A 144179-nucleotide genomic window follows, 5' to 3' on the forward strand; every position below is an offset into this window, starting at 1 on the left:
ATGGGGGTGTATTAGTGCCCAAGACATGGGTAACTTACATCCGTGAAGGCACCATTAATGCTGAAAGGTACATACAGGTTTTGGAGCAACATATGTTGCCATCCAAGCAACGTCTTTTTCATGGATGCCCCTGCTTATTTCAGCAAGACAATGCCAAACCACATGTTACAACAGCGTGGCTTCTTAGTAAAAGAGTGCGGGTACTAGACTGGCCTGCCTGTAGTCCAGACCTGTCTCCCATTGAAAATGTGTGGCGCATTATGAAGCCTAAAATACCACAACGGAGACCCCGGACTGTTGAACAACTTAAGCTGTACATCAAGCAAGAATGGGAAAGAATTCCACCTGAAAAGCTTCAAAAATTGGTCTCCTCAGTTCCCAAACGTTTACTGAGTGTTGTTAAAAGGAAAGGCCATGTAACACAGTGGTAAAAATGCCCCTGTGCCAACTTTTTTGCATTGTGTTGCTGCCATTCAATTCTAAGTTAAAGGCCTACTGAAATGAGATTTTCAGTAGGACTTTAATGGCTTTAACGGGGATAGCAGATCCATTCTATGTGTCATACTTGATCATTTCGCGATATTGCCATATTTTTGCTGAAAGGATTTAGTAGAGAACATCGACGATAAAGTTTGCAACTTTTGGTCGCTGATAAGAAAAGCCTTGCCTGTACCGGAAGTAGCGTGACGTCACCGGTTGAAGAGCTCCTCACATCTGCACATTGTTTACACCAGCAGAGAGAGCGATTCGGACCGAAAAAGCGACGATTACCCCATTAATTTGAGCGAGGATGAAAGATTTGTGGATGAGGAAAGTGAGAGTGAAGGATTAGAGTGCAGTGCAGGACGCCAGGGTGTATCTTTTTTCGCTCTGACCGTAATTTAGGTACAAGGACTCATTGGATTCCACACTTTCTCCTTTTTCTATTGTGGATCACGGATTTGTATTTTAAACCACCTCGGATACTATATCCTCTTGAAAATGAGAGTTGAGAACGTGAAATGGACATTCACAGTGACTTTTATCTCCATGACAATACTTTGGTGAAGCACTTTAGCTTCGGAGCTAACGTGATAGCATCGTGCTTAACTGCGGATAGAAACAGAAGAAATAAGCCCCTGACTGGAAGGATAGACAGAAGATCAACAATACTACTATTACTTCTACTATCAGGAGACACCGAACCAAACCCTGGACCTGTAACCACACGGTTAATGCTGTCCAGCCTGGCGAAGCCTAGCAATGCTGTTGCTAACAACGCCATTGAAGCTAACTTAGCTACGAGACCTCGACAGAGCTATGCTAAAAACATTAGCTATCCACCTACGCCAGCCCTCATCCGCTCATCACCACCCGTGCTCACCTGCGTTCCAGCGATCGACGGCGCGACGAAGGACTTCACCCGATCATCGGTGCGGTCGGCGGCTAGCGTCGGATAGTGCGTCTGCTATCCAACTCAAAGTCCTCTTGGTTGTGTTGCTGTAGCCAGCCGCTAATACACCGATCCCACCTACAGCTTTCTTCTTTGCTGTCTTCATTGTCCATTAAACAAATTGCAAAAGATTCACCAACACAGATGTCCAGAATATTGTGGAATTATGCGATGAAAACAGACGACTTAAGCTGGCCACCGTGCTGTTCCAAAATGTCTGCTTCAACCCGTGACGTCACGCGCAAACGTCATCATACCGAGAAGTTTTCAGCCGGATATTTCCCGGGAAACTTGAAATTGCACTTTATAAGTTAACCCGGCCGTATTGGCATGTGTTGCAATGTTAAGATTTCATCATTGATATATAAACTATCAGCCTGCGTGGTCGGTAGTAGTGGGTTTCAGTAGGCCTTTAATGATTATTTGCCAAAAAAAATTAGTTTCTCAGTTCAAACATTAAATATCTTGTCTTTGCAGTCTATTCAATTGAATATAAGTTGAAAAGGATTTGCAAATCATTGTATTCTGTTTTTATTTACGATTTACACAACGTGCCAACTTCACTGGTTTTGGGTTTTGTACAATAAGAATGAGAATACTACTACTAATAAACATGCTGTGCAATTAGATTGTTTATCATGTATTCATTGATTTGTGGCAGCCCACCACATACACATTTAGATCGCCACAAATAGATGCACACTGGATGGGATTGTCCACTTGTGGTCACAAGTACAGTAAATGTTTTTTTGTAACAGAGTTTGTACACACCTGCTGGTCCGCCAGAGAATAAGAAGACCTAGGAGGGATCAGTGTTGATGACCCATGATCTTTTTCAAAAAAACAACTGTTGACAAATATCGCTACTTTGGCTGGTCTTATTGTGCACTTTTGGAGACGTTAACGCAATCAAAAAGCACTTACAGGCAGCTCGGTCTTGCTTAAATCGTACAAAAAAACATTAAGAGGCAACAGTAATTTTTTAATAATTTTCTTAACATATCTGTTTTGCTTTTCCATGGCTTTTACAGCCTCCATAAAAATTACACGCACATGCGTCACGGCCAATTATGGAAATTACACGGTGACATAATCTAGCATGTTTCCCCCGCCACTAATGATTGCAAAATTGAGCGTTACTCTTAATAGTATTGATTATTGATCTTGTTACAGTAAGTATTCCTAGGATTTCCACATAGCTCGACCCAAAATAGTGCAAAATATTTTGCTAATATTAAATAAAAACGTGTAGCAGCACATTTTTTTTGTCAGAATGTTTTCATTTTGGGCGACAAAAGTGGTTCTCAAACTTTTCGCCACCTCAAAAAGATTTAACTTTGGCAAATTCATTAATTGGCTTGTAACGTATCAGGGAAGCTGAATATAAAATTTGAATTTAATTAATTAATTTGTGCATAATTGATTCATCTGGAGAAGTTTAAAATAAACCTATCTTTTTTTGAACAACGTTGGTGTTCCAAGTAGCAGGAGACAGGGCCCACATACCACCAGTGGTACTCCTAATTTCCTTCAGTGGAATTTTGTACGCAGCACCCGCATATGGAATAATGTAAGTATGCGGCAGCCATTGTGAGATACATATTGTTAAAACCAATACATTTTATAGATTGAAAAAATAATAATAATAATATTAAAAGCCTCCAGTTCAGCTTTGTGTTATTAGCGTCACCATTTTCAACTTGTTTTCCCTTTTATTCCGCTTTTTATGTTGAATAAAAAATGAGTATTAGTATTTTTGGAATGGGCCTGGGGGCACTTAAACGCTTAGCTCACCCCTGCTTTTATTAGTAGAAAAGTACCCTAATTGACGACGATTTAACATTTGGTGCATTTAAGATATTTAATTAAGATCATGAATTTCCTCAATCACTGCGCCTGTGCTGTAATCGCCTTCCTAAATATACAATGCAATACAATGGAGGTATCACTAGTACTAGTACACATACTTTTATCAACATTACCGGTATTTGTTGGAAAAGGAAACACTATTAAATTATTTTTTTTTACAAAACAAAAGCTCCCCCTTATTAAGATGCCTGGTCCCTTCTGCAGTTGAGTAAAAAACACACATATATGTATGAGGATGTGTTGAGTGTGTTTAATTACTAGTTGAAGGAAACAAATACAATAAACAAGTGTTTCAGTCTGATCAAATAGCTCTTTAAGGCTTTACAGAGTTAGCTTAGAAGACAAAAGAATAAATGCACCGATTTCGTGTTACAAAAGTATTATTGTTGATCTTGGTTTTCAGGAAACACTGATACGCTTTCTTCTTTTTGGCATGTGAGGTTATTTTAAGTTGTACACTCCAATACTAAATGGAACAGATGCAACACATTATAAAAAATAATATAATTTTTACAATGGCAGCTTTGAGCTTTACTAACTTGAGTACATAAATACAAATTAGCACCCAATAGGAAGTGCAAAATGTATCAAAAGTGAAAAATACGTTATCAATATCATCATAGGTGTTGTGTAAAAGCTTAAAAAACATAAGACCATTGATATACAGTATTAATAGATTTTGTCCTATCTTTTCTACTTTGTGTGTATATATATATATATATATATATATATATATATATATATATATATATATATATATATATATATATATATATATATGTATATATATATATATATATATATATATATATATATATATATATATATATATATATATATATATATATATATATATATATATATATATATATATATATATATATATATATATATATATATATATATATATATATATATATATATATATATATGTATTTATTTATTTATGGCTGCTTTTGTGCCAACAGTATTGTGCAAGTATTCACATAATCGTGTGCCATCATCCACAACTTTTAGTTAACACATCTCAGTGTTTTTTTTTTTTAATTTGAGTAATTTTTTCACCAAGACTCCACTGCACTGTGCAGTTTTAGTACTTCCCAGCAGTGGGCGACATTTCTCCCCTAAACCAGCTCTCCTGTCCTCACAAGGGATGAAAACATCCTGGAGACCCAACCAGGAGGTGGACAAGCCCCCCCCCTGTCCTCCCCGTTAAGAAATAGAGATCACTTCATGATACACCAGGGGGATTATGGGATGTCGTCTTCTTCAGGCTCCGGCTGTGTTTGGGGGTGTGGCGTGTTGCGAGCGTGCAGCATACGCCTCCAGCGGGCTTTGTTGGTGTGCAGGTGACGCATCATGGTGCTGCTGAGCGTGCTGCGCTCGGTGAAGCGGTGCCATTCGTCGAAGAGCGGCTCCACAATGTAAGAAATGAAACCTACGATAACACAGAGCCCGTCAGCACACACACTCCCCTCGTGCTGAGCCAGCCCCTGACATAAACACATTGAGCGCTGGTTTCGGGCCACAACCACTACAGGGGGCCACATAATTAAGGCAAGCCGTTACTTCAGTAGCTGATGAGCAACATGGTCATCGTGCTCTGCAGGTGTTTGCTTGTTCTACTTTGATGGACTGAATTGCCTCCTGGATACAAATATACTTTGTTTTGCTAAACTTTGAATCTGCAATGTGTCAACATGTCCTTTGTAATAGTTTTAGTTTGGTTTAGCAGCATTGCGGCCGGGACCATTAAAAAGCCCATAGAGATAATTGCTAATTTAGCATCTCTTCAAACGCCGTCATCGTGACAGATTTACCGCCGCATTTCTAAAATGACAATACTATTCAAGTTTATATTGTAGCTAAATCTTTGCCGTAAAGATTTGGTGTCTAAAAAAACAGTTTTTTCATAGTTTTTGCACATTTATTGTGTTTTGTTTACTTTTTGAATTAATACCGAAGCGGTATAGTACCCTATTTTCCGGACCATAAGGCGCACCCAAATACAGATCAGCAGGTACCAGAAGGTAACAAAAGTTGCTTTTGCATAATATTGCGAAACAAAATGCCAGATAATATGTCTTACCTTATACACACGCCATAATAATACTTGTATGTTTAATGCGCCGACAATCCATCAAGCGGTGCGGCTTCATAGCTTACCAAAGTCCTACTAAAACATGTTGATAGAATTTTAAGCGCCGTGTGTAGTGTTCTATATTTTCAATGGAACATATAAAATGTTGGTGTTGTTTACTTGAGTCATATTGCCATTAGGGCTGGGATATATCGAATATACTCGATATATCGCGGGTTTGTCTCTGTGTGATGTAGAAAATGACTAAATCGTAATATCAGAGTATACGTTCTCACGCAGTTGCTTTTAGCTGCGGGCATTACACTACATGCGTTTCTCACTCTTTCTTGTCTCTCCTTCTCACAGAGACGTAAAACAAGCGCACCTTGTTACATACGTCACATAGTGTCGCGCGTGCAACGTCATACGCCCTCGCCGAGCAGAGAGGTAGCGGCATGGCTAACGTTAGCTGTGATGCAAGCGGAGCGGTGCTAGTGGTAATACAAGAGAGAGAAGGTGCGAATCTGATAACAAATGAAGGAAGAATTAATTCCCAAGAAAAACAACATGGGGTCCATCGTCTGGCGGTGGTTTGGCCTCAAGCGGAAAGATGTTGAACAGACAACCGTAAATTGTCAAGTATGCGGCAAAAGCGTTGGTACAAAAAGAAGCAGCACTACTAATTTTTAGCATCATTTGAAAAGTCACCCGCTAGAGAATGAAGAGTGCTTGAAACTCCGAATGTCAACAACTTAAATGCCGAAGCAACCAGCACTGACCCAATTGAGCCTGGCGTCTTCCTTTTCCAGATCAACACTGTATGAAAAAAAATAGTCAACAACGGAAGGAGATAACGTCTGCAGGAACCTACCACACAGCGAAGGACATACACTATTTGATTTCCTATTATGCAGCTCATTTTTATTTGACAGTTAATGAAATATATTGTGTGACATCATGCACAAAAGTGCACTTTATTTGTTTTAAACTATTGTAGTGGCGTTCTGTACAAAAAGTGCACTTTAATTTAGTGTTGTTTTGATATGTCATCTTAGTGACATTATGCACAAAAGTGCACTCACAGCTGGTTTTAAAATGTCTCTTGCACTTTCTGTTTTGGAAATGACAGGAATGTTTGTGCCACTGCTTAATAACCACAGTTCTGGTAAATTGACTTAGTTGTGATTTCCCTCCCTGCATTAAAGTTTAAAATGAGCATATATTAATGCAGTATGAACAACAATGTTTTAATGTAGACACATAATCATCATACTGGTGTGATTATATGCATCAATTGTTATTTCAAGGTCAAGGCAAAATATTGAGATATATATCGTATATCGTGACATGGCCTAAAAATATTGAGATATTAATAAAAGGCCAGATCGCCCAGCCCTAGTTGCCATCATAGTGCAGCCTACACTTATCTCTTATGTTTGACAGCCATCAACTGGTCAAACTTATAATTACACCATGTACCAAATAAAATAGTTTCGACGTCGGTAAGCTCAACAAAACTTATTCCTTACATTAGGCGCACCGGGTTATAAGGCGCACTGTCGAGTTTTGAGGGAAAAAAAGGATTTTAAGTGCGCCTTATAGTCCGTAAAATACCGTAGTTTTGAATTGGCTTCAGTGCAGTAGGACATATAGAACACTTTTCTTTCCCTTTTGGACCAATCAACCTATTTGTATTACCTTTTCATAAAAACTTTGGACGTTATCTGAAATATAAACCCATGATGGTTATGGTTTGAGTTTATTTTGAACAAGTATACAGATACAGTATGATACATCATATAATCCATATTCTCATTTGTCTTTACAATATGTTTACAAAGGAGTAGGAAGAAGCAAATCTTGTTTAATCCTACCCCTTTTCAAATTAATAGCAATTACAAACACATATGTTCACTTCCTGTTCTCATTTTGTAACACAATTTACATCAATCCAGGATTAATAAACATTTTGGATTAAACTGAATTGTAGTTGTCAATGTAGTCCTTATCTATTGTTAATACATGACTATTCATAGTAAATACAAATCTTTACAAACCTCGTAAAATATTACTTAAACATTATTTCTTCATATCTAATTATAAACGTATATGAACTGCATTTTTGTTGATTTTGGCTTTTATGCACACACTCAGGCTCCCATTGCCAAATCTATTTGTGGTCGCCAAGAGTTTTACAGTAAACCCATGTTTACCGCTGTTAATTTGCCCTGGTAAAGTAAATCCTGCAAAGCAGGAATTGTGAATTATAAATGTAATATTCTCATAACTCGAGCATAAAAAAACTGTTTACGACTTTCTATATTTATCCTTTATATACGGTTTTAAACATTAAGAAAGCCCTATAGAAACGAAATAACACCCTCTTAGTCACCATTATATGCCGCTAAATTTGAAGCGGGATATGGCGAGGGACGATTATTATAATACACACTAGGCTAACCCTCACCCCTAGCACAGGGGTGTCAAACTCATTTTAGACCAGAGGACACAAGGAGGAAAATCTATTCACAATTGGGGCGGACTGGTAAAATCATGGCACGATAACTTAAAAATAAAGATAACTTCAGATTGTTTTCTTTGTTCAAAAATAGACCAAGTACATTCAGATTTTTTTTTACTTTTTTTTTTTTAATTACCTCTTGGAGTTAATAGTATTCTATCTACCAAATTTTTAGCAAATTTTTATACTTCGCAAACTCATCTCGCTGGCCGGATGAAACCTGTTCGCCGGCCAAGTTGTACGTTTGACACCCCTGCCCTAGCGTGTTCCACGAGTATCATTAAAGACCCAAATGGGGCCACAAACAAAAACCCTGCCTTCGTGCATGTGTGCGTATAGAGGTGTTGCAGGCCATAAGACTCACCATTCTGGATGGCTGGGACCGAGTCCACTCGTTGGTCGCACAGAGGACTGATCTCCAAGTCAAATTTCCTCTCCAGGTCACCTATACAAGACAATAAACCAAATAATTGAATACAGAATTTGACAACATTTTTTTGTAAAATAAAGGCCTTTTAACATAAAAAATGTTGAATTTGGACACAAGAAAAAAAAGACATGACAAGAGAAGTCGACTGTACGCAGGAAGTGAGTGGACTCACGTTCAAAGCAGCAAGACTCTGGCGTGTCCCAATACTTTTGTCAGTTGTTAGCAAAGGAATTGTTTTAAAGTGGTTTCCTTCTTTATAAATTTGTATGAGCCATAATATTACTTTAAAGGGGGCCTAAGGTGATTTTCATCTTTTCTGACTTACAAATGTTACAATGTTGATACTTGTAACATTTGGCACTCAAGGCCAAAGTGTCAAATCATAAGGTGCATGCATTTTGGCGTGAGCTTTCATGCAGTTTTGGATGCCTCTGTTGGCTGGCTTTGCAGTCTGACGACGTTGTGATGTCACCGCAAGGTGGAGGCACTTATTTGGAAATTAAGTATAGCTCTCAGCCAGAGGGGGAATATATCCTCCTCCTCTGCTTCAGGCTATGAGGAAACACAAAAAAAGGGAGGATAAAGCACCATATTATTTTATTTTAATCCTATAATAACACCAACGTGCGCCAGGCAGTCACATAAATGCGGCAAAAAGCAGATTTTTCTATCCAGAGTCTGAAACAATCTGACAAGTGTACAGTACCTAATGTTGTGAGTAGGGATGTCATGGTATGAACATTTGTTATCACAGTTAGTGTGACCAAAAAAAACTAAGGTGATCAAAATTTTCTAAAAGTACTTACCGTATTTTCCGGACTATAAGGCGCTATTAAAATCCTTTTTTTCCTCAAAACTCGACAGTGCACCTTATGTAAGGAATAAGTTTGGTTGAGCTCACCCACCTCGAAGCTATTTTATTTGGTACATGGTGTGATATGTGTGACCAGTAGATGGCAGTCAAACATAAGAGATAAGTGTAGCCTGCACTATGATGGGTCTCAAGTAAACAACACCAACATTTTAAATGTTGCATTGAAAATATAGAACATTACACACGGCACTCAAAAATCTATCAAAATGTTTTAGTACGACTTTGGTAAGCTATGAAGCCGCACCGCTTGAAGGATTGTCGGCGCAATAAACATACGAGTATTATTATGGTGTGTGTATAAGGTAAGACATTATCTGACGTTTTGTTTCGCAATATTATGCAAAACCAACCTTCCTTACCTTCTGGTACCTGCTGATCTGTATTTTGGATCTGCGTAAATCCTACAAAATTGTGCGCGTCCACGCCGACGCCGTAGTTGATAAGCTTCTTCGTCCTGAGCTGTTGCCATTTCTAATATAAAGTATTGTAAAGTTCTTACTTATATCTGTCATTAATTCGCCCTAAAAGCGCTAAAACATACCGGTATAGTGAGTTTACATTATTCACCTAAGGAACTTTAGTTATTAGAGAGTTCCGGTCGGACGTTTTTTCACGGGACACATTTCCGGTGTGGTTGTTTCCGTATGAGGAGATGCTGCTCCGTTATTGATTTAAGTAAAGTCTGAATGTCATTAAAACAGTTAGCTCCATCTTTTGACACTTCTTCCACTCCCGTCCTTGCACGCTACACCGCTACAACAAAGATGACGGGGAGAAGACGCTGCCAAAATGAGCCACGTAAATAAGACCGCCCACAAAACGGCGCATCCTGAAGCGACTGTCAGAAAGCGGCTTGAAGATAGATAGATAGTACTTTATTGATTCCTTCAGGAGAGTTCCCTGATCTGTAAAACATCATCTATGGACACAAGAGATATACAATAACAGCAAATGTAAACATTTTGCAAGATGGCTCCTGATGGCCATAAAACGTAACTGCACTTTTTGTCCATATAGATAAAAATAGAGTTCATATATGAGCTCTAGTCTTGCACATAGGGCAGCACGATAATGGCCAAAATAATAATCACAATTATTTTCATCAATATTTAAATCACGATTATGCATTATGTTACATAAAACATTGTTGGAGTGGGGTTTGAATGCGACGCCATCATGTATTTTGTAATGTCTAATAAAAAGGCTATAAAAAAAAACGTTATCCATATATTTAAAGACGAACATTTGTCTTTTTGTTCATTTACAGTATCAATGTATCAGCTTTTTTCTCTTTACATGATGTCTTTATCTCTATTTTTACATTTTGATAGAGAGGTATTTTTATTAAGTTATGTATATTTACGTGTACTAAATGTTATCCATTAAAGTTTTAGCAGAAAAATGTCATGTAGGAATTAAGTATATACTGTAAACCTTTAACAAAAACGAAAAAAAACAACAACAAAAAACGAGTAATGTAATAAACATGATGTTTACTTTTTGATTTTAATTTAAAACACAAAGCAGTTTGGTTAATGAAGATAAAGTCTAATAAAAAAGCTTTGTTCTCCAACAACAACACCATGTGGTTCACTGCAACAGTTTGGCCACAAAAAAACCCCAACAGGAGTGATACCTCACTTCTCTAATACAAAATCTTTGTGCTTCACTGACAACTCAGCGTGTTGACAGCCTGCATTCTTTCGAAGAGACGACGATACGTTTGACCTAGTATTGATGTTGTTGGAACACTGACAAAGTTAGCTGTTAAATAACAGACAAGTGACCATTCCAGTAAACAAACTAAAGACTTCATAAACAAGTTGTGACAACGTTCTCAACACATCGCCTGTGTCCTCACATCATTAACTCTCAGTCACAGCAGCTGAGAGGAAGACACTGTGTTGAGAAAATGAGAGCAACATCACATCTTTTTCTCCTCTGCTGTATACTTTTAGCGTGGGACAAATGCATCTGTCTCCGAAATTGTCCACACCTGTCGCAATCTAATAACAGCAGTGCGCTCCTACACACACGCCAAGACAAATAAAGTGAAACGAAGCGGTCAGCTTCATTTATTCGGAGGGAAAATCTCCGAAACAAGGTCTGTGTAGTTGCTTTTTGCCATGTTTTCTCAAGTCAAATGGCGCTAGTGTGCATGCGCTCGCGCTGCTGCAACTCTGTTTCCAAGAAATGAGCAGAGTTGCCTAAAATGCATTAATAAATGGTGTTTTTTGGAAATTTTTATATTTTAACGGTAATACTAACAATCTTGAATTTTACCCCAAGTTTATTATAATACCATTTACCTTTACATCCCTAGTTGTGACAGGGTGAATCTTTATAATGTTTATGAAGTCTGTTTTCAACCCTGTCTGAAAAAAATAGGGGTGACAAATTCAAGATGTATATTTAAATATTGTGCCTTAAAAAGATAAATGATGATACTTTGGAAGAGGGTGGGGCGTGGTTTCAGTTGCAATCAGGAAACGCCTCTAGAAACGAACATCTTGCAGACAGATTCAAAATTAATGCAAAATTTATACCAAAGCATATCCACAACATTTTATTTAGACCAAATCCTCAAATTGTGGTACGCAGGCTCCACCTAGTGGTACGCCAAAGAATCCCTTGCTTAAAGTACAGTGTTTTATTTTCCTATATTTAAACACAGTGTTATTGTTCAAACTGTGTGTAATGTTGCAGTGGCCAATGCTTAGTGGTTTAATGAACGCTGAGGCCTACAATGCTACTGTATTTTAATGTTGGACATTATGGTGGTACTTGAAGTGCCAAGTTTTTTCTGAAGTGGTACTTGGTGAAAAAAGTTTGAGAACCACTGATCAAGACCACAAAGAAGTGTTTTCAATATAGCTTAAAATCATCATAGGGGCCCTTTAAAAGTTAGCACGTTTTATGATGGTGACACTTTGACCATGGAACTGATTATTTCTATTTCCATTATTTGTTCTGGGAAAATGTGTTTTTAAGTACAAGCGAATCAAAAAAGGTCATTTCAGTTACTAAGATGTTACACTTATGCAGATCCCAAATACAGATCAGCAGGTACCAGAGGGTAACAAAAGCTGGTTTTACATTATATTGCGAAACTAAACGCCAGATAACAGGTGCCATTTTGCTGTCTTTATACACACACCATAATAATACTCGTATGTTGAAGCACTGCACGTCTGACTACGGTAGCCGTAATGCTCCGACCATACCTCAAGCGATGCGGCTTTGTAGCTTACCAAAGTCGTATTAAAACATTTTGACAGATTTTTGAGCACCGTGTGTAATGTTCTATATATTCAGTGCAACATTTCAAGTTTTGGTGTTCTTTACTGGCGTCATCTTGCAGTCTACACGTATCTCTTATGTGTGACTGCCATCTACTGGTCACACTTATCATTACACCATGTACCAAATAAATTAGCCGCGAGGTCGGTAAGCACAACCAAAAATATTCCGTACATTAGGCACACCGTTATAAGGCGCACTGTCGATTTTTGAGAGAATGAAATGATTTTAAGTACGCCTTATAGTTCAGATAATATGGTAAACACTGCATCTTTTCAAGATCGGCATTGCAACTGGATTCTGTTCTTAATTGCCCTACCTATAAATAAATGTTAACTAAATATATGTAAACCAGGAAGTGAGGACGGCGTTGTGTTGTTAAATATTTATATATTACACTGCCTAAAAGCCTTAGCACTTTAGAAAGGAAGAGTAAGTAAGTTTGAGCTAGGCGAGAGGATGACAATTTTGCCGTTTCAGTAATAAAGAGTTGACATTTTGTTACACGTTGCTGTTCCTGCTTTGTTTACATGAGAAACAAAAATACATTTGGATACAACAGTTGACGTGCGTTTGAGCACTGCTCAGCGCCATTTTTGTTTGGCCAAAATGTTCGGGGAAGTTGCTGGCATTGGGCAAAATTGCAAGGCCGTGCTTAATTCACAGGAAGTTGTTAAATTTGCTTTAATTGGCGCGGTTCACGACATGGCAAATTCCCGGAGGGACCGATAAATCCAATGAATTGGCAAAAGTAACGGAATGAGAAAGACAAGTGCAAACACTCACCCTGCCTGTAGAACTCCTCACACACCCTCTCACTCCACTGCTTACTGAGCTCCCAAACGCGACACGGGTTGCACACATCTGCACACTTGAGGCCAATCTGGGGACGAGGAGAACGCTTTGTAATCCAAGGCTCCAAGAACTAGTCATGAGAACTTTTGTAACTGATCTACTGTGTGGAACAATTTCCCTCGTGGATCATTAAAGTTTGTCTAAGTGTAACTCAGCAAGCGCACGTCACCTGCAGGATAAAGTGCTTGTGAGAAGCCAGCTGAAGATCAAGGTCTTGATTGTCTAGATGTTCCCTGAAGGTGAGCAGGAACTCGTTTTGTCGGCTGATGTCTGTGGCCAAGATGAGAGAACCCAGCTGCCGTTCGATTCCCTGCCTGCATAGAGAGTTAATAAGTCAACACTGAAAAAGACGGTATTCCAGTTACAAAGTGTGTTTTCTTACGACACATCAGCAGGCAGGTGTGACAACAGTCGTGACTCTCGCAGCATGCCCACTGTGGACCTCCAGTGGTGACTCTCCAGCACTGATGTGTTCTGCGCAGAAGAAGCAAAGATGAACATCCTCCTCCTCATTCTTCTTCCTCCATTTAAATGATCTCTAATGCAACACCTGATAGAGAGACGCCAGGTGGTGTCGCGTCTTGATAAGGAAAGGCTGGTTGACGCCAGGGTGGTCCACGTCATGGGCGGCGGCCGCCATCAAACCCAGGAACACATCCAGTGGGCTCAGCTGCTCTGCTAGCTACAACGTAAAATTATTACCGCAATCATAAGCCTTTTAGATATATACTTGGGTGAGGTAGTTCAAGTCATTTAAGACCCTTTTTTTTTTTGAGTTGTGACATGTGAAATGTCTATGGCAGGGGTCCCCAAACTGCGGCCCGAATATGTCCAGTTTAGCCGCTCAGGCAAATCATATTGCTGACGTAGATGTCCTTATCTGCTGTACAAATTTACTTTACAAAAGAGAAGTGTGGGATATTTCTCTTGTTGCCTTATTTGTCTTTGTCTTTATTAAATGTTTAGATATACTTAGTGTTTGGCACAGTCGGACCAGAGCAGGATGGGATAAGACTACAAAAATATATATATATATATCTATATATATATATACATATATACATACATACACACATTTAAATGTATACACATTTATGTATATGTGTACATATTTATATATATACACACACACACATATAAACTTACATATATATATATATATATATATATATATATATATATATATATATATATATATATATATATATATATATATATATATATATATATATATATATATATATACCGTAATTTCCGGACTATAAGCCGCACCTGACTATAAGCCGCACCAGCTAAATTTAGAGGAAAATACAGATTGCTCCATATATAAGCCGCACCCGACTATAAGCCGCAGGGTTTTGATGTGTAATTACCGTAGTATATAGGGGTTCCTGCTACCACGGAGGGGATTGTCGGGACAGAGATGACTGTTTGGGAACGCAAAGCGTCCCATTTATTAACAATAAATCTTTCAATCATTCAATCAAACTTTCACATCTTTGACATGGCGAACAGCATTCGTGCAGAGTACAAATAATACAACGGTGCAAAGTAATACAAAGTGCTCGCCTGTACGTTATCAAAATAACCAGCCTACCGGTATATGAAAAGTCAGTCTTTAATCATTGTGTCATCGTCTTCCTCCTGCGTACTAAAACCACCGAAATCCTCTTCGTCGGTGTCGGAGAAGAACAGGCCGTAAATAAGCTGCACCCTTGTATAAGCCGCAGGGACCAGAACGAGGGGAAAAAGTAGCGGCTTATAGTCCGGAAATTACGGTATATATATACACAAACCCCGTTTCCATATGAGTTGGGAAATTGTGTTAGATGTAAATATAAACGGAATACAATGATTTGCAAATCCTTTTCAACCCATATTCAATTGAATGCACTACAAAGACAAGATATTTGATGTTCAAACTCATAAACTTTATTTTATTTTTGCAAATAATAATTAACTTAGAATTTCATGGCTGCAACACGTGCCAAAGTAGTTGGGAAAGGGCATGTTCACCACTGTGTTACATGGCCTTTCCTTTTAACAACACTCAGTAAACGTTTGGGAACTGAGGAGACACATTTTTAAGCTTCTCAGGTGGAATTCTTTCCCATTCTTGCTTGATGTACAGCTTAAGTTGTTCAACAGTCCGGGGGTCTCCGTTTTGGTATTTTAAGCTTCATAATGCGCCACACATTTTCAATGGGAGACAGGTCTGGACTACAGGCAGGCCAGTCTAGTACCCGCACTCTTTTACTATGAAGCCACGTTGATGTAACACGTGGCTTGGCATTGTCTTGCTGAAATAAGCAGGGGCGTCCATGGTAAAGTTGCTTGGATGGCAACATATGTTGCTCCAAAACCTGTATGTACCTTTTAGCATTAATGGCGCCTTCACAGATGTGTAAGTTACCCATGTCTTGGGCACTAATACACCCCCATACCATCACAGATGCTGGCTTTTACACTTTGCGCCTATAACAATCCGGATGGTTCTTTTCCTCTTTGGTCCGGAGGACACGACGTCCACAGTTTCCAAAAACAATTTGAAATGTGGACTCGTCAGACCACAGAACACTTTTCCACTTTGTATCAGTCCATCTTAGATGAGCTCAGGCCCAGCGAAGCCGACGGCATTTCTGGGTGTTGTTGATAAACGGTTTTCGCCTTGCACAGGACAGTTTTAACTTGCACTTACAGATGTAACAACCAACTGTAGTTACTGACAGTGGGTTTCTGAAGTGTTCCTGAGCCCATGTGGTGATATCCTTTACACACTGATGTCGCTTGTTGATGCAGCACAGCCTGAGGGATCGAAGGTCACTGGCTTAGCTGCTAACGTGCAGTGATTTCTCCAGATTCTCTGAACCCTTTGATGATATTACGGACCATAGATGGTGAAATCCCTAAATTCCTTGCAATAGCTGGTTGAGAAAGGTTTTTCTTAAACTGTTCAACAATTTGCTCACGCATTTGTTGACAAAGTGGTGACCCTCGCCCCATCCTTGTTTGTGAATGACTGAGCATTTCATGGAATATACTTTTATACCCAATCATGGCACCCACCTGTTCCCAATTTGCCTGTTCACCTGTGGGATGTTCCAAATAAGTGTTTGATGAGCATTCCTCAACTTTATCAGTATTTATTGCCACCTTTCCCAACTTCTTTGTCAAATGTTGCTGGCATCAAATTTTAAAGTTAATGATTATTTGCAAAAAAAGAAATGTTTATCAGTTTGAACATCAAATATGTTGTCTTTGTAGCATATTCAACTGAATATGGGTTGAAAATGATTAGCAAATCATTGTATTCCGTTTATATTTACATCTAACACAATTTCCCAACTCATATGGAAACGGGGTTTGTATATATTTAGACATATATATATATATATATATATATATATATATATATATATATATATATATATATATATATATATATATATATATATAATGTGTGTGTGTGTGTGTGTTTGTGTATATATATATTAGGGTTGTCAAACGATTAAAATATTTAATCGTGATTAATCACATTTTGTTCATCGTTAATTCAAAATGATTGGCAATTAATCACAGATAGGTATAATTTTTAATAATTAATAAGTGTACCCTAGACAGATAATTTTCAGGGGGGTGGGTTATCCCAGCTGTAATCTGTGATATTTTTACCTGAATAAATGCTTCTGAGATTCTGTACATTACATGTTGTAAAAATGAATGGCCTTCATATTGCTGCATGAAAATGTTTCAACCTTCTCTATTAATTGATGAAATGTAATAGTAAGCCTGCTAATCATTCTGTAATTGAAGACTGGACCAAAATATGTCATAAAAGAATTTACACAATATTTCAGACAGCCAGAAAAATCCTCCCCCTAACCGGACCCACCGTCATATTCCTCACCTGATGTACTAGCATTTTTTTAGGTTCAAATATCACATAATAACATTACAAAACATCTCTGAGAAAGCATGATCATAATGTAAGACATTCTTATTTTGTTAATGTTAGGGTTTCCCCTAAATTGCCAAAATAACTGTGGTGGTGGGGGCGTAGTTAGGGGCGGGGTCAATATGACAATCACTTTTTCTTTTCTTTTTTTTAGAGATTTCTCCAATCCTTTTAGTCACTTTATGTTTAATAAAAAGGACTGGAAACAAATCTAGCATTTATTTCTGGTGTTATTGGCCACTGTACTTGCACCATACTGCCGCGCCATGTCCGTGACGAAAAGTGAGCCTGACGTCACACTTTCTTCGGGTTGCTGGGAGCCTGTCTGTCATTAAAAGCCGCAAGTGTCATCTTAAACTGTGAAGATCGCTGTCCGCGGGTATACTGTATCTGGAATATATCAAAGTACGTCCACAGCGTGTACACGCTGCCTCTGCTCCAGACAACCCCGTGCGTATAGTTTACGTCATCACAACATCAGTTTTGGGAGCACTGTTCCAGTGATTAAAGTACGTCTTTTTCCATCCAAATTTTCAGTGCATCAATAGTCGATAGTGCGCAAATAAACTATATATAACCGATCATACTGTAACTACTTGCTGGTGTTAATGTGTATGATAGTGTGTTATGGTAGTAATTTTTCCCATGGTCTGTGAACACACTGTGTCGGCGGAGAATGAACAAGTTTTGTGTGTCTAGAAGTGAATGCACGTGTGTGCATGTTAGAATAATTATGTGTAAGTTATCACACAACTCTTATGCTTAAAGGCCGTTGCTATAGTTATTATCAATTGTACTGAAGTTGTACTTTTCTATCTGTGCAAAGGGACAACTTGCAATCTTGAATTGCGAGTCGTCTCGTTTTAGTGTTTGTGTCCAGAACATTGAGTATCGTGACGCAGAAAGCAGAGACAGGGCGATATCACGAGTGTTAGCAAATTTGCATATCTGAATAATCATATATTGTGTCTAACTGGGGCTGCTGAAATGACCCCCCTTCCTTCAGAAGCAGCCTCAGTGATGTAACCAGGGACCTCCCAAATAAATAGAGGAGCACGTGGGACTGGACCTTAGAGCGTAGGTTGGAACTGTAATTAAGTGTACAGCCCAATACGTCTCTCGTTGAGCTAAATTCAACTCTGTCTCTGCATGATTCCTTGCTTCTTGTCTGTTTAATAGATGTCATCGGTGTTTGAACCTGACAGTGCACAAAGGAAATACTTGTTAGAATTGGGCCCGTTATCAAAAATTGGCAATAAAAGCTAAAAAAAAAAAATGTCAGACTCTGTTTTCTTCTGGACGCCACAATACATTCTATTACTTAATTTTGTTAGGTGTGGCGGCTAATGAAGTCATACATTAAGGAGAAACCCTAAATGTAGTTAGACCAGATGTATAGCGTAGCGCTTTTATTTTTAGGCCGGAAAAGTTGTGATTGTTTTGACAAAGTTTCTTGACATGTTTTAATGTTGGATTGACTGCTTGCAATTGAAAAAAGTCTCCTCTGACATCCTGCCGACCGTCTTTCATTTCTGTTGAGCTTTTATGTCATTTTACTTACTAAATCAGTCACAGTAACAACCTAAATGTTTATCACTGCAATTTAATCGTAATCTCAACACGGAAGTGAAGCACCACCCACCTCTGAACGGCACGTGCAGCACGCGTTTGCTGCAGGGATGTCGCCTCTTCTCAAGGCGAAAAAAAGTCCTTTCTTGTCCAAAGAACAACTTGCCATGGCTTTAAACCTGATATTTCCATTAGGTAGACTTTCTTTTGTCCATTTCTGCTTGCTTGTGGCTCATCAGTAGCAAGTGAACTACAGGCAAGTTCACCCCGCTACGGCACGGTCCAAGTGTCAAAAAGGAAGTGTTCGCATTAATCACCCGTGAAAAAAAATGAGTGCCGTTATTGAATTGTATAGTTAACGCTCACTTTTACTTGCATGGGGCATAGGCATTTTTGCAAATATTCGAGGCTGAACAACAGCGCTATCATCTGGTAAATCTCTATGATTTTAAGGATTTTGGTATAGCCCATTACACGTGTGTGATAAATTTCAAGTCAATCTGACTTATTAGGTGACTGAAGTGACCTGTGAAACTTCTATGGTCTATCAAGCTTTTTGCGCAAAGTTTTTAGCCTAACTGCATTTTAAAATTTTGGTGCTGAAAACCAGTGAATATATCTGGTCAATTTTTATATGATCCAAATGACTTTATGTCAGGTTTTAAACTGGATTTGTGGGGAAAATTTAAAGTCACGCAAACCTGGTGGATGAGGGCCTCAGCATTTACATTTTTCCCAATTTTGGGGGCTGACAAACAGCTCAACCATCTGTTAAATCTCTACAATCTAAAATATTTTTGTACAGCAAATTAAGCTAAATTTCTGTGAGAAATATCAAGTCAATTCGACTGTAGTGACCTTTGACACATCTATGTTCCATCAAGCTTTTTGTACATATCAAGTAGGCTTGTGTGAGAAATGTCAAGTCCTTTAAGTCTTATTGGGTGACTGGTGTGACCCACTATTGGACATAAACCGGGGACGGCGTGGCGAAGTTGGGAGAGTGCCCGTCCAGCAATCTGAGGGTTACTGGTTCAATCCCCACCTTCTACCATCCTAGTCACGTCCGTTGTGTCCTTGAGCAAGACACTTCACCCTTGCTCCTGATGGGTCTGGTTAGCGCCGTGCATGGCAGCTCCCGCCATCAGTGTGTGAATGTGTGCGTGTGTGAATGGGTGAATGTGGAAATAGTGTCAAAGCGCTTTCAGTTCCTTAAAAAAGGTAGAAAAGCGCTATACAAGTACAACCCATTTACCATTTATCATAAATCAACAGGAAGTAACTTTGTGTCTTACCCTGGGATCCTGCAGGTAGCAGAACATGGCCTGGGTGACGTCGGCCGCGTGCACAGCATTGTGATAAGGATTCTGGGAGTGGTAGTCGCTCTGCACTGTGCCTGCAAACAACACCATGATGTAATTAGTCATCCCAAACCACACCATTGTGATAATAAGATTAGGGGTGATGTCTCGTTTCCATGACAACACACACACGCTATAAAAGTTATATGTCATTACGGGATTAATATTCAATTGCAGTAACGCCTCCGCAGTATCTGTTTGTATTGTTGGGTTGTCCCTAAAGCGCTCACTCAAGTTGCAACTTTCTGCAGCGCCAAAAGGCCCGCCTAAGGAACGTATTTGCATCGCGGGGCACATACTCAGGAACCTGTGCAGTTTGACCATGTCCAGCTGGAAGTGGTGAACGAGGCCGTAGACGTTGAAGATGTGGCACATCAGCGTCACAAGACTGTTACCTAACGCACACACACATTGTATTCTATCATTTACATGTTGAAGGTACATGGAAATTAATAACATGGAGGATTCTAGAAGGTGCCTTACCGTTTGTAAGACGATCAAAAAAGAAAACGTCAAAGTTCCAAGAGCCTACTTTTGACAGCATGTGCTGGAACAAAAAGAGGATTGTTAGATATGTACTGTACATACAATATGTGTGTTTGTGTATGTGTGTGTCTTCTTACTTCAGCCTGGCCCAGGTAGTCGTCGTCCAGCAGATGCAAAGACTCGGGCGTCCGGGGCACCAACCCCCTAAGCAGCCGGGAAGCGTGGCAGTACCTCTGAAATCTCAGCAGACTCTTCACCTTCCTCCTCCTGTCAGCCTCTACCTCCCTCTGTTGGTCACAGGCTGCAAGTACAGAGAGAGGATGGCAGTAATAGAGAAAAGGGTTAAGGACTGCTACAAAGGCTTGTTTGCCTATAGTTTGACGTTTAAACCCATCAAACTCATTCAATCAAAACTTATAAAAAAGTATTTATTCAGGACAACTTTATTGATGATTTATATAATTTGTTTACAAATTTGTTACAAACTGAGCACAGGAAATGAACAGACAACTGTGTTGGAAATTGCTATGAACTTGCTTCTTCCTACTTCTTTTCAAACATGTCATTTGTTGAAATGAGAAACTGGAAAAATGTGATGTACCATATTGTAACTGTATGCATGTTCAAAATACATTTAAAACACCGCATTTACAGTTTATCAGTTTATGGGGAATTAGGGCTAAATGACAGGAAAAATTTGATAATTTTACGAGAAAAAGCTGCAATTTCTCCAGACTAATGTAAAATGTATAATATTACAAAAATTATAATATACTTTTTCCCCCCACAAATTACTATTATAAAATATTCCTTTCTTTCTGATAACATTGTTACCTAAAAATTCTGTTCTTGTGAAAAAAAATACAAAAAATTGACATATAACCTTTAAAATGACCATTTTATTGATGACATTACGACTTTTCTTGCCACATTACAATATTCCCTCAGTAAAGTTACGACTTTATACCTGGAACATTTATAATGTCCGTTTTTATGACACAAACACGTTCCGCATTTACATTATCACTTTTAAAATTACAAATTTACTCTCTTAAAGGCGTCTTTTATAGTTCACACACGACATAACTTTGTGATTTTCATCTTATGCTCTCAGCTGATCTTTTTTTACAACATGGAACCATTACAATTACGACTTTATCTTAATAGGATTAAAACCTTGTTTTGTCTTTTCACAACATTCAGAGCTGGTAATTACAATTTTCTTCAGCTGATAATTTTTTTCTTGACATATTTTATATTCACAATTTCAAACTATGACTCCTTTCATTACATGAAAACTTTTATTGTGACTTCAACTTGCTAAAATTACGACTGTGCTTTCATAACATTACCATTTTATTCCTAGCCATATTACGACACTGACTTACCCACAATTTACAACTATGTTCGTCTTGGAACATAACGATTTTTAAGTGGTAATTTTACTCTATATTTCCTTTTCAGTATACATGGGTACCTCATTTTTTTGTTAGTAATCTGTTCCAAAAGATAAAAACAAATTGTGCAAAAACCGAATACATTTTTTACATAAGAAATAATCAAAAATCAAAGTAATATGTATCAGACACCCAAAAATAACAACACAAAACAGCTTTAATTACAAATGATTATAGTTTCAAATGCAGAATTAACTATGTGAAATACATATCAATAATGAATTAAATGTGTAAAGGAGTATGTGAAGTGAATTACATTTATATAGCGCTTTTTTCTCAAGTGACTCAAAGCGCTTTACATAGTGAAACCCAATATCTAAGTTACATTTAAAGCAGTGTGGGTGGCACTGGGAGCAGGTGGGTAAAGTGTCTTGCCCAAGGACACAACGGCAGTGACTAGGATGGCGGAAGCGGGGATCGAACCTGCAACCCTCAAGTTGCTGGCACAGCCGCTCTACCAACCGAGCCATACCGTCCCAAGAATATCACTTTTACCTTTAATGAAGATGCCTTTTGGCGAAAACTGCGATGAGCGTAGATGAAAGAAGTTAGAGCAAAGTCACGCGCATGCCATTTTTGTTCTTTGCTATGAGTTCTTTACTGAATTTAATAGTATTTCTCACCTTATTTATCAAAGTGCTGACACGCACTACTTTTTCTGGCCTCAAACTGTGTTATTTTAGGGTGATACTAAAAAAAAGAAAAAAGAACAGAGATTCCAGCCCCACTGCCACTCCGAGAGGGACAAGAAATGGATGGGTACGCAGGCAAACAGACTAGATTGTTGCGTGAAATGTTTGTCTGTACGAACATGCGGCCCGCGGAAAGGGTTTCAAGATAAGTTTGCTAAGGGTAAAAATTAGCTGCATTTTTAAATGAAATAAACTGCTGTCCACTGGATGTCGCAATAGCAATTCTGTTAGGGCAAGCAAATGGTTTATACAGGGGCCAAGCAATTATGCCAAGTAGGAGGTACACACTAAAGCGGGGCTGAGGCTCCTTCCCCTCCAACCAACATAAAACCTGTCGATTTAAGTCTTCTGCTTCAAAGACGTTGTGCCTTGGCATCATTTCCACAAAATGTCTATGTCAAAAAAGACAAAAGTGGTTGCAGAGTACAGAATGTTCCAAGAAAAATTATCATCCTCCTATTTATTCACGGAAGTGAATGGGAAACCACATATCTTTGTGAGCAAGTGTTCTCTGTAACGAGCATCAATTTAAGAAAAAAAGCTACGCTCAATGGACTTGAATAACATCCTGAAATTGTCTGCCACTCAAGATGTGACACCTGATATTGATGCACTTGTGAAAGATAAAAGATGCCAGGTTTCCGGAGTAAAACAAATCCGTAAAGCCACTTAAAATACTGCACCTTCTGTGAAAATGATTGTCTTCTGTGGAAATGTAAAGAAAGTAAACTGTGTATGATTTACTGCAATACCGTCAGTCTCTTAAGTTGATTTGTTTAAATTGTTCATGCAACGCACAGATTTAATTTTTTATTTAATACACAGCGATGCCTACCAGGGACAACATTTGGATGAAATCTTTAATCAAAACAGAATCCCATGAAAATTGGAGGTACCGCCTTTTTAACAAATATTTACAGTCTCGAAATGTGTTTATTTCACATTTTAAAAAAAGACACTTAAGCAATATACGAGGCGTACCACTAAATTATATTGAACGACCAACGGAGAAGAAAATAAATCAGTGTTAAAGTGCAGATTTTATTATTACCTCCAACTATTCAGTTGGATGAATGTTTTACTAAGAATTAATCGGTGTTATATTTGAATTATTCTGCTTTCGTATAACTTCATAATGACTCTTTGTTTCACATTTATGGTGTTCTCAAGACAAGCGAAAGAAGTCTCGACTTACTTTTAACGACATGCAGGTCAATTAAGGGATAGGAGCCTCTTCTCTCAGCCAGCAACACGCCGCCATGACACGCAGTCCCTCTGCTATCTGCCAGCAGAAACAAGAAAGAAAATGAAGTCATTTGCGGACATTAGTTTTTTTTACTTGCAGTTTCAAAAGAGTCACACTTTCCAGGGGAACAACTATAATGAGTCAATAACACAGTGTTCTCAAGATGTTCATGATAAGCCTCGTTAACGTTCCCAATCTGTCACAGAAAAACAAAAGGCGTGTTGACGTCGGATGAATCCCTAGGACTTCACGCCTCTGACAAGAGTTTGGCCGGCAGAAGAGCGCCTTTCATGGCGGAAAAAAGCCCCAGTTATGATCCATGCGCGGACACAACACAATGGACGCTTTATTAGGTACACAATCCAATACGAGAAAAGTTGCAAGTTGTTGCCAAGATCGAACTTTGGTTTCTAATAGAGCACAAAACAAGATGAGGAGCGTTCAAAGGTCAGTGCTTGTTTGCACCGCTCCCTTCAGTCTACTATTAATGAAGCACAATTTGATGAAAGATCCTGACTCTCATCATCATAGGACCACCCTTTCTCCTAACACAGTGGTCCTAATATTGATCCCTGAGGATCTTTTTGTGTGTGCAGTTATTGGTTCTGATTGATGATTGATGTTAACTCCCCTAAGATATTGTGAATCATTTTATTGTCAGAAAATATCCCGAAATAAAATAATAATCTTAAAAGCTGCAAAAAAATACAATTAATAAAGAAGATTGCTATCCCTGTTTATTTAACATGCACACTGCATACAACACACAAGCAAACACAAAACACTACACACTTGAATACATTACAAACTGCAAAAATAGTGAATTATTTACACACAACGAGAGGAACTGGAGCGTAATATGTCCCTGAGGTTTTGAAAAATCCAGACTGTAAAAGCTCAGTCTGGTTGCCTGCGGGTCTGGTAAAGGGGAGTAGTCGCTTGTCATTGCAGGACAAAACAAAAACGTATGTATCTATTGTGGCTTTTGGTAGGCGTGTAAATGGATTAAAGTGGATACAGCAGGGGAGTCCAAACTTTTTGACTTGGGGGCCACATTGGGCTAAAAATATTTGGCCAGGGGCCGAAAACCGACTGCATGGAAAGTAACAATATACAGTATATAGCCTATATGTCTACATATTATATTAATATAATTAGGAATGAGTATAATTGGTATTAAGAGTATGTGAAAGTTTGGCTCCTAACTTGTTTACTTCCGTGACAACCTCCTTAAAGTTTCGATAAGACCAATTTGATGTTTTTATTGACCTCTTGCAAAACTGCTAATCAAAGATTCGCTATATGACAAAAGCAATCTGAAGTTTTTAAAGACCGATTGCAAAACTGCTGGTCAAAGATCCTTTAAACCTACTGAAAAGCACAAGTCAAATATCCTGTATATGACAGAAGCGACCCAATGTCTTTAATGACCTATTGTAAAATTGTTGGTCAATAATCCTCTATATGACAGAAACGACCAGATGTCTTTCACGACCTATTGTAAAACTGTTGGTCATAGATCCTCTATATGACAGAAGCAATCCAATTCAACAACCCATTGCAAAAACTGCTGGTCAAATATCCTCTATATGACAGGAGCGCTCTGCTGTAGTTGAGAACTTAGTGCAAAAAACACTAGTCAAAGATCCTCTATACCACAGAAGCTCTCCTATGTTATTAGGGACATATTGCAAAACTGCTGGTCAAAGATCCTGTCACTGAGAAAAGCGATCCAATGTTTTAAACAACCTTTTGCACAACTGCTGGTCAAAGATCCTCTATATGACAGAAAACCTACAAGAAACCACAAAATGGATGGATGGATGATAGGAGCATTCCACTGTTTTTAAGTACTTCCTGCAGAAACGCCAATCAAAGATCCTCTATATGACAGAAGCAATCCAATTCAACTACCTATTGCAAAAACTGTTGGTCAAATAGTCTCTCCTTGAGAAAAGTGATCCAATGTTTTAAACAACCTTTTGCACAACTGCTGGTCAAAGATCCTCTATATAACAGAAAACCTACTAAGAAACCACAATCAATTGTCCTCTGTATGATAGGAGCATTCCGCTGTTTTTAAGTACTTCCTGCAGAAACGCCAATCAAAGATCCTCTATTTGACAGAAACCATCCAATACTGCAAAAACTGTTGGTCAAATAGTCTATATGACAGGAGGGCTCTGCTGTAGTTGAGGACTTACTGCAAAAATCACAAGCCAAAGATCCTCTATACCACAGAAGCTATGCAATGTTATTAAGGACATATTGCAAAACAGCTGGTCAAATATCCTGTATATAACAAAAGCAATCCGATGTTTTTAAAGACTTGTTGCAAAACTGCTGGTCAAAGATCCTCTCCTTGAGAAAAGCGAGCCAATGTTTTAAACAACCTTTTGCACAACTGCTGGTCAAAGATCCTCTCTATTTAACAGAAAACCTACTAAGAAACCACAATCAAATATCCTCTGTATGATAGGAGCATGCCACAGTTTTTAAGTACTTTCTGCAGAAACGCCAATCAAAGATCCTCTATATGACAGAAGCAATCCAATTCAACAACCTATTGCATAAAACTGCTGGTCAAATATCCTAGTCTATTCGACAGGAGCGCTCTGCTGTAGTTGAGGACTTACTGCAAAAAACACTGGTCAAAGATCCTCTATACCACAGCAGCTATGCAATGTTATTAAGGACATATTGCAAAACAGCTGGTCAAATATCCTGTATATAACAAAAACAATCCGATGTTTTTAAAGACTTGTTGCAAAACTGCTGGTCAAAGATCCTCTCCTTGAGAAAAGCGAGCCAATGTTTTAAACAACCTTTTGCACAACTGCTGGTCAAAGATCCTCTCTATATGACAGAAAACCTGCTAAGAAACCACAATCAAATATCCTCTGTATGATAGGAGCATGCCACAGTTTTTAAGTACTTTGTGCAGAAACGCCTATCAAAGATCCTCTATATGACAGAAGCAATCCAATTCAACAACCTATTGTATAAAACTGCTGTTCAAATATCCTAGTCTATTCGACAGGAGCGCTCTGCTGTAGTTGAGGACTTACTGCAAAAAACACAAGCCAAAGATCCTCTATACCACAGAAGCTATGCAATGTTATTAAGGACATATTGCAAAACAGCTGGTCAAATATCCTCTATATAACGAAAGCAATCCGATGTTTTTAAAGACTTGTTGCAAAACTGCTGGTCAAAGATCCTCTTCTTGAGAAAAGCGATCCAATGTTTTAAACAACCTTTTGCACAACTGCTGGTCAAAGATCCTCTATATGACAGAAAACCTACTAAGAAACCACAATCAAATATCCTCTGTATGATAGGAGCATGCCACAGTTTTTAAGTACTTTCTGCAGAAACGCCAATCAAAGATCCTCTATATGACAGAAGCAATCCAATTCAACAACCTATTGCATAAAACTGCTGGTCAAATATCCTAGTCTATTTGACAGGAGCGCTCTGCTGTAGTTGAGGACTTACTGCAAAAAACACTGGTCAAAGATCCTCTACACCACAGAAGCTATGCAATGTTATTAAGGACATATTGCAAAACAGCTGGTCAAATATCCTCTATATAACGAAAGCAATCCGATGTTTTTAAAGACTTGTTGCAAAACTGCTGGTCAAAGATCCTCTCCTTGAGAAAAGCGAGCCAATGTTTTAAACAACCTTTTGCACAACTGCTGGTCAAAGATCCTCTCTATATGACAGAAAACCTGCTAAGAAACCACAATCAAATATCCTCTGTATGATAGGAGCATTCCACAGTTTTTAAGTACTTTGTGCAGAAACGCCTATCAAAGATCCTCTATATGACAGAAGCAATCCAATTCAACAACCTATTGCATAAAACTGCTGGTCAAATATCCTAGTCTATTTGACAGGAGCGCTCTGCTGCAGTTGAGGACTTACTGCAAAAAACACTGGCCAAAGATCCTCTACACCACAGAAGCTATGCAATGTTATTAAGGACATATTGCAAAACAGCTGGTCAAATATCCTCTATATAACAAAAGCAATCCGATGTTTTTAAAGACTTGTTGCAAAACTGCTGGTCAAAGATCAACTCCTTGAGAAAAGCATTCCAATGTTTTAAACAACCTTTTGAACAACTGCTGGTCAAAGAGCCTCTATATGACAGAAAACCTACTAAGAAACCACAATCAAATATCCTCTGTATGATAGGAGCATTCCGCTGTTTTTAAGTACTTTCTGCAGAAACGCCAATCAAAGATCCTCTATATGACAGAAGCGAACCAATGTTTTTAATGACCTACTGCAAAAACAATAGTCAAAGATCCTCTAAATGACAGAAGCTCTCCAATGTTATTAAGGAGATATCGCAAAACTGTTGATCAAAGATCCTCTACATGAGTAATGAGACTTTATCTTCTGTTTATAGTAATTCATTGAAGTAAACTCGCTGGCCGTTCTGACTTCATGCAGGGGTTAAATATGCTGTTGTTCAAACCCTGATTGATGAATTGATTCGTAGCCAGGCAATGTATAAACATCCTGCCGGGTTTACATGGTGGTAAGATGGCGACAAGGACCATGTTTGCACAATAAGTCCAGTCAACAAACACAAACAGCTTGAAGGGAAAGTCAGTCAGCCTGTAAAAGGGAAGCAGAAGAAGGAGCCTGCTGGCCTACTTAATAATGGAGAAAAAGCAGAAGCAGGAACGTAGGAATGACTTTCTTTCTTTCTTTTTTTACACTGTATGCTGAAGGAAACGTCTCCAACTTGTCGCTACATCCTTTATTTCCTCCCTGCTTATGTTCTGCATCCTGCTCTCTTCCTTTAACCGTTGGCGTGATAAATAGGTTGTTGTCTCCTCACAGGCATCAAAGTGGGTCATTTAGGACAGGGAATTGAAAGGCGTGTTTATAAGACAACTGTGTATACACGCACCGCCTCTGCATCCAACGACTAAACACTCACATTGCACATTCAGCATACATCCAACCCCCATATCCAACACACACACACATGCAAATTAGGTTAAATCCATGACGGTGACAGCAAGAGCGCACGTTTGGCGTTCATCTCCTACGCCTACTCGCTTGCACACAAACCGATGTTCACCTTGTTCACTTGACTGGCTTGGCATGAGTGTGTGTGTACGATGTGTGTGTGTGTGTGTGTGTGGATGTAGCACACATGTAACTGCAAGGCTATTTAGCTCCTCAACAACTGACACACACACAAACACGCGCGCACACACACACACACGGCTGACAAGGACAGCGTGGAAACTTTAACGCAAGAGTGATTTACAAACACACACAAGCAGATGATGTTTCCTGATGCCTGCAGCTGTTGCTTTAACTGGATCCATAATACAAACATGCACACAGCTGCTACTCCTCTTTCGCTTTCCTACACACAAAAAAAGACATTTTGGAATGTTAATATTGGACAGCAATGGACAAACACAAACACACACACAATTCACATGTTATTCAATTAACTCCAGAGCATCCTAAGGCTCTTGACTTAGCACTGGGTCAAAAACATTGGTATTAACAGCTGTGGCTGTAGGCAACTTCCTGGTGTCGTTTTTTTTTAATAACGCCATGAGATTCCTGCATTTGAAGTATTGTGAGTGGTCAACATTCAGCAGCTTTAGCTGCTTCATTATCCAGCATGTTACACACTACGCCATACAGTTTACCATAGAAGTGATCAAGGGTATTAATGATGACTGAGCTGTTTGCTCGTTCTCGCGATTACAACATTGGTTCTGTTGCTGCTGTGTTGTGCAATATTGTATGCTTGGTAATAGGTGGCAATGTAGTCATAGAGAGCACATAGATAGATAGTACTTTATTGATTCCTTCAGGAGAGTTCCCTCAGGAAAATTTAAATTCCAGCAGCATTGTACAAAATTGTAAAAAGTAAATAATGGGGGTATAAATGGAGACACAATAGAAAAATATTACAATAGAATAAAAATAAAGAGCAACGATGAGAATAAAAATTTAACAGTAAAATAAGAATATAACAAGAGAAACTAGGCAGTAGTGACCATGTTATGAAAAAGTATTTCACTGTTATTGTTTTGCATCCCCTGTCATCTTAGTACCCCCCTCCCCCCCAGAGAGGAGTTGTACAGTCTAATGGCGTGTGGGACAAAGGAGTTTTTGAGTCTATTAGTCCTGCACTTGGGATGAAGCAGTCTAGCACTGAACAGGCTCCTCTGGCTACTGACAACGGTATGCAGAGGGTGACTGGCATCATCCAGGATGCTCACTAGTTTTTCCACAGTACTCTTCTCTGCCACCGTCACCAGTGAGTCCAGTCTTATTCCGATCGTAGAACCGGCCCGCCTGATCAGTTTCTCCAGTCTGGAGCTGTCCTTCTTAGATATGCTGCCCCCCCCCCCCAGCACACTACGATGTAGTACAGAACACTGGCAACCACAGACTGGTAGTACATCCACAAGAGTTTTTTACAGATGTTGAAGGAGTGCAGCCTCCTCAGGAAGTACAGCCTGCTCTGTCCTTTCCTGTACAAGTGGTCTGTGTTAACAGTCCAGTCCAGCTTATTGTCCACCCACACCCCGAGGTACTTGAATGAGTCCACGGTCTGTACCTCGACTCCCTCGATCACAATAGGTTGTGACCTTGGACTCGACCTCCCAAAGTCAATGACCAGCTCCTTGGTCTTTGTCGGATTGAGCTGCAAGAGGTTCCTGTGGCACCAGACAACAAAGTCCCTCACCAGACTCCGAAACTCCTCCTCTCTGCTGTCCCTGATGCACCCGACGATGGCTGTGTCATCCGCGTACTTCTGGATGTGACACAGCTCTGAGTTGTAGCAGAAGTCAGCGGTGTACAGGGTGAACAGAAGAGGGGCCAGCACCGTTCCCTGCGGTGCTCCGGTGCTGCTGATCACAGTGTCAGATGTGATGTCCTTCAGTCTGACGTACTGTGGCCTATCGGTGAGGTAGTCTGAAATCCAGGCAACCAGGCAGAGGTCCACTCGCATTCTGTCCAGCTTGTCCTGGAGAAGGCGGGGCTGGATAGTATTAAAGGCACTCGAGAAGTCCAGGAACAGGATCCTCACAGCGCCATTTCCCTTATCCAGGTGTGAGTGGGCTCGGTGCAGCAGGTAAACATGTTCTCATGCATTACCATTAGGGCTGGGCGATATGGACGAAAAAGCACCAGTCAAACTTCCGGTTCCGGTTCACCGTGCGTGACTGCTCGCCGTCTGTTCGCTGTTGCGAAAAAAGCTAAGTAGCGCTCTATCTGTGTGCTTTTAATTGTTCTACAGCTTTCTTTATCACTTCTCAAACATTTTTAGTGGTACTATTTAACTTGCAAATCACCCGATCTCTGTCCCACCACCCTTTCCTCAGCTAGCTAGCTGCTAAGCTAGCGCGGAGAAAGGCAGCGCCGGTCAGTAAGAAGCTACTCCTACAGACCGCGACCACTTCCCTGAGGACAGCAGGAACTTCACTCGGTGACAGAAAACACTGTGAGTAATGGCTTCCTGCGCGTCTTGCACCATACTCACGGAGAGGTTGGCTCTGCTAGAGGGCCGTGTCCGCCAGTTAGAGCAGAGTAATGTCGTAACTTTAGATGTTGCGGACACATCTGCTAGCGTTAGCTGTAGCGAGCTAACTAGCCCAGCTTGTAGCAGTCCTAAGCGGCCTACAAGCTACGGTGTACCGGTTGAGACGCATAATAGATTTAGCTCTTTAGCTAGTCCTACACCCCAGTCTACCGGGCACCACACCTTAGTTATAGGGGACTCCATCACCCGAAACATAAAGCTTAGCAAACCAGCCACAATAAAGTGTATCCCCGGGGCCAGAGCACCTGACATTGAAGCTAATCTTAGGGAGCTAACTCGCAACAGGCCTAGTAAACACGTACGACAGGCTAATCGCACCACTAATTATGCGAATATAGTTGTACACGTTGGCTCCAATGACACTAGAATGAGACAGTCAGAGATTACAAAGAGAAACATAGCCAGGACTTGTGATCTCGCCAGAAAGATGTCCAGGCATCGAGTAATTGTCTCTGGCCCCCTGCCTGCGAGAGGCAATGATGAGAGATATAGCAGATTAGTCTCGCTTAACAAGTGGTTGGCTAGCTACTGTAGGCAGAAGGGACTAACGTTTATTGATAACTGGCCCTCTTTCTGGGGCAAACCAGGCTTGCTGATGAGAGACGGCCTTCACCCTAACCAGGAAGGCGCCATCATCCTGTCTAGAAACATAGACTACTATTTAAGTCTCACTTGACTGACTACACTAGAGCAAGCCCGGTCACAGGCAACTACAATGTCTGTTAGTCCGGGTGAGGAGTCAGTTAAGCTAGAACTAGCCAGCGCCAGGCTGGATAATCCATGTACGCATAGCAATTCTCTTAGAATAATACACAATTCACATAATGTTTTTTCTGTTGTGTCTGTGTCAGGGGTGGACATGCATTCTACTGAGGTGGCAAATTATGATATGTCCAGTCTATTGCAGCACCAAACAAACAATCGGAAAATTCCCGTCATATCAATTCCTAGATATGGTCGAAACTATTTAAAGTGCACTACGCATAATAAACGCAACATTGTTAATATTGCCACTACGGATAATCTTAACAAAAACTCGTCAAAACAGCCCAATACCTATAATATGGGATTTTTAAACATAAGATCATTGTCTCCCAAGGCGTTATTGGTTAATGAGGTCATTAGAGACAACAATCTTAACGTCATTGGTCTTAGCGAAACCTGGCTCAAACCGGACGAATTTTTTGCGCTCAATGAGGCATCTCCTCCTAACTATACGAATGCGCATGTTGCCCGCCCTCTTAAAAGGGGAGGGGGTGTCGCACTAATATACAATGAAAATTTCAACCTTACCCCTAACCTAAATAATAAATATAAATCGTTTGAGGTGCTTACTATGAGGTCTGTCACACCGCTACCTCTCGACCTTGCTGTTATCTACCGCCCCCCTGGGCCCTATTCGGACTTTATCAGTGAATTCTCAGAGTTCGTTGCTGATCTAGTGACGCACGCCGACAATATAATCATAATGGGGGACTTTAATATCCATATGAATACCCCATCGGACCCTCAGTGCGTGGCGCTCCAAACCATAATTGATAGCTGTGGTCTTACACAAATAATACATGAACCCACGCATCGCAACGGTAATACAATAGATCTAGTGCTTGTCAGGGGTGTCACCACCTCCAAAGTTATGATACTTCCATATACTAAAGTAATGTCCGATCATTACCTTATAAAATTTGAAGTTTTGACTCTTTGTCAACAAGCTAATAATAATAATAACTGCTATAGCGGCCGCAACATTAATGCTGCCACAACGATGACTCTTGCTGACCTACTGCCTTCGGTAATAGCACCATTCCCAAATTATGTCGGCTCTATTGATAAACTCACTAACAACTTTGACGATGCCTTGCGCGAAATTATTGATAGTATAGCACCGCTAAAGCAAAAAAGGGCCCCTAAAAGGCGCACCCCATGGTTTACAGAAGAAATTAGAGCTCAGAAATTATCATGTAGAAAACTGGAACGCAAATGGCGCGCGACTAAACTTGAGGTTTTCCATCAAGCATGGAGTGATAGTTTAATAACTTATAAACGCATGCTTACCTTAGCTAAAACTAAATACTACTCAAATCTCATCCGCCTCAACAAAAACGATCCTAAATTTCTGTTTAGTACAGTAGCATCGCTAACCCAACAAGGGACTCCTCCCAGTAGCTCCACCCACTCGGCAGATGATTTTATGAATTTCTTTAATAAGAAAATTGAACTCATTAGAAAGGAGATTAAAGACAACGCATCCCAGCTACAACTGGGCTCTATTAACACAAATACGACTGTATATACGACGGACACTGCCCTCCAAAATAGTCTCTCTATTTTTGATGAAATAACATTAGAGGAATTATTACAGCGTGTAAGTGGGATAAAACAAACAACATGTTTACTTGACCCACTTCCTGGGAAACTTATCAAGGAACTGTTTGTATTATTAGGTCCATCAGTGTTAAATATTATAAACTTATCACTTTCCTCCGGCACTGTTCCCCTAGCATTCAAAAAAGCGGTTATCCATCCTCTGCTCAAAAGACCTAACCTCGATCCTGACCTCATGGTAAACTACCGACCGGTCTCCCACCTTCCGTTTATTTCCAAAATTCTCGAAAAAACTGTTGCACAGCAGCTAAATGAACACTTAGTGACTAACAATCTCTGTGAACCTTTTCAATCCGGTTTCAGGGCAAATCACTCTACGGAGACAGCCCTCGCAAAAATGACTAATGATCTATTGCTAACGATGGATTCTGATGCGTCATCTATGTTGCTGCTTCTTGATCTTAGCGCCGCTTTCGATACCGTCGATCATAATATTTTATTAGAGCGTATCAAAACACGTATTGGTATGTCAGACTTAGCCTTGTCTTGGTTTAACTCTTATCTTACTGACAGGATGCAGTGCGTCTCCCATAACAATGTGACCTCGGACTATGTCAAGGTAACGTGCGGAGTTCCCCAGGGTTCGGTTCTTGGCCCTGCACTCTTTAGTATTTACATGCTGCCGCTGGGTGACATCATACGCAAGTACGGTGTTAGCTTTCACTGTTATGCTGATGACACCCAACTCTACATGCCCCTAAAGCTGACCAACACGCCGGACTGTAGTCAGCTGGAGGCGTGTCTTAATGAAATTAAACAATGGATGTCCGCTAACTTTTTGCAACTCAACGCTAAGAAAACGGAAATGCTGATTATCGGTCCTGCTAGACACCAACATCTATTTAATAATACCACCTTAACATTTGACAACCAAACAATTAAACAAGGAGACTCGGTAAAAAATCTGGGTATTATCTTCGACCCAACTCTCTCGTTTGAGTCACACATTAAGAGTGTTACTAAAACGGCCTTCTTTCATCTCCGTAATATCGCTAAAATTCGTTCCATCTTGTCCACTAGCGACGCTGAGATCATTATTCATGCGTTCGTTACGTCTCGTCTCGATTACTGTAACGTATTATTTTCGGGCCTCCCTATGTCTAGCATTAAAAGATTACAGTTGGTACAAAATGCGGCTGCAAGGCTTTTGACAAAAACAAGAAAGTTTGATCATATTACGCCTATACTGGCTCACTTGCACTGGCTTCCTGTGCACTTAAGATGCGACTTTAAGGTTTTACTACTTACGTATAAAATATTACACGGTTTAGCTCCAGCCTATCTCGCCGATTGTATTGTACCATATGTCCCGACAAGAAATCTGCGTTCAAAGAACTCCGGCTTATTAGTGATTCCCAGAGCCAAAAAAAAGTCTGCGGGCTATAGAGCGTTTTCTATTCGGGCTCCAGTACTCTGGAATGCCCTCCCGGTAACAGTTAGAGATGCTACCTCAGTAGAAGCATTTAAGTCCCATCTTAAAACTCATTTGTATAATCTAGCCTTTAAATAGACCCCCCCTTTTTTAGACCAGTTGATCTGCCGTTTCTTTTCTTCTCTCCTCTTCTCCCCTGTCCCTTGCGAGGGGGAGTTGCATAGGTCCGGTGGCCATGGATGAAGTGCTGGCTGTCCAGAGCCGGGACCCCGGGTGGACCACTAGCCTGTGCATCGGTTGGGGACATCTCTGCGCTGCTGACCCGTCTCCGCTCGGGATGGTTTCCTGTTGGCCCCGCTGTGGACTGGACTCCCGCTGATGTGTTGGATCCACTGTGGACTGGACTTTTACAATGTTATGTCAGACCCACTCGACATCCGTTGCTTTCGGTCTCCCCTAGAGGGGGGGGGTTACCCACATATGCGGTCCTCTCCAAGGTTTCTCATAGTCATTCACCGACGTCCCACTGGGGTGAGTTTTTCCTTGCCCGTATGTGGGCTCTGTACCGAGGATGTCGTTGTGGCTTGTACAGCCCTTTGAGACACTTGTGATTTAGGGCTATATAAATAAACATTGATTGATTGATTGATTGAACAGAAGAGGGGCCAGCACCGTTCCCTGCGGTGCTCCGGTGCTGCTGATCACAGTGTCAGATGTGATGTCCTTCAGTCTGACGTACTGTGGCCTATCGGTGAGGTAGTCTGAAATCCAGGCAACCAGGCAGAGGTCCACTCGCATTCTGTCCAGCTTGTCCTGGAGAAGGCGGGGCTGGATAGTATTAAAGGCACTCGAGAAGTCCAGGAACAGGATCCTCACAGCGCCATTTCCCTTATCCAGGTGTGAGTGGGCTCGGTGCAGCAGGTAAACATGTTCTCATGCATTACCAGTAGGGCTGGGCGATATGGACGAAAAAGTATATCTCGATATATTTTTACTTAAACTCGATATTCGATATATATCTCGATATTTTTCGGTGAAAGTATACATATAAAGATATTCATTTTTGAGCAATATTCAGTGAAATTGAAGTGAATGACAACTGTACTGTAAACAGTCAGTGGCACTTTTATTAAACCAGTTAGTCAAGATGGGTATTAACAGCACATAAAATAAACTGTTTAAGTAGTACAGAATTCCTTAACATAAAAAAAATAGAAAAATATTATTTCTATGTAAAATAAATAACATAGCTGTGCAAATAATGCAAAATGTATCAAACTCAGATAAAAAAAATAAATTTGCAGGCAGGCACTTTGTGAGTTCCCTTCCTGGTTCGATGACCCGCCCTATCTTGCCTCTGATTGGCCTGTCCCTAACCAATCGTGACTCATCGTAGTAAACAACCAACCAATCATGGATGTTCTCATATGTGCAAGCACGTCTTGGAAGGAGGGAGGGGAGGGGTTTAGTAGACCATGGAGGGGGAGAACAAGGAACACAACAAATAAGCGCCGTTCGGTAATTCTAACGTGAAATAAATTATATCGATATCACGATATTTTCTACACTCATATCTTGTTTAAAAACATATCGATATATATCTTACAAACTCGATTTATCGCCCAGCCCTAATTACAAATCAATATGCATTTTCTCTTTTTAAAAAGGTCCTTACATACCGTACATGAGTTTTCACATTTAGGTAATAACAGCCGGTTCTGAACTCCCGTTTCCATACCAGTGTGCCATACTGAAATAAAAGCAGGACATTATAGAATACGGCACACCTCTTCATAGCTGAAGGCATGTTCTCCTTCTTGAGACAGCAAAGTAGTTGCGATTAAATCAACAGCACCTCTGCTGGTTGCAACTAAGTAGTGCACTCCATCATTAACAGAAAAAAAAATCTGCCTAAAATGTGTACCCATCCATCCTTCCATTAATTTTCTACCACTTGTTCCGTTTTGAGAGCCTATCCCAGCTGCACTCGGGCGAAAGGCGGGGTACACCCTGGCCAAGTCGCCACCTCATCCCAGAGCCAATACAAATAGACAGACAACATTCACACTCACATTCACACACTAGGGCCAATTTAGTGTTGCCAATCAACCTATGCATGTCTTTGGAGGTGGGAGGAAGCCGGAGTAACCGGAGGGAACCCACGCAGTCACGGGGAGAACATGCTAACTCCACACAGAAAGACCACGAGCCCGGGGACCGAACCCAGGACCTTCTTTTTGTGAGGCACACGCTCTAACCCACAGGTGTCAAACTTTTAGATTTGGCCCACATCATTTAAAGCGTCCCGCGAAAGCCCTGAAATAATATGAGTCAATAAAGCATTTTATCATTTACTAAATGTAATCTTGTCATTGTGACAGACAGAAATACATGTATTGCATGCTATTGATTATATTTTAAACTGTATTATCTAATAATGCAACAAATATAATACTCTCATTAATTTCAAACTTTTTAAAATTAAAACAAAATAAATATCTGCTTGAGTTGTATCAAATAAAGTTATTCATCAAATTGTACACTGTAGAAATGACAATAGATTTTACAATAAAAATAACACTATAGTACCGTTTTTCCATTTGCAGTAATATGCTGTAAAAACCATAACATTTACGGTGAAGTTGTGGTGACTCAGCTGCAAGTTGTTTGTTTACTGAAAAATATATATTTTTTTTAACAGTGTAAATAATAATCAAATGCACAACCATTAATTTTATAATATCATGAGGTGAATTATTATACATTTATATTTATAAATTATATACGGTTACAAGCGGCCCTCTTAGGGCAGCCATAACTGCAAGTATGGCCCTCAGTGTAGTCGTGTTTAACACCCCTGCACTAACCCCTGTTCCACCAAGCAGCCCAAAAAATTTACCCACAAAATGCAATTAAGTAGTCATATTTGTGATCAACAAAGTTAGTCATTTCGAGCCCTTGATAACCTTTCCAATGCATCTATCAATAGCAGCACTATTTGTTCAGCGGGGTCGTGTTGCACAACCAGTCCATCACTTGAACTTGGGTCGGCTTGGGGGTCAATGCGGTTGCGACGCTAACAGGAAACTCGGCCCACCGTGTGCAGCTTTTCCACCTGGGTGTCCTTATAACTAAGGTTAGAAATGAGTCAGTGCAGGTAATTCCCCTGGAGAGTGAGTCACTATTTCGTCAGCGAGTTCAAGACCACTATATGGTATTGTTGTTAGTTAACTTACTGGAATCTGCAAAAAAAGATATTGCCCATTTCTACGAAACAATAAATCAGCCATTAATATGTGCTGAAGAGCTGAATAGAAAGCAGAATTAGTTACACTTTTACCACCTTTAGTCACAACCACTGTTCCCTCTAGTTGTTCATGTGTGTGAGCAAACGCAAAAACTCTCTGAGCATTCAGTGGAGCACATGTGAGCAACATCAGACGTGCACACTATGACCACACCAACAGCCATCCTGTCCCAAAGCTGACTTAATAACAAGTTAAATGTTTTATTTTAATAATCAAATGAAGGCAGTCATTTTTATAAACATTTTTCTTCCAATATGAGGGATTTGGCCCACTTAAATGACTATAAAAAAAACAATCTTGTTTTTCATGAGCTGTGTGCTATAGTGTTTTATGTCTAAGTGGGGGTCCAGCTTTGGAAACAATTTGTAGTCCTTTCAGAGATCACATTTAGTTCCGTTTAAAGGCCTACTGAAATGAATTTTTTTTATTTAAACGGGGATAGCAGATCTATTCTATGTGTCATACTTGATCATTTCGCGATATTGCCATATTTTTGCTGAAAGGATTTAGTATAGAACAACGACGATAAAGATTGCAACTTTTGGTATCTGATAAAAAAAAGGCTTGCACCTACCGGAAGTAGCGTGACGTAGTCAGTTGAACATATACGCAAAGTTCCCTATTGTTTACAATGATGGCCGCATGAAGTGAGAGAGATTCGGACCGAGAAAGCGACAATTTCCCCATTAATTTGAGCGAGGATGAAAGATTTGTGGATGAGTAAAGTGCAAGTGAAGGACTAGTGGGGAGTTGAAGCTATTCAGATAGGGAAGATGCTGTGAGAGCCGGGGGTGACCTGATATTCAGCTGGGAATGACTACAACAGTAAATAAACACAAGACGTATATATACTCTATTAGCCACAACACAACCAGGCTTATATTTAATATGCCACAAATTAATACTGCATAAAAACACCTGCGTGTTTGTTATGCTAGCTCCTAGCTCCTCTGCTAGCTCCTAGCTCCATAGAACACGCCAATACAATTCAAACACCTGATCAACACACACAATCACTCAGCCCAAAAGACCGTTTACCTAACCCAAGGTTCATAAAGCTTATATATTTTTAAAAAGTTACGTACGTGACGCGCACATACGGTCAAGTTATCGAATGTTTAGCAGCCAAGGCTGCATACTCACGGTACCTGATATTCAGCTGGGAATGACTACAACAGTAAATAAACACAAGACATATATATACTCTATTAGCCACAACACAACCAGGCTTATATTTAATATGCCACAAATTAATCCTGCATAATAACACCTGCGTGTTTGTTATGCTAGCTCCTAGCTCCTCTGCTAGCTCCTAGCTCCATAGAACACGCCAATACAATTCAAACACCCGATCAACACACACAATCACTCAGCCCAAAAGACCGTTCACCTAACCCAAGGTTCATAAAGCTTATATATTTTTAAAAAGTTACGTACGTGACGCGCACGTACGGTACGGTACGTGTTATGCTAGCTCCTAGCTCCTCTGCTAGCTCCTAGCTCCATAGAACACGCCAATACAATTCAAACACATGATCAACACACACAATCACTCAGCCCAAAAGACCGTTCACCTAACCCAAGGTTCATAAAGCTTATATATTTTTAAAAAAGTTACGTACATACGCAAAAAAAAGCCAAAGCTGCATACTCACAGTAGCACGTCTGCGTCTTTGTCATCCAAATCAAAGTAATCCTGGTAAGAGTCTGTGTTGTCCCAGTTCTCTACAGGCGTCTGTGTATCCAAATCAAAAGTCCTCCTGGTTAGAGTCTCTGTTATCCGAGTTCTTCCATCTTGACTGCATCTTTCGGGAATGTAAACAAAGAAGCGCCGGCTGTGTACTGTTGTGGCTGACTACGTTCGAAAAATACGTCCATTTCGCACCGACAACTTTCTTCTTTGCTTGCTCGGCTTCCTTCTCCATAATGCAATGAACATGATTGAAACAGATTCACGAACACAGATGTCCAGAATACTGTGGAATTATGAAATGAAAACAGAGCTTTTTCGTATCGGCTTCAATGTGGAAGGCATACCCGTGTTCGCCGGGCTACGTCACACGCATACGTCACACGCAGAGGCGTTTCGAACCGGAAGTTTAGCGGCAAATTTAAAATGTCACTTTATAAGTTAACCCGGCCGTATTGGCATGTGTTATAATGTTAAGATTTCATCATTGATATATAAACTATCAGACTGCGTGGTCGGTAGTAGTGGGTTTCAGTAGGCCTTTAATATACAGTCATGGTCAAAAGTTTACATACACTTGTAAAGAACATAATGTCATGGCTGTCTTGAGTTTCCAATCATTTCTACAACTCTTAATTTTTTGTGATGATTGGAGCTCATACTTGTTGGTCACAAAAAACATTCATGAAGTTTGGTTCTTTTATGAATTTATTATGGGTCTACTGAAAATGTGACCAAATGTGCTGGGTCAAAAGTATACATACAGCAATGTTAATATTTGGTTACATGTCCCATGGCAAGTTCCACTGCAATAAGGCGCTTTTGGTAGCCATCCACAAGCTTCTGGTTGAATTTTTGACTTCTCCTCTTGACAAAATTGGTGCAGTTCAGCTAAATTTGTTGGTTTTCTGACATGGACTTGTTTCTTCAGCATTGTCCACACATTTAAGTCAGGACTTTGGGAAGGCTATTCTAAAACCTTAATTCTCGCCTGATTTAGCCATTCCTTTACCACTTTTGACATGTGTTTGGGGTCATTGTCCTGTTGGAACACTCAACTGCGCCCAAGACCCAACCTCCGGGCTGATGATTTTAGGTTTTCCTGAAGAATTTGGAGGTAATCCTTCTTTTTCATTGTCCCATTTACTCTCTGCAAAGCACCATTTCCATTGGCAGCAAGAGCCCAGAGCATAATACTACCACCACCATGCTTGACAGTGGGAATGGTGTTCCTAGGATTAAAGGCCTCACCTTTTCTCCTCCAAACATATTGCTGGGTATTGTGGCCAAACAGCTAAATTTTTGTTTCATCTGACCATAGAACTTTCCTCCAAAAGGTCTTATCTTTGTCCATGTGATGTCATTTACTAAATGTAATCTAGTAACAGCGTTGCATGATTAATATTCATTCGACAAATTAAAATTCTTAATAAATGACACTAGAATAAGCACATGTGTTTGGGGAGTCATAGTGTAACGATCTGGAATTGAAACTTTGTGTGGTGTTAGAGTTATCAGACTTTTTGTGTGGCCATAAATGCATCACTGGCGAAGTTCGGTGAGTGTGTGCGTTGTTGCAAGTGAGAGAGAGAGAGAGAGAGAGAGAGAGAGAGAGAGAGAACGGCTGCTGTCGATATGACAGATGACAAAGATTTGGTTAAAGCCTGGTTTGTTCGGCAAACAATGACCAGTTTTGGTAGATAGAAGTTTTGTTTTTTTTATTATGTTTTTGTTGTGGTTATGGCCGACAAACAGTTTTGCTCAATAAAGTGATGGATGGAATTCCTGCCCTCTTTAAAGCATCTCTACGCACGTAATCATTTAACAGCGTTGACAAACATTGTTTCCTCTGTTGTGGCCGCTTGCCGTCACCGGTTACTCACAACTGCATTGCAAAGTCATACAGAACAAATTGTTATCTGTTTATTTTGTTAATAGTTCAGATGGGATTTGATTTTGTGCGCAGCATAGATTTGCTGTGTGCACAGGGCGTGTGAGCAATGCGCAATTGCGCAGGTGCGCACCTTAGAGGGAACTTTGATCACAACAGAATTTCCCTTCCGCCCCAGAATGAAAATGGGGCTCTGCGCGTCTATCACAGTTGTCTTTAATCATGCTGCACACACCAGGAAGTTTCAAACTCAACTGCATCGTTTTTGTTGAGTTCTGAAAAAGGTTAGCGCTCTGTTGGGTTGTCCAAAACTTGCTTACATTTGGTTTCATTGAACAAACAAGGTTTCTTTAGTCTGGTTTAAATTATTTAGGTAGCTCACACATTTCACTACAGAAATTGCACTAAATGATAAACATTTCTGTGAAGATTATTGAAGTAATTGGAGCAAAATGTAGGGTGCTGCTCAGCTGCAACCAGTTGATACAGTCTCAACTAGTTCACTTCTAGAAGAAAATAACACAAGCTATGGGAGAAGCCACATTATTTTGTTCAGTACGACATTCTCCCATCGCATTAGAAATATCTAATACAGCTCTACATCGGTTTTCCTTAGTAACTCCTTCCAAAATGTCCAATCATACAAAAATCAAAAGCTTCTTTTTTTATGCAGTATGGTAACCTCCATTTTCAAGGAGATGTTGTCAAGCACACATCTTCTAAATGCTTGTAATCGTAGAAAAGTGTCTCTCACTTCTGTAAACAAAACATTGACTTGAAAATGTGCCTTTTGTAGTCTGTGTTTTTCTTAATAGAAATAGAATAGAATAGAATAGAAAGTACTTTATTGATCCCTGGGGGAAATTCAGCACCACAGTTCGCTCACAATAGACAAGAATAATAATAAATAATATAATATATATAATATATTATACATATAAATTATACTATATAAATAATATAAATATATTCTACATATACTACATATATTCTACATTTAAGTGCAGTCAAGAAGGAACATATGCATTATACAGTCTGATGGCTGTCGGTATGAAGGACCTCCTGTGTCGTTCCGTGTTGCATTTTGGGAGTCTGAGCCTTCCACTGAAGGTGCTCATTCTCCCCGCAAGGTCCGAGTGTAGTGGGTGGGAGGTGTTGTCCATAATGGCTAGGAGTTTTGCTAGACTTCTCCTCTCTGACACCACCGCAGAGAGTCTAGCTCCACTCCCACCACGTTACTGGCCTTCTTTACCACCTTGTCCAGTCTGTTTGCGTCCCTCGCTCTCAGTCCGCTGCCCCAGCAGGCCACGGCGTACAAGAAGGCGCCCGCCACCACCGACTCGTAGAACATCTTCAACATCTTTGTACAGACGTTGAAGGATTCTAGCCTCCTGAGGAAGTAGAGGCGGCTATGTCCCTTCTTGTAGAGTGCCTCAGCGTGTTTTGAGCCATTCAGCTTGTTGTCGATGTGTACTCCCAGGTATTTATAATCCTCAACCATGTCCACATCGACCCCCCTGATGGAAACAGGGGTCGCCGGAGTACTCCTCCTCCTTCCCAGGTCCACAACCAGCTCCTTGGTCTTCATCACATTAAGCTGGAGGTGGTTCTTTCCACACCATGTGAAAAAGTCCTCGACCAGTGCCCTGTATTCCTCATCATCACCATCCTCAATACACCCCACTATCGCAGAGTCATCAGAAAACTTCTGAAGGTGGCAGGACTCTCATTTACAGTGGAAATTGGTGGTGTAGATGGTGAAGAGGAAGGGGGAGAGGACTGTGCCCTGCGGGGCCCCGGTGTTGCTGACCAGCCTGTCAGACACACAGTCCTGCAGTTGCACGTACTGTGGTCTGTCAGTCAGGTAATCAACAACCCAGGACACCAAGGGGGGCTCCACCTGCATCGTCTCCAACTTCACACCCAGTAGCCCAGGCCGTATGGTATTGAAAGCACTGGAGAAGTCAAAAAACATGACCCTCACACTGCTCGCAGGCTTGTCTAGGTGGGTGTGGGCTCGGTTCAGCAGGTAGATGACTGCATCCTCCACTCCCAGTCGGGGCTGGTAGGCGAATTGGAGTGGGTCCAGGTGGGGCTTGACTGTAGGGCGGAGTTGTTCCAGGACCAACCTCTCCATGGTCTTCATGATATGGGAGGTTAGAGCCACCGGCCTGTAGTCCTTCGATGTGCTGGGTCGCGTGCACTTGGGGATGGGGACCACGCATGAGGTTTTCCACAGTGTGGGGACTTTCTGCAGCCTAAGGCTCATGTTGAAGATGTGCTGGAGCACACCACACAGCTGTGGGGCGCAGGCTTTGAGTACCCTGGGGCTCACACCGTCAGGACCCGCGGCCTTGCCTGTTTGTGGCTTATTTAGCTGTGCATTCACCTGTTCTGCAGACAGACACACTGGGGGGGTCTCAGGTGATTGGGGGAGGCGGGATTCATCAAGCTGAGGGTGAGGTGTTAAGTGGGGGGAGGTAGTCATTGGAGTTGGGGGGCTGTGAGGAGGGGAGGTGGGCATGGATTGGTTCGCTGAAGTTGTCCGGAGGCCGGCTGGCATGTCTCCTTGATGTTTGCGTACAGCAGGTCCAGGATCTTATTTCCTCTGGTTTGGCAGCTGACATACTGCGTGAAGTTGGGTAGTGATTTGTCCATAGTAACATGCAGCGTTGTCCGGGGGGGGGGGGGTTGTAGTATACTGCCATCACGATAAATAAATGATAAATGGGTTATACTTGTATAGCGCTTTTCTACCTTCAAGGTACTCAAAGCGCTTTGACAGTATTTCCACATTTACCCATTCACACACACATTCACACACTGATGGCGGGAGCTGCCATGCAAGGCGCTAACCAGCAACCATCAGAGGCAAAGGGTGAAGTGTCTTGCCCAAGGACACAACGGACGTGACTATGAAGGTAGAAGGTGGGAATTGAACCCCAGTAACCAGCAACACTCCGATTGCTGGCACAGCCACTCTACCAACTTCGCCACGCCGTCCCCATGCGGAATCTCCCTGGGCAAATAATATGGTCTGAGTCCTACAGCGAACATTTCTATATTCGGGTCACAGTGGCGCTCTTTTATTGTGATATGACCGGGATGACAATATTTCTTATTAATAAACAAAGCAAGCCCCCCTCCTTTCCACTTGCCGTTAGTTCGGTCCCGGTCAGCGTGCACCGTTTGAAAACCGTTTATAGAGACGTTACTATCCGGAACATCGTCGTGCAGCCACGTCTCGGTAAAGCACATTAGGCTACACTTACAATATTCTTTCTGACTAGCGGCAAGCACCGACAACTCATCCATTTTATTTGCCAGAGACCGCACGTTACCCATGACGACAGAAGGAAGATATGGTTTATATCGCCTTCTCTCCCTCCTCGCTTCAGCCCTCTTCTGTCTCGAGCGTCTCCCTTTCCCTCGACAGCCACGAGAACCTCCATAAGTCCTTTTTAGCTCCTTCGGGATCTGGTTAGTTAGCGCCGGGTCCGTTAGCTGGATGCTAATAACTGGTGCCGCTAACAACTGTTCCCTGGTGTAGATGAAAGAGTCTCTCAACTGTTGTCCGTCTGAGCTCTTTAGTAGCGTCCCCACCGTCAGTAGGACGAACAAAACACTTCTAAACTGCATGTTTAGAAGGGCACGACTAGATAGAAAGTAAATGCAGAGTAAATGTAAAAATTTAAAAAAGTACAAAGCGAACAAAAAACAAAAACAAAAGACAAGGACGGAGCGAACTGCAGCAGCGGCCGTCTAGATCGACGCATGCGCACAAAAGAATGCATGCATTAATTAAAGCTTTTGTGCAGCTAACACAACAAAGCCAAAGCTTATAAAATAAACATGGCAAACAAAAGTGCAACATGAAGTTTTAATCAAAAGACAAGCATAACTATTTTACCTTCCAGATGTGCGCTCCTGTCTTCCTGGTCATGCTTCACCTCCTCTTCCTCCTCTTCTGCTTCTTCCTTTCCAGCTTCCACCCAAGCACAATCCTGACATCTCTCCGGCTGCCGCGGTCGTCCTCCTCCTCTGCGCGCCCGCCACGCTGCCCGTAGCTGCCGTATGAGCGCCGGGAGCTCCAGGGCCAGAGACAAGCCCCCGCAGGTGACCGACGGGGTCTTCAAGGGCCCCCAGACCGGGGAGCGAGGGGCGTCATCATCCGGGCAGCCTCCACCTTCGACACCCAGCCTGAGATCTGGACTCCACAGCCCCTCCAGCACGGGCATGCCGGGGTGGAAGAAGGATCAAACTAAAGTGTGTGGAAAAGGAGAGGAGGCAAAACCATGAGAAGGTTTGACTGTGCAGCAGAAGGATAGAAAACTGCAGAACAGAGAAGGGGAGAGCAAAGTGATGAAGTCAGAGCATCCCTCTTGTCAGACTTCTGTTCATCTGCTCTCTCCTTCTGCCGCATTTCCTCTCACGCTTACAGACTCGTCCAAGCCTATGACATGGTGGAGGCTACAAGCTCCGCCCCTTCCAACCGAGAGTTAGCGTACAAGCGCGCCCCCACCACCTCCGCCCTCCTACTCTGCTACACCAGCAGGAACTACTGTGAGGCTTTGAGTTCATGGTCGTGTCTAAACACATGACAAGCACAAGAACTACCTCAATAGTGTTCTGTAATTTGAGCAAAAAAAATGAAAATAGGTCACAGATTACGCGATTGCACCCTTTAAAGGCCTACTGAAATGATTTTTTTTTATTTAAACGGGAATAGCAGATCCATTCTATGTGTCATACTTGATCATTTCGCGATATTGCCATATTTTTGCTGGAAGGATTTAGTAGAGAAAATCGACGATAAAGTTCGCAACTTTTGCTCGCTGATAAAAAAAAGCCTTGCCTGTACCGGAAGTAGCGTGACGTCACAGGAGCTAGTATTCCTCACAATTCCCCATTGTTTACAATGGAGCGAGAGAGCTTCGGACCGAGAAAGTGATGATTACCCCATTAATTTGAGCGAGGATGAAAGATTCGTAGATGAGGAACGTTACAGTGAACGACTTGAGAGGCAGTGATGGACGTATCTTTTTTCGCTCTGACCGTAACTTAGGTACAAGCTGGCTTATTGGATTCCACACTCTCCTTTTTTTATTGTGGATCACGGATTTGTATTTTAAACCACCTCGGATACTACATCCTCTTGAAAATGAGAGTCGAGAACGCGAAATGGACATTCAGTGCCTTTTATCTCCACGACAATACATCGGCGAAATGCTTTAGCTACGAGCTAACGTGATAGCATCGTGCTTTAACTGCATATAGAAACCAAAAAAATAAACCCCTGACTGGAAGGATAGATAGAAAATCAACAATACTATTAAACCGTGGACATGTAAATACACGGTTAATGCTTTCCAGGCTGGCGAAGGTTAACAATGCCGTGCTAACGACGCCATTGAAGCTAACTTAGCAACTTAGCAACGGGACCTCACAGAGCTATGCTAAAAACATTAGCTCTCCACCTACGCCAGCCAGCCCTCATCTACTCATCAACACCCGTGCTCACCTGCGTTCCAGCGATCGGCAGAAGGACGAAGGACTTCACCCGATGCGTTTGGCGGCCCGGAGACGTAGGAAGTCAAGGTGAGGTCGGCGGCTATCGCGGCTAGTCCTCCTGGTTGTGTTGCTGTAGTCCGCTGCTAATACACCGATCCCACCTACAACTGTCTTCTTTGCAGCCTTCATTGTTCACTAAACAAATTGCAAAAGATGTCCAGAATACTGTGGAATTATGAAATGAAAACAGAGCTTTTTGTATAGGATTCTACGGGTACCATAACTTCCGTTACTCTGACTTTGTCACGCGCATACGTCATCATACCGCCACGTTTCAGCCGGATATTTCCCGGGAAGTTTTAAATGTCACTTTATAAGTTAACCCGGCCGTATTGGCATGTGTTGCAATGTTAAGATTTCATCATTGATATATAAACTATCAGACTGCGTGGTCGGTAGTAGTGGGTTTCAGTAGGCCTTTAAGTTAAAGTTAAAGTTAAAGTACCAATGATTGTCACACACACTAGGTGTGGTGAAATTTGTCCTCTGCATTTGACCCATCCCCTTGTTCACCCCCTGGGAGGTGAGGGGAGCAGTGGGCAGCAGCGGTGCCGCGCCCGGGAATCATTTTGGTGATTTAACCCCCAATTCCAACCCTTGATGCTGAGTGCCAAGCAGGGAGGTAATGGGTCCCACTGTTTAGCCAATCACTTGTGGAAGAGCCTGCGGCATGGCGAACTAGTTTAAAGCCAATCACTTGTGGAAGAGCCTGCGGCATGGCGAACTAGTTTAAAAATTAGTGCTGTCCAATGATTAAATGTTTTAATAAGATTAATTACACTTAGGGTTGGGTATCGTTTGAATTCGAACGATTCTGATTCCGATTCCGATTCTTTGTTTCGATTCCGATTCCTGGCGATTCTCGATTCCGATTCTTTTAAGAGGCAGGGTCAAAAAAAAGTTTAGGATATTTTAAATGAGCTAGCTAACCTACAGTCTTTCTGAATGAAATAGTCTGACATTCTCCATCAATTTTAATTCTATTAACTTTTTATTAACTTTACTATAAATTCCTCACAGGGCTGTTTTCAACTAGAATATAAATATCAAATCTATGAACTTGAATATAAATATTATAAATTATGAATACATTTTCCCAGGGGTACACTTTCCTTAAGAGAGCTTTATTTTTGAAAACCTCATGAAAACACATTTACACACACAAGTGTATGATGCTGCAGGTACTTAAAAATGTTACCGTGCTCCCACTGATGGGCTAACCTGGTGCAGAAAAGCAAATAAACAATAAGAAACAACTTGCAAAACCCAGTCCAGATTAGCAGCAGGTACAGTATAAAATCAGAGACAGTTCTTGTTTAGGAAAATGACCATATCCGCCTTCTCAGGCAGGATGCGTGAGCGTTCTGGACAGATAGTGTCTCCTGCTGTGGAAAATACACGTTCGCTGGGTGTGGAAGAAGCTTGAACGCATAAATAGGAGAAAGCGCGATCTGACAGCAAAGGATAAGTCTTTTGTTGGTTCCACCGGACCACCACCACGCTGCAGGGTCGTCAGACATAAGTATCGGTGGAACGTCCTGGTACATCTCCAGCTCTCTCTCCACTCGTTTCTTGATGGACATGGAGATCTGTTATTTCGCGGTTATTTCAATTTTTTTTGTAAAGTGAAGCCACACTTTCGACCGCCGACGCCCGCTATCCATGCTTGAGCTTGACTGACTCGCTCGGCTATGCTAACACTTCCGGGGGTGGGCGCTTCTTCGTTGGTGTTCAGCGGCTTCTTCTTCCGGTTCGGCTGACATATTTTTTTCCGGTCGGCGGACTAAATTGGCGTGACAGCATCGAAAATAGAAATCGAAATTTAAACTTTTGAACGATTCCGGGAGAATCGGAAAGTTAGTCCCGGTTCCAATCGATACTCGATACTCGATACCCAACCCTAATTACACTTGTGCATCAATTGTAGTAAATTACTTAAATTAACCTAAAAAAATAAACAATATTTTGAGCATACCAATCAGAGTCATAGTTGAGTCCAGTTTCTTCAGATTTTTAACTAAATAGTGAAACATTGTTTTGTGGTGCATTTGTTTGTGACGTTAGCCCAGGGGTGTCAGACTCATTTTAGATCGGGGGCCACATGGAGAAAAATCTACTCTCAAGTGGGCCGGACTGGTAAAATCATGGCACAATAACTTAAAAATAAAGACAACTTTAGATTGTTTACTTTGTTTAAAAATAGAACAAACACATTCTGAAAGTCTACAAATCATAATGTTGTTGAGGTTTTTTTATACTTACATGCTGCGGTTAATAGTATTCTACCTCTCAACTGTCAACTCATTGGTGTTCATTTTCAATCTATCATGATAAAAAAATAATATCAAAATCAAATTACTTATTTATGTAGTTTTCTCATTTTCCTTGACTGGGGCACTAACATCATGTGGTTTATTTTTTTACATATGTAGCATCATCTACAAAGATACAAAGAATTGCTATTGCGACATTTGATTGATTGACTATGATTTAGAACAGCTGTTTCTTTCGTTCCAAGTTTGCGGCTCATTTTTATACTTAGCAAACTTATCCCGCGAGCCGTACGTTTGACACCCCTGCATTAGACTGAACCTCAACATTTTAGAATAATAATGTTTGAAGTCATGTTGTATTCATCTTTTTTCCTCTTCTTTGGCTCGAAAACATAGTTTGTGTCAAAGTGATTTGACAGGCCTGAACGGGGTTAACAGCCATTAAATGTTACACACAGAAAGGCTGAAGTTACTTAGAAATGGCACAATGAAAGTAAATGTACAAACCCTGTTTCCATATGAGTATGGAAATTGTGTTAGATGTAAATATAAACGGAATACAATGATTTGCAAATCATTTTCAACCCATATTCAGTTGGATATGCTACAAAGACAACATATTTGATGTTCAAACTGATAAACTTTTTTTTTGTTGCAAATAATCATTAACTCTATAATTTGATGCCAGCAACACGTGACAAAGAAGTTGGGAAAGGTGGCAATAAATACTGATAAAGTTGAGGAATGCTCATCAAACACTTATTTGGAACATCCCACAGGTGAACAGACTAATTGGGAACAGGTGGGTGCCATGATTGGGTATAAAAGTAGATTCCATGAAATGCTAAGTCATTCACAAACAAGGACAGGGCGAGGGTCACCACTTTGTCAATAAATGTATGCGCAAATTGTTGAACAGTTTAAGAAAAACCTTTCTCAACCAGCTATTGCAAGGAATTTAGGGATTTCACCATCTACGGTCCGTAATATCATCAAAGGGTTCAGAGAATCTGGAGAAATCACTGCACGTAAGCAGCTAAGCCCGTGACCTTCGATCCCTCAGGCTGTACTGCATCAACAAGTGACATCAGTGTGTAATGGATATCACCACATGGGCTCAGGAACACTTCAGAAACCCACTGTCAGTAACTACAGTTGGTCGCTACATCTGTAAGTGCAAGTTAAAACTGTCCTATGCAAGGCGAAAACCGTTTATCAACAACACCCAGAAACGCTGTCGGCTTCGCTGGGCCTGAGCTCATCTAAGATGGACTGATACAAAGTGGAAAAGTGTTCTGTGGTCTGACGAGTCCACATTTCAAATTGTTTTTGGAAACTGTGGACGTCGTGTCCTCCGGACCAAAGAGGAAAAGAACCATCCGGATTGTTATAGGCGCAAAGTTGAAAAGCCAGCATCTGTGATGGTATGGGGGTGTATTATACAACAAAAACTTTAACCTTACCCCTAACCTAAATAATAAATATAACTCGTTTGAGGTGCTTACTATGAGGTTTGTCATACCGCTACCTGTCCACCTGGCTGTTATCTACTGCCCCCCAGGGCCCTATTCGGACTTCATCAGTGAATTCTCAGAGTTCGTTACTGATCTAGTGACGCACGCCGACAATATAATCATAATGGGGGACTTTAATATCCATATGAATACCCCATCGGACCCTCCGTGCGTGGCGTTCCAGACTATAATTGATAGCTGTGGTCTTAAACAAATAATAAATGAACCCACGCATCGCAACGGTACCACGATAGATCTAGTGCTTGTCTGGAGCCTAACCACCTCCAAAGTTACGATACTCCCGTATACTAAAGTAATGTCCGATCATTACATTTTAAAATTCGAAGTTCTGACTCATTGTCAACAAACTAATAATAATACTAATAACTACTGTAGCAGCCGCAACATTAATGCTGCCACAACGATGACTCTTGCTGGCCTACTCCCTTCGGTAATGGCACCATTCCCAAATTATGTAGGCTCTATTGATAACCTCACTAACAACTTTAATGATGCCCTGCGCGACACCATTGATAGTATAGCACCGCTAAAGCTAAAAAGGGCCCCTAAAAGGCGTACCCCATGGTTTAAAGAAGAAACTAGAGCCCATAAATTATCATGTAGAAAGCTGGAACGCAAATGGCGCACGACTAAACTTGAGGTTTTCCATCAAGCATGGAGTGATAGTTTAATAACTTATAAACGCATGCTTACCTTAGCTAAAGCTAAATATTACTAAAATCTCATCCACCTCAACAAAAATGATCCTAAATTTTTGTTTAGTACAGTAGCATCGCTAACCCAACAAGGGACTCCTCCCAGTAGCTCCACCCACTCGGCAGATGACTTTATGAATTTCTTTAATAAGAAAATTGAACTCATTAGAAAAGAGATTAAAGACAATGCATCCCAGCTACAACTGGGTTATATTAACACAGATACGACTGTATATATGACGGATGCTGCCCTCCAAAATAGTTTGTTTCTCTTTGATGAAATAACATTGGAGGAATTGTTAAGATGTGTATATGGGACAAAACAAACAACATATTTACTTGACCCATTTCCTGGGAAACTTATCAAGGAGCTTTTTGTATTCTTAGGTCCATCAGTGCTAAATATTATAAACTTATCACTTTCCTCTGGCACTGTTCCACTAGCATTCAAAAAAGAGGTTATTCATCCTCTACTCAAAAGACCTAACCTCGACCCTGACCTCATGGTAAACTACCGGCCGGTGTCCCACCTTCCGTTTATCTCGAAAATCCTCAAAAAATTTGTTGCACAGCAGCTAAATGAACACTTAGCGTCTAACAATCTCTGTGAACCTTTTCAATCCGGTTTCAGGGCATATCACTCTACGGAGACAGCCCTCGCAAAAATGACTAATGATCTATTGCTAACGATGGATTCTGATGAGTCATCTATGTTGCTGCTTCTTGATCTTAGCGCCGCTTTCGATACTGTCGATCATAATATTTTATTAGAGCGTATCAAAACACGTATTGGTATGTCAGACTTAGCCTTGTCTTGGTTTAACTCTTATCTTACTGACAGGATGCAGTGTGTCTCCCATAACAAAGTGACATCGGACTATGTTAAGGTAACGTGCGGACTCCCACAGGGTTCGGTTCTTGGCCCTGCACTCTTTAGTTTTTACATGTTGCCGCTAGGTGACATCATACGCAAATACGGTGTTAGCTTTCACTGTTATGCTGATGACACCCAACTCTACATGCCCCTAAAGCTGACCAACACGCCGGATTGTAGTCAGCTGGAGGCGTGTCTTAATGAAATTAAACAATGGATGTCCGCTAACTTTTTGCAACTCAACCATAAGAAAACGGAAATGCTGATTATCGGTCCTGCTCAACACCGACACCTATTTAATAATACCACCTTAACATTTGACAACCAAACAATTACACAAAGCGACTCGGTAAAGAATCTGGGTATATTATCTTCGACCCAACTCTCTCGTTTGAGTCACACATTAAGAGTGTTACTAAAACGGCCTTCTTTAATTCCCGTAATATCGCTAAAATTCGTTCCATTTTGTCCACTAGTGACGCTGAGATTATTATTCATGCGTTCGTTACGTCTCGTCTCGATTACTGTAACGTATTATTTTCGGGCCTCCCTATGTCTAGCATTAAAAGATTACAGTTGGTACAAAATGCGGCTCCTAGACTTTTGACAAAAACAAGAACGTTTGATCATATTACGCCTATACTGGCTCACTTGCACTGGCTTCCTGTGCACTTAAGATGCGACTTTAAGGTTTTACTACTTACGTATAAAATACTACACGGTCTAGCTCCATCCTATCTTGCCGACTGTATTGTACCATATGTCCCGGCAAGAAACCTGCGTTCAAAGAACTCCGGCTTATTAGTGATTCCCAGAGCCCAAAAAAAGTCTGCGGGCTACAGAGCGTTTTCTATTCGGGCTCCAGTACTCTGGAATGCCCTACCGTTAGAGATGCTACCTCAGTAGAAGCATTTAAATCCCATCTTAAAACTCATTTGTATACTCTAGCCTTTAAATAGACCCCCTTTTTAGACCAGTTGATCTGCCGTTTCTTTTCTTTTCTCCTCTGCCCCCTCGCCGGGGTATTCCGGTTCCGGTGACCATGGATGAAGTGCTGGCTGTCCAGAGTTGGGACCCGGGGTGGACCGTTCGCCTGTGCATCGGTCGGGGACATCTCTGCGCTGCTGACCCGTCTCCGCTCGGGATGGTCTCCTGCTGGCCCCACTATGGACTGGACTCTCACTATTATGTTAGATCCACTAAGGAATGTACATAGAGGGGGGGTTACCCACATATGCGGTCCTCTCCAAGGTTTCTCATAGTCATTCACATCGACGTCCCTTATGTGGGCTCTGTACCGAGGATGTCGTTGTGGCTTGTGCAGCCCTTTGAGACTTTTGTGATTTACGGCTATATAAATAAACATTGATTGATTGATTGATTAGTGCCCAAGACATGGGTAACTTACACATCTGTGAAGGCGCCATTAATGCTGAAAGGTACATACAGGTTTTGGAGTAACATATGTTGCCATCCAAGCAACGTTACCATGGACGCCCCTGCTTATTTCAGCAAGACAACGCCAAGCCACGTGTTACATCAACGTGGCTTCATAGTAAAAGAGTGCGGGTACTAGACTGGCCTGCCTGTAGTCCAGACCTGTCTCCCATTGAAAATGTGTGGCGCATTATGAAGCCTAAAATACCACAACGGAGACCCCCGGACTGTTGAACAACTTAAGCTGTACATCAAGCAAGAATGGGAAAGAATTCCACCTGAGAAGCTTAAAAAATGTGTCTCCTCAGTTCCCAAACGTTTACTGAGTGTTGTTAAAAAGAAAGGCCATGTAACACAGTGGTAAACATGCCCTTTCCCAACTACTTTGGCAAGTGTGTTAGAGCCATGAAATTCTAAGTTAATTATTATTTGCAAAAAAAAAAATAAAGTTTATGAGTTTGGACATCAAATATCTTGTCTTTGTAGTGCATTCAATTGAACATGGGTTGAAAAGTATTTGCAAATCATTGTAGTCCGTTTATATTTACATCTAACACAATTTCCCAACTCATATGGAAACAGGGTTTGTACATATTATAAGTACCAAGTGTTCCTGTTTCCATGCACATGATCACTTTCTCTTTTTTTCACCACTCAAACAGTCCTTTCAGAGAGGAAAATCACATGGGAACAACATTTACACACACAGCAGCCTTGAACATTGCATATCACACAAATCTAGACTTGAGAGTTAAAACGGCAATACAGAGTGTAGTCAGGATCAAAAGACAAGATGGACGTTCAACAATGCAATGTATCTAAAGATAATTTCCTCACTCACTGGTAATGATGTTATCTTGCTATTGTACCATAGTGTACCCAACAAGTCAGACATAACTTCACACAAATTTATAAAAGTAAAACTACCCACAGTGACATTTCAACACACACATTTTTAACCGTGATCCAAATAAAGTTGCACTCAAAATGAGGTTACTTACAATGAAACAATTAGTAATAGCAGGTTTAAAATAAGATGTGATTCAGAATAATTGAAATGTATACCAATATTACTCTAGTAATAATTTATTTTTGTGGTGTTTTCATTGTAAATATTCCATAAAGTGGTGCCAAATGCCCGTGCTTTGACAGTGACATCGCTATTTTGAATTTTCTAAAATACCTAAAAAAAAACTAACTCTAACCCTTTATTTAGCACAGGAGCATTTTAACAATACAGAAACTATACACAAAAAAATAAGATATAACATGTACATATGTCTATAAAAACTATCAATAAAAGTAAAATAAAAATTAGCACATATTCAAAATGTGAATACAAAATTGTACTACCCGACTTGGTGCGTGTACACTTGAACTACTTTACATATCCACATATGAAAAATGAACAAGAAAAATTAATGCAAATGTTGCGACTGTAAATCTGAGATTGGATGCTATGTCAGCGCTATTATCTGTGATGTTGATTATAGCATATAGCAGGGGTGGGCAATTAATTTTCACCGGGGGCCGCATAAGCAACCCGGGCACTGCTGGAGGGCCACACGACAATATTTCAATTAAATTTTGCTCAATATTATTTTTGATATACCGTAGGATAAATAATAATGATGATAATAATAATAATAATTAATAATAATAATAATAATTTAATTTAACCTAACTTAACTTTATACAAAAGCAGATTGCTTTTGATGGTCACTTTATCCTGCATTATCCAACATTTTTTCCCGTCAGATTTGGACAACCATCTGTTGTTAAAAATAGTTTTTAATCATATTTATTTTATATTGTTTTTTATATTGGTTTTATATGTAATTGTTTTTTCTTTTTATTCAGTCATTGGTGGAGCTAAGGATAATATTTGAATATTGTTTTTAATATTGTTGTGCAGCACTTTGGAAACATGTTGTTGTTTAAATGTGCTATATAAATAAAGTGGATTGGATTGTCACACCTGCCAGCTTGTCCCATTTCAGTCCTAACATGTCCAAACACGCATTTACCTATGTGAACAAGTCATTACCTGTGGTTGTCTCTTTAATTGACTGCATGGCTGCCAGCTACTCCGTGATTTGAAAGTCTGCAGTTATCCCACGTAAGAAGAAGAGCAGTTGGGCGGTGTCACATACATCACAGCTCTCATCCAAAGTTAGCGAAAAACAGTCCATGTCTCCGGGCATATCAGCGCAACAGAGTCCAATAAGCACTCCTTAATAAACTCTCCGTCAGAAAACGCCTTACTTTTTCTGGCGCTTTTGTGAGAAATGACGATACTTGTCCTGATGGCTGCATCTCTGGGGGTGTGAAATTTGGCTAAAAGTCCTTGTTGGGTGTGCAGTTTTACATCAGCCTCCCTTGCGCGAGCTTCATCAGACACATTCCGGTATTTTCCCTCGTGTTTCTTCGTGTAGTGGCGATTAAAATGATATTCTTTAAACACAGCAACCTGTGTACCACACATTAAGCACACGGCTTTACCATTAATTTATGTAAAGAAATACTTGGCATTCCCTGTCTTGTTGAAAACACGCCATTCGTCATCAACTTTTCTTTTTTTAGCGTCTCATCACTTGTCTCTATGCACCTTCACTCACAGGTTCCCCCCGGACATACGGCATAAATAACACATTTCAAAATAAAAGCAGCACAGTTGTATTGCGCGCACGACATAGATGTTTTTTAAACTTTATTTTGTAATTTGTGATTGCGCCGTTCAATTCACTCACAATCGCACACGCGCATACGTCCACACGGAAGTAATACAAATAACGCTTTTCAAAACAAAAGCAGCACCGTTGTATTGCACACTCGACATAGATACTTTTTGAAATGTATTTTGTAATTTATGATTGGCCTCACGCGGGCCGGACAGGGATGCGCAAAGGGCCGGATGCGGCCCGCGGGCCGTACAATGCCCAGGTCTGGCATATAGTGTCTATGAACCACTGCACATTTGAGAGCCAAAGGCTGCACATACCCCTACAGCAGACATGGGCAATTAGTTTGACTTGGGGGTTACATTGGTTGGTAAAAATGCGTCTGGGTGTTATTTATGTATGTACAGTACAGGCCAAAAGTTGTCTTTATTTTCATGACTATTTACATTGTAGATTATCATTGAAGGCATCAAAACTATGAATGAACACACCCCAACCCCAAAAAAAGTGAAATAACTGAAAACATGTTTTATATTCTAGTTTCTTCAAAACAGCCACCCTCTGATTACCGTTTTGCACACTCTTGGCATTAGTCACTAGTCACCTGAAAGGGTTTTCACTTCACAGGTGTCATAGTTTTGATGCCTTCAGTGACAATCTACAATGTAAATAGTCATGAAAATAAAGAAAACGCATTGAATTGAGAAGGTGTGCCCAAACCTTTGGCCTGTACTATGTATATATATATATATATATATATATATATATATATATATATATATATATATATATATATATATATATATATATATATACACATATATATATATATATATATATATATATATATATATATATATATATATATATATATATATATATATATATACACATATATATATATATATATATATATATATATATATATATATACACATATATATATATATATATATATATATATATATATATATATATATATATATATATATATATATATATATATATATATATAATCTAATCTAATACTTTGCCTAATTTGCTATGATGATATATTATATTTTAATAAAAAGGCTCAAACATGTATACATACATTTAAAAACAAATCTATTAATATTAATTAGTATTAACACACACACACATATATATATATATATATATATATATAAACACATATATATATATATATATATATATATATATATATATATATATATATATATATATATATATATATATGCCAAGATACAAAGATTTTTGTGGGGGTGGGGGTGTGGTCAGGGGGCGTGGTTATGGATGTGGTCACCATGTTGGAATCTAATACTTTGCCTAATTTGCTATGATGATATATTATATTTTAATAAAAAGGCTCAAACATGTATACATACATTTAAAAACAAATCTATTAATATTAATTAGTATTAACACACACACACATATATATATATATATATATATATATATATATACACACATATATATATATATATATATATATATATATATATATATATATATATATATATATATATATATATATATATATATATATATATATATATAAATTATTTATCTTTTTTTTTGTTTTAATCGTTTTGCCATATTTTACATTTTTGCTCCTTTTTGTATGTTGTTGAGATTTTTTCAAGTGTCTACAGTCTTCTATAGATTTTCTTTTTACTAAAAACATCCAGCAACAAGTCTAGCATCTTCTTCTGGTGTTATTGAAGAATGTACTCGTGTTTAGAGACTTCTGTCCCTCGATGTCTTTGACGAAAGAAGCGAGCATGACATCACACTTTCTTCTGGTCTGATTTTTCTATCATCTTGTGGTGATCGATAAAGATATTCACCAAGTGGGACTTCAGTTTCGAAGGTAATGGTTACAATGCTAACAACATGAAAACTAATCTTGGTGCTACTGTATTTTCAGCGCAGCAATAAAGTTGACAAACATTTGGCAGAACAACTTTTTGATGGACTTCATCTTTAACCCCTGCCTCATCAATAAAAAAAATTCACATTGGGTGAGCCTCTGTCGTGAGTGATGTTAAAAGATGAGGCGCGAAATGTACCAGTACCAGCACACCATATAATACTAACAAGACAGCTATCAGCAGGTGTCCTTGTCATGTTAAGTGGAATTTATGTAGTTGGTTTACTTCATCTTCGACATCATCAGCTCAACATGACATTAGTGAGTCTTTGACTGAGCGATGTGGAATGACACAGCGTGACACGCAATGCTAAGAACACAGAATTATAACAACAAGGCTCATGGTTGTAGCCCCGACCACCCTTTAAGCAAAACAACTAACACCTGAGGTTTCAGCACATGGAAGCTAGTTCTAACTTAGAGGAATTACTAGGGGTGTGGGAAAAAATCGATTTGAATTAAAATCGCGATTCTCACATTGTGCGATTCAGTATCGATTCTCTTTTTTTTTTTTTTTAATTAATCAATCCAACAAAACAATGCACAGCAATACCATAACAATGCAATCCAATTCCAAAACCAAACCCGACCCAGCAACACTCAGAACTGCAATAAACAGAGCAATTGAGAGGAGACACAAACACGACACAGAACAATCCAAAAGTAGTGAAACAAAAATGAATATTATCAACAACAGTATCAATATTAGTAACAATTTCAACATAGCAGTGATTAAAAATCCCTCATTGACATTATCATTAGACATTTATAAAAAATAAAGAATAAAAGAACAATAGTGTCACAGTGGTTTACACTTGCATCACATCTCATAAGCTTGACAACACACTGTGTCCAATATTTTCACAAAGATAATCCATCCATCCATCTTCTTCCGCTTATCCGAGGTTGGGTCGCGGGGGCAGCAGCCTAATCAGGGAAGCCCAGACTTTCCTCTCCCCAGCCACTTCGTCCAACTCTTCCCGGGGGATCCCGAGGCGTTCCCAGGTCAGCCCGGATGGCATCCTGACCAGATGCCCGAACAACCTCGGAGGAAACTCATTTCGGCCGCTTGTACCCGTGATCTTGTCCTTTCGGTCATAACCCAAAGCTCATGACCATAGGTGAGGGTGGGAACGTAGATCGACCGGAAATTGAGAGCTTTGCCTTCCGGCTCAGCTCCTTCTTCACCACAACGGATCGATACAGCGTCTGCATTACTGAATACGCAGCACCAATCCGCCTGTCGATCTCACGATCCACTCTTCCCTCACTCGTGAACAAGACTCCTAGGTACTTGAACTCCTCCACTTGGGGCAGGGTCTCCTCCCCAACCCGGAGATGGCATTCCACCCTTTTCTGGGCGAGAACCATGGACTCAGACTTGGAGGTGCTGATTCTCATCCCAGTCGCTTCACACTCGGCTGCGAACCGATCCAGTGAAAGCTGAAGATCCTGGCCAGATGAAGCCATCAGGACCACATCATCTGCAAAAAGCAGAGACCTAATCCTGCAGCCACCAAACCAGATCCCCTCAACGCCTTGACTGCGCCTAGAAATTCTGTCCATAAAAGTTATGAACAGAATCTGTGACAATGGGCAGCCTTGGCGGAGTCCAACCCTCACTGGAAACGTGTCCGACTTACTGCCGGCAACGCGGACCAAGCTCTGACACTGATCATACAGGGAGCGGACCACCACAATCAGACAGTCCGATACCCCATACTCTCTGAGCACTCCCCACAGGACTTCCCGAGGGACACGATGGAATGCACAAAGATAAAATAAGTCATATTTTTGGTTCATTTAATAGTTAAAACAAATTTACATCATTGCAATCAGTTGATAAAACATTGTCCTTTACAATTAGAAAAGCTTTTTACAAAAATCTACTACTCTGCTTGCATGTCAGCAGACTGGGGTAGATCCTGCTGAAGTCCTATGTATTGAATGAATAGAGAATCGTTTTGAATCGGAAAAATACCGTTTTTGAATCGAGAATCGCGTTGAATCAAAAAAAAAATTGATTCATAATCGCGTCGTGACCCCAAGAATCGATATTGAATCGAATCGTGGGACACCCAAAGATTCGCATCCCTAGGAATTACCCAGGATGTGACGAAACATTTCCACATCGATGCCGTATTTTAGTGGCCGGCGACGGCCAAAGCAATGACACTGGAAGTTTCCTCTGGGCTACTGGTAAGTTCTGTAAACATGTGTACGATGACTATGTGGCTAGGCATTTCAAGTTGAGGACTCAAATTATGTTAAAAAACGTATTTAAAAATATTTGGTCTAATTATGAAAATATATATAATTGCCTCAGGCAGGCGTTATTATATAATACATATTTATTATTAAGAATCCTAGTTCACAAAATTGTGTTAACCCGTCAAAATTGTCACTCAAGCTAGCAATATGGGTGTACAGTAAACCGATAATAGATGGGGGATAAAATAATTTAGGGATTATTTTTTAATTTTGTGCATCTACTACTTTCACTCTGTTTTTGTAGGCGTAAGAATCGTTATTGATATATTTGTTAACAACAACAAAAATAGTGCATCTATAGTGCACTTATTTACAGTGTGTCTGTTCCCTTGCTTTGGATTTCTGTCACCTTTGTAGGGGTTGATGGTACATAATGAGAGATGACGCACACACACACACACACACACACACACACACACACACACACACACACACACACACACACACACACACACACACACACACACACACTTATATTCCATGCGTCACGTTTCGAGCAGAGAAGTGGGTCAGCCACTGAGCGGGATGGGCGGTCCAAAAAAGAATGTTAGGAGGAGACAAGAACCATGTAAATCCAATCGTTCTTACCTTGCATGCATTACTCCAACAGAAAACTGCTGCACAACTCTGAAACCAGGAAGAGGAGAACTGATATTAAAAATACCCTAAGGCATTGATACGATTCCTATTGTCCTTTACTCCATGGGTTTTCACACATGCAGTCAGCTTTTAAATGTCCCCAGTTATGCAAAAATGACTTGAATTACTAAATATCACAGTATTCTATCCTGTTTGCACAATTTTTCTTGTTGGTATGACATCAAAGTTGGGTTTTTTTGGCCAAGAACGCAAGCAAAAGCTATACTTTGCGAACAGACTAGTTTGCCACATGCAATGTTTGGCAATATGATAACGGAAACGGTAAACAAAAAACGGGGGAAATTTTGGGCTAAAATCTTCGTCGAGCACCAAGTTATTACAAAAGTTAAGCGTACAAAAAAGGATAAAGTGCAGAATAGTGCTACTCGGAGATGGGTACCTTTCACATTTGAACCAATAAAAGGTACCAATTCCCTGTACCTGGGAATCGATACTGGTAATCAAAAGTTACATTTTTTGGTACTTGTGTATGTGTTAATAAATGTTATTTTGTTTAATAATAAATAAAAAGCATTTATGTAACATTGAAAGGTGAGCTGATTATGACAAATGTGCTGTCCATATATACTAATTTGCAAGTATTATATAGTAATATTTGCATGCAGTTGCAAATCTAAGACACTAGATGGCTGTAGAGTAGTTTTTATTACCAAATTTGGACGATCACTGATGTTAATTACTAAAATTTCAAGTGTTTTCTCTCAGGCATACTTTCTTTGTTGGCATTGAAAATTCTAACATTGCCCAGTGGTAGAGGCTGAGTCCGCTATTGGTGCTGCTTTAGTTCTCGTTTCCCTGCCAAGTGTTTGAGCCAGGGCAGAGTCTGCAAGAGGACATGACATCACGTGCAACAAAAGGTATCAAAATATGATAATGTTTGATTTTACCTGCATTGATACCCGCGGTAGTTAGGGATATGTACCTGTTACATTTCAACTGACGTGATACCGGTACAAAATTTGGGTACACTTGTGTGATACTGTTAACAAATGTTAATTGTTGACTATTCAAATCTTTTTTTTTGATGTAACATTAAAAATGAGCTGATTATGATAACTGTGCTGTCCAGTTGTTATATCTTGTTCTCCTGTTACATTTCTGAGTCTCATTTGAAAGTATTATACAGCAGACTTTGCATGCTGTTGCAATTCCAAGACTTAAGATGGCAGTAGCGTATAGGCCACGGTGTGTTGCCTAGGCAGGAAATAGTATTTACCATTAAGCTGAATCTAGTCTTTTGTTGCGCCCTACAAAGTGTTTATATGGTAAGTATTGTGCTTATTACATACCAGCTGTTTAAATGTAACGTGCATCTTAGTTTTGTTTTCATTACCAAATTTGGAAGTGTTGAAATCGCCATGTAAAATCGATAATGCTAATTAGTAGGGTTGTTAACGATAAACCGATGTGACCTGATATCTGGTTCGAGAAGTGGCCGGCTCGGCTACTTCTGTTACAGCCCCCTAAATCGATAATATCTACCTGTGAATCTTTAGGTTAATCGAGTGTAAACACATAAACCGGTTATTGCGGTGAGCTAGAAATCAGTTGACAGTTTTTGTCTTTAAAACTACACAAAAGCCAGGGTTGTCCGTTACGTTATTTACGTAACTGGAGACGAGAATACACACATGGACCGGGTGTCGCGCGAGACCAGCACTTAGTAGACAGTTTATCTTTAAATCAACGCGAGAGTCATGGCTGCCCGCCAAATGATTACCCGTGCCGTCTGCCAATATTGTAACATCCTAAGTAACGGAGGCTTAGTCAGATTCCCAGTTTGTCTTTCTTTTTTTCACAACATGCAACGTTTTCGTACAACGGGCTCAATCTCCGTGTGCCACTCTTTTCCGGGACCATTCAAACGACTTTTGACCTCAACAACACACGTCACATCCCATCCTTGTCCCGGAAGTCCCGCCCACCCGTAGGCGTCGGTTGACTCGTGGAAAAGAAAGATATTTGACATGTTTGCCTTTTTACTTTATAAAACATTGTTTGGGGATATATGTTGTTTTAAAAATGTTAAAATACTGGAAGCATGTCACATTTATATAATGTGTTTTTTATATTTGAAGATGAATGTGCCTATGGCTTGTCTCATTCATAAGGTTATTGTTATTCTCACGGCATTCAACAGAACAGTTGTCTTAGAAGATATGTGGCCGCTTATCTGAGTAGTTTTCATAATTTCATGCTCATAGACTTAGCTTGGACAGATCTAGTCTGACCGCTTGCTACCAAGGTCTTAACTATTTATTCTGGAACATGAGGAGCATATGCACAGGAAGGAATGGGTTTGTTAATTTGTGGTGTAAAAAAAATGTGTCCATCAACAAATGTTAACCATAGAAATGAATCATTCACACATCGAATCGAATCTTAATAAATCGCTCATACATTAAATCAAATCGCATCGAATCATTCATATACTAAATCGAATCAGATGGAATCGTTCCGTTTCATAAATAGTTTTTGAATCCCATCGTAACCCTAAATATAGCGATGTGAATGGAATTGTCCACCACAGAGATTTACATACCTACTAATTAGTAGCATGTCTACGACAAATTCAGTGTAAATTAGCATTAGCAGTGTTTGATCCGGTCTAGTCCGCAGCCGGATGTGACATCAAGAGCAACAAAGGTATCGATACCCAGTAGTACTGACGGAATTCTGTCAGTCCCCCTAAAAGTACCGAAATCGGAAAGAATCCTGAATTTTGTATCCGCAGTAGGGCTTATACTGATGTTGATGATGTATTAATTTTTAAAAAGTGTATGAAAAATGTGAGTGTGAATGTTGTCTATCTGTGTTGGCCCTGCGATGAGGCGGCGACTTGTCCAAATGCAGCTGGGATAGGCTCCAGCACCCCCTCCGACCACGAGACACAAGAGAAGCAGTAGAAAATGGATGGGAAAAAAAGAATAATCAATCATAAAATATCTGAATGTACAATTGCACATCTAATCTGATCTTCCAGCTGTGATTTTGTTGGGGGGTGGGGGGAGTAGGCAAAAGTGGGTCATGCAGCACAATAATCACAAGCTTTCCACGAGGGCCGTTCCTCTCGGGCAGGCATTATTTATTCTTTTTTTAGCCCTTCTATCAAAGCTGTTTTTTCCACTAAATCCTGTGCAATTTCATTTTTTTAAGTGGACGGCCAAAACAGGCAGACATTAACTCGGCCTGAATTTTAGTAAATAATAATAAATTACTGAAAAACACTACATTGGCCCCAGTGTGTGAATGTGAGTGTAAATGTTGTCTGTGTTGGCCCTGCGATGAGGTGGCGACTTGTGCAGGGTGTACCCCGCCTACCGCCCGAATGCAGCTGGGATAGGTTCCAGCACCCCCTGCAACCCCGAGAGGGTCAGGCGGTAGAAAATGGATGGATGGATGGTAAATAACGTTTGATTACACCTAAAATGCCTTTATGGACACAGAAAAGGCCGCCCTATATACACTTTCCGAGAGAGGCACTGGACTGTTTATTTTTTAACAACATAATGCGCTGCACATCTGGTAGACATTGTACCGCCACATTCTTTTTAATACAAATCTGTAATTGAAACACAGCAATTACTCCTCTAAAAAGTTGTTACATAAACAATTTAATATCTCAGAGTAGGAAAACAAACACATCTACTGTGAAGACAAGGCACATCTTGAAAGAGAACATGTTTGATTGCACTGGCTAGACAAGATAATATCCTTTTAGTTGAGAACAGAATATATTAAATCAAGTGTGGGAAATGTAAGCAGGTTTACAGTTGGGTCCTTTCAAGGATGAATAAAAATAGATGTACTGAGCAGATTTATAATACAAAACCCAAAGCCAGTGAAGTTGGCACGTTGTGTAAATCGTAAATAAAAACAGAATACAATGATTTGCAAATCCTTTTCAACTTATATTCAATTGAATAGACTGCAAAGACAAGATATTTAATGTTCGAACTGGAAAACTTTATTTTTTGCAAATATTAGCTCATTTGGAATTTGATGCCTGCAACATGTTTCAAAAAAGCTTGCACAAGTTGCAAAAAAGACTGAGAAAGTTGAGGAATGCTCATCAAACACTCATTTGGAACATCCCATAGGTCAGGGGTCGGCAACCTTTACCACTCAAAGAGCCATTTTGGCAAGTTTCACAAATTAAAGAAAGTAATGGGAGCCACAAAAAAAAATTCTAAAATTTAAAATGAAAAACACCGCATACAAAGCTTAAATGCTTTGTGCTATGTTAACCAGGGGTCTCCGACACACGCACCAGCACGCACTTTAATGTGGAAATTTGATGTTATACTTGCCAACCCTCTCATTTATCCCGGGAGACCCCTGAATATCAGAGCGTGATGACACTGCAATTGGCACCCTCTGCGGTCTGTCCTAACAGTGTACCTGCTCGACCACATGTAGAATGCAGCTTCAGTTTGCTCACGTAATTGACAGCAAGGCTACTACCTCAGCAGCCACACATCTTACACTGACGGTACCAATACCCAGAATCCCATGCAGCCCTAACTCTTCCGCTCAACCAACGCACGGAAGGGGGGGGGGGGGGTTGATGTGTGTATAATGTAGACCGGAAGAGTTAGGGCTGCATGGGATTCTGGGTAATGGTTGTGTTGTGTTTATGTTGTGTTACGGTGGGATGTTCTCCAGAAATGTATTTTTCATTCTTTTTTGGTGTGGGTTCACAGTGTGGCGCATATTTGTAACGTAACAATGTTAAAGTTGTTTGATATGGCTACCGTCAGTGTAAGCTGTGTGGCTGATGAATAAGTATGCTTTGCTGTCCCTTGTGTGTGCAAGGAATAACAACGTGCAGCTGGACTGGCACGCTGTATGTAAATGCTATAGAGGACAATTACTGCAGTGCAATTAGGGCACGCCCTTTATTTAGTAATTAGAGTGTAAATAGGATTATTTTTTTCCCTGGGAGTAATCTATGAGAGACACTCAGATCCATAAATCTCCTGGGAAAATTGGGGGGGGTCGGCATGTATGTAGCTGAGCCGCATCAGAGTGGTCAAGGAGCCGCATGCGGCTCCGGAGCCGCGGGTTGCCGACCCCTGCCATAGGTGAACAGGTGAGTGCCATGATTGAGTATAAAAGCAGCTTCCATGAAATGCTCAGTCATTCACAAACAAGGATGGGGCGAGGGTCACCACTTTGTGAACAAATGCATGAGCAAATCGTCAAAGAGTTTAAAAACATTTCTCAATGAGCTGTTGCAAACAATTTAGGGATTTCACCATCTACAGTCCGTAATATCATCAGAAGGTTCAGAAAATCTGGAGAAATCACTGCGCGTAAACGGCAAAGCCGAAAACCAACATTGAATTCCCGTGACCTTCAATGTTTCAGGCGGTACTGCATCAAAAACCGACATCACTGTGTAAAGGATATCACCACATGTGATCAGGAACACTTCAGAAAACCACTGTTAGTAACTACAGTTTGTCGCTACAACTGTAAGTGCAAGTTAAAACTCTACTTTACAAAGCAAAAGCCATTTATCAACAACACCCAGAAACGCCGCCGGCTTCACTGGGCCTGAGCTCATCTAAGATGGACTGATGCAAAGTCGAAAAGTGTTCTGTTGTCTGACTAGTCCACATTTCAAATTGATTTTGGAAATTGTGGACGTGGTATCCAAACGGGCCAAAGAGGAAAAGAACCATCCGGACTGTTATAGGTGCAAAGTTCAAAAGCCAGCATCTATGATGGTATGGGGGTGTATTAGTGCCCAAGGCATGGGTAACTTATACATCTGTGAAGGCACCATTAATGCTGAAAGGTACATACAGGTGTTGGAGCAACATATGTTGCCATCCAAGCAACGTCTTTTTCATGGACGCCCCTGCTTATTTCAGCAAGACAATGCCAAGCCACATTCTGCACGTTTTACAACAGCGTGGCTTTGCAGTAAAAGAGTGCGGGTACTAGACTGGCCTGCCTGTAGTCCAGACCTGTCTCCCATTGAAAATGTGTGGCACATTATGAAGCGTAAAATATGACAACGGAGACCCCGGACTGTTGAACAACTTAAGCTGTACATCAAGCATGTGCGACTAAACTTGAGGGTTTCCATCAAGCATGGAGTGATAGTTTAATAACTTATAAACGCATGCTTACCTCAGCTAAAGCTAAATATTACTCAAATCTCATCCACCTCAACAAAAATGATCATAAATTTCTGTTTAGTACAGTAGCATCGCTAACCCAACAAGGGACTCCTCCCAGTAGCTCCACCCACTCAGCAGATGACTTTATGAATTTCTTTAATAAGAAAATTGAACTCATTAGAAAGGAGATTAAAGACAATGCATCCCAGCTACAACTGGGTTATATTAACACAGATACGACTGTATATACGACGGATGCTGCCCTCCAAAATAGATTCTCTCTCTTTGATGAAATAACATTGAAGGAATTGTTAAAATGTGTAAATGGGACAAAACAAACAACATGTTTACTTGACCCATTTCCTGGGAAACTTATCAAGGAGCTTTTTGTAATATTAGGTCCATCAGTGTTAAATATTATAAACTTATCACTTTCCTCTGGCACTGTTCCCCTAGCATTCAAAAAAGCAGTTATTCATCCTCTACTCAAAAGACCTAACCTCGATCCTGACCTCATGGTAAACTACCGGCCGGTGTCCCACCTTCCGTTTATCTCGAAAATCCTCGAAAAAATTGTTGCACAGCAGCTAAATGAACACTTAGCGTCTAACAATCTCTGTGAACCTTTTCAATCCGGTTTCAGGGCAAATCACTCTACGGAGACAGCCCTCGCAAAAATGACTAATGATCTATTGCTAACGATGGATTCTGATGCGTCATCTATGTTGCTGCTTCTTGATCTTAGTGCCACTTTAGATACTGTTGATCATAATATTTTATTAGAGCGTATCAAAACGCGTATTGGGATGACAGACTTAGCCTTGTCTTGGTTTAACTCTTATCTTACTGACAGGATGCAGTGTGTCTCCCATAACAATGTGACCTCGGACTATGTTAAGGTAACGTGCGGAGTTCCCCAGGGTTCGGTTCTTGGCCCTGCACTCTTTAGTATTTACATGCTGCCGCTAGGTGACATCATACGCAAATACGGTGTTAGCTTTCACTGTTATGCTGATGACACTCAACTCTACATGCCCCTAAAGCTGACCAACACGCCGGATTGTAGTCAGCTGGAGGCGTGTCTTAATGAAATTAAACAATGGATGTCCGCTAACTTTTTGCAACTCAACGCTAAGAAAACAGAAATGCTGATTATCGGTCCTGCTAGACACCAACATCTGTTTAATAATACCACCTTAACATTTTACAACCAAACAATTACACAAGGCGACTCGGTAAAGAATCTGGGTATTATCTTCGACCCAACTCTCTCCTTTGAGTCACACATTAAGAGTGTTACTAAAACGGTCTTCTTTCATCTCCGTAATATCGCTAAAATTCGTTCCATTTTGTCCACAAGCGACGCTGAGATCATTATCCATGCGTTCGTTACATCTCGTCTCGATTACTGTAACGTATTATTTTCGGGCCTCCCTATGTCTAGCATTAAAAGATTACAGTTGGTACAAAATGCGGCTGCTAGACTTTTGACAAAAACAACAAAGTTTGATTATATTACGCCTATACTGGCTCACCTGCACTGGCTTCCTGTGCACTTAAGATGCGACTTTAAGGTTTTACTACTTACGTATAAAATACTACACGGTCTAGCTCCTGCCTATCTTGCCGATTGTATTGTACCATATGTCCCGACAAGAAATCTGTGTTCAAAGAACTCCGGCTTATTAGTGATTCCCAGAGCCCAAAAAAAGTCTGCGGGCTATAGAGCGTTTTCTATTCGGACTCCAATACTATGGAATGCCCTCCCGGTAAAAGTTAGAGATGCTACCTCAGTAGAAGCATTTAAGTCCCATCTTAAAACTCATTTGTATACTCTAGCCTTTAAATAGACTCCCTTTTTAGACCAGTTGATCTGCCATTTCTTTTCTTTTCTTTTCTCCTCTGCTCCCCTCTCCCTTATGGAGGGGGAGTTGCACAGGTCCGGTGGCCACGGATGAAGTGCTGGTTGTCCAGAGTCGGGACCCGGGGTGGACCGCTAGCCTGTGCATCGGTTGGGGACATCTCTACGCTGCTGACCCGTCTCCGCTCGGGATGGTTCCTGCTGGCCCCACTATGGACTGGACTTTCGCTGATGTGTTGGATCCGCTGTGGACTGGACTTTCACAATATTATGTCAGACCCACTCGACATCCATTGCTTTCGGTCTCCCCTAGAGGGTGGGGGTTACCCACATATGCGGTCCTCTCCAAGGTTTCTCATAGTCATTCACATTGACGTCCCACTGGGGTGAGTTTTCCTTGCCCGTATGTGGGCTCTGTACCGAGGATGTCGTTGTGGCTTGTACAGCCCTTTGAGACACTTGTGATTTAGGGCTATATAAATAAACATTGATTGATTGATTGATTGATCAAGCAAGAATGGGAAAGAATTCCACCTGAAAAGCTTAAAAAATTGCTCTCCTTAGTTCTCAAACATTTACTGAGTGTTGTTAAAAGGAAAGGCGATATAACACAGTGGTAAAAATGCCCCGAGCCAATTTTTTTGCAATGTGTTGCTGCCATTCAATTCTAAGGTATTAATTATTTGCAAAAAAAATTACGTTTCTCAGTTCAAACGTTAAGTATCTTGTCTTTGCAGTCTATTCAATTGACTAAAAGTTGAGAATTATTTGCAAATTATTGTATTCTGTTTTTATTTACGATTTACACAACGCGCCAACTTCACTGGTTTTGGACCTTTAATGTTTACATGACTCAGGGTATACTGTAGGTCAGTGGTTCGCAAACCTTTTTCAACAAGTGCGACCTCAGGAAACACTTGGCTCTCCAAATACCACCATAATGACCAACATTAAAATACAGTAGCGTAGTGGGCCTAAATATTCATTAAAACAAGGCAGAGGTTTTATTTAACAAGTATATTTAATATTTGTGTCCACAGTTTGAACAGTAAGACTGTGTTTGAATATTTATTTAAGTGATAGATGGAGCTCACGTAATAGTGGACGACTGTACCCGCTAACACAGTCAGCCGTGCCCGCCCTGGGCTGGAAGATGTATATATTATTTGCGTTTTGTTTTGTTTTGTTTTTTTTAACATCGGAGCAGATAAAATGAGACAATAAGTAATCAAAACAAAGGCACGTTGACCAAGTCGATAACAAAAGTTACTGACCTGTTAGTTAACGTATAAAAACAAGTTGAAAATATTAAAAGAAACAAACTCTAATCATATTTAATTTCAACTTGTAGATGGATGGGACAAGTTTAGAATATATCTAATCACATCTCTTTAAAGGCGCGCATTGAAAGAGGGGTGGGGTTAGTTATGAAAGAGAGCCAATCAGATGCTTTTCCTTGCAAGATGAGGAAGTCACTGCCAAAAACAAAATGTATTAATTTTACATGTTCCACAGCGTAATATCTGTAGAAAGTGAAGAGGACAAATTAAATTTTCACTGCTATGATGCCATCAACTGTAAATTACATCTATTATTTGCTGCTTCCAGTGTCGTGCCAACAACTGATTTCCTGCCGAAAAAGTATTTGCTGCTGCCGTGCCACGTGAGTGTGTACCACTTTAGGGCTTCGTTTGTCCACAACTGATTAATACATGTTAAGACAAACACTTGTATTTGTGGTTATTGTAACGATGTGTGTTTGAAATTATTCAAGCCTTTATCATGTCCAAAAAATGAAAGAGTTGACCATTTCTATGGTATTATTGAGATTTTAAAGAACTGTTGCTGATCCGATGTTGATGTGCCAAAACCTCTTTCTTGTTAAGAAGCTAAATACGATATTAACTGCTCTTTGTTCATGCACATAGTACATATTAATAAAGTGTTTGGATGTATTCATTCAAGAGTTACATACAGTATATGGTAATGAAGTACATACTGTACTTTTTAAGTGTTAAAAAAGTTAAAGTTAAAGTGCCAATGATTGTCACACAAACACTAGGTGCTGAAGTACCCTTTAAAAAGCTGAAATCAACCCCAAAGAAAAACTTAGTGATTTAAAATATTTTCATATTGACATGTCATCTGTGCATCTCTTAAGGTTATTCTAGTGATGTATGCACAGATGAGGTGGGTCAATATCAAAAGATTACTTTGAATCCCTTTTTAGCAACCGATAATACATTGATTTAATGAATACATCCACACAAATAATTCATATGTATTATGTGCATGAACAAATAACAGTAAATATGATATGTAGCTTTTAAACAAGAAAGAGGTTTTAGCACATCAACATCGGATCAACAACAGTCTCATTAATACCATAGAATTGGCAAACTTGTTATTTTTTCGGACACAATAAAGGCCTAAATAATTGCAAAGACACATCATTACAATAACCCCTCATATAAGTGTAGTAATCAGTTGTGGACAGACAAAGCCCCAGCTGTGCAGCTTTAACAAGTGTGCGCACTCCCGTGGCAGGAATCAACTTTTGGCAGGGGACCCTCTGTAAAAATGTAATGCAGCCCCTTAAATGTTTTTTCTGCAACTGGGTCTGGTACACTACCAGTTTGAGAATCACTGCTGTTGGTCATTCGCCACATGGGGGGGGGGGGGGCTTAGGGACCAAAAGCCAAAGGATTGAAATGACAGCTAATAGTAGTTTTTGCTTTTTATTCCCGAGAGGGACAAGCGGTAGTAAATGGATGGATGAATAATTTGCTCCATTTACTTATTTTGGTCAAACATTTGTGTAGGCAGTGGTGTGCCGTCACGGCCAATAAGGTCTTCTCTCCTGGCCTAACATAACCAGAAATCATAATCATAATTAAAGATAACATTATTTTTTTATTTACTTTCCCTAAATATCTAAAAGTACTGTTGTTTTTAGGTTATAGTTTTTACCCAATCAGAATTCAGCTAGCTTATGTTGTCATGCTGTACCAAATCTGCCAGAGGCCTTCAAATTCAGCAATGCGGGCGTCTGTGCGCTGTAAGCGAACGGGGACATACAGTGATAGGCAGTTGCGATAGCCAATCAGATCACAGGTTGTTGTCAGTAAGGCCTTCTAGCTGGCCTAAGGCAGATACAGTATATAGTGATGTTATGAGCCAGGTAACATAAGACCTCCATTACCCAGAATGCCACAGTAGTGAAGAGCATGCACAGTAGCAGTGTTTAGGTTGTTGAATGTAGACATACTGGCAACTTGATGTTATTGATGAGCACACTGTGGAGTAAACTTTAAGTACTCAGCCAACACGCCTCATCTGCATTTTTTATGATTAGACAACACATATTTTGCAAGGCCATTTTCAAGAAGGATATTTAAAGAGAAACTACATCTTGTGAGACGATGTCGGCCAACCCCGGAAGCTAGCTCAGCTGTCCCGGCCATGAAATGTGAGTTCAGATATTTTAATTCTTTATATTTTTTCACGTTTAAAAGGTTTTTTTGCAATTTTAACAAGATATGTTTTAATTGCTGATGCAATTAAGTATTAAATGCGCAAGTTTTGTACAATGCCCATTAGGGCGTTAATGTGTTCCTGTATAGTATTTCTCCAGCAATGGTCATGTGGTGACATAAATGATGGTATTTTGAGAGGTAATCATTGAAGTCGGACATCACTGAAGGCCTAGGTGGGAAACGCACGGCCCGCCACTGCGTGTAGGTAATGAATACTTGTATTATTGTATTGATATTGTTACATTAATGTGTATTGTTGTATTTAATATTTTTCCTGTGTTTTATTTAGATTATAATCTTGGACAACAAATTAATATCTTTCAATGATCCTGGAAAATTGGTCGAGTAGAAAGCATCAGTATCGGACTTCATTGTCCATAAATCCTCGTGCTTATTGCGCATGCGTAAAAAGATAACGCAAACAAATTTAACTTACCTGCGGTTTTAGCTTCATTTTTAAAATCCCAAAGGTCGAATCCAACGTAACACTCTAATGTGAAAAAAAAACCCACATTTAAAACAAAAAAAAAACAAATCCACTTCCGGCTGTCACACGTGACCAAAGTAGACACGAAAAGGCACGTCAAATGCGGAAGTAGACTGACACATGTTAAAAATAAAGAGCCTTCGACTAGTTTTAAGTATATTAGAAGACTGAACATGCGAACAAATAAGCATCAGTGTCCCAAGAAAGACAAGAAATAGACAAAAAGGCGACGTCAGGGACAAAAGTGAGCTATTCAGAGACATTAACTTCCATTAAAGCCAATGCTTACCTAGCTGGTTGACTCTTGGTTGATTTAAAAAAAAAACACACATTCAAACACATCCTTTCACCAATCTTAAAACAATGTATCATGCCTTGAGATGCGTACTTTATGTACTTGCATTGTAAACTTCCATTGATACTAGTGCACTCATGAATCCCATGTGTCACATGTACCTCTCACGTCCCCTATTGTGCAATTTGAGTAACTACAACAAGGGAAGTGCGCATGCGCAAACACATGGCGCAGGCGTATCCTTTTTGTTCCATCCATTCATCCATTTTCTACCGCTTGTCCTTATCAAAATGTTAGAAAATGTATACTGTATTCATCATAGCTTGAATGCATTTTTTAAGTCATATATGAAAACATAACAGACGTACATCTGTAAAGATCCTCTGTATGACGGGACTTCTTTGATGTTTTAAGCACATATTGCAAAAACACTGAATATCCTCTACATCAGTACTTCAACTATTTTCTGTTATGCACGCATAGGAAGGGGAAAACCTTTTGCCACCCCCGCCCTCCACCCCCTATATCCGCTGTGACTATAAAAAGTATAATTTGTCAATACAAATTGTTATAAGTACACCTCTGCATAGCATCGTGTCCTTATTAACATTAAAGAAAACAAAAAAAAAACTATGTATTAATTTACAGCAATAAATCATTTTAATAACATTATTTGTTAGTCTGTAACAGAAAATATTTAAAGTGGATTAAATTTAAACTATAAACATTTTTTGACCGACTTGAACCATTTGATACAGAAAAATAAAATTAAATGAACTCAATAATAAATTCAAATTGATCCGCAACATTAACTCTGGAGCACAATATACACTATATTGCCAAAAGTATTTGGCCACCTGCCTTGACTCACATATGAACTTGAAGTGCCATCCCTTTCCTAACCCACAGGGTTCAATATGATGTCGATCCACCTTTTGCAGCTATTACAGCTTCAACTCTTCTGGGAAGGCTGTCCACAAGGTTGCAGAGTGTGTTTGTAGGAATTTTCAACCATTCTTCCAAAAGCGCATTGGTGAGGTCACACACTGATGTTGGTCGAGAAGGCCTGGCTCTCAGTCTCCCTTCTAATTGATCCCAAAGGTGTTCTATCGGTTTCAGGTCAGGACTCTGTGCAGGACAGTCAAGTTGGCGACCTATTTGCACTTAGCGCTTCAGCATCCGCAAACCCCCCTCTGTCAGTTTACGGTTTCTACCACTTTGTGGCTGAGTTGCTATTGTTCCCAAACTCTTTTTACCTCCCAAACTTACCTACTCAGTGGCCTAGTGGTTAGAGTGTCCGCCCTGAGATCAGTAGGTTGTGAGTTCAAACCCCAGCCGAGTCATACCAAAGACTGGCACTCGGCATCAAGGGTTGGAAGTTGGGCTTAAATCACCAAAAATGATTTCCTGCTGACCATTGCTCCCCTCACCTCCCAGGGGGTGAACAAGGGGATGGGTCGAATGCAGAGGACAAATTTCACCACACCTAGTGTGTGTGTGACAATCATTGGTACTTTAACTTAACTTATAATAAAGCCGACAGTTGACTTTGGAATATTTAGGAGCGAGGAAATTCCACGACTGTATTTGTTGCACAGGTGGCATCCTATGACAGTTCCATGATGGAAATCGCAGAGAGTGGCCCATTCTTTCACAAATGTTTGTAGAAAGTCTCCATGCCTAAGTGTTTGATTTTATACACCTGATACAAGTGATTAGGACACCTGATTCTGATCATTTGGATGGGTGGCCAAATACTTTTGGCAATATAGTGTATAAAACACTTAAACCTACCAAAATAAAATGAATACAACAATGTGTGCTGATTTTATTTTTTAATCAAAGTACTGCAGGATTAGTGGCTACATACAATGAGCATGTTTTGCTTTTCGAAGCCGGGTTTGAAGCATGGTACTGATAAAGCATGTTCCCCGGGGTCATGCAACACCCACGCCGCACCCCCTCCTCGCCCCCAATATTTGAGAAAAACTGCTCTAAATAGGCTCCAGCAACCCAGAGAGGGACAAGCGGTAGAAAATGGATGGATGGATGCTCTATATACAGGAGCACTCCGCTGTTTACGGTTAGAATATCTCTAAAGATAAAGTTCACATGAATGTTCAACTGGATTGTCGGAGCAGGTTATTCCAGATTACTTTTTGGGCTGGCCAGGAAGTTGACAATAAAACAAGAGGAGATATTTCTCAACACAGTCAGGCTCTCTGTAGATTTTGGTGGACAACTTGACAAGACACGTCTGAAGGCTCTGGAAAAAAATTACCTTGTGTCGCACACAGGTGGGATGGGCGGCACATACCGTCGATACATAGCAGTAATTACAGAAGTGAGACTGCATCTCTCAGCAGTTAAGTAAGTCTCCTGTTGTGAAATTATAGTTCTCCAAACGAACAAGAAGGAAACAGCGGATGTGACTTTCTTCATTGGAGACTGTGCTTAAGTGACATGAAGAGAGGGAAAGTCGTCCACAAAATGGTTACAGACAAGAGGTATGTCTTTTTGTTTATTGCTATTTTTTTATTTATTTTTTTGCTAACAAGTTGAATAGTGTGTTATCAGGAAATAATATTTGGTTTTGTTGGGATGAAAATGATCAATTCACTCAAAATGTGTAAAGTGGTATGGACGCTTCCTGTAATATGTGCCCGTACTGTCACGTGATGCATGAAACCAAAATGGCGCTGAAGATGTCCGACAATGCGGCCAGTGTAAGTTTGTTTCAGTTGTTTAGAAGCGGAAAGGGTTACATTTTTGGTGCTTACAATCAAATATTTCTTGAGTAAACCACCGCCGCCGTCGTTGAGCCTTGTTATTCACATTCCTGAGTTGTTCAGCATTTTGGTTTTTGTCATTCGCAGCTCTCTATCGATTGTGTGGATGAACCGAAGGGAAAACCTGCGGTCGTTATTTTTGCCGATAAAACATTCCCGATGGTAAGCTTTTTTTTTTTTGCCGACAAAGCGCTCGGAATCGACGCAATGGCGTGGGGAAGTTGATGGACTTTTTATTTCTTTCCATGTGCCAGCAGGTTGCAGAACCACACAAGCCGCCGCAGCTTTCCACTGAGTGTGTGGACGACCCGTTGGGACAACTTGCAGTCATTGCAATTGAAGATAAAACATTCCCAATGGGGGGCTTTTGCTAACAGAGCGCTTAGAATTGGAATGAACGTCATTCCATGGAAATTGAAGGACCCTCTTTTTAATTGACTTTCTCCAGCGAGGATCAATAATAATTTATATTATTTAATCGTAGGGTGTACCCTACCTTCCGTCCGAGTGCAGCTGGGATATGCTCCAGCGCCCCGCGACTCCTAGAAGGACAAGCGGTAGAAAATGGATGGATGGATGTTGTAAAACCTGCACAAAGACTTCAAAATGAAGTTTTGTGTAGAATGTTGTAGAGTCATTGCTTTCGGTTATTACGAATTCAACTGTGAAGGACTGACAGCAACACATTCAGCTATGCAGCGCCCCTGAGCTGCAAAACATGGACATATAAGATTTTAAAATATATATTTTTAAAAGGTAAGCTATTTGAACAAAGGCCTTTACAGTATTTGCAAAAATGCATTTTTTACAGCATCTTGTTTGATTTCCAAGATGGCGCCGCTGTAGTAGCTGCTGTTGACAGGAGCTCTGTGCTCTTGTGTCATCATTTTGTGTTTCCCTCTTGTTTTCATGTGTTATTATATATTTGTATATATTTTTTTGCCTTTTGGTTCGGGACCCTTTGGGACTGTGTGACAAGGGGTGGCACTTTCGTGACTTCTGCTGTGCTTTTTTTGTGGACTTCTGGACTTGCCTCCCGGTAGCCTTTTGCCCATAGACACCAGCTGCTGGGTCTCTGCCACACCATAGTCCGTTTGGAGAGACTGGAGGAGATGCAGATTAAGAGACAGGGCTGCGGAGCTAGCACTGAGCGCCGGGACGGACAGGCTTCACAGTGTCTTGGCTGAATGAGCAGGTTTTGGACACCTCAGTCTCTTTAGACGCGTCCTCGCTCATCTATGCGGACTGGACACTGGCCGAGAGTTAATGGGCCGCCGAGAATGGAGTCTGCTCTCTTGGTTGCTTTGTTGGGTCTGCTCCTGTCTCTGGCCATGTTCCCTCCACCCCAGCAGACGATGGCGTGGAACACCGCAGAGGCCACCACAGTGTATATGTTTCTTTTACTTTTTATTCATAGCTGTATGTAGAAGTGGCTGGTTGAATCAGCTCTGCTTTTTTAATGTCTTTAATGTCCTTTGTGTTCTTTGATGTTTCCCACTTACACACATGTAAGAGGGATGTGTGCTATGGCTATGAGTTGTTTTTTCCCTTGGCCTCAGTCTGGACCCCCTCTCCAGGGGCCCAGGCTTAGACTGATTTTTTTTCCCTCACCCCCCAAATCCCCCCATTGTTTACCTGTATCTCACCTTTTTTGTAAGGGGTACCGGAAGTTGGCAGACCCGTCAGCGATCCTGTTCTGTCTCCCTGTAATGTTTGTCTGATCTTGAATGGGATTGTGCTGAAAATTTAATATCCCCTCAGGGGTTGATAAAGTATTTCTGATGCTGATTCTGATTCAGAAGAGAGGAATGAATGCACTTTTAAAGTGTGTATTCATATAAAAAAGGTAAGCGGTTTAATTGAAGGAAGGTTATTATTTGCACTAATGCAATTTAAAAATGTGTATTATATCAAAAAGGTAAGGTGCTTGAAGAAAGGAATAGACTTTTAAATTTTGTAGTCATATTAAATAAGTAAGCTTTTTATTTGAAGGAAGGCCTTTATTTGCACAAATGCACTTTTAAAGTGCGTATCAATACAAAAAAGGTAAGGTTTTTGTTTGAATGGTCGGTCAATAGTCGAGGGTGTACCCCGCCACCTGCCCGAAGTCAGCTGTGATAGGCTAAGCCGCGGCCCTAATTATGTCAGAATGGATTGACGGAGGATGCCGCTAAACATGCTTTATCAGTATCATGCACTATTACTGCATGCTTCAAACCTGTGCATTTCAAAATGTGCTTATTGTAGCCAATAATCCTGACTTCATTTTTTTAATTATTAAAAAAAAAAGAGCAAATTGTGTTGTTCATTTTTGTTTTGTAAGTTAAAGTGTTTTACTGTATACATTATGCTACTGAGCTAATGTTGCTGATCAATTTAAATGTATTATCTATTTAGGTTTATTTAAATTTTATTTTGCAGTATCAAATTAATCAAGTCGATTAAAAAATGTTAATAGTTTAAGTAAGGTTTTTTCACATTTCAGGCAAATTGATTCCTTTTTTAACAATTTATGTTAGACTAAAAAACAATGTTAACGTTATTCTTTGTTGACAGTTGATCTGTATTTCATTCTTTTTTTGTATTTTTAATAGGTATACATTGTTATGCAGAGGTGTACTTACATTTTATTTAGACAAATTATACCATTTATAAATTATAGTCACGATGAAGAGTAGGGAGGGAAGGTGCAAAATGTTTTCTAGTGGGAGTGTACCAGAAAATACTTGAGAAGCACTGATTTAAAGAATTGTCTTTTTTTGCACAAATGCAATTTTAAGATGTGTAGTAATGTAAAAAGGTAAGCTGTTCATTTTTAAGGAATGCCTTTATTTCCACTGAAGCATTTTTAAAATGTTTACTGGTGTAAAAAAGGTAAGCTGTTTATTTGAAGGAAGGTCTTTATTTACACCTGTACGCTTTTAAACTGTGTATTGTAAAAAAATATGAGCTGTTTATTTGAAGGAAGGCCTTTATTTGTTTTAAAGCACTTTTTAAGGGTGTATTTATAATATATAAAAGTTAAAGGTGCTGTTTGCGACTTCTGCACAGTAGCATTTTTCAAAGCAAAAAATATAACAAGAACCCCACCGGCTAGCTTATGTTACCATTAGTGGTTTAACAAAACACATTTGTGTGATAATTTTCTATATTTTTGACAATTACAGAGTTTATGTAATAAAAATCTTTACTGGCCCGAATAAAATGATTGGTGTGTAAGGCGGTCACTCAACCGGACTCCACAACACGTAAGCGCAGGGAGCGCGTGCGAGTAGCAACAAGTAATTTGCAGTCATGTAGTTGTTATAATAGAATATACATTCAATGATAGCTAACGCTAGCTATCCAAATTGCTATTTTTAGTTAGCAACACCTAAGGCTAATGCATGTGCATGTGTTAGGTACTTATGTAGAAGAAGCCATAAGAAGGCGGCATATACTGTGTAAAATACATTGGCAAGTTAGCGCCCTCTAGAAATCTGTGTAAATGTTGCAAACAGCGCCTTTAAAGGCCTACTGAAATGATTTTTTAAAATTTAAACGGGGATAGCAGATCCATTCTATGTGTCATACTTGATCATTTCACGATATTGCCATATTTTTGCTGAAAGGATTTAGTAGAGCACAATGACGATAAAAATCGCAACTTTTGGTATCTGATAAAAAAAAGCCTTGCCCCTACCGGAAGTAGCGTGACGTAGTCAATTGAACAGCTCCTCACATTTTCCTATTGTTTACAATGCAGCTAGAGCGATTCGGACCGAGAAAGCGACGATTACCCCATTAATTTGAGCGAGGATGAAAGAACCGTGGATGAGGAACGTTAGAGTGAAGGACTAGAATGCAGTGCAAGACATCTTTTTTCGCTCTGACCGTAACTTAGGTACAAGCTGGCTCATTGGATTCCACACTCTCTCCTTTTTCTATTGTGGATCACGGATTTGTAGTTCAAACCACCTCGGATACTATATCCTCTTGAAAATGAGAGTCGAGAACGCGAAATGGACATTCACAGTGACTTTTATCTCCACGACAATACATCGGTGAAACACTTTAGCTACGGAGCTAACGTGATAGCATCGTGCTTAACTGCATATAAAAACAAAGTAAATAAATCCCTGACGGTAAGGATAGACAGAAGATCAACAATACTATTAAACCAGGGACATGTAAAAACACGGTTAATGCTTTCCAGCCTGGCGAAGCTTAACAATGCTGTTGCTAACGACGCCATTGAAGCTAACTTAGCAACAGTACCTCACAGAGCTATGCTAAAAACATTAGCTATCCACCTACGCCAGCCAGCCCTCATCTGCTCATCAACACCCGGGCTCACCTGCGTTCCAGCGATAGACGGTGCGACGAAGGACTTCACCCGATCACAGATGCGGTCGGCGAGACGGAGGAAGTTAAGGTGAGTTCGGCGGCTAACGCGTCTGCTCTCCATCTCTGTCTTCCTGGTTGTGTTGCTGTAGTGCGCCGCTAATACACCGATCCCACCTACAACTTTCTTCTTTGCAGTCTCCATTGTGCATTTAACAAATTGCAAAATATTCACCAACACAGACGTCCAAAATACTGTGGAATTATGAGATGAAAACAGAGCTATTTTGTATTGGATTCAATGGGGTACCGATACTTCTGTTTCACTGGCTACGTCACGCGCATACGTCATCATCCAAAGGCGTTTTCAAGTTTAGCGGGAAATTTAAAATTGCACTTTATAAGTTAACCCGGCCGTATTGGCATGTGTTGCAATGTTAAGATTTCATCATTGATATATAAACTATCAGACTGCGTGGTCGGTAGTAGTGGGTTTCAGTAGGCCTTTAAATGCATTGACAAAGAAGTGAATGTGTCCTTAATCCACTCGGCATCCTTTGCACCGGGCACCCAGGGGGGATCCCCACATCTGCGGTCCCTTCCAGGGTTTCTCCTTGTTCCCCGTGGGTTGAGTTTTTCTTGCCCTGATGTGGGATCTGAGCAGAGGATGTCGTTTTGGCCCTTTGAAACATTTGTGATTAAGGGCTATATAAGTAAACTTTGACTGATTGATTGATATTTGCAGGTAATGATTTTGACCTTATGTATCTTTGTTCAAGAAAAGTATTTACAATTTTTGCTCTATGCCAAGAGGCATTTTCATCCTTTACATTTATGGAATAAGGACAGGGTCCAAAATGTGAATTTGTGCAACTTGCATATATTGAAGATGTGATGCCAGTCATCTCCCCAGTGTCATTAGCTGCTATCCAGCCCCATATCATCAATGACTGTGGAAATGTGCCTGTGTGTTTTTTAAGGCAATCATCTTCTTAAATCTCATTGGAATGGCACCAAACTAAAGTTCCAGCATCATCACTTTGCCCAATGCAGATTTGCGATTCTTAACTGAATATGACTTTCATCCGGTCATCCATAGTTCACGATTGCTTTTCCTTAGCCCATTGTAACGTTGTTTCTTTCTGTTTAGATGTTAATGACAGCTACTGTTGAGCTTTTCTGTATTTTAATCCCATTTCCTTTAGGGGGTTTCTTACAGTTTGGTCACAGGCGGTAACTCTTAGACTTACTGAGGCTTCCTTTATTGTCATTCAAGTTTGAACTTTGCAGTACAGATAAGAACGAAATTCCGTTGCATTAGCACGTTGTAGTGCAGGATAAAAGAGCAGCATCAACTATTTACATAAGAATGTTTTATTTACAAAATAAGGTGCAAAATGTTGCATTTACAAATGTGTGAAATTACTTTACAGATAAATATATTGGACTTTTATTGATGTGTTATATTGTCTTTATAGTCCAGCGAGGCAATCCGTTTTTGGAAGTTGGAGGGGTAATTGAGGGGATTATTTTGATGCGTTGAGTTGATGAGTTGTCTCTACCGATTTTCTGAGCCCTGGTCAGACAGCGGCTTTTTGCACACTCCCGGATAGGAGGAAGAGGAGTCCTGATGATCTTTTCCGCCGTCTTCACCACTCTCTGCAGAGACTTCCAGTCTGAGGCACTGCAGGCTCCAGAGATGCTGTTGGTCAGTAGGCTCTCTATAATGACTCTGTAGAATGTGGTGAGAATGGGGGGAGGGAACTGTGCTCTTTTCATCCGACGCAAAAAGTGAATGCGCTGCTGGGCTCTTTTTAAAAGAGCTCCGGTATGTAGGGATCAGGTCAGATTGTCAGTTATCTGCACCCCCAGGAAGTTGGTGCTGCTTACCCTCTCCACTGCTGATGAAGAGTGGAATGTGGTTGGACTGGTGCTTTTTGAAGTCGACAATGATCTCATTGGTCCTGTCGACGTTCCAGACCAGGAAGTTGGTTCTGCGTTAACCAGATGTTTCACCTCCTCGTCCCTGTAGTCCATGTCGTTGTTGTCACGGATGAGGCCCACTTCTGTTGTGTCGTCCACAAACTTCACAATGTGGTTAGTAGTGGACCTGGCGCAGCAGTCATGGGCAATGTTTCCTCTAATTTTTCATGTGTGTGAGCAAACGCACAAACTCCCTGAGCATTCAGCGGAGCACATGTGAGCAACATCAGACGTGCACACTGTGGCTACACCAGCATCACACCTGTCCCAAACCTGACATCATAACTATTTAAATGTTTTATTAAAATAATTATCGGATATAAATGATTTTGCCGAAGGGGTTAGTGCGTCTGCTTTACAATACGAAGGTCCTGGGTTCGATCCTGCGCTCGGGATCTTTCTGTGTGGAGTTTGCATGTTCTCCCCGTGACTGCGTGGGTTCCCTCCGGGTACTCCGGCTTCCTCCCACTTCCAAAGACATGCACCTGGGGATAGGTTGATTGGCAACACTAAATGGTCCCTAGTGTGTGAATGTGAGTGTGGTCTGTCTATCTGTGTTGGCCCTGTGATGAGGTGGTGACTTGTCCAGGGTGTACCCCACCGTCCGCACGAATGCAGCTGAGATAGGCTCCAGCACCCCCGCGACACTGAACGGGACAAGCGGTAGAAAATGGATGGATGGATGGAAGGGATTTTGCCCTCTTACAATGACAATAACAAAAAAACATGTTTTTCATGACCTATGTGCTAGCCAGCCGAACTCCATTCCACACAGAAATGCAATGACTTTGCATTCTTTTATACTGATAAAATTGAAGGCATCAGACGCACCATCAATATCTCAAGTAAAAAAGTTGGATCACCACCCCATTTAGGCAAAAGTAACACAGCAATGATGGCAAGCTTTAATGCCATAGACTCTAAAACTCTAGTGGAAACGGTGACAGCTCTAAAGTCATCCACCTGCTGCCTTGATGTTTTACCTACCAACTTCTTTAAGAATGTTTTTGACTGCCTATCAACAGACATCTTGCAAATAGTTAATAATTCTATTAAATCGGGCAATTTCCCGAAGGCTTTCAAAACTGCAGTCATTAAACCTCTTCTAAAAAAGCAGAGCCTAGATGCCTCTGTTATCAACAACTACAGACCAATTTCAAATCTACCATTCATAAGTAAAATAATTGAGAAAGTTGTCCTCCAACAACTAAATCACTTCTTGGCTTCTACTGGCTGCCACAACAACTTCCAGTCAGGATTTCGACCTCTTCATAGCACAGAGACGGCCCTTCTTAAAGTTATAAATGACATCCGTCTAAACACAGACTCTGGCAAAACTTCAGTATTAATGCTTTTGGACCTCAGTGCTGCATTTGACACTGTCGACCACTCAATACTTTTGGACAGGTTGGAAAACTGGGTGGGGATCTCAGGCACAGTTTTAAGCTGGTTCAAGTCATATCTACAAGATAGGAACTATTTTGTATCCATTGGTGACTTTGTATCAGAACCAACCAACGTAACGTGTGGAGTCCCCCAAGGTTCAATCTTGGGGCCGACTTTATTTAACATCTATATGCTCCCACTAGGACAAATCATGCAAAATAATAACATTGACCATCATTGCTATGCCGATGACACCCAAATCTATGTAGCGCTATCACCAAATGACTATCGCCCCATAGATCTTCTGTGCCAGTGCATTGAGCAAGTCAAACACTGGATGTGCCAAAATTTCCTACAACTAAATGAAGATAAAACTGAGATAATTGTTTTTGGTGCTAAAAAAGAAAGGTTTAAAGTCATCCAACACCTTAAATCACTGTCCCTGAAAACCTCAAATAAAGCCAGAAATCTTGGGGTTATTTTAGATTCTGATTTACATTTCGACAGTCACATCAAATCAGTAACAAAATCGGCCTACTATCACCTCAAAAATGTAAAAAGACTTAGAGGGCTCATGTCAGCTCAAGACTTAGAAAAACTTGTACATGCCTTTATTACCAGTAGGCTAGACTATTGTAATGGTCTCCTTGCAGGTCTTCCCAAAAAAACTGTCAGGCAGCTACAGCTTGTTCAGAACGCTGCTGCTAGAGTTCTAACAAAGACCAAAAAATGTGAGCACATTACACCAATTCTTAAATCCTTACATTGGCTCCCTGTACATCAGAGAATAGATTTCAAAATCCTCCTGCTCACATATAAATCACTACATGGTCTAGGGCCCAAGTATATCACTGATATGCTCCCACTATATACGCCCTCTAGATCACTAAGATCTTCTGAGACCAATCTGTTAGCGGTTCCAAGAGTAAACTCAAATCAAGGGAGATCATCATTCAGTCACTATGCAACACATAGCTGGAATAAACTTCCTGAAGATGTCAGACTCTCCCCAACTCTCACTACTTTTAAAACTAGACTGAAGACTTTTATGTTCACCTTAGCTTTCAGCTAAATCTTTTAATCTTTTAACTTTTAACGTCTGCACTGTTTTTATTTTTATTGTCTGCATTTTAATTTTGCTTTTATTTTCTTTCATTTCACTTTGTTGTCTGTGAAGCACTTTGAGTCTGCCTTGTGTATGAAAAGCGCTATACAAATAAAGTTGCCTTGCCTTGCCTTGCCTTGTTGTATGTCTGGCTGCGGGTCCTGCCTTTAAAGGAAATGTTACCCCTTTCAGAGATTATATTTAGTTCCTGTAACTTTCTGTCTGTAAAATACATCTTTTTATTAGCATTTATGAAATCTAGTGACAATATTTCATGAATAATATCCTTAGATTAACATTCTTAATGTGAATGAATGTTGAATGAATGATAGGTGGTGGTCGGAGGGGCCGTAGGCGCAAATTGGCAGCCACGCTTCCGTCAGTCTACCCCAGGGCAGCTGTGGCTACGAAAGTAGCTTACCACCACCAGGTGTGAATAAATGATGGGTTTTTAACATGTAAAGCGACTTTGGGTACTTAGAAAAGCGCTATATAAATCCCAGGTATTATTATTATTATTATTATTAATAAATTGCAGTAAAATAAGCACACATCTGATTGAGGAGTCAGAGTGTTACAACCTGGCATTTACACATTGTGTGGCGTTCGGGTTGTCCGACTTTTTGTGTGGCCATAAACGCAGCACTGGCTAAGTGCCTTGAGTGCGTGTGTTGGTGCAGGTGAGACAGAGCGAGCGGCTTCTGTTGAAACGACGGATGACAACGTTGGTTTAAGCCTGGTTTGTATGGCAGAAAATTACCAGTTTTTATAGATAAAAGTTTTTTTTACTCATGTTTTTGGTGTGGTTACAAACAGTTTTGCTCAATAAAGTGATTGATGGAATTCCTGTCCGTAAAGTGTCTCGACAGACGATAATTGAACTGTGTTGACCAATATTGTTTTATTCATTGGGGCCACTCTTGTTGTCACCTGTCACTCACAGAGTTGCATTGCATACAGAATAAATTGTAATGTGTTTTTTTGTTTAAAGTTCAGATGGGATTTTAGATTTTTTGCGCTGCATTAATTTGCTGTGCGCAGAGGACGCGTGAGCAGTGCGCAATTGCGCAGGCGCGCACCTTAGAGGGAACGTTGGTCATGGGTCATCAGTTTGAACAGCAACAGAGTCAGGACGCAGCCCTAAGGGGAGCTAGTGCTCAGGGAGATGGCACTGGAGATGTCGTTGCCCACCCTCACAGACTGGGGTCTGTCTGTGAGAAAGTCAAGCAGCCATTTGTTTAGTGGGGTGCTAAATCCAAGGGTGGCCAGTTTGCTCACCAGGTGCTGCGGGATGATTGTGTTGAACGGTGAGCTGAAGTCCAGAAACAACATCCGCACGTGTGTGTCCTTCCCTTCCAGATGTTCTAAGCTCAGGTGGAGTGCAGAGGAGATGGCGTCCTCTGTGGAGCGGTTAGGGCGATAAGCAACTGGTACAGGTCGAAAGTGGGGGGAAATCTGGAGACAATGTGTTCCTTTACCAGCCTCTCGAAGCACTTCATTATGATGGGGGTGAGTGTCACAGGGCAGTAATCATTGAGGGAGGAGACCGTTGGTTTTTTAGGCACTGGAATGACTGTAGCAGTCTTAAAACATGATGGTACCGTAGCCTGGGTCAGCGAGGTGTTGAAGATGTCTGTGAGAACACCAACCAGCTGGTCTGCACATCCCTTAAGCACCCGACCCGGAATGTCATCAGGTCCCGCTGCTTTCCGGGCTTTCACTCTCCTCAGGGTTCTCCGGACATCCGTTGCGTCCAGGTTGATTGGGTGCTCATAAGGGCAAGGGATGGATTTCCTCGCCGGAGTGGTGTTGAGTGAGTCAAACCTTACAAAAAAAACGTCCATTGCATCCGGTCTCCCCTAGAGGGGCGGGGTCACCCACATCTGCGGTCCTCTCCAAAGTTTCTCATAGTCATTCACATTGACATCCCACTGGGTTGTGAGTATTCCCTTGCCCTTATGTGGGATCTGAACCGAGGATGTCGTTGTGGCTTGTGCAGCCCTTTGAGACACTTGTGATTTAGGGCTATATAAATAAACATTGATTGATTGATTGATTGATTGATTGACATAATGGTTGTTGATAAAGCTGATGCTCTTGTCACAGGTGGGGGGGAGTAGCTTTATAGTCCGTGATGACATGTATGCCCTGCCACATTCGTCTGGTGTCTGTGGGGTTATGGAAGAAGTCCTGCACTTCCTGACTGTGAGCACGCTTTGCAACCCTAATGGCACGGTTTCAATTTGGCTCTGGCTGTTTTAAGTGCCACCATGTCGCCAGATTTAAAAGCGTTGTTCCGAGCTTTCAGTATTGCACGTACCTCACTGTTCATCCAGGGTTTCTCGTTGGCCCGTCTGGAGATGTTCTTGATCACACTAACATCCTCCATGCACTTCTGAATGTATGAGGACACAGACTATGCATATACTCCTCCGCACATGTGTGATGATTGTCTGTGGCGACTGCCTTGAACATGTCCCAGTCTGTGCATTCGAAGCAGTCTTGTAATGCTTCCATTTCTCCCTCTGGCCAAGCCCTCACCTGCTTCACTGTAGCTTTTTTCCTGATCAGCAGGGGCTTGTAAGCAGGAATTAGCATCACAGAGAGATGGTCTGAGGAGCCGAAGTGGGGGCGGGGTGCCACCCTGAATGCCTGATTGATGTTGCTGTAGACCATGTCCAGCGTGCTTCCGCCCCTGGTTGCAAAATCCACATATTGATGGAAATGAGGAAACAAAGTTTTTTTGTTAGCTTGATTGAAGTCCCCTGCCACGATGACAACTCTTGATGTGTAGATTGCAGTTCACTGATAGAGCAGTATGAAACACTCAGGGCTTCTCTGCCCCGTTGCACTCACCCCATCATAATGAAGTGCTTCGAGAGGCTGGTAAAGGAATATATTGTCTCCAGACTTCGCCCCACATTCGACCCATACCAGTTTGCTTATCGCCCTAACCACTCCACAGAGGACGCCATCTCCTCTGCACTCCACCTGAGCTTAGAACATCTGGAAGGAAGGGACGCACACGTGCGGATGTTGTTTCTGGACTTCAGCTCAGCATTCAACACCATCATCCCGCAGCACTTGGTGAGCAAACTGGCCCCCCTTGGATTCAGTAACCCCCTATGCAACTGGCTGCTTGACTTCTTCACAGACAGACCCCAATCTGTGAGAGTGGGCAACAACACCTCCAGTGCCATCTCCCTGAGCACCGGCTACCCCCAGGGCTGCGTCCTGAGTCCGCTGCTGTTCACGATGATGACCCATGACTGCTGCGCCAGCTCCACTACTAACCACATTGTGAAGTATGCGGACGACACGACAGTAGTGGGCCTCATCCGTGACAACAACGACATAGACTACAGGGAAGAGGTGAAACATCTGGTTGACTGGTGCAGAACCAACAACCTGGTCCTGAATGTTGACAAGACCAAGGAGATCATCGTTGACTTCAGGAAGCACCAGTCCAGCCACGCTACACTCTTCATCAACTGCACAGCGGTGGAGATGGTAAGCAGCACCAAGTTCCTGGGGCTGCAGATAACTGACAATATGACCTGGTCCCTACACACCGGAGCTCTTGTAAAAAGAGCTCAGCAGCGCATGCACTTTTTGCGTCGGATGAAAAGAGCACAGCTCCTTCCCCCCATTCTCACCACATTCTACAGAGGCACTATAGAGAGCCTACTGACCAACAGCATCTCTGTCTGGACTGGAGCCTGCAATGCCTCAGACTGGAGGTCTCTCCAGAGAGTGGTGAGGACGGCGGAAAAGAGCATCAGGACTCCCCTTCCTCCTATCCAGGAGATCGCAAAAAGCCGCTGCCTGACCAGGGCTCAGAAAATCTGCAAAGACTCCTCCCACCCCCACCAAGGACTGTTTCCACTGCTGGACTCTAGAAACAGGTTCCGCAGCCTCCGAAGTAGAACCTCCAGGTTCTGTAACAGCTTCTTCCCTCAAGCCGTAAGACTCTTGAACGCATCATAATAATCCCCTCAACTCCCCCCAAAATGGATTAACTCGCTGGAATAAAAAAACAATATAACATACATCCATAAACATGGATGCATATGAAAAAGTGCAATATATTTATATGTACAGTAACCTATTTATTTATTTATATATGCGCCTTATTGCTTTTTTATCCTGCACTACCATGAGCTAATGAAACGACATTTCGTTCTTATCTGTACTGTAAAGTTCAAATTTGAATGACAATAAAAAAAAAAGTCTAAGTCTAAGTTTAAGTTTGCACTGGGAGGAATGTACACTGCTGTGAATATCATAACACTGACCGCCCGAAACAGTGTTAGCCCCTTGATGCTAACTGCCTCATCTGGAACGGATGGTTTCAGCCACGTTTCTGTAAGAAATATGGCGCAGCAGTCCTTCATCTCCCGTCTTACATTTAAATCCAGCTTCATGTAGTCCAGTTTGTTCTCCACGGAGCGGACATTTGAAAGCAGGATGGAAGGAAGCGGTGTTCTGTGAGGATTATCTTTTAGCTTGGTTGTTAGCCCCGCTCAGCATCCCCGTCTCTGCTTCCGGTCACACCGCTTACGTCCCCTCCACCAACGGGCCCCGCTGGTACGAGGCGCCGCTGCTTCACAGGCCGCTGGCTGTAGCCGGCGTACTATTCCAAGGCTGCCGAGAAGGTCGAGAGTATACGCATCTATTGGTCTAAAACGGTTTGATTTCTCTAGAACTAAAACTGCCTAGCAGTCGTATGCTGTTTTGGACTAACTACGCTGCAAGTTAACTCTGAAATTTTCAGAATTGACGGGTTTATTTGCAAAAAAGTAATTTGCCAAATTCGACGCATATGTTTAAAATGATCAAAATATGTAAATATTAAATGTTATTATAAATGTGCCTGTTACTACATTACCGTATTTTTCGGACTATAAGTCGCAGTTTTTTTTCATAGTTTGGCGGGGCTCCAGTGCGACTTATGTTTTTTTCCTTCTTTATTATGCATTTTCGGCAGATGCTATTTATACTCCGGTGCGATTTATACTCCGAAAAATACGGTACTTATACACTTACATCATGTATATAAAACATTAATGGTGTTTGGATGTTTTTAAGGGCTTTATAGGCAGAATAGAGCGGCTTCCAATGGCTCCATTATTTAGAATACATTAAAATAAACATCCGTCGTCATGTCTTTTCATAATGATTGCGAACGATCAAAATTCCCAAGAAAATGCAGTTCCCAGATTAAAAGGCCTTGACATCAGCGATCAGCAAGCAGGTTAGCCTCTTACACTAAGTAAAGTGCAACTCCCATTTTGATATTTTTCTCCACAAAGTTTGCAGCCTGTACTGAGTCCTCAAATCTGTGAGTGTGGCCTATGGATAAAGTGATCTGCAACGTCGCCAGGAAGAGAAGTCCAAACTTGAGACATAAATGTAGCTTTTTCTTTTATCGAAGCAAAAAGCGGCTCGTTTCTGAGCTGAGTTAAAGTTGGGAACAATCTAAATGATCTTGCCCACATAGGATAGAGGAAATGCCTCACCCACCCGTCATAAAATCTGGTTCCAGACTTGGAATAAATGCACTTGTACAACCAGCGACTGAGGTTCCCCATCTTTAGGCCTAGCGCGTAGGGTCGGTGGGCACGATCCAACATAGGCCCGTCGTCGACCTTTATCACATCCTGCAAGAACTAACGAGGCCCTCAGTGGAAGGGGTCCCTCACAGCCCTCAGGGAGGCCCACCACTCGGACATTATTCCACCTCGAGCAGCCCTCCAAACCATTGCATTTTTTAGAGAGGAGATCCACAGCAGCAGTTATATTGTTGGCACTAGCATGATGTCCGTCAGCTCGTTATAGAGAAGGCTTTCGAATGGTTTCATAACAGCCGGTATCTCTCCTCTGACAACGGATTCAAGATTGTCGAGGATGTTGGCTCGCATTTCGTCCATCTTCCAACTCCCATCCATCCGACCATTTTCTATCGCTTGTCCCTTTCGAGTCGCGGGGGGTGATGGAGCCTATCTCAGCTGCATTCGGGCGGAAGGCGGCGTACACTCTGGACAAGTCGCCACCTCATCACAGGGCCAACACAGATAGGCCGACAACATTCACACACAAGGGCCAATTTAGTGTTGCCAATCAACCTATCCCCAGGTGCATGTCTTTGGAAGTGGGAGGAAGCCGGAGTACCCGGAGGGAACCCACGCAGTCATGGGGACTTATGCTCCTAAAAAGGACTGAGTCGACGACCGACTCCTCCATGATATCTGGATCCAGAGAAGCACGAGGCTTAGTGTGGCCTGGCTCGTCGGATTTCCCTCGACCAAACATCGCGGAATTCACAGGCACAATGACTAAAAAAAGGAGCTGCATAAGACAGGTTAGTAAAAAGTATTGTAGTGTCGACGGCTGGAGTTAGCAAAAGTGCCAATAAAAAGTAAAAAAGGTCACATTTCCACAGAGCCCGCGCCAAGCACGCCCTACACCGTCCACACACCAAAAGTATTATTTACTATTTATTACTCATTTTCAGTTTTTCCCTTACCTTTTAATTTGTGGTACTGTATGTAAAACTCTGCACTGAAACCATGTAATTTTCCTATTGTGGAAAAAATAATATCTTAAAAATGGTATCATCAAAAGGTGTTTATTTGAGTGGAGGCCTATATTTGCATAATTTCACTTTTAAAATCATTTGGGAAACACTTGAGATGTACAAACACATTCATGTAACCATTTTTAATCATATGAAGGCATTTTTAAACAAAGAGTTAAAATTAAGATTTATAAGCATTTTACCCTGCAAACAAGAAACGATACTGCAACAATGTGTGTGCCTGTTAATGTTGGTGTTGCTGTCAGCGTGATGTACGGTAAGAAAAACTTTGGAAACGCTAATAGGCATTACAATACAGTGTGAACCGTTTTGAACTTTTATTCCAACACAGAACATCACAGTGGAATAAATAATAAAACTCTGATGTGTAAAATAAAAATCTGTTACAAGTAACATTTCCATCCATCCATCCATCCATCCATATCTGTACTGCTTATCCTCACGAGGCAGCAGACTGTGTCCCACTTTAGTAAGAGTGTGTGTATGAATGTGTGCATCATGAGCGAGAATAATCAAACCTTACGCATTTCCGGACTGTTACACGGCGAGAATTCCAGGGAATTCTCTTTGTCAGAGGAGTTGTTGTGACGATGATGGGCAAACTTTCTCTTCAGGGCCTCGGCGATCAGACCTGCTGGGTCGTTTATTGTGGCCGCGCGCCTTTTGCTCTGCCTTGGCCTGAGTGGCGTGCCCCCCGGTGATCTGCCAAGAACAACAAAAAATTGGATACAGAGATACATACTTTACAAACAACACTATTATGTTATTGCATTATTATGCTATTACTATGCAATTATGCTATTATTACGCTATCATGCATTTCAGAGCTGCAGGCTGCAGCTATAGATTATTTTAGTAATCTATTGATTACTTTGTTTGATAAATTGAGAATTCGAACAAAGGACACTTTATAGCCTCAATGCCTAATGCCTTGCCATACTCTTCACTCTTTTTAAAAAAAAATAAACGCACATCAATGTTGAAATTTTAACATGTGAGCGTTGATAAAATAAAAAATTAAAATTTCCTCTCGCACAGATCACGGCACCCATACATCACAACTCTGCACTCTGTTGCATTGATTTGACCATTTTTATTAGTTACACTCAAACAATTAATCAAAGCAAAAGATCGTAAATAAAAAGCTTTTTTCTAATCATATTAATTGATCTAATAAATGAAGCGTTTTATCCGCTAGTCCAACGTAACACACACACGTATATTTATACACATATATACAGTATATATACTGTGTATATATATATATACTGTGTGTATATATTTATATATATATATATATATATATATATATATATATATATATATATATATATATATATATATATATATATATATATATATATATATATCCATCCATCCATTTTCTACCGCTTAGTCCCTTTGGGGTCGCGGGGGGCACTGGAGCCTATCTCAGCTACAATCGGGCGGAAGGCAGGGTACACACTGGACAAGTCGCCACCTCATCGCAGGGCCAACACAGATAGACAGACAACATTCACACTCACATTCACACACTAGGGCCAATTTAGTGTTGCCAATCAACCTATCCCCAGGTGCATGTCTTTGGAGGTGGGAGGAAGCCGGAGTACCCGGAGGGAACCCACGCAGTCACGGGGAGAACATGCAAACTCCACACAGAAAGATCCCGAGCCTGGGATTGAACCCAAGACTACTCAGGACCTTCGTATTGTGAGGCACTAACCCCTCTGCCACCGTGCTGCCCATATATATATATATATATATATACACACACACACACACACACACACACACACACACACACACACACACACACACACACACACACACACACACACACACACACACACACACACACACACACACACACACACACACACACACACACACACACACACACACACACACACACACACATATATATACTGTGTGTATATATATATATTATATATATATATATATACACACACACACACATATATATACCGGTACATATATACTGTGTATATATATATATTATATATATACTGTGTATATATATATTGTATATATAAAATAGTTGCCGATTAATTTAGTCATTGATTCGTTGGATCTATGCTATGCGCAGAGGAAATTTGTTATTTAAAAAAAAAATTAAAAATTATTTTTTTACTTTTTTAAAAACCTTTATTTATAAACTGCAACATGTACAAACAGCTGAGAAACAATAATCAAAATAAGTATGGTGCCAGTATGCTATTTTTTTCAATAAAATACTGGAAAGGATAGACATTTAGTTTGTCTCTTTTATCCGATTAATCGAAGTAATAATCAACAGATTAATCGATTATCAAATGAATCGTTAGTTGCAGCCCTAATATATATATATATATATATATATATATATATATATATATATATACACACAAACACATATATATATACACACACACACACACACACACACACACACACACACACACACACACACACACACACACACACACACACACACACACACACACATACATACATATATATATATATATATATATATATACATACATATATATACACACCGGTACACATATATAGATACATACATACATATATATATATACATACATACATACATACATATGCACACATATGTATACATTTACATATATACGTATACATACATATATACATACACATATATACACATATACATACACACACACACACACACATATATATATATATACTGTATATACACACACACATTATTATACACGCACACACACACATACATATATATGCACACAGACATTTTTACACACATGTACACATTTACATGTATACAGTACATATACATACGTACATATACCACTGGGGTGAGTTTTCCTTGCCCGTATGTGGGCTCTGTACCGAGGATGTCGTTGTGGCTTGTACAGCCCTTTGAGACACTTGTGATTTAGGGCTATATAAATAAACATTGATTGATTGATTGATTTATACATACACATATATACACACACACACACATATTTATATACAGACATATACTCACATGTACAAGTATATATACATACACACACACACACACACATATATATATATATATATATATATATATATATATATATATATATATATATATATATATATACACACGCACGCAAGGAAGGAAAAAGCGAACGTTGTGATGCGTTTTTTAAATGAATGCGCGGCTGTATGCTTAACATGAGAAAAATACATAAATATTACATGAATGTGCCAATTACTACATTCCATATATATTTACAGTATGTATATAAAACCTTAACGGAGGTTATTGAATGTTTTTAAGTGCTTTACAGACGGAATAAATTGACTCCCATCGGCTACCTTGTTAGCTGACTTTTGATCACATTTAGTTACTAGTTAGAATGCTTAAAAAAAGTAAAACATGTTTGTGCTTGTCTTAAATAAGGATTGTGAATGCTTGGCGAAATTCCCCAAAAACTGCAGTTCCTATTTAATATGTTAGGTTAATAAGATGACCTACCTCGCCACTGAGCGTAATTTCACTTGATTCAAGTCCTTGAGGATGTCCAACATGGAAGGGAGGCTGCTGGTAGTCAAGCCAGTAGGTTTGTCCTGTTTTTTTCCCTGACACTTGCGCTGACGGATCAGCTCCACCACGGATGATGTGTTGGCGCAGGAGCTGGGACATGGCGGAGGCGGAGGAGGGGCACAGCGAGGCGTGGATGTGAGAGCTGAAACAGGCAACACCGGCAGCGTGATGTTTGGACTGCGGGATTCCGGCAGCCCTACTAAAAGAAGGAGAGGAACAGCCTATGGTGACACACCGCTTCAAAACTCCAATCTGTAATAACATGTGAGTACCGGCTATCATCATGTCTATCTGAGCTCGCAGCTTCAGCAACTCGCCCTCCAGCGTCGTGATCTTCTGTAACGCTTCCTGTTCCGTTTTCATTCCAAAACCCCCGCTTCCCCTTGATGGGTGTTTCCTCACGTCTCGACCCAACGCTGCTCTTTGCTTCTTCAATGGCAGGTGGTTCCTGTAAAGCCAAAATCAATCAATCAATCAATGATCACTTAAGTCAGTCCAAAATATTTTGTGTGTACCCACAGAACATCAGCAAATGATGGAATGGCAGGTGTTTCCATGGTGACGTCCGAGGATCCATGGGGCCTGGAGTTGAGGAGTGGGATCTAAGGTGCAAATCATGCACATATAAGACTTACGGTAACCATTTCCTCAAATAATAGCCGGGGATGACTTGATTTACTCAACTTCCAAAACCACCACATGTATAGAAAAAGTACGGCATTTGTTGGACAATAAGGCTTTATTTGTACAAAATTCACCTTTAAAACATGTATTAATGCATAAGGGTAAGGTATTTATCTGAGGGGGGACATGTATTTGTGCAAATACACTTTTTAAATATATTATAACAAACAAGGTGTTTATTTGAGGGGAGGTCTTTGTTTGTTTTACAGATGCACTTTAAAACATTTACTCATTTTTAAAAGGGAAAGTGTTCTCATTTTCAGTGGAGGTCTTTATACGAATACATTCGTTAAAAACATTAATAAAATGTCAAATGTAGGTTATTTGAGGACGGGGGCTAAAATTTGCACAAATGCAATTGTAAAATACTTATTAGGCGATTATTTGAGAAGGCCTTTTTTTTGTACAAATGCACTTTAAAATATGTATTTATATATAAGGTTAAGGTATTCGAAGGGAGACATTTATTTGTACAAATGTTCTTTTAAAACATTTACTGATACTAATACAGGTGAAAATTAGGACAATATTTAAAACGTAATTTGTGTATTTGGTGTATTGCACTTGTAAAATATTAATAGCAAAGCTAAGGCATTTATTTAAGGGCAGGCCTTTGTACAAATGCGCTTTAAAATATATATTAATTTATAAGGGTAAGGTATTTATTTGAAGGGAGATATGTGTTTGTACAAATAAACTTTTGAAATATGCAATAGTAAAGATAAAGTGTTTATTTGAGGGGAGACTTTTATGTTTTACAAATGTACTTTTAAAACATTTACTAATATTCAAAAGGGAAAGTGTTCTTACTTAGTGTTAAATATAACATGTTAATTAAAGAAGAAGCCTTGTCCATAAGTTAACGGTTGTGTTTATTAAAGTGGAGGCCTCTATTTGATTAAATACTGTAAACACATATTACTACCGTAATGTACTGGACTCTTTTCATGCCATCCAAGTGGATGAAAGCAGTACAGTAGCGATGATAGAGCGGCCGTGCCAGCAACTTGAGAGTTCCAGGTTTGATTCCAGCTGCCGCCACCCTAGTCCTAGTGTCCTTAGGCAAGACACTTCACCCTTGTGGTTAGCGCCTTGCATGGCAGCATCCGCCATCGGTATGTGCATGGGTGAATGTGATGTATATGGTAAATCAATTTGGGTATCAGTCCAGGTATAGTAAATAAGTACAGACCATTGACCTAGTGGTGGAGCTGCTTGTGAACGGAGTTTCACAGCAAAAAATAAATAAACATACATCATTAGGGTGTTTTGCGTACCTGAATGTAAACACGTGGCGTAGGCTTGAGAGGCAGATTGGAACCAATCATTCGCACAATGCTGCGATACTGTCCACACAGAGGACTGGCCCACACCGGTACCAACTACACAAAATAGAAAGAAACAATAAAACAACAACCAGTCATTTTGACCATCAATGTTCCTATGTGAACGTGTGCACTCACCATTTCCGGAGGGACTCCAAAATACTCCAGCACTATGCGCAGCACATCCAGTACATCCTCCAGCAAAGACATTGGCCTTGACGAGTGAGTTGATGCAAAGCTTCTTCTTTGCCTGTTTGCTGACTTGTTTAGGGAACAACAACAACACAGCAATTAAACCGTCAAAAGTCACGTTCATCACATCTGTTAAAGATAACAAATCAACATTTTACAATTGACTCATCGTTCCAGTGACGTGCTGTCAGGGGAGGCAAGTGAGGCAGTGCCTCACCTTGCCACCAGGGGGGTAAAAGGCTTAACCATCCAACCATTTTCTACGCTTGTCCCTTTCACATGAGATGTTCAAAAACGAAGTAATAAAATAAAATAAGTTTTAATATTTATCTTTTGGTCTATGTGATTTTGGTGTGGTTCCTGTATATTATATTTATAACAAACATGGCATTTTTATTAGAGTAAGCCAGCATTTGTGGGTGTTTTTTTGTCAGATGCAACAATATTGTTTTATTGCTTGGAATGAAATTGAATTAAAGGAAAGTGTCTGCCAATATGGAGGATTATATACTGTATCCAAGATTAAATACTTCTCTGAACTGGACTTTAAGACAAAATGAATGTGAGCTATCATGGAGGATAACTATTACTGCTTCAGATACAAATACAGAAAGGTAAGATACACTCAGGGCAGCACGGTGGAACAGGGGTTAGTGCATGTGCCTCACAATACGAAGGTCCTGAGTAATCCTGAGTTCAATCCCGGGCTCGGGATCTTTCTGTGTGGAGTTTGCATGTTCCCCCCGTGACTGCCGGGTACTCTGGCTTCCTCCAACCTCCAATTCCACTAAATTGGCCCTAGTGTGTGAATGTGAGTGTGAATGTTGTCTGTCTATCTGTGTTGGATTCGATGAGGTGGTGACTTGTCCAGGGTGTACACCACCTTCCACCCGAATGCAGCTGAGATAGGCTCCAGCACCCCCCGCGACCCCAAAAGGGACAAGCGGTAGGAAATGGATGGATGGCAGATACACTCACAATACTTGATTTATTTTGTTAAAAGCAAATTGGACTAAAAAGTATTTAATAACAACGTTATCAAATACTTTTTGGACCCATTTATCATATCATAATGATAACGTTTTTATGAAAGCAAATTACTCCCTTCTTTTTCCTGTTACTCTAATGTGCAACCTAAATCAACAATGATAAGAGCTGCCCATTGATTGATTGATTGAGACTTTTATTACATATACATTTAAGTAAAAAGAAGAAGAAACAAACCCTCTCCAAAAGTATCTATATGCCTCACCTGGTGTTTAGTTCACTGCACGTCACTGTATCGTTCAATTCTAACGGTTTTAAAATTGCTGAATAAGTTGACTTGCAGTGACGTCAAGAAGGAAGTGGTCATCGTTACAGACTTTAAAATGTCACCTGAACGCAGCATATATTGAAACGTTTGTACACTACGTAGCTAACCGCCGTTTGATTTGAATTTGAAGTTTTTAAAATTCCGTCTTATTGATGTTTAAAAGCCTAATCAAATGTTAACATGGATGAGACGAAAAAACCTTGGTCATCTAAGGAAAAAATCTCCGCCGTAAACTACACAATTGATCAAAACAATGAAGCATACTTACCATTGACTCTTCTGGTTTTACCCTTATAAGGCTTATAGCAGTTGTGAATAAACCATCATTTTGACAAAACTATTAAATCTGACTCGAACTGTAAATAAAACCTTGATCTCTGCGGCGTTGGGTGAAGTCTACAAAGTCAAATACGACGGGTTAAGTTATCTCTTCTGTGATTGGTCCACAGACAAGCAGCCAATAGAATTGGCCGACACTGCAGGGTGAGGCGCGGCTTCGACCAATTGCGTTTCACCTACAGCTGGTGACGCCAAATTTGTATTTGTACGCACGAGCTGCTTTTCTCCTGGGTAAGAAAACATGGCATAAGCAACTTCATTGTTTCTTTTAACGCCTTTGAAGTCAACACATCACTTCTGTCTACACCTACTATTCTGAATTGCCGTATATTAGGCGTTGATATGCGTTTAAACAGTTAGCTTGGTAAGCTAGCTGTAGCGTTAGCATCTGACACGCTGAAAGTTAGCCTCACTAACGAATGAGTAATGATTCTGAATAAATGGCTGCCTGTGTTTCAAGGTGGCTGTTAAAGATGATGGATGCACTCTCCGTGGTGAGCCAGTTGCGGGATCTGGCGTCCGAGCCCCAAAACCGAGAGGCCATCGTGCAGGACCAGGGCTGTCTACCCGGGCTGGTTCTCTTCCTTGACCATCAGAGCCCGGAAGTGTTGCTTGCAACTCTGCAGGTAAAACCAAACAAACATGCTGGTCACACATGTACTGTGAACTCTTTAACACATGGATTTGTTTTCGCTGTTAGACACTACGCTACTTGGCTGAGTTATCCCCCAACATTCCCACTATGAAGAATGAACTTGGGATGATGGTGAGCCTGGAAAACCTCATGGGAAGGTGAGGTTGTTTTCCCGAAAGGGTGAAATTTTTCGTATTCATATGCGTTTTACTTAGGCCAGTGGTTCTCAAACTTTTTTTGTCATCCCCCACTTTGGACAAGGGGGAGTTTTCAAGCCCCACCTGCCCCCATCGCCCCAACAGAACGCTAATGCCAAGCTTAACATTTTCAAATTTATTGAACATCAAGTAACATCAAGTTGTATACATTCAAACTCAATAACATAAAATAACATCAAGTTTAATAATAAATAAAATAACTGTGCAGCTGTGGTATAACTTGCATCAAGTTCAATAATAAATCAAATAACTTGCATCAAGTTCAATAATAAATCAAATAACTTGCATCAAGTTCAATAATAAATAAAACAAAAGTGTTATAACTTGCATCAAGTTCAATAATAAATCAAATAACTTGCATCAAGTTGTAATAATAACTAAAACAAAAGTGTTATAACTTGCATCAAGTTCAATAATAAATCAAAAGTGTTATAACTTGCATCAAGTTCAATAATAAATCAAAAAAATTGTTATAACTTGCATCAAGTTCAATAATAAATCAAATAAAAGTGTTATAACTTGCATCAAGTTCAATAATAAATAAAATAAAAGTGTTATAACTTGCTTCAAGTTCATTAATAAATCAAATAACTTGATGCATAATAATAAATAAAATAAAAGTGCCACTTTGCAATCTTTGCAAAAAAAAAAAAAGGAGGAGCTATGCATTTTGGCAAGACAGGGCAAGTGAACAGGGGCGCCGCTAGGGATTTTGGGCCCCATGAAAATAATCTTTACAGGGCCCCCAACACAGCAGCAACATTTTTTGATGCTATTTTACATACAATTATGCATTTTAATGGTATTCTGAATACAATAGAATTAATTTTGAGTAATGTATTTGCTGCACCACTGATTCTTGAGACTGTGGTAAAATGTATTATATTTTGTATTATATTATTATTATTTCAACACACACAGCTGCTCACCTCCTTCCTCATGTGGGGGCACTGGGGCTGATTCAGGGGCAGGGGGACTTGGGGGCTGACAGACAGCTGCTGCTGCTGCTGGTGCACTTGACTCTGTTCAGAATGAGGCATCATTTTGACAGAGGGGAGATCAACTATTATTGAATAAGAACAGCTTGATAAATGTTTGACTGGATTTATTATTTAACTAATATAGCAGTAAAATGTAAAAATCCAGAGTTTTCTTGAGCTAACATGGTGAGAAAAGTGAGCTAGCTTATTACCACAGACAGGGACAAAGTTAATATGCATAACTTTCCACCACAACTAACAAACCCACCTTTTTGGGGGAAATATTGGGTGACATATTGTCGACCCTTCAACTCCTTCTCCTCTCTTATTTTATTTTCCTTTCTTTTTTGGCTGCCTGATTTTTGAGGCATACTGCTGTCTCCTCCGCTTTGCCCGCTGTGGCGCTGTCTGTCTGTGACAAATCGTGGTGCTCTACCTGCAGCTGATCTAGTCGGACTGAACCATTTTACGTAAATAGAGGGGGGGAAGGGAGGGCCCTGCAGGTGTTGATGCTTCCAAAACAAATAAAGGTATTGTTACCAGGACATGAAAAATAAAACATGTGTGATTATATGTTAGTTAATAACTTAGTGTCATTATTTTTTCTGTATTATAATTTCATCATCATTAGGGGTCTCTCTGGGCCCCCCTCCATCATGGGCCCCTAGAATCCGTCTCCTTTACCCCCCCCTTTTCGGCGCCCCTGCAAGTGAACATGAGTTTTACAGTACTCCAGCATTAGTGGCTGCAATGAGCCTGTTTTGCACTGCACAGCTTTTCAAATCGGGGTTGCAGGCTTGACACTGCCACTGTTAAAACCTCATTGAGTTCGGGGCTGAGCTGGCTTGACGCGAGTGCTTCCCGGTGAATGACACACAGTGTGTCCAATGCGCATTTGGCGCAACCCTCTTTATTAGAGCCTGCAGCCCGTTTCTTTACCCTGCCATGGTCTGTGCGCCATCAGAGCAAAAGCCCACACAGTTTTCCCATTTAAGGTTGTGTTCTTTGAGGAAACTGTCCATTATCTCGAACAGCTCATCAGCAGTGGCTCTATTTTTTATGTATTTCTAAAACAGCAAATCCTCGCACAGTGACTCGCCATTCACAGAGCTTCTGCTTAGCCCCGCCCCCATTCTGTTTCTATCTCTGTCAAACTTGCGCTCCTACCTAGAAATTTAAAGTCTACAGGAAAAATAAGTAATTTACATTTATTTATATAGCGGATTCCACAGACAGAATCACAAAGTGATTTACAGTGTGTATAGAAAATGAAAGCATAGTAAAAAAAATAATCTAAGAATATAATTAAAAAAGTAAAGTGAAATTTCCTCCCGTTCCTCGCGCCCCACCTTTCATGTCTCTATTCCCCACCAGTGGGGCGCGCCCCACACTTTGAGAAACGCTGACTTAGGCTATGTCTACACGAACACGGAGAGTTTCAAAAACACATATTTGGGGTTAAAACAATCTCCATCCACACAAGTGTAGTTTCAAAACTGTCTATGTCTACACACTAACGCATACACCTGCTGCCATGCACATTTTGTCCAATCAGAAGCCTGAAAAAAATCAGCAATAGCTGACTTTGTGGCATTACACCTCTGTTATGTTTATTTTGATATATTTTAGACGTACAATGACATGTAGGGATGATGTTTGATAAGAAATTATGGAGTTTGAGCCTATTATCGAATCCTCTTATCGAACCGATTCCTTATCGATTCTCTTATCGAGTCCAGATAGGTTGTTGTATATGGAAAAAAACACACAATATTTGGTTTAACAAAAGCTCACTTTTATTATATAAGAAAAAAATAAAATCTAATAAATAAATAAATATTGACTGTTACCCCCCTAAAAAAATAAAATAAAATAAATAAATATTGACTGTTGTTACCCAAAGTATATTAAGTGGGATTTTTCAGAAAAACAAATATATACAGTAACACAAAAACAACCTGTCTCTGTGATCACTATAGGTGTATAAATAATAATATAGTGTTAAATAAAATCAGTCCCTTGGGCACAAAACTTAAAATAATACAGTTCTCCAAAAAGTACACTTCTGCTGCTATTTGACATAACTGTTTGTTATGATGCTTTGACATTTTTGCACTTTATTTCTTTATTGAAAGAAAATTCTATGAAGAGAAAAGTTGTTTGCAAATGTGGTTACAATGTTAAAAAATGAAAAGTTAAAGCTAAAAAAAGAAATACACTTTATTGAGTTAACATTATTTCTTTATAGGGGGAAATATGTGATGTTATGAGCTAGGGAATATAACAACTACACTACCCAGCATGCAACGGGAGTGACGAGCATGCGCGGTAGCCCCGAAAAGTGTTGTTGCATGTCGTCACGCCGGCAGCTAAGAATGAGGTTGTGAGCACGCTGTGAAAGTAAATGTCAAGAACTCAGCCAACACGCCTCGTCTGCATTATTTCTAATTAGACAGACAACACATATACATTGTGATTTTGTTTTGTTTACAAGGAAAGAAAAACAAAAGTTAAAAAAGGGAGATCATGTCATATATGTTGTATGTGCTGCGGTTGCTTTAAGAACGTTGCGGCAGCTGCCGTAAAGGAGGTGCGTTGCTAGCCTGGTTGCTATGTTTCCGGTTGGTCGTAAAAGTGTTTGTCATGTGTTTGTACCCTGCTCAAATCTCTCAGTAAAGTTATTCATTGGATTATACCTTTTGTTTTGAACTTTATTACACCTTGGAGCGCTTTTTCCGGTCCACTGTTTTTCCTGCTTTCGCTATCTGTGCCTAATGACTGAGCTACGTGACGTAATTTCTTGTGATGTCTCACGGAGCATTTCTTGTCGGGACGGGATTCGTTCCCAGGGATTCGAATTAAGAACCAATTCTTTTTCTTTACTATAGTGGTCTCGATAACGGGTACCGGTTCTCAAAAAGGGATTCGAGTCTGAGGACTCGGTTCTTTTCTTATCAAACAACCGGGAAAACCGGTTTCGAGTATCATTCCTAATGACATGTACATTATCTTTAAAAGCAGCCTGCATATACACAGAGCTCTGGGAACATTATTAAAGAGCGAATGCACGCCTGTGCTGCTGAAACCCAACACTCATAGAATTATAACATGTTTACCAACATGGTGATATAGTCTACATGTTCAATGAGGTCTACATTATTTCTCAAATCAGCACGCACTAACAAGCCAAGGAAGCCCTTTCGCATGTTTGAGTGCCTATATAAAGCAGACGTGCCTGTGCCGCTGTAAAACTCTCGTGGAATTACAAAGCGTTTAATCATCCATGTAGTGATATAGTACATTTGCAATTACGTGTATATTGTTTAACATCAGTACACACTACAAGGAGGACGCTACATTATGTTTTTTTTAGTTGCTTGGTTGCTTTTTACCCGCGAGCACGGTTTTATCTACAAAAGTGGGAGCGAGACACGTAGCGTGGCTTTGACAGTAGGATTGCTCATTTGCATCAAAACAGTTGTTTTTTTTCACTACAATAGGGCGAAACCACACTTGCCTAGGCACACCCTCCTGGATTTGGAATATAAACATTTGGGGTTTTGGTACCAGCCGCTAGACTAGATTTGACCAATCTAAGTCTATGAGCATGAACTGATGAAGCCTACTGAGATATTGACACCAACTGCTAGACTAGATATGACCAATCTAATGCTGAGCATGAACTGATGAAACTTATTGACGGCTTTACATAAAAACATATGTTATGTTTTGTAAATGATTACCTCACATAGGGACGACCAGTCAGTGGATGTCACCAGTTTGGCTAAGGAGGTGTATGGAATTCTGACCGCACCTCCTCTTCCTGTACATCGCACACCTGAGAGAAGGAAGAAGTCACAGTTCTTCATTAACTCTTCCTACAAGAAGGCCAAGTGTGTCACGTTACACATTCAGGGCCTGGACAGCGCTGTGAGTAGACCATACATGTAATTAGCACCTGACGTGGTAGTGATAAGAGTATTGTGTCTTACTAAGGACCAGCGGGGCTTGTGCGAGGAAGCTCTGCTGAAGGTTCGAGGAGTCATCAGCTTTACGTTTCAGATGGCGTCCAAGAGATGCACCGTGCGCATTCGCTCTGACTTACCCACTGAGGTGAAAGGCACTTCTCACTAAGCGTGTGTTTATTGGGAATCACGTTACAAACACAAATGTTGTTTCTACTTTTGCAGAGCCTTGCTTCTGCCATCGCAGACACAAAGGTGTTGTCGGCCCAACAGGTGGTGAAGAATGAGGCGGGAGAAGAGGTGAGCCTGGGACAGACAATCCAGAAGGGTCAAGTCACTTTAGCCAATCAAAAGAAAGTAATTTCAGGAAAATAAACACTTTAGTCAAAGATTACACAAAACCAACCACAAACTATTGCAAAAACATTGAAGGGGGGTTTGTCCACATCTGTCTCAGACAGTTCGTGCCTCTAAGAAGCACTGTTGTGTACTTTATACACTGTAACACAGGGGTGGGCAATTAATTTTTACCGGGGGCCGCTTGAGCAACCCGAGCACTGCTGGAGGGCCACATCGACAATATTTCAATTAAATTTTGCTCAATATTATTTTTGATATATACCGTAAGATAAATAATAATAATAATAATATTTTAATTTAACCTAACTTAACTTTATACCAAAAGCACTGCTTTGGAAATCATTTGTACCCCTTTCAGAGATCACATTTAGTTCCCCTTAAACATCCTCATGTTGCACAATGAAATGTAAGCATAGGATGAAGTTTAAGATTTAAGATTAAAGTACCAATGATTGTCACACACACACTAGATGTGGTGAAATTTGTCCTCTGCATTTGACCCATCCCCTTGGGGAGCAGTGGGCAGCAGCGGCGCCGCGCCCGGGAATCATTTTGGTGATTTAACCCCCAACTCCAACCCTTGATGCTGAGTGCCAAGCAGGGAGGTAATGGGTCCCATTTTTATAGTCTTTGGTATGACTCGGCTGGGATTTGAACTCCAACCTACCGATCTCAGGGCGGACACTCTAATGTGCATTCCTGTAGCTTTCTCGAGTAACAGCATTCCATGATTAATATAAATAAATTAACATTAATAATAAATGACAGTAAAATAAGCACACGTATGACTGAGGAGTCATAGTGTAACTTTGTGTGGTGTTTGAGTTGTCCGACTTTTTGTGTGGCCATAAACGCACCAGTGGTTTAGTGGTGTGCGTGTTGGTGACAGAAGACAAGTTGGTTTTGGCCTGGTTTGTACGGCAGAAAATTACTAGTTTTTCGAGATAGGAGTGTTTTACTCATGTTTTTGGTGTGGTTATGGCCGAATATAAACAGTTTTGCTCAATAAAGTGATCAATATAATTCCTGCCCTCAAAGCATCTCGATAGACGTTACAATAATTGAACGGTGTTCAATTGAACGGTGTTGACGAACACCGTTAGGGCCGCTTGTTGTCACTGTCACTCAAAGTTGCATTGCAAAATTACACAGAATAAATGTGTTTATTTTTTTTAGAATTCAGATGGGATTTGATTTGATGCGCGGCATATATTTGCTGTGCGCAGAAGACGCTTGAGCAGTGCGCAATTGCGCAGGCGCGCACCTTAGAGGGAACGTTGCTTGGCAGTCCATGTCTTGTTGAAAACACAGCATTTGTCATCAACTTTTCTCTTTTTAGCGTCTCGGGTGTAAACCGTGCATCACTTGTCGCTGTGCACCTTCACTCACAGGTTACACACGGACATACGCCCATAAATAACACTTTTCAAAATAAAAGCAGCACAGTTGTATTGCGCGCACAACATAGATGTTTTTTCAACTTTATTTTGTAATTTGTGATTGCAGCTGTTCACAATCACGCACGCGTATAAGTCCACACGGAAGTAATACAAATAACGCTTTTCAAAACAAAAGCAGCACCGTTGTATTGCACACTTGACATATACTTTTTTAAATTTATTTTGTAATTTATGATTGGCCTTACGCGGGCCGGACAGGGACGCACAAAGGGCCAGATGTGGCCCGCTTGCCGCAGAATGCCCAGGTCTGCTGTAACATATCACACAGAACAATGTAACATTGAGTGGGACAGGAGCACACAAATGTTAGCAACACTAGCTTAGCTACTGTATGTGAGCAACATGCTAACGTTATGCTCTGCCTTCCGTTTTAAGGGGGAACTGCTTTCTTTTGGGAATTTTGCCTATTGTTCATAATCATTATGAAATACATGACAACGGATGGATTAAAAAAAAAAAGCATTAGAACTTGTAAATAAAAGTCCGCTTACACCGGAGCCAATGGGAGCTCCTCTATTTTGCCCATAAAATCAAATAACTATTCAAAAACCGCCAACAATACTCCATCTACATTTCGTGATTTTGATATTAACCAAGTATTTATGATATTTTTATTATAAGCGCTCACGAAGAGAAACTATTTGTAGCAACGCCATGATCACTTCCGTGTGTCCCTATGTTGACATCAATGAGTGGTCTGCTGCTTCCTTGCTCTCTGTAAGTTTATTGTAGATCATAAATTATGCATCTCACCTGGACATGAGACGTCTTGAGTAGGTATTCCGACAAGTTGGTACAATTTGACAGCCGTTAATGACCTGAAACTGGCAAGGACGACACAAAAAGACACATCGTCACGTCCTTCATAATGTTTGTGAACGATATTCAAAATTTCTAAAAGAAGTGCAGTTCCCCTTTAACAGCAGCATCATGCTAGGTTAGCTGAAAAACCCCAAAATAAACTTACAGCTCCCATGTTTTGAAGCTGACTGACGGATCACGAGCTCTGGGATTTATTTTCAGATTTGTAGCAAAGCCTGAAGGTTTTTTCTTATTGAAGTCAAAAGGTGGAGCAAACATGATAGATTTTTCTTATGATTGGTACTCAAAAACAGACACTAGTCTAGAGTAGGGTTGCAATGATCATAGATTTTGACTGTACAATTATAGCCTTGAGTAATCACAGTTTCTCGATTATGTATTCATTTTACAAAGGGCTGTCAAACGAATAAAATATTTATCGCGATTAATCGGTTTGTTTATAGTTCAAATTAATCACAGATAGATGTAAAAATATTCATTAATAAAAGTACCCTAGACAGACAAATAGATGTCAAGTTTTTATTACCATGACATGACTGTACAATTAGTTTGCCTTATTGAAATGTTTTTAAACATTATGCCTTTTTTAACAGCTCAACACAAAATCGACATACCGTACGCACGCTTTAAACGACGATTGAAAAAAAAATTACCTTCAGTGCTTTGGCGTCTCCTAAGATTTTGTGGGAATACAACATTTGTATTCCTGTTGTAGGAGCACTTGCATTCAGAGGAGGAGCTACACCATGTTTGAATACCAGTTTCACACAATAATAACACAAAATGTGGATTGTTATGATCATGCTATGATTGTTAAAGATGTTTGGGAATGTAATCTGTGAATCGATTCTGAATGGAATCGTTACCACCAAGAATCTAATCAAATCCTGTGGTGCCCAAAGATTCACAGCCCTACTGCTTGCTGTCTTACTTTTCTGCAGAGCTTTTATTCAATTTTACTAAAACAGTTAAGACTTAAGAGTAACCATTTACATTGTGTTATTAATGCATTCAACCGTAAGGTAAATACAGGAGTAAAACTCCATGCAAGTGTCCAAAGCGTGCCAGCTGGCGTTCGTTTCAATGATGTAGTTTCACGGCGATCAAAGATAAAATGGTTTCAGGAAAACGACTTGCCATGGCTTTGGATCTGAGATGTACACAAAGACCCCTTTTCTCTGTGCATTTCTGCTCACTATTTTCAAGCTTGTGGCTCAACCGTAACAAAACGCTATTACTTTTTTCCACGCTACGGAATGGACTTAGGGTCAAAAAGTAGTAGGCACACATGCGTGTTAAAAAAGATTAGCGTCATTAAAGGAACTTATAGTTAATGTGTAAACTTTGACAACCCTAATTTCACAGCAAAAAATATATAAAAGCACATACCTTCCTTGTGTGTTCTGTCAGAAAAAAACATAATCAAATAACATCCATCCATCCATTTTCTACCGCTTGTCCTGGTCGCTGGAGCTTATCTCAGCTGCATTCGGGCAGTAGGCGGGGTACACCCTGGACAAGTTGCCACCTCATCACAGGGCCAACACAGATAGACAGACAACATTCACACTCACATTCACACACTAGGGCCAATTTAGTGTAGCCAATCAACCTATCCCCAGGTGCATGTCTTTGGAAGTGGGAGGAAGCCGGAGTACCCGGAGGGAACCCACGCAGTCACGGGGAGAACATGCTAACTCCACACAAAAAGATCCCGAGCGCAGGATCCAGCCCCGGACCTTTGTATTGTGAGGCGGATGCATTAACCCCTCTTCCACCGTGCTGCCCTATCAAATAACATAATAGTACAAAATAAATATGAACAAATATTAATGTAATTAATTGTATTTTTAATATAAGACTTAAGTTAACAATTTATCCCCCAGGGAAAAATAATACTTCATGTGGGTAAACTCAAGTGTTATCGTCATCCATGCCCATGTATTCCTTTTTAATAGTCTATTTTATGCTGTGGTAATAACTGGAATGCACATACAGTAATTAGATCCATGGTAAAGTGCTGTTATTATACAAGCTCTTGTTGTTATCTTAGTGTTTTACACTTGCTATAATAACTTACAATGTTTATAGTAAATTCAACACAGACAGAAAAAAGCAATCTCTAACATTAAATGGTCACTGAATGAAGCCCTTGCCAGGAGTACCTGATGCTGTTTGTTTACAATGAACTGACTCACCGCTAAGCTACTGATTGTACTATAAGGAACGCCTTTATACCAACTCACCATTCATTAAGTAACTTGCCACTAACATACGTTAACTCTGTTATGGTACCTTCAATGTGGTGCAGCTTTAAACACAAAAGTAGACTTATTAGACCCTTTAGCTGCAACTTTCCCCATGGCAGGTTTTGCACGTGGGCGAGCCATCGTCTTCAAAGACTTCCTGGTAATTTTTTCAAGTACCCAAAATGTTCTCATAATGATGACTTCAGTCTTTTTTGGGCTTGCTGCCTTTTTTAGGCTAATGTAGCATACTAGCATGTCTCTCTCACATGTGCACCACTGGTGTGTGCCGAGCATGATGTCCATTTATAGGAAGAATGAAACGGACGGTGGTGGAGCCTTTGCAATTAAATAACTGACGTTTTGAATCACGGTTAATCGTAAAATTGATTAATCGTATCTCTAGTCTACAGACATTTATTATGATCAGAACATCATTAAAAAGTCTCTTGATGAAAAGGGGACTGTTAAAACATGAGCTTTTTTACTTCTCTTTCCTCAAGGTCTTCATCCTTCTAAACCCATCTGTAGCAGAGGTGCATCAAATCTCTGCTCTGCCAGACTACCTTCCAGAGGAGGAGGAGAGTCCTGAGAAGGAGGTGGACCGTGCCGTGTCCCGCACCACCGCCAAGGATGACGCGAGCGGGAGCTGGCTTAACGCCGCAGCCAGTTTCCTCACCAAGACATTCTACTGGTAAAAGACTCCACACAGATGATTTCATTCAGGTTTTTGGCTGGACAACTGGATTGGTTTCCTGTAAATATTTACTTTAAATCTGTACTCTTTTCTTTATTTTTGAACACAAATCAGTATTTGCGCAGATAGAATAAACGCTGCTCCTCAAGCACATGGCTCCTTTTTCCGTTAGCAGGTGGCGCCACTATTCTTTTTCTTTCAGTATTGTTTCATATAGTTGACCAATTGTTGGGAAAAACATTCAGGAGCAGGATACATTTTCAAAATGAAGGGTTTTCCTCAGGGATGATGTTTGATAAGAAATTATCGAGTTCGAGCCCATTATCGAATCGATTCTCTTATCGAATCCAGATAGGTTGTTGCATATGAAAAAAACACAATATTTGGTTTAACAAAAGCTCACTTTTACTTTATTAAGAAAAAAATAAAATAAAATTAACAAATATTGACTGTTGTTACCCAAAGTATATTAAGTGGGATTTTTCAGAAAAACAAATATATACAGTAACACAAAAACAACCTGTCTCTGTGATCACTATAGGTGTATAAATAATACTATAGTGTTAAATAAAATCAGTCCCTTGGGCACAAAACTGAAAATACAGCTCTCCAAAAAGTGCACTTCTGCTGCTATTGGAACATCCTTCTGGGGTCCATCAGTGTGGCCTCCTCCAGGAATGACTGCATGTCCTTGTCCTGGAGGGAAAATGAGGGACAGACACAGCATAGAATTAGGGGGGAAATTAACTGAATGTGAAGAGATATGAAAATTAACCGGCAACAGTTAACGTTAGTTACTCACCAGCACTCTCACTGGAATTGGCGCTGCAGCTTGAAGCAGAGGAAGAGGAGCGTGCTTCGTCATCTCTGTCGCTGCTTCTCCACAACACCTTTCTCAAATGTTCAGGTTATGTACGGCCTGAACATGTTTCATCATGCGTGTTGTACTTCCCCCCCCCCCCTTACTTGAGAGCAAAGCCTGGCAATAATTGCAGATAGCCGTTTCCTCGTCGTATTTTTTGTAAAATGAAGCCATGCCTTGAGGCGTTTTTTCCGGCGGCTGCTTTTTTTTTTTTAAACCTTTATTTATAAATTTCAATTACAAACAGACGAGAAACAAAAACAGTACAGAACAGTACAAAACAGCGCCAGGGGGTTGTAAATTCAAAGTAATTAAAATAGAATACAAAAAAGTATATATATATAATAAACCTTGTTGCTGCTTCTGTATCTGCCGCCTAATGACTGAGCTACGTCATTTCCTGTGAGACGGGATTCGTTCCCAGCGTTTCGAATAAAGAACCAACTCTTTTTCTTTACTATAGTGGCCTCGATAACGGGAACCGGTTCTCAAAAAGGGATTTGAGTCCATGGAATCGGTTCTTTTCTTATCGAACAACCGGGAGAACCGGTTTCGAACATCATCCCTAGGTTTACCCATAATCTACACATGCATTCTTTGCAGTAGAGTAAATAAACTGCCCAATCCACTCTGAGGAATTCAGGTATAGAGACATACAAGTTCTATTTTAAACTAGCTGACAGAGAAAAAGAATCATGTCAAAGAGGCTTATATTTTCGCCAAATACAGTTTAAAAAAAATAATCTAACAGGTCAGGCTTATAATAAAATATATTGACTTTTATCCAAAATTTATAGAATGCAGGTTTTTAAGCAATTTGTCAGCTCAGTGGTCTTCCCAAACATGTTGTTTGCCGTACTGCATGAGGAGCATGTAGAAGTGCAAAGGTTTGACAGTCATCCTTTTATACCGTATTAGTTTTCTGGCATGTTCTTTGTACTTGGTAAGGCAACAACAAAACGTCACATTTAGCAGCTTTCTACAAATAATTACCAATATGGTTGCTGCAAAAATAATGTCTCCGGAAGTACTGAAATAAGAGTGGACGTTTTACGGACGTGGCGTGCAGCTCTGACCGGGTTGACAGTCATGCTGAGCCAGTGAGAAGAAACTTAAGTCCAAGCAGACATTTTTCTTTGTTAACTGAAGACTTTCAGGGTTAGGATTAGCGCTAAATAAAAGGTCACATTTTATGAGTACATTCACTAAATAAACAAAAAGAATCAGTACTCACCCCAAAGCTCAGTTTTCTGAACTTAGGTTTTTATTCGTCTTTACCATCAACTGTGCTCGTCCAACCCCAGGTCATGTCTAGTTTTAAACACTGAGTGCAGCACAGGTGTGTTACATCTCAAAGCTTTCAGTGTGAGAAGCCACTGATGTGTTTCTCCACCTTTCTGTAACATACAGTATATAGTGTCAGCCATGATCCTCTGCTCCTCTCTCATATGGGGTCTCCCAGGGCTCAGTTTTAGGCCCTCTTCTCATTTCCCTCCGTTTGGCATTTCATTCTACTGTTATAAAGATGACTGATCCTCTTAAAAGACGAAGCACTTCCTTCATCCAGCATTTTCTTAGTTGTTTTCACAAAAAACACCTGAATGGCTCTTACGTTTTAAAATTTTAATAAAAAATAATAAAGAGGGAGAAGTGATGGTTTTTGGTGGTGCCACTGGGACACCGCCTGTACGTCTGGGTACTTCGGCCAGTATATGAAATCCATTCGTAAAGGTAAGGTCAAGTCGCCAGTCACAAACTTGGGAATAGAAATGCAGTCTGACTTGGAGCCAGACAGTCAAATAAAGGCTGTTGTCAAATCGAGCTTTTTTCAACTGCGGCCACTGTCCAAAATAAAGCCAATTATTTTGCACAAGCACATTAAAACCGTTATTAAAGTTAAAGTACCAATGATTGTCACACACACTAGGTGTGGTGAAATTATTCTCTGCATTTGACCCATCACCCTTGATCACACCCTGGGAGGTGAGGGGAGCAGTGAAGAGCAGCGGTGGCCACGCCCGGAATTCATTTTTGGTGATTTTACCCCCAATTCCTACCCTTGATGCTGAGTGCCAAGCAGGGAGGTAATGGGTCCCATTTTTATAGTCTTTGGTATGATTCAGCCGGGGTTTGAACTCACGACCTACCGATCTCAGGGCGGACACTCTAACCACTAGGCCACGCACACCGTTGTCACTTCTTTGCTGTACTGTGTCACAACCATGTCCAGCAACTCTGGCTGAGCAAATTAAGGAAATACAAACCCCATTTCCATATGAATTGGGAAATTGTGTTAGATGTAAATATAAACGGAATACAATGATTTGCAAATAATTTTCAACCCATATTCAGTTGAATATGCTACAAAGACAACATATTTGATGTTCAAACTGATAAACATTTTTGTTTGTTGCAAATAATCCTTAACTCGTCCAAGATGGCTGCGCTTCAGAGCAGCGGCTTCGTGCGAGCGCTCCTGGAAGTGTAGACCGATTTGGCAAAAATACCCCTCAATTCAGTCAATTTCATGGCTGGCTCACAGCGTGTTCACTCCGTCATCACTTACGACCGACTTACGATTCTGGATGTGGAGAGATCGGGCCATTTTGGGCTGAAAGATGCGTGTACGATGGACCTGCTCGCTAGCTTGGGAATTCTTCGCGAGCTACATCCAGCAGTGGACTTTGAAGCAGCGGCGTCCACTACCAGCGGAGACCGTCAGCGAAAGAGACGTAAGCGATGCGCTCGGAAGCAGAAGCGGGGGTGTCGGGCGGGACTAACAACAAAGCTAAATGCGTTGTTGTTAGCGGGGCTAACGAAAAAGCTAAATGCTAATCCACAAACAAGCGCTAATAAGGAGTCTGTTAAGCTAGAACTAGCCAGCGCCAGGCTGGATAATCCCTGCACACATAGCAATTCTTCTAGAATAATATACAACTCACATAATGTTTTTTCTGCGTCAGAGGTGGACATGCATTTTACTGAGGTGGCAAACAATCTAAAAATTCCTGTCATATCAATTCCTAGATATGATCGAAATTATTTAAAGTGCACTATGCATAATAAACGTAACATTATTAATATTGCTACTACGGATACTTTCAACAAAAACTCCTCAAAACAGCCCACTACCTATAATATGGGCTTTTTAAACATAAGGTCATTGTCTTCCAAAACGTTATTAGTTAATGAAGTCATCAGAGACAACAATCTTGATGTCGTTGGTCTAGCCGAGACCTGGCTCAAACCAGACGATTTTTTTGCGCTGGGTGAGGCGTCTCCTCCTGGCTATACGGGAACGCATATTGCCCGCCCCATTAAAAGGGGTGGGGGTGTTGCACTAATATACAACAAAAACTTTAGCCTTACCTCGGACCTAAATAATAAATATAACTCGTTTGAGGTGCTTACTGTGAGGTTTGTCACACCGTTGCCTCTGCACCTGGCTGTCATCTACCGCCCCCCAGGGCCCTATTCGGACTTTATCAATGAATTTTCAGAGTTCGTTGCTGATCTAGTGACGCACGCCGACAATATAATCATAATGGGAGACTTTAACATCCATATGAATACCCCATCGGACCCTCCATGCGTGGCGCTCCAGACTATAATTGATAGCTGTGGTCTTACACAAATAATAAATGAACCCACGCATCGCAATGGTAATACGATAGATCTAGTGCTTGTCAGGGGTGTCACCACCTCTAAAGTTACGATACTCCCGTACACTAAAGTAATGTCCGATCATTACCTTATAAAATTCGAAGTTCTGACTCATTGTCAACAAACTAATAATAATAATAATAACTACTATAGCAGCCGCAACATTAATACTGCCACAACGACGACTCTTACTGACCTACTGCCTTCAGTAATGGCACCTTTCCCAAATTATGTGGGCTCTATTGATAACCTCACTAACAGCTTTAACGACGCCCTGCGCGACACCATTGATAGTGTAGCACCGCTAAAGCTAAAAAGGGCCCCTAAAAGGCGCACCCCATGGTTTACAGAAGAAACTAAAGCCCAGAAATTATCATGTAGAAAGCTGGAACGCAAATGGCGTGCGACTAAACTTGAGGTTTTCCATCAAGCATGGAGTGATAGTTTAATAACTTATAAACGCATGCTTACCTCAGCTAAAGCTAAATATTACTCAAATCTCATCCACCTCAACAAAAATGATCCTAAATTTTTGTTTAGTACAGTAGCATCGCTAACCCAACAAGGGACTCCTCCCAGTAGCTCCACCCACTCAGCAGATGACTTTATGAATTTCTTTAATAAGAAAATTGAAGTCATTAGAAAAGAGATTAAAGACAATGCATCTCAGCTACAACTGGGTTCTATTAACACAGATACGACGGTATATACGACGGACATTGCCCTCCAAAATAGTTTCTCTCTCTTTGATGAAATAACATTGGAGGAATTGTTAAAATGTGTAAATGGGACAAAACAAACAACATGTCTACTTGACCCAATTCCTGGGAAACTTATCAAGGAGCTTTTTGTTTTATTAGGTCCATCAGTGTTAAATATTATAAACTTATCACTTTCCTCTGGTACTGTTCCTCTAGCATTCAAAAAAGCGGTTATTCATCCTCTACTCAAAAGACCTAACCTCGATCCTGACCTCATGGTGAACTACCGGCCGGTGTCCCACCTACCGTTTATCTCGAAAATTCTCGAAAAAATTGTCGCACAGCAGCTAAATGAACACTTAGCGTCTAACAATCTCTGTGAACCTTTTCAATCCGGTTTCAGGGCAAATCACTCTACGGAGACAGCCCTCGCAAAAATGACTAATGATCTATTGCTAACAATGGATTCTGATGCGTCATGTATGTTGCTGCTTCTTGATCTTAGCGCCGCTTTCGATACTGTTGATCATAATATTTTATTAGAGCGTATCAAAACACGTATTGGTATGTCAGACTTAGCCTTGTCTTGGTTTAACTCTTATCTTACGGACAGGATGCAGTGTGTCTCCCATAACAATGTGACCTCGGACTATGTTAAGGTAACGTGCGGAGTTCCCCAGGGTTCGGTTCTTGGCCCTGCACTCTTTAGTATTTACATGCTGCCGCTGGGTGACATTATACGCAAATACGGTGTTAGCTTTCACTGTTATGCTGATGACACCCAACTCTACATGCCCCTAAAGCTGACCAACACGCCGGATTGTAGTCAGCTGGAGGCGTGTCTTAATGAAATTAAACAATGGATGTCCGCTAACTTTTTGCAACTCAACGCTAAGAAAACGGAAATGCTGATTATCGGTCCTGCTCAACACCGACATCTATTTAATAATACCACCTTAACATTTGACAACCAAACAATTAAACAAGGCGACTCGGTAAAGAATCTGGGTATTATCTTCGACCCAACTCTCTCGTTTGAGTCACACATTAAGAGTGTTACTAAAACGGCCTTCTTTCATCTCCGTAATATCGCTAAAATTCGTTCCATTTTGTCCACAAGCGATGCTGAGATCATTATTCATGCGTTCGTTACATCTCGTCTCGATTACTGTAACGTTTTATTTTCGGGCCTCCCTATGTCTAGCATTAAAAGATTACAGTTGGTACAAAATGCGGCTGCTAGACTTTTGACAAAAACAAGAAAGTTTGATCATATTACGCCTATACTGGCTCACCTGCACTGGCTTCCTGTGCACCTAAGATGCGACTTTAAGGTTTTACTACTTACGTATAAAATACTACACGGTCAAGCTCCTGCCTATCTTGCCGATTGTATTGTACCATATGTCCCGGCAAGAAATCTGCGTTCAAAGAACTCCGGCTTATTAGTGATTCCCAGAGCCCAAAAAAAGTCTGCGGGCTATAGAGCGTTTTCTATTCGGGCTCCAATACTATGGAATGCCCTCCCGGTAAAAGTTAGAGATGCTACCTCAGTAGAAGCATTTAAGTCTCATCTTAAAACTCATTTGTATACTCTAGCCTTTAAATAGACTCCCTTTTTAGACCAGTTGATCTGCCGTTTCTTTTCTTTTCTTTTCTACTCTGCTCCGGGGTGGACCGCTAGCCTGTCCATCAGATGGGGACATCTCTACGCTGCTGACCCGTCTCCGCTCGGGATGGTTCCCGCTGGCCCCACCATGGACTGGACTTTCGCTGATGTGTTGGACTTTCACAATATTATGTCAGACCCACGCGACACCGAGGATGTCGTTGTGGCTTGTACAGCCCTTTGAGACACCTGTGATTTAGGGCTATATAAATAAACATTGATTGATTGATTGAACTGTTGATGCCAGCAACACGTGACAAAGAAGTTGGGAAAGGTGGCAATAAATACTGATAAAGTTGAGGAATGCTCATCAAACACTTATTTGGAACATCCCACAGGTGTGCAGGCTAATTGGGAAGAGGTGGGTGCCATGATTGGGTATAAAAACAGCTTCCCAAAAAATGCTCAGTCTTTCAAAAGAAAGGATGGGGCGAGGTACACCCCTTTGTCCACGACTGCGTGAGCAAATAGTCAAACAGTTTAAGAACAACATTTCTCAAAGTGCAATTGCAAGAAATTTAGGGATTTCAACATCTACGGTCCATAATATCATCAAAAGGTTCAGAGAATCTGGAGAAATCACTCCACGTAAGCGGCATGGCCGGAAACCAACATTGAATGACCGTCACCTTCAATCTCTCAGACGGCACTGTATCAAAAACCGACATCAATATCTAAAGGATATCACCACATGGGCTCAGGAACACTTCAAAAAAACACTGTCACTAAATACAGTTGGTCGCTACATCTGTAAGTGCAAGTTGCTCTACTATGCAAAGCGAAAGCCATTTATCAACAACATCCAGAAACGCCGCCGGCTTCTCTGGGCCCAAGATCATCTAAGATGGACTCATGCAAAGTGGAAAAGTGTTCTGTGGTCTGACGAGTCCACATTCCAAAATGTTTTTGGAAATATTTGACATCGTATCATCCGGACCAAAGGGGAAGCGAACCATCCAGACTGTTATCGACGCAAAGTTGAAAAGCCAGCATCTGTGATGGTATGGGGGTGTATTAGTGCCCAAGGCATGGGTAACTTACACATCTGTGAAGGCACCATTAATGCTGAAAGGTACATACAGGTTTTGGAACAACATATGCTGCCATCTAAGCGCCGTCTTACTCATGGACGCCCCTGCTTATTTCAGCAAGACAATGCCAAGCCCCATTCAGCACGTGTTACAACGGCGTGGCTTCGTAAAAAAAGAGTGCGGGTACTTTCTGCAGTCCAGACCTGTCTCCCATCGAAAATGTGTGGCGCACTATGAAGCGTAAAATATGACAGCGGAGACCCCGGACTGCTGAAAGACTGAAGCTCTACATAAAACAAGAATGGGAAAGAATTCCACTTTAAAGGCTTCAACAATTAGTTTCCTCAGTTCCCAATCATTTATTGAGTGTTGTTAAAAGGAAAGGTGATGTAACACAGTGGTGAACATGCCCTTTCCCAACTATTTTTGGCACGTGTTGCAGCCATGAAATTCTAAGTTATTATTTGCAAAAAAAAAAAAAAACTTTATGAGTTTGAACATCAAATATCTTGTCTTTGTAGTGCATTCAATTGAATATGGGTTGAAAAGGATTTGCAAATCATTGTATTCTGTTTATATTTACATCTAACACAATTTCCCAACTCATATGGAAACGGGGTTTGTAGGACAAAAATAGGAGCATAAGAGGACATTGCAGACTTTTCTTCATCTCTCACTTTAAACGTGAGTGAAGAATGCACTACCAACCTGATAAGTCCGAAAGAAAAATAAAAAATACATTATTGTCTGCTCACAGACAGTACTTGGTGGTTGTTTGAGCACACCGCAGCTGCCAGCTAGTCCTGGATCATCATCATCGGGTGACCGTGAGGGCCGGGCGCACTTGATTACACGCCGCCACACTTTGCGGTTTGCCATGGCACGGAGAGGTCCTGTTTATCGAGACCTGCATCCTTTGATAGTACATCTGGGAAGGTGAAGCCTATGTAGCGAACTGGGCCGCCGGGTTTCTACAGCAGTAGTGGCTGAATGATCTCCCCAGTGGCACGATAGCCTCTGCTTAGCAACCTTCTGAGATAGTAGCTTAATATCTCCGTATATACGCTCTAAGGTAACATGTGGACCTTTTGGATGCGTCTGAGTAAGTTGGTGTAACCTCCGTCCAGGCACTTCTGTTGTGTGGTGAGAGTCTACGTTTCTGCGCAATGGAGGAGAATAGGCTCTGTCAGCGTTCTAAAGATGAAAATTTTTGTCTCATTACCGATGGTCGAGTGCCATAACTTATGTAGCTTACTGCAGGCTGTCCATGCTGAGGCTTTATGGGACTTCATATATTTTGCGGCATCCAATATGTAAGACCCAGGGTGGAAAAGTTCCTACCAACCCTGAAAAACATTGGAGTTTGAAGTGAATTAATTGATTATGTTAAACATATGGTGAATGTTTATATTCAACTTGGAGAAAGCGAACCACGAGGTTTAAGTAAATAATAATTGAGTCCATAGTAAATTAAGGAGCCTTAGTTGGACATTCACATGTGGACTGGGCTAACTCTCACGAGAAGAGGCAATAAATTCAGACTTCGCAATGCAAAAGTGATAGCTCTATCCTGGAGGAGAAACTCCATGTCAACTTTTAAGTTACAACATATAGAGTTTTACTTACACATGAACATCTCCTTACATGGTCAGGTTGTACTCTCCTGAATTAACACACACCCAGACAGCGAATGAAGGAATATAAGACTGGTTCGGCTCCTCCAAGTTAGGAGTGCCTAATTTTTTTTGACTTGACCTACTCCAGGTACTGCAGTCCTGTATAATGATGCTCGCTTGTAACAAAGCAACTTTTGGTTCAGCAAAGCGTCTCCGACGTCTCTTTTGATCCAGCCGCACTGCCATGTTGCACCTCTGCCCGGGTGGGGGTGACAAGACCAGAAATACACATCAAGTTATTTCTTGGTGGTCGGCCGTGGATAATGAAGAAGTGCCATAACTTTAGCCCCACAACACGGCCAAAGAATGCAACAATTCCCCTTCCATAATCACATTTAGCTAAGTTAGTAGTGAAATGTGCTTTAGTCATTTGGTCAAACGATGCATGGATACGCTGAAGATGAGCATACCATGTATCGATAACACAGCATCATCTAAATAAACTGAGCAGCCATCCAACTCTGACACTACACGGAATGTTGCTGGAGCATTTTTTTTAAAAAAGCAAACGGCATGACAACTTATGAGTAAAAACCCAATGTGATAAAAGCAGAAATGCCCGGGGAGTGCTGAGACAAAGGCACTTGTCAATAGCCTTTTAATATGTTGATTCCACTGACACATCTGACAGAACCAACCTGGTCAATACAGTTATCCATTCGGTAAGTCAACCAACCAATCGGTAAGTACATTTCTGAAGTCTACCAATATACATGAAGACAGTCAGCTAGATGAGAAAACAGTAATTTTATTTCTGAGTTACTGCAAGTAACTGACCTCAAAGAGGTCACTGCCTAAGTGTCATGCTCTATCCAATTATTGTGTGAAGGAGTGTCTCCAAACAAGGACGATACTTACGCACCAAATCAGCTAACTTAAGGCATTTACATCTCAAGACAAGAGCTTTTCCAAATCACAAAGAGATGCAGAATTCCTTGTAGCAAACTCTTGCCATGCTTGGGCAACCCATTGGCCTCTTGCAAAAACACAGCACCGACAGCTCGCATTGGACGCACATCATCCTTTACTGCAACAGCATCAGTTGGCTGTAACATGGTTTCAGAAGGTAACACGACACAGTTGCTGCAATAAAATAGTTCAAAAGTGAAATCTTATCAGTCACAGTAAAAGGATGTGTACTTTCTACCACAGGCATGAGCCAAAACCAGGTATCCTGTACTGAATTCTTGTTGTTGTAAACAACAAAGTCAATCAGGTTTTTAGATGCTCACTATCAACCCAATTGTCCTTGAAAATAAAGGACCACGTACCTTACAGCTAAACACCAAGACAATGGGGCTCAAACCTGTGCTCTTGAGAAAAGCCTCCCTCGCAGCCATAAGCCATGGAAGCCCCTGTTCCCTGTCTGTTCTCATCTCTGTGCAGTACACCCTGAGGAGAGACTTAAGAGTTTGGTGAAACCGTTCCAAAGCTTCCCAACATTGTATGTTGTAGACTATGGACTAGATTTGACTTATCTTGAATAGTTTTAGTAGTTTAATCAATCAATCAATCAATGTTTATTTATATAGCCCTAAATCACAAGTGTCTCAAAGGGCTGCACAAGCCACAACGACATCCTCGGTACAGAGCCCACATACGGGCAAGGAAAAACTCACCCCAGTGGGACGTCGATGTGAATGACTATGAGAAACCTTGGAGAGGACCGCATATGTGGGTAACCTCCACCCCTCTAGGGGACAGAGCTGTGACAAAGTTTTTGACCCTTGGTCACTCTGAATTGTCTTTTGGATGCCAAATATTGAAATAAACTGTGACAATGCCTTTCCCACTGCCTTGCTTACCAGGATATCTGGTGCACAGCCTCATAACTGAGGATGAACCTACACCCAGACTTTGCACAAGGTAAAAGCCCCACACAGTCTTCAATGAGATGTTCAAACTGCTCACTTACAGCTGGAATAGGCTGCAACGGAGCAGGCTTTACAGTATTTTCGTATTTGGCCTTCCTGTCAACTGACGTTCCCGACGAGTCTCTACATAAGCAGATGCTTTATGCAAAGCCCAAAACATGATGGGTTTTCTTAACACCAAAGTGTTTACTTTAATCATGGGCTATTATTATGACCTGCGGACGAACTTAACCGGCACCACAAGTTAAAGAACACAGTCCTCACAAAGACAGACCGATCTTCTTAACACTTTTAGTGTATAAACTAGTAACCACTTCAGCAGCAGACAACACAATCAAAACATTCTTTCAGAGACGTGTCACTCTGCTGCTCATATTCTAAATCCTCCGGTGACACGGACAAAGGGAAATCAGACAAAGATGGAACTTCCAAATATCCAGGCACTGGTTCCGACAAACTCTGTGGCCTTAACTTAGCCATTGCTCGGGTGGCCACACAGGCTGACCAGGCTTCTGATGATGCAGTAACACTTTTAAAAAGTGATCTGTTTCTCCAACACTTATCAGTTTACAAAGGCTGACGTTGCAATAGAAAGTGCAGACATCCAGCGTTATAAAGGTCTCTGGCAAACAATGTGTGTTTGTCCGTCAAATCTTGTCACGGGACCCAAAAACGCTGTTGATACGCCTCTGAAACAAGTTCATAGGCTTTAAGTTTGTAGGCTTTTTTTTACTGTAGCTGAAGCCGTCTTCCGTTGGTAAAGACAAATAAGCTTTTTGGGCTTTCCCTGTAAGGACACACTGAAACATCAATGCACAAAGATCATCTGACAAACCTCTAACTGAAGACTCTCTTTCAAACCTAAGTGAATTAATTAACTCATTATGTTCTACATGTGTTGAATGTTTATATTCAACTTAGAGAAAGCGAACCGCCAGGTTTAAGTAAATAATGGTTGAGCCTGTAATAAATTTAGGAGCCTTAGTTGGACATTCGCATATGGACTGGAATTAGCTCTCTCACGAGAAGAAGCAATAATACCAGGCTTCGGAATGCAAAAGTTATAGCTCTATCATGGAGGAGAGATTCCATGCTTATCTTAACGTCAACCTACAAGTTATGGTATACATCTGATGTCTTCCCACTCACTTACACATGAACATCTCCTTACATGGTCAGGTTGCACTATCCTGAATTAACACACACACAGACAGAAAAAGAAGGAATATAAGAAGGTGGTTTGGCTCCTTCAAATCAGGAGTCCTTCATTTTTGACCTGAGCTCCTCCAGGTACTGCAGACCTGTATAATGACACTCGCTTGTAATAAAACAACGTTTTGTTCAGCAGAGCGTCTCTGACGTCTCTTTGGATCCAGCCGCACTGCCGTGCTGTCCTCCTGCCCGGGAGGGGTTGACAAGGCCAGAAATACACATCAAAAAATAAAACAAAAAATGCTCATTGAATGATGGCAACAACCTCAAGTTATGTCAAAATGTCATTTCTTTTTTAAAATTCCAATCCGTCTTCCATTTTCTCAACATCAACATTTAGTTTTGCTGCTCAAAATTTAAACCTTACTTGAAGAAGAATCAGTTTGTTCAATTAAACCCAACTCCAGCAATTTAGCTTGTACTGCAGTTTCAGTTCTCCTGTGACCAATCACGGTTACGGAATAACACTCAGTAGTTGGGAGCAGCCGCTCTTTAGTGCAGGCATCCAAGGCTTCCTGAGAAGTAGCAACAACACACTCAACTACAATATTAACAAATTGGCGACCAGCTAAACAACAAAACAAAAGCCCAGACTGAGGACTAACCCCCAAACGGTTTGGAGTGTTCCCTGCAAACTAAAAAAAAAGTGTAAAATGAAGGTAACATAATTAGTCATTCAACCAAAACCAGCATGGTGCAGACGAGCGCTTGGAGAGAAGAGAGAAAACTGTGGATGCTATTATTTCCAGAGCGCGTCCTGTCCTGCCAGGTGCTTCATATTTGGGTGAATCAAATATTACATCTGAATAATATTTTGAAATCAAAGCTCAAAAGGAGCACACACCAGACTGACACACCCACATCCCTTAGGAGCGTCTACTGGCCGCCACAACTCTAATGCACTTTACGTCTTTTAACTGGGACTTGTAAATACGTGCACATTCCCCCCATTTTAGCTTCTCTCCACTGGCTGCAATTCATTTTTAAAGGATGTATATTTTTAAATGCCTAAATAGACTGGCCCTGCCCTACCTGTCTGTTTTTAAAGCTCTTATTAAACATGTCTTTTCTTTGGCACTTTTAAAGTTATTTTTATCCTTACTCATATGGTATTTTATTTGTTTGTAGATTCGTTTTTTTTATTGTTTCCATTTTATTTGTTTTTAGTTTGGCTTTTTTGTTGTTTTATTCAAGTTTTTATGTTTTAAATGTTTAGGTGTGTTTCAGCTGTTTATTTTTGTTGCCTTTTAATTATTTATCTGTAGAGGATTTGGTCCACTGTTTTTTAAAGTGCTGTACAAATATAGTTGGATTGGATAAATGAGAAGTCCAGTGACAGTCCTGACCCTCCTGTCGCTGATCAGAGTGTCTTAAGCAAAAGAAAGACAAAAAAAACAAAACACCTAGTTTTCACAATTAAAGACTTTACAGCTCATCTGGCAGTTATTTCAGAATGAGGGAGAACAGAAAACATATAGCCACACTCATCTCATGTGAGCAGAAGCATTCCTCTCCTGAGATGTTTAATGGGGTCGATCTTTAGAGTCACCATCTTTGGGGGGGAAACAAAACGGGTGCTTGCTGTTGTGTCTCTTTGCAGGGGTCAGCAATGGCGGAAAAAGAGCCCGTCTAGAAAGTCTTGATTCCACATAAATCTCTGCAAACAAACAGTCTCTCTTTCTGGCTCTCTGCAGCTGGATCACGTCGTCCTACGACACCATCAGGCCACGTCTAAGGATAGAGGGAATAAAGACATAAAATAGATGCTATTCTCTTCCGTCCACTAGAGGGAGATAAATCCCTACGCTATGAAAGTAGAACAGTATTTCTACATCTTTTTCAGAGATGGCCTTCCACGCCAAACCCATCCAAGTATACAAATGCAGAGCTTGTTTATGAACTGGGGAACAGAAAATGGCCTTCTGCTAACTGTTGCCACCAGGTTGGAAGGGTACAATTGTCCAAAATGTCTCGTTAAGGTGAATTACCGTATTTTTCGGACTAAGTCGCAGTTTTTTTCATAGTTTGGCCGGGGGTGCGACTTATACTCAGGAGCGACTTATGTGTGAAATTATTAACACATTACCGTAAAATATCAAATATTATTTAGCTCATTCAAGTAAGAGACTAGACGTATAAGATTTCATGGGATTTAGCGATTAGGAGTGACAGATTGTTTGGTAAACGTATAGCATGTTCTATATGTTATAGTTATTTGAATGACTCTTACCATAATATGTTACGTTAACATACCAGGCACGTTCTCAGTTGGTTATTTATGCCTCATATAACATACACTTATTCAGCCTGTTGTTCACTATTCTTTATTTATTTTAAGTTGCCTTTCAAATGTTTATTCTTGGTGTTGGGTTTTATCAAATACATTTCCCCCAAAAATGCGACTTATACTCCAGTGCGACTTATATATGTTTTTTCCCTTCTTCATTATGCATTTTCGGCCGGTGCGACTTATACTCCGAAAAATACGGTAGTTAAGATGAAGAAGTCTATAATAACCTCCGAAGTGTTTGCCACAGGACTGTAATCTATATGTGGCAGTGAGTGGGGCAGCTGCATGACATCATTGTCAAATTTGCATCATTGCCCATAGTGTAATTTGTACCGACCCTGTGAGAGAGGCAAAAAACGGGCGAAAACAATTAAAAGCCAGACAAATATCTTTTAAAATACAAATGAATTTCCTTTCGTCACTCTTTGTGTCTTTTTTTTTAATGTCACAGGTAAGACAAGGTGCTTTTAAAGGAGGGCGGCACATGTGCACAGCAAAACCTGCAGCTTGTTGAGAAAAGCGATATGTGCTAAATAAGCAGCTGGGATAGGCTCCAGCAACTCCCGTGACCCCGAAAGGGACAAGCGGTAGAAAAGTGGATGGATGGAAGTTGGCAATACTGAGCCCTCCTGCTGCTTCTTCTTCTTGTTCTCTGGTAGATTAGGTGGGTGTGAGTAGGGATGGGTAACGTTCACATTTAAACCGATACGGTACCACTTCTCGATACCTTGGAATCAATACTTGTATTCAACGGTACTAATTTTTGTTACTTTTGTGTGTGTTATTGAATGTTAATTGTTTTTAATGATACAATATATTATTTAATGCAACAATTAACAACTTTATGATAACAACTGCTCTCCAGTTGTTATATCTTGTTTTATTATAACATTTTTGAGTCTCAACTACAGTTGCAAGTCCAAGACATAAGATGGCAGTAGTGTATAGTTTATGACAAGGTTGGCTACTCAGTTTAGTCTTTTCTCTCTAGTCTGTTATTACAGTATTGCACTTATTATGCACCAGCTGCTTGATTGTAACATGCATCTTAGTTGTAGTTTTCATTAACAAATTTGGAGGTGTTGTAATCGCCATGTAAGATCGCTAACGCTAATCAATAGCAAAGCCAATGTATGATAGCATCAAGCTAACGCATTTTTGGAAAAGTGGAGCCTTAACATACATTGGATTGTTTTTTGAGGCTATTACTTTGTTGGCATTGAAAATATCAACATTATCTAGAGCAGTGGTTCTCAAATGGGGGTACGCGTACCCCTGGGGGTACTTGAAGGTATGCCAAGGGGTATGTGAGATTTTTAAAAAATGTCTGTCAAAAAGAACTGTGAAAAGAAATGCAACAATGCAATATTCAGTGTTGACAGCTAGATTTTCTGTGGACATGTTCCATAAATATTGATGTTAAAGATTTATTTTTTTGTGAAGAAATGTTTCAAATTAAGTTCATGAATCCAGATGGATCTCTATTACAATCCCCAAACAGGGCACTTTAAGTTGATGATTACTTCTATGTGTAGAAATCTTTATTTATAATTGAATCACTTGTTTATTTTTTAACAAGTTTTTAGTTATTTTTATCTTTTTTTCCAAATAGTTCAAGAAAAAACACGACAAATGAGCAATATTTTGCACTGTTATACAATTTAATAAATCAGAAACTGATGACATAGTGCTGTATTTTACTTCTGTATTTCTTTTTTTCAACCAAAAATGCTTTGCTCTGATTAGGGGGTACTTGAATTAAAAAAAATTTCACAGGGGGTACATCACTGAAAAAAGGTTGAGAACCACTGATCTAGAGGTAGTTTGGCTGATTCCGCTCTCAGTGCTGCTGGAGTGATCACCAAAGTGCAAAGAGTTGGGAACTGGGAGTTATGTCACACACAACCCAGTTACAGTAACATGGCATATTTTGATTTAACGTGAATCTGTGCCTGGTAGGACCTGCCGGATGTAGTTGGTGCCAAAAAAAGTACCAGATTTGGTAACCGTCCCTAACTATGCGTTATGTTAATAAACTGAGGTACAGAGTTATATTCACAATGCAGTCCCATTATAATGCTTGCTTTCACCAAGAAAAATTCCTAGTTTGTGAACCCGTTCTCAAACAATGGCAATAAAACTATTCTGATTCTGATTCTGATTCTGATGTGTTTATGGATGAAAGAGTAGCACCAAATCTTTTTGTGGCCGCCAAAAAAAATCAATGTATGAAAAATACTGAGCTCATTGATGATTCATTGGACACTAACCTGCTCCCTGCTGGGCCGAAATATCGTCCACAACAATCAGAGGCTTCGGAAGGCCGTTCTCCCGGAATGCCATGACCTCTCCCTGCTGCTGCTGATCCTCCTCCTTGTCGTCTATACTAGGAGGAGGAGTCAACCTGGAATGCGAAGGTGGTTCAATCACCTCCTCAATCTCACCGTTCTCCCTGAGACATGAAGGCGGCGACCAGGAGAAAGAAAACAAAGTATATTTTGGCAGACGACAAAGACAGTGTTCACTGGCCTTAATGTGGACGTGTGTGTACCTCTGCAGAGGAGGTGTGGAAGGGCTGCTGTTGGGGTCAGGTGGGCATCCGTTGCCGTTGCCATGAAGGGAGGTAGGCGGTGTTCCTTCAGATGGGCCGGGAGAGGCGGCGGCCACTAATGGTGAGAGGAGGAAAAAAAACTAATATAAATGTGTAACACTAATCTGGGCTGTGTTGTAATGTTGTATGAGTGATACAAAGATTGTGTTGTGTTGTGTTACCTGTGCTGTCACTGTTCTTGCTGGGCGTGACTTTCTAGAGACAGAAAATAAAATAATATATTTAGTCATTTAGTACCTATGCCAAACATGTTTTATTACCAAAAAGGCCTCACTTTTTAATTAGTGCCACCTACCTGGCTGGCGTGGAACAGTGTCACCACATCAAACAAGTCAGAGTGACATTTTTAGGACGGTTCACGGCAGTGTCACATTTACCTTCTCTGTCGTGTCTGACCGTCTCGTCCTCCTCATGATCTCGTCCAGACGCTAGTAATATTAGGGGGAAAAAGCAGCTATTAGGGGTGCACGTCAATCAAAATTATATGGTAAACATGTGAGGATGAGGCACCTTCTTTCTTTCTAGCCGCTCAGCCTCCTCCTTCTGGAAGTGTTTGTCTCTTTCCTGCTTCAGTTTCTCCGCCTCCTCTTTCTGCCGAGACTCCTCCTCCTCTCTCTGATAAACAGGTATAGTTTGATTAATGTTGCGGTTTTTAGTGTGAGGTTTTAGGCCATGTCCACATGAACACAGAGAGTTTCACAATCACATATTTGGAGTTAAAACAATCTCCATCCACACAAGTGTGGTTTCAAAACTGTTTATTTCTACACACAAACGCATACACCTGCTGTCATGCACATTTTATCCAATCAGAGGCTTGAAAAAAGCAGCAATAGCTGACTTGGTGGCATTGGTGGAAGTCTCTCCAGAGAGTGGTGAGGACGGCGGAAAAGATCATCAGGACTCCTCTTCCTCCTATCCAGGAGATCGCAAAAAGCCACTGCCTGACCAGGGCTCAGAAAATCTGCAGACTCCTCCCATCCCCACCAAGGACTGTTTTCACTGCTGGACTCTAGAAAGAGGTTCTGCAGCCTCCGAAGCAGAACCTCCAGGTTCTGTAACAGCTTCTTCCCTCAAGCCGTAAGACTCTTGAACGCATCATAATTAAATTATCCCCTCAACTCCCCCCTAAATGGATTAACTCGCTGGAATAAAAAAGACAATATAACATACATCCATAAACGTGGACTCATGTGAAAAAGTACAATATATTTATCTGTACAGTAATCTATTTATTTATTTATATTTATTTATTTTATATATATATTTATTTATATATGCACCTTATTGCTTTTTTATCCTGCACTACCATGAGCTTATGTAACGAAATTTCGTTCTTTTCTGTGCTGTAAAGTTCAAATTTGAATGACAATAAAAAGGAAGTCTAAGTCTAAGTCTAATTACACCTCTATTATGTTTATATTGATATACCAGACGTACAATGACATGTACACTACTTTAAAACCAGCCTGCACGTACACAGAATCCTGGGAATATTATTAAAGAGCGAATGCACGCCTGTGCTGCTGAAACCCAACACTCATAGAATTATAACATGTTTAGCAACATGGTGATGTATTACATGTGCTGTGAAGTGTACATTATTTCTAAAATCAGCACGCACTTACAAGCCATGGAAACCCTTTTGTATGTTTAAGTATCTATATACAGCACACGGACGTGCGTGTGACGCTGCAAAACTCATGGAATTATAAAGCATTTAATCATGAATATAGTGATATAGTACATTTGCAATGAAGTGTGTATTGTCTTTACATCAGTACACACTACAAGGAGGACGCTACATCATGGGTTTTTTTTAGTTGCTTGCACAAGACAAAAAAATGGATGCAAGACATGTAAGTCAACTTCATGATTTGTCGTTAAAAAAGGACTAAAAACATAAGATAATGTTGTACCTTTCTTATGACACACAGCAAAAAGTATTTTCTTGTCAAAGTTGTCCCATCAGGTGGAGGTTCCACAGCGATCATATCCAAAACAGCTGACTGTCATTTGCGCCGGTGGGAGTGTCGCAAAGCCAATTTATATGTGTCTTTTTTATTAGAGCAGCATGTTTACGTTCAAACATACATTAAGTCATCTTAAAGTGTGTTTAAAGCCAGCAAGGCAGTGTTGTTGAGCTTGGAAATGACAGCGCACAACCGTGACATCATCACAAGTCTCCATTTGTGCCGTGTACACGCATACGCTAAGCAGACAGTTTTGGATGTCTGCACTTTTTAAAAACAAAAGTATGTGTCTGCGTGTGGACAAGAGGCCTAAACGCAGAGATAAGTATTAGGGCTGCGAATCTTTGGGTGTCCCACGATTCGATTCAATATCGATTCTTGGGGTCACGATTCAATTCAAAATCTTTTTTTTTTCCAATTCAAAACGATTCTCGATTCAAGAACGATTTTTTTCCCGATTCAAAACGATTCTCTATTCATTCAATACATAGGATTTCAGCAGGATCTACCCCAGTCTGCTGACATGCAAGCAGAGTAGTAGATTTTTGTAAAAAGCTTGTAAAGGACAATGTTTTATCAATAGATTGCAATAATGTAAATTTGTTTTAACTAGTAAATGAACCAAAAATATGACTTATTTTATCTTTGTGAAAATATTGGACACAGTGTGTTGTCAAGCTTATGAGATGCGATGCAAGTGTAAGCCACTGTGACATTATTGTTCTTTTTTAAATTTTTTATAAATGTCTAATGATAATGTCAATGAGGGATTTTTAATCACTGCTATGTTGAAATTGTAACTAATATTGATACTGTTGTTGATAATATTCATTTTTGTTTCACTACTTTTGGTTTGTTCTGTGTCGTGTTTGTGTCTCCTCTCAATTGCTCTGTTTATTGCAGTTCTGAGTGTTGCTGGGTCGGGTTTGGTTTTGGAATTGGATTGCATTGTTATGGTATTGATGTGTATTGTTTTGTTGGATTGATTAATTAAAAAATAAATAAATAAATAAATAAATAAAATAAAATCGATTTTTTAAAAATGAGAATCGATTCTGAATCGCACAACGTGAGAATCGCGATTCAAATTTGAATTGATTTTTTCCCACACCCTTAATAAGTATGCATTTATTAAGTATCTGTGTTTGTGTGGACATGGCCTTATTCCCCCTACCTGTTTCTGGGCTCTGTCTGCCTCTTCTCTCTCTTTCTGCAGTCTCTCTTCCTCCATCTTTCTGTCCTCCTCTTCTTTCATTCTTCTCTCCACGGCTTGGCGCTGGGCCTCCTCCTCCCTTTTCAATCGCTCCTCAGCTTTACGACGAGCAATCTCCTCACTGGCTAACCTGAACACACACACACACACACACACACACACACACACACACACACACACACACACACACACACACACACACACACACACACACACACACACACACACACACACACACACACACACACACACACACACACACACACACACACACACACACACACACACACACACACACATATACTTTGCAGTCAAGTTCACTTAGAAGCACACACCGTCAGGATTATCACAAGATAACAGTAAGGGACAGCCCTAATACACCCCCACTCTACTCTATAGCCCGATCCCTAAATTTTGTGCATTCCCGTGAGGGCAGTGGGCGTAAGGAGGGGTAGTGCGTATGACTTAAGCTCTTCACAGCGAGGGATTTCAAATGCTGACTCGCCCAGGGAGGGCCAGAGAAAATTTGCCAGAGTGCTTTACGTCATCATTTGCATAATTAACCAAACAACAATGGCCACCCCTGGAGAGTGAGAGGACTCGGAGAAGAACAACCACAAATATACAGTACGAATAATTTCGCATGGAATGAAAAAAAAAAAGGTTGTAATAATAACAGTGTCTGTATATTTGAACAGTTTAACGTAAGATAATGCAATATGTGACCACAACAAATGCTGGTTATGATGAGTCGGCTAGGTAACATTGCCTTGTCCTGTTAACCTTACTTGTTAGCTCTCATATTTCCTGCACATTTGTCGGATATTTCACCTTAGTATGATAATAAGCAGCAAGTAAGGTTATCTATGTTACTTTGTACTGACCAACAATATAGCAAGCCAGCGTTGTCTGCTTCGACACCGTGACTGATCACTCCTACGCTGTGCCTTTTCAAAAGGTTTGACGTTAGATAACACATCCAGAATCGCTGAGGTTTAACACATTTTCAGGTGATTCCGCATAAGGGATTTAATATATAACACGTTAGTTTGTAACGTTAGCCAGCTAGCCATGTTATCAAACGTTAGGCTAAAATACCGTATTTTCCGGACCATAGGGCGCAACGGATTATAAGGCGCACTGCCGATGAGCGGGTCTAGTTAGGTCATTTTCATACAAAAGGCGCACCGGATTATAAGGTGCATTAAAGGGGTCATATATGTATTTTTTTCTAAGTTGAAAACACTATCTTGTGGTCTACATAACATGTAATGGTGGTTCTTTGGTCAAAATGTTGCATAGATTATGTTTTACAGATCATATTCAAGCCGCTTTCTGACAGTCGCTTCAGGATGCGCCGTTTTGTGGGCGGTCTAATTTACGTGGCTCACCTTCGGCAGCGTCTTTTCGGCGTCATCCTTGTTGTAGTGGTGTAGCGAGCAAGGACAGGAGTGGAAGACGTGTCAAAAGATGGAGCTCACTAGTACAATAACAACGCCGGAAATGTGTCCTGTGAAAATCCGTCCGACCGGAACTCTTTAATAACTAAAGTTCCTTGGGTGAATAATATAAAACTCACTACACCGGTATGTTTTAGCGCTTTCATGGCGAGTTTACTGACAGATATCAGTAAGAATATTACACTACTTTATATTAGAAATGGCAACAGCGGAGGATGAATGTCCCATAACAAGAAGATAGAGAAAAAGAAGAAGCTTAACGACTACGGTGTCGGCACGGACTACAAAGTCAGACAAGCGCAAATTTTCAGGACTTATGCCGATCCCAAATACAGATCAGCAAATACCAGAAGGTAAGAAAAGTTGATTTTGCAAAATATTGCGGAACAAAACGCCAGATAATATGTCTTACCTTATACACACACCATAATAATACTCATATGACGAAGCACAGTACAATCCATCAAGCGGTGCGGCCTCATAGCTTACCAAAGTTGTACTAAAACATTTTTAGAGATATTTGAGCGCCGTGTGTAATGTTCTATATTTTCAATGGAACACATACAATTTTGGTGTTGTTTACTTAAGTCATATTGCAGTCTACACATATGTCCTATGTGTGACTGCCATCTACTGGTCACACTTATCATTTCACCATGTACCAAATAAAATAGCTTTGAGGTCGTTAAGCACAACCAAAATTATACCTTACTTTAGGCGCACCGGGTTATAAGGCGCACTGTCGAGTTTTGAGAAAATTAAAGGATTTTAAGTGCGCCTTACAGTCCGAAAAATACGGTACTGACAAAAAGCTTGCGAGGGTGAAAACACTTAACTTTTCATACCTGCAAAAAATTCACAAGAGACAACAGTCGTCGATGGCGGCTTCTTCCCCGTACAGTTATTTGTTTATTCATCAACCGAAGCATGATGAATGATAAAAAAAACAACAATCTCAACCGTTGTTATTTTGGGACGTTTGTGCAAATGTAACTACGTAGTTGCTTACGTGCCCGAATGTAAACTATGCAGTGACGTAACAAGTGGTGTCCCAATTCCTAGGGAAGATCACAAAGTTCTACCCCTTGTTGCTTCATTTCCAGGGTGTAATGGTGGTGGGTGAGGGCTAGTGGTCATGAGTAGGGGGAGAATTGGGATTCAGCCTTAGTAGAAATGTACCTTGCTTGCTCCTCCTGCTGCTTCCGCTCCTCTTCATCCCTTTCTCTTTGCTCGCGGGCCAGCCGCCGGTTCTCTGCCAAGATGCGGCTCGCCTCCTCCCGATCTGTGGTCCCAGCAGAAGTTTTCTGGGGGGAGGGACTGCTTATGCTTTCTAGAACGAATCATAAATGAAAATGAGATCACCTTCAGTGTAAATGAGACCACAAAAACTCACCGCTGGTTGTTGTTGTTGACTGCTCTTTGATGCTCTTATTGTGGCCCAGCGGCTGAGGAGGACTGAGGACCTGCTCGTCCTTCGCTTCTGGAGTTTTGGTGGGCGTAGAAGGGCGATGAATGTCCGACATCACCCTGACAGAGCGGAAATTTCCAGGGTCCTCTGCCCCCGGAGACTTAAGCATCTTGGGGGTCGGAGGGCGTCCTGTGGCCTTAAGAGGTGGCCTAGTAATCGGTAAAAACAATTTTATTTTCAAATAACCTCCAAATAAAATAATAAAATTCCATGTGCATGTTTCTTCTACCTGCCGGGAGAGGATGCTGAGCTGTTCCTTTTGGTTGGGGGAGATGAGCGCATTTTGAGAGGTAAAGTGAGAGCAGGACCAAGAGGCAAAGACAAGTTGTTCCATGACTTCCTCACAGAGTCGCGACTCTTCTGTGGCGGCTGCATTAGGCATTTTAAAACAAAGACATTATATTATGATACTATTTAATAACCTTTATTTTGCAAACGTTATATTTTCATGAGGTTTTAATAGTAGTATGTGTACCAAAAGCTTATTTATGTGCACCAAACGTACAAACAAATCTATCAGTTTTCTTAATTGATGATGGCTTGCTCCACTTTTGAGAGACGTTCAAATGATCGCTTTTAAAGTTGTGGCTTTTCATGACGTCATGAAGGAAAATCCTCTTTCTTCATGGACATGATGCCACTACTGACCTGCTGTGTAAACAACCCACCACTTCATGAAGGACAGATTTGTTAGAAAGCAGGCTTCTCTACACATACTGCCTGGAGCTCTGCCAAATATCTGTCAGTCAGCTACAGACAAGCATACTTGCCAACCCTCCCGTTTTTAGCGGGAGAATCCCGGTATTCAACGCCTCTCCCGACAACCTCCCGGCAGAGATTTTCTCCCGACAAACTCCCGGTATTCAGCCGGAGCTGGAGGCCACGCCCCCTCCAGCTCAATGCGGACCTGAGACTGAGTGGGGACAGCCTGTTCTCACGTCCGCTTTCCCACAATATAAACAGCTTGCCTGCCCAATGACGTCATAACATCCAGGGCTTTTAGAGAGTAGAGTGCACAAACAACTGCGCACACAACAAGGAGACGAAGCAGAAGAACAAGGAAATTACAGACATGGCGACGCCGTCGACGAGCAAGATGAAGAAATACGCTTGCAAGTTCCAAAACGAATGGAAACAAGAATTTCAGTTCATCCAGGACAGTTCGAAGGGGAAGGTGTATGTTGCCTGTAAATATGTAGAACAGACTTCTCCATTGAACACGGTGGCCGAAATGATATACTCATCATGAACGGAGAAGTTAAACAGGACAATACTGCCATCTAATGGTTAGCCACCGGAACACTGAAGTTCAAGTATTTCTTTTATGTAAATAAAATAAATAAATATATATATATATATATATATATAGCTAGAATTTCTAGCTAGTATTTCATACATATATATATATATATATATATATGAAATATATACGAAATACTCGAGTTGGTGAATTCTAGCTGTAAATAACCACGCCCCCCGCCCTACCCCCTACCCCCCGATATTGGAGGTCTCAAGGTTGGCAAGTATGCAGACAAGGGAGCTGTAAGTTTGATTATTATCAGCAAACAGGCTAACCGAGCATGATGTTGCTGTTGAAATGTGAGCGTAATGTTAGTGAAGTAGCTTGCATAGCTACACAAGTGTTGTATACTGTATACGGCATCTATTACGTTGAAAAAGTGCAGAGTTATAGTCATAGGTCATAATAACACGCTACTTTTAATCTGTTACTTAAGCAACTTTTTGGATAAATTTTACTTGTCAGAATAGTTTAATGCAACATACTCTACGTTTACTTGAGTATTTTTGTGAGGAATAAACGCTACTTTTAATCCGTTATATTGCATTTCATTTCGATCGCTAAATTTATTCACATCATCAGTATATTTATTTAATGATCTATTGATAACTGCTTGCAGAGATGTATCTGTGGCTCGTTTAAGAGATTTCTTTCAGCGGGCACTGTGACATGACTGTTTCAATAATTTAACGTAAGCGCTAGTGCCGTCTGACAGGTATCCCAGTGAGTTAAAAAAATAAATAAATAGAAGAATTCGAAAATATCAGCCGCGGTTCAAGGGGGCACTTTTGGGGATTAAAAATATTTTACCATTTTTAAGATGCTTTGGAAGGCATTTCCTACACATAAATTCTGTAAAGAATGGAAGAAAACTTAACAATGGTTTCTATCAATTAGATGCTATAAACTGAAAACCACACCTCTTTTTCATGACCGTACCACATCATCAATAGTTCATTGTTTTTGTTGAAAATATATATTCACCATGTCAATACAAGCCATTCCAAGAATGTACAACATCCATAATTGTTGACATTAGTTTATTGTTTTTTTGAGAAAATATCTTCACCATATCAATACTAGCCATTCCAAAATGTACAACATGCATAGTTTATTTTATTAGTTCAATGTTTTGTCTGGTTTGGGAAAACCTCTTCATTACATCACTATAAGGCATTTCATGTATACATGAGATATGATGGCTATAGTTGATAACAAATATTGTAATTGTAATAACCCAAATATTTTGTGGAAATAGTGAGTCACTTAGTAAAGTCATGGACGTAATATTGCATTCATGGTATCTGCTACAAGTTTTAGTTTTTTAAATTATATAACATGAAGCTTTTTATTACATGTGAAGTGAAGTGAATTATATTTATGTAGCGCTTTTTCTCTCATGACTCAAAGCGTTTTACATAGTGAAATACATTATCTAAATCTATAAGCTACATTTAAACTAGTGTGGGTGGCACTGGGAGTCAGGAAGGTAGTGTCTCCCCCAAGGACACAATGGCAGTTACTAGGCAGAAGCTGGAATCGTACATGGAGCCCTCAAGTTGCGGGCACGGCCGCTTTACTAACTGAGCCATGCCGCCCCAAGTAATCTTATTAAATTCAGGAATATACTGTAATGCTGGCGGGGATAAGACGGAGGCAGACTGACACTGCACAAGTCAGCCTTTTGTTTTCACAAAACTAGCACTGTATAGCTAACAGGCAGGAGCACGACACAAACTCACGAGAACAGCTCCTAAAACACTTCCTTGTTTCTAATTTGCTCCCAGACTAAGTCTAACACTGCGGCAAGCCCACCGCTGTCCTCTGCAGTCCACACTGGGTAATTACAGTTCATAACACAAAAGACTCCCATTGATACTATATTTTTTCCCCTTCTACTGACTCTCTTTACCACCTCACTAGTTAAAGGTGCCATATGTAGTAATGTGGCCAGAAAGGGTACTGCAATCACGGTCAAAATTCTGTAGTCCCCTCGCACTCTCCATGACTGTTTGCCAGATACGCAGCCGAATACGAATCCTACTCCAAGGAACTTCAAAAGGGCAATCGACGAGTCCTACGCTGTAGGTTTCTCTTGTTTATGCTTCTTGCAAGATGGTTTACTAAGTAATTATGCCACATTTTACTGATGTCGATTAGCCAAATGTATTTGTAAAGTTACGCAGCAATATTTTCGTCGGGAGTCGGGACAGATTGTTGGCATTACCCTGCTAAAATGACTAGTTTGACCACACGGACCACCATCGAAATAATAAGATATAATAATATATACTATATTATACATCAAATAGGCCTAATTTGATGGCAAGCCAAGGTCAACACTAAAATTGCCGCCACATTTCGTTCAGCATAACTCCATGTTGCATCCAACCTGACGCACACTTCATTCTCTTCCATGTACGCACATCACCATCTTTCAGTGCAGAGTGCAATTCTATGAGCCATCCCACGTTACGCAAAAATCATATGGCCTACTACCATGTCAATACACAAAGTAGAAAATCATTACATGTAATGCATTATATTGTGCCAAGCAAATACCACCCCATATGTGCCTGATGCTAAAACGGCAATTAGCCGTGCTAATGTTGGAACGCATTTCCTCAGTGTATCAGCATATTGAATACGAAATAGGCACTGACACTACCCATATCCACATAGGTTTTATTTGTCCAAAATATATTTTGCCCTGTCAGTTGGATGACAGATCAACATACAGGCGAACGGGCATATATTTTGGATATATATTATAAATATTTTGGATTCATGTTTGTTTCTTTGCTCAAATCTTTAAAAAAAAAAAAAGCAAACATTTCACATCCTTTCAAATTGTTAACCCTTTAAATGCCAATTTGATCCAGTTATGCCTGTTTTTTTAATTTTGAAAGCACCCCCCGCGACCCTGAGACGGACAAGCGGTAGAAAATGGATGAAAAACTGGCATCAAATAAGTTCTCATCCATATAGTAAATGTGAAAGGGATGAGGTACTAGTGTAAAGATCAGGGGCCGTACTTATCAAGCTTCTTAGAGTGCCATTTTACACTTAAGTCCTGAGAATTTGCGAAATTTAGTCCTACTCTCAAACTTAAGAATAAAAGCTTTTTATCAACGTTCTTAAGTCTAAGAATCACTCCTACTCTCCACGATATTTAAGAGACCTTCAGAGGTGTCTTAAGTGGTTAGGAGTTGCCAGCAGGGGATGGCACTGAGGCGAGAGAGACGTGCGCGAACGTTCAGGGAACGGAACAATGTTTTTTGTTTTTTTTGATGACGAGCAGCTGATCAAACGGTATCGTTTAGACAGAGCGGATATTATTTTTGTCACAGATTTAATACTTTTCCATTCCTTGTTGATTTCTGCATGTGTCTGCAGTGGGCTAGTATATATAGAGCCACCCACACCAGTTTCAAATTAGTTGCCTAATTAATGAATTGGAAAGAAAATGTTATGACAGTAGCGTATGTGTGTGGCCGTGAGGTGAGTGACGTCAGTGAGTGTGTGGGCGATAGAAGAGAGGGAGCGGTAGCGGTAGCGTGAGTGCCGGCAGGGACTAGTTTGTTTCGTATTGTTTTGCAGTTTATTGTCAAAATATACACTCCCATTGTCCACTTAAATATTTCCAAGATATTTCTTTATTCTTAGACAACGGATTCCCTTCCGTGATTGGTCATTTCTATGGACACAGAAATGACGTCACCTAAAATTCCGTTTACGGCACATAGTAATGTCGTAATTCAGCTCTGAGTGTGACACTTAAGATTCAGTCCTACACTTCGCTGAAAGTGTGAGTAAGACGCTTGATAACTAACTTTTAAGTGCAGCTTTCAGCGAAGAATTTATTTACTCTTAAGTCAACTCTTAGCAGACTTCTTATGAGTAATTCTAAGAAGCTTCATAAGTACGGCCCCAGGCCTCAATATACATACGATTATTGATCAAATTAATTTTAATTCATTGTTATAATTTTTGTTGTCAGATTCCAAACCTTATAGCAGTGTAGTATCATGGGGACAAAAAATCCCCACTGACTACCATTATAACTACTGTACAATTTTAACTGTACAGTCCTTACACAATACAATCATGAATTTTCAAATTTCAGGGTTTCATTTTAAATAAACTTGATCATATTTACTGTTTGAAATTAGACGGGACAATTTTTGACAAGTTTGTGGCTTCCGGTGGGAGACGGGTGGTACATAATGACATGATGACGTAACAGTTGATGGCACTTTAAAAATGTAATGAAAAGCAAAACAAATGATTAAGACCGCAAACAGTGTTTCTTTTGCCGCATTTTTTGTAGCGGGCAAAACCTTTGTGTGGATGTGTGCTGCACCTGTGGAGAGCCTGGCAATCCAAGTAATGTGTATGTGTGTACGTGTGTGTGCATATGTGTGTGTGTTCATGAGCCAAACAGGTTTTATACACTGTCAACTTTTTCGTCCTTTAGTTACTCTAAGGCTATAAAATGAAATATTCCCCAAAGGGTTGAATACTTAAGTAATTATTTCAATGAATACTTTTTCCCTTTTGAGTAAAATCGTTGGCTACTCTCCCCACCACTGGTTACAGTGTATTAGTGTTGTCCCGATACCAATATTTTGGTACCTGTACCAAAATGTATTTCGATACTTTTTGGTTCTTTTCGATACTTTTCTAAATAAAGCAGACCACAAAAAATGTCATTATCGGCTTTATTTTAACTAAAAATGTTACGGTACATTATGTTTAATATATGTTTCTTATTGCAAGTTTGTCCTAAACAAAATAGTGAACATCCAAGACAACTTGTCTTTTATTAGTACTTAAGCAAACAAAGGCTCCTAATTAGTCTGCTGACATATGCAGTAACATATTGTGTCATTTATCATTCTATTATTTTGTCAACATTATTAAGTACAAGCGTTAGAAAATGAATTATTAATCTACTTGTTCATTTACTGTTATTATCTGCTTACTTTCTCTTTTAACATGTTCTTTCTACACTTCTGTTAAAATTTAATAATCACTTATTCTTCTGTTGTTTGGATGCTTTACATTAGTTTTGGATGATACCACAAATTTAGGTAGCAATCTGATACCAAGTCGTTACAGGATCATACATTGGTCATATTCAAAGTCCTCATGTGTCCAGGAACATATTTCCTGAGTTTATAAACATAATATGAAGAAAAAAATAAAATAAAAAAGATTTTGTGATGCTAAAAAATATCGATGTAATCATAGTAGTATCGACTAGATGTGCTGCTGTACTTGGTATCATTACAGTGGATGTCAGGTGTTGATCCACGAATGGCGTTTGTTTACATTGTGACGCCGGTGAGCTACGGGTGTGTATTGAAGCATGTTTAGCTATTCCTCGTCCTGCAGGGATGATACTTGTAAGAAACTTTCTTTGTCGCCATGGTGACAAGGATTAGTGATTTAGAAGTAGCTAAAACACTGCCGAGTGCGGCTGGACTTTAGCCGCTTGCTATCTAACCATGTCTTAAAGCACCTCTTCTTGAGGGCGTTTCAGTGTTATAACTTTACCTTTATGTTTAGTTTTTAAGCCAAAATGCGTCTGTTCCCCCTTTTCTGTCTACACACTGTGTCTGCTTGCAAGTACTCCATGATTGTGCTGATGATGAACATGCTCCTCTGCTCGTAAAACCAACAATGACACGACATGACGACGACGGAGGGCAAAGGAGGTCCGGTACAATTTAGAGGCGGTATAGTACCGAATATGATTAATTAGTATCGCAGTACTATACCAATACCGGTATACCGTACAACCCTACAGTGTATATGCAAAAATTGGTACACAATAACACTTCTTGGAGACACACAGTTGGTGGTCAAACACAGCTCATTAGCATTAAAGCTACAAACACAAAAAACGGTGGTTTCCTAGTAGTGCATATTAAAAGCACTTTTAAACTTTATAAATTCCAGCATCAAGGCCAAATTGCGGACAACACACTTATAATACAATATGGGGGACCTTTATTTGAAATAGTTGTAAACAGTAAAATATGTGCAAGAGAGAGGATACAAATGTGGTGTATGACCAAATGACTCACCTGTGTTGTCCCTGTGGTCCTCCTGCGAGCGGGCGCGGACGAGGTCGTCTCTCTGCTGAGACACCTTTCCTGGCTGCGGCTGTGAGAGAGGGGGCGGGTCTGCATGGTCTTGAAGGACATGGAGCCCATGGGGTGGCAGGACACTGAGCGAGGACATACAGGCATGGCTAAGGTGATGTACAAGGTTGGCGGGACGGCAGTGTTTTCACAGGGAAATACGGAGATGGAATATATAGGCGCGTGCAGGAATACATGACAGCAGGTTTGCAGAGAAGAGCGAAGGAGTGAGAAATGAAAGGAGAAGAAGTTTGAAGGAAAAGAAAACATTAGTATCACTGATCAAAGGCATAACTTAGTCAATAGTAAGTCAGTTCATGCTTTCAGTCAACAATGCAGTAGAGCAGAGTGGAGGAATATAAAAACTACAGTTTTTCATACAAGTTACTTTATTATTGTATATTTACAAAAACAAGAAGATTAGTAAAGTGCACGTTTGGACATAAATTAGAAGAACGTAAAGAGAAACAGACAAGAAAAAGACCAAATACACTGAATAAAAGCACATTTCTAATCACACCATGTAAGTAAAATATACACAAATAGATGACTACATTCAGTTATTAGATTATGACTTCGAATAAATTCATTTTTAGAAGCTATGTGAGACATTTACTGGGAAACAAGGCAATGTACCAGCTGGGAGTTACATCCTGAACAGCTTATGTGTAAATGTGTGTGTGTGTGTGTGCGTTGGTATGTGTGTGAGAGCTTTGAGTGCCTGATACAGACTGGTGAAGGAAGTTTCAGACAGTGTTAATGCTTTAAGTCAAACCAAATACCAAATCTGATTAAGATGGAAACTGTGCTGCTCAGGAGTGCAAAAATATAAAAACAATTGCACCTATCGATAATGTTTGACTGAAAGGGGGCGGGGCTCTCAGTTTACCTGTTTGCTCTCCAGTGAGACTCATGGCACTGCGGCTACGGGCCAGATAGGAGTGTGTTGGCTGCTGCAGACGGTTCACCATATTGCTCTCCCACAGCGTCAGGGGCAGGCGGCGAGGGCCTGTTTGCGAGCGCACACACACACACACACACACACAATTGGTGTTTTGATAACAGCATCATTAGCTTAGCGGTCAATCAAAGTAGATTATAGACAGTGTTTAGTGCCTACTGCCTGTACATCGCAGCTCAAGCTAAGCCATCATGCTGGTGCTGCCCTGTGACACCTTCACCTACATGCACCACACACTTACTCTTAACTAAAAAGTGCATAAAAACACCAGAGAACTTAAAATCCATGAAATCAATAAAGTGCAAGAAAGCTTATATGCAAGAAAGCCCAATTATGAGGCCGTGCAAAACTTGGATTCAATACACTATGTGTCTTATGAGCCCAATGGCCCAATTAGCCACAGGCATAGGACAAAGTATGGATTAGCTTGCTTTAATATTGAAGGTCTAAAG

The 144179-nt window shown here is 40.5% G+C and overlaps 4 protein-coding genes and 1 long non-coding RNA gene across 10 annotated transcripts in view; 2 read left to right on the forward strand and 3 right to left on the reverse strand.

The window, feature by feature from the left end:
• Positions 1-4219: 4219 nt before the first annotated feature.
• LOC133648523 (cAMP-specific 3',5'-cyclic phosphodiesterase 7B-like) lies at positions 4220-74799 on the reverse strand. 3 transcript variants are annotated; one of them, XM_062044698.1, is made up of 14 exons: positions 74611-74767; positions 62235-62273; positions 46284-46634; positions 24077-24163; positions 20870-21033; positions 20730-20793; positions 20546-20641; positions 20181-20281; positions 13912-14043; positions 13744-13835; positions 13531-13675; positions 13293-13389; positions 8267-8347; positions 4220-4739 (listed from the first exon to the last, which is right to left on the reverse strand). In XM_062044698.1, exons 3-14 carry the CDS (start codon positions 46609-46611, stop codon positions 4552-4554), a joined length of 1575 nt encoding a protein of 524 aa, XP_061900682.1. In that variant the 5' UTR covers positions 46612-46634; positions 62235-62273; positions 74611-74767; the 3' UTR covers positions 4220-4551. The 3 variants fall into 3 exon arrangements, with proteins under 3 accessions (XP_061900682.1, XP_061900683.1, XP_061900684.1); XM_062044699.1 differs by lacking the exon at positions 62235-62273 and having other exon boundaries at positions 74611-74772; XM_062044700.1 differs by lacking the exons at positions 46284-46634; positions 62235-62273 and having other exon boundaries at positions 74611-74799.
• Positions 74800-76846: 2047 nt separating this feature from the next.
• LOC133647819 (uncharacterized) lies at positions 76847-79447 on the forward strand. Of its 2 annotated transcripts, none has more exons than XR_009825785.1 (3): positions 76847-77123; positions 77493-77567; positions 77660-79447. It is a non-coding gene; the product is annotated as an uncharacterized LOC133647819 (long non-coding RNA). The 2 variants fall into 2 exon arrangements; XR_009825784.1 differs by having other exon boundaries at positions 77663-79447.
• Positions 79448-93102: 13655 nt separating this feature from the next.
• Positions 93103-100656, reverse strand: mtfr2 (mitochondrial fission regulator 2). Its single transcript, XM_062044705.1, is given in 7 exon segments — positions 93103-93502; positions 96309-96576; positions 96650-96866; positions 96869-96979; positions 98339-98443; positions 98525-98643; positions 100162-100656. Coding segments are annotated over 6 exon segments (963 nt in total). The 5' UTR covers positions 98597-98643; positions 100162-100656; the 3' UTR covers positions 93103-93312.
• Positions 100307-111762, forward strand: armc1l (armadillo repeat containing 1, like). 2 transcript variants are annotated; one of them, XM_062044706.1, is made up of 7 exons: positions 100307-100463; positions 100693-100858; positions 100933-101024; positions 105817-105994; positions 106061-106177; positions 106255-106329; positions 111421-111762. In XM_062044706.1, exons 2-7 carry the CDS (start codon positions 100706-100708, stop codon positions 111613-111615), a joined length of 810 nt encoding a protein of 269 aa, XP_061900690.1. In that variant the 5' UTR covers positions 100307-100463; positions 100693-100705; the 3' UTR covers positions 111616-111762. The 2 variants fall into 2 exon arrangements, with proteins under 2 accessions (XP_061900690.1, XP_061900691.1); XM_062044707.1 differs by lacking the exon at positions 100307-100463 and adding an exon at positions 100465-100596.
• Positions 106268-144179, reverse strand: part of map7b (microtubule-associated protein 7b) — a 62546-nt gene continuing 24634 nt past the window's right edge. The window contains exons 9-21 of one of the 2 annotated variants that reach the window (XR_009825883.1): positions 143656-143775; positions 142710-142876; positions 135547-135686; positions 135243-135466; positions 135029-135179; positions 132351-132519; positions 129714-129818; positions 129581-129631; positions 129365-129398; positions 129142-129258; positions 128863-129063; positions 108603-108673; positions 106268-106335 (exon numbers count right to left, since the gene is read on the reverse strand). Coding sequence is in view for 1 of the 2 variants with exons in the window: in XM_062044701.1 (XP_061900685.1) it covers positions 126023-126033; positions 128863-129063; positions 129142-129258; positions 129365-129398; positions 129581-129631; positions 129714-129818; positions 132351-132519; positions 135029-135179; positions 135243-135466; positions 135547-135686; positions 142710-142876; positions 143656-143775 (1490 nt within the window). In the remaining variant the exon portion in view is untranslated. Of the gene's footprint in view, positions 106336-108602; positions 108674-125791; positions 126034-128862; positions 129064-129141; positions 129259-129364; positions 129399-129580; positions 129632-129713; positions 129819-132350; positions 132520-135028; positions 135180-135242; positions 135467-135546; positions 135687-142709; positions 142877-143655; positions 143776-144179 lie in introns of those variants that run through there. The other variant, XM_062044701.1, reaches the window with a different exon arrangement.

The sequence above is a fragment of the Entelurus aequoreus genome, linkage group LG04 (assembly GCF_033978785.1).
Source record: "Entelurus aequoreus isolate RoL-2023_Sb linkage group LG04, RoL_Eaeq_v1.1, whole genome shotgun sequence".
In the NCBI taxonomy this organism is placed as follows: Eukaryota; Metazoa; Chordata; class Actinopteri; order Syngnathiformes; family Syngnathidae; genus Entelurus; species Entelurus aequoreus.

Bases quoted from the DNA above. Each gene is read 5' to 3' on its own strand.
- LOC133648523 (XM_062044699.1), bottom strand. From the start codon at position 46,611: ATGCCCGTGCTGGAGGGGCTGTGGAGTCCAGATCTCAGGCTGGGTGTC. The intron at 20,282-20,545 runs GTATGTGCCCCG...TGTTGTTTGCAG, and splicing joins CAAACTGCACAGGTTCCTGA to GCACAGTGCAGAGCGACTAC. The intron at 14,044-20,180 runs GTAAGACACAAA...TTTACGTTGTAG, and splicing joins GCTACCTGCAGGATCCCAGG to CTAGCAGAGCAGCTGAGCCC.
- armc1l (XM_062044706.1), top strand. From the start codon at position 100,706: ATGATGGATGCACTCTCCGTGGTGAGCCAGTTGCGGGATCTGGCGTCC. The intron at 100,859-100,932 runs GTAAAACCAAAC...TTTCGCTGTTAG, and splicing joins TGTTGCTTGCAACTCTGCAG to ACACTACGCTACTTGGCTGA. The intron at 106,178-106,254 runs GTGAAAGGCACT...CTACTTTTGCAG, and splicing joins GCTCTGACTTACCCACTGAG to AGCCTTGCTTCTGCCATCGC.